General features: G+C 38.5%; 1 protein-coding gene and 1 long non-coding RNA gene across 4 annotated transcripts; one reads left to right on the plus strand and one right to left on the minus strand.

Annotated features, from left to right (window-relative positions):
- Positions 1-25575: 25575 nt before the first annotated feature.
- On the minus strand, positions 25576-39378 carry LOC127387171 (uncharacterized). The gene is made up of 3 exons (XR_007890063.1): positions 39327-39378; positions 27483-27572; positions 25576-27236 (listed from the first exon to the last, which is right to left on the minus strand). It is a non-coding gene; the product is annotated as an uncharacterized LOC127387171 (long non-coding RNA).
- ADGRL4 (adhesion G protein-coupled receptor L4) lies at positions 38993-115005 on the plus strand. 3 transcript variants are annotated; one of them, XM_051625161.1, is made up of 17 exons: positions 38993-39109; positions 39630-39690; positions 41241-41390; positions 78533-78685; positions 86213-86368; positions 86892-86962; positions 88522-88695; positions 88788-88971; positions 91200-91316; positions 92444-92637; positions 93912-94082; positions 95588-95791; positions 96812-97032; positions 97126-97192; positions 111006-111097; positions 112622-112790; positions 113316-115005. In XM_051625161.1, the coding sequence occupies exons 2-17, from the start codon at positions 39669-39671 to the stop codon at positions 113376-113378; spliced, it is 2208 nt and encodes a 735-aa protein (XP_051481121.1). In that variant the 5' UTR covers positions 38993-39109; positions 39630-39668; the 3' UTR covers positions 113379-115005. The 3 variants fall into 3 exon arrangements, with proteins under 3 accessions (XP_051481121.1, XP_051481122.1, XP_051481120.1); XM_051625162.1 differs by lacking the exon at positions 38993-39109 and adding an exon at positions 39143-39473; XM_051625160.1 differs by lacking the exon at positions 38993-39109 and having other exon boundaries at positions 39143-39690.
- The last annotated feature ends 29174 nt before the right edge of the window (positions 115006-144179 follow it).

Here is a 144179-nt window from a genome sequence, read left to right on the forward strand (position 1 = left end):
CCAGGAATGACGTCTTCTTGGCAGCAGATTGCACACAGAAAAAAACGAGGGGTTCGTATTTGTCTTAGCCAGGTGTGGCGTTGCACTGCAATACAGTGTGCTGCTAAAGAGAAGCAGGTGGGTCAGTGTTGTCTGAAGGACCAGGCATAAACATCAACCTGCAGATTTCCTACGTGAGCCAAAACAGCTTGTGATGGGCTAATTTACAAATGAGAGTTTCTGGCAAGACGTTCAATTTATGTCCTATAAACTGTGCCACTTGGCAAGAAGAGAAATAGTGAGAAAGGGCAAGAGGGAGTGTTTAAGTTTCCATGTCTCTTTAAAGAGGAGGAAAGGGCAACGTAACTTTGAGAGTGTGCTAAGAGGGTTAATTCAGGAGAAGTTCTGCAATTTATTCTCGTTCTCTGTAATGTTGGACCTTAGGGCTTAATGTAATGGAATGTGATTTAGAGTTCTGAATGTGCTAATTTTGTAATTCAGGTGTCCTGTGGAGAGGCTGTGTTCATGCCAGCTGTCTGGGGAATTAAATGCAGCTGATTTGTGTTGGGGAAAATGTGTGGTTTGCTTCAGGCCAAAATTGTTGTCAAATTTAAACCAACGTATTTTTTCTCTCTCCTTAATTTAAAGTGTGGGATGCAGGTGAGCCTGAGAGGAATTGCCAAGAGCTCCCACATACTTCCTAGTGTTTAGGACAGAAAATTCTCAAATACCAGATTTGTTTATAGCACTACTCTTCTGTTTTCCTTTACTTTTGCCCTGCTTTGGTTGTTCCGTCTTCATCAAACACTAATTGCAGTAGGATTTTGAGTCTCATGCTCTCTACAAGCATGAGATGTTGATCTAATAGCCATTTTTTTTCAGAAGAAACTCGTGTTAAATATCAGTTTGATTTTCTTCCAGGGGAGATCTGGGGTGGGAAAATGGTTTCCCTAATATTCTGGAGTGAAGCTGAAGATTTGTTGACACTGCTGTGAAACTGTGAACCAACAGTGCCTGCGTACCAAGTGGGTAAGCTTGAGTGTTAGCTCAAGAAAGCCAGCTGAGTTTGCCAGGTGAATAACACAGCCCTGGATTATTTATTTATTTATTTATTTCAAAACATTTCCTCAGGATATTATGACATGGGATTCTGAGAAATAAAGGACCGTGTCTTTGGCTTATGTAAATCAGAGTTGCTCCATTTGCTTCAGTGAAACTGTGCTGATTTATGCCAGCTAAATAGCTGGACCACTTTTCCTCAGGCTATAAAATGCTTGTTGCTTTACAAATGACTCTGCATCTAAGTGGCATTATCACACCCTAACACCTGACCTGAGAGGTGAAATTGGTTACTTTTACTGAAATAAAACCAATTATATTTCTGTCTTTCCTGGTTTCCTTCAGCTGCCTTGGGAAAACATTTGAAGAAAGCAGGAAGGCAAAGTTGTCTTTTTTTTACATTCTTGCAAGAGTACTGCCTTCCAGAAATGCAGTGACAACCTCTTAAATAGAAATGCTGGTTAATAGCAAATGAGAGGTGCCTTTTTTCCTCCACCTCCATCGTAGTCCCTTTACCTTGTCTTTCTGCACATAAGCATAGGAAATTAGTTAAGTGTCTTAGTATTAAAAACAAAATGCTGGGAGGACAGAAAATCAAAGATGCTAACAGGAAAGCACAGTGAATAAAAGGATTTACACAAACCAGTTTACAGAGGTATGCCATTTCAGCCCATCAACACGTAAAAGCTATGTCCATCAGACACAACATTTTACCATCCCTGTGCTTTTGCGTAGCAATGTTCTGTACGTGATGGTTTTGCTAGAGGGGAGCTGTAGTTTGCAGAAAATCCAAAGGAAAGCAGGAAGTGATGTATGTGCTTCAGAGTAACATTGAAATAAATTTCTGATTTACACAGAATAACTACAAGCTGATTTGATTTTGTTCTGTTTCAACATGGCTTAAAACATTTTCTTCACAAGTCGTTTTGAGGATGCCAGTGTGTATGTGGAGTGAGAATGTGGGTACATACTAATATTCCACTAATATCTGACAGAAAGAATTTCGTGTCTAAAAGGGAGAGGCCTGACACTGTGATACAAACAGTTTGTTTCAGAGTAGATGAAATAGAAGATTAAATTTGCCTTTAATGGAAAACAAAATTGTTTAAAATTGCAAAATGTTTACTCTCTGACTTGACCATACTTCAAACTTTCCATGTTGATCTCTTTAGTTTCTGCCTTTGTTTTTATTCAGAGTTCGAGAAGCTTGTGGTAATTCAACCACTTCTATGTTGCCCATGACTATTGAACTTAATATTGGTTTAAAGTAATCTGGATTCAATTCTTCTTATAGTCGCTTTCCAGATAAATTATCCAGTTAATAGATTATGCAGAGAAGTGGTGCAAGCCTGTCTCATTCTTATGGGTACTTCTTTCACAACCTGTAAGTGCACACTTTTTTTTATGAAACTTTTTATTCCTAAGTTGCAGATTCAACCCAAATATTTGGCAAAATCATTTTCTGTGCTCAGAGAAGAGAAGTCTAAGAAAGCTGTATCATTTCAGTTTGACTTTTAAACCAAAGTATGTCAGTGTTCTGTAAGGAAAATAATCTTTATTAAAAAAAGGAAAATTCAGAAAAAGTGCTATTTCAATAGAAGCAAAATGCTTTGTTCACTGTCTAGTGATTTATTTGACTTTTTGCTTTTAAATATATGGGTTTGGCCAATAAAAGGTGGATTTTTCATATTTTTTTTTTTCTGTTGTTATCAGTAACAAAAAAACCATTTATTTCCATGGCTTTACCATAAACATAGCCAAACTTTCTTTACATGTCACATTTGTAATGAACACCTTTTCTTGTTTCTAAATCATTATTGAAATCCTTTGGAAGAAGTGAGAACACTATCAATCAGCTGCTAGTGGATAAAAGCTTATCTACGTGATTACCAGAAAATTAATCTGAATTAGCCATTAAAATAGCAGAGTTAAATCACTTAAACTTATTGTGGACACTGGTATTCAAAATTAAATTGTTGCTAATTTTATTTGATTTTGTTCACAATATGATAACACTTTGTTAAGCCACTTTCTACTGTAATCCTATCAGACCTTCTAAATGGGCAAAGAAATATGTTATAGGATGTGGTACTGGTTGTTCAATTAGCATCATTTCATTATGTGGCTATCATTAAATTAAAGATACAGGAAAGTATTTGGGGTAATAAGCTATTGAATGTGGAAGTTAATGCAGAGTTCCTGAATGTGAATCTTAATGCAAAATGTGAAATTGAGGTCTTGACCACTTTGCATAAAAGTATGTCTATCTAGACTCTTCTCCTAACTCCTATTACTATTATTTCCATTGAAGAATATCCTTGCAGCCTGGTTATGTTTTAGTGTGTTGTTTCTGAGATTCACACCAGGAATAGTTTTGTTTCAGTTAGTAATTATGCCTTCTTCATTTATTTGAACAAGTGGAGTAAAGTTTGTAAGTCATTCTGGTGTCTTCACAAGAAAGTAGCTACAGAAGTACAAACTCTTATTTATCTTCTTCCAAGGTGGACACCAGATTTGATGACAAAACAATCTGGTAAAAGAAAAGATGGCCTGTTTCAGACCTATGACGTGAGTTTATCAGAATACATTTGTGTTAGAAGCTTCATCTGCAAACTAAATCATAAACTTAATCCAAGTGTTTTTATAAGAGCTAACACACTTTGCCTTTGTCAGAAATTTGCTATTGCTGCCATTGGTTATGCCTAAGGGTTATTAATAATAATTATAATAATAATATTTGGCATCAAGTTCAATTTTATTCAGTGACTGTAACAAAGATCAACCTTGTCTGAACCCTTGCATTTTCTTCAGGGAAATTAATTCCAAATGATGCAGCTGGATTGAAGAACTGAGAATTTAAATGTATCTTCTCTGCTGAATAAGGGGGGGTGCATATTTATAACATGAAGACCAAGAACTCTACATCCTGGCTTCCAATATTTTAGTACTTACTACTATTTGAAAAACTTTATGCTCTCAGCAACAGCATTTCTAGAAGATTTTTGGGTTTTTAAAAACTCTCCTATCCAAGAGTTAATAGTCCGCTCACAGAACTTGATAAGAAAAATATTCTCCTGCTTTAAATTAATAGTTGTCTTTAATTGTGTCATAAAAGGGTGAAAAACAAAAGTGTCTTCTGTTCCCCATTGTTTCTATCTGTTCTTTCTAGCTTGTTCAAAGAGTGTCCAGGCTCAAATGCAGTTGATGTTTCTTTCCTTTGTCTATGTTAGATACTCTGGATATAGATATATAGATATAGTTCTAGATATAGAACTCCTTTGTAAATCTCTTTCAAAGCTCCTAATGAAAAAAGACAACAAGAAAAATAAATTGGCAATATTAATTTCATCTCATTTGGCTTGAAATATAAAGGCTAATAAGTTCAAGGCTTTGTACAGTCTTCCCCACCAGAGAACTTTTTCTTCTTGAGAACTGCATCAATTTCCTTTGAGTTAGACTGATAGGCAATTCCACTCATTGCCTTCTTCAACCCCAGAAAGCCACCACCTTTGCTTGCCTGTTAGATTGAGCAATCTAGATCAGAGTGTATCTTCTCACCCTCCTATGTCAACTTAAGTAGCTACTTTACTTGCTTTTTTGCTTCTATTTCATATATATTTTTCATTCAACCCTTCATCCTTAGTTAGGTGTACAATAAGCATCACATCTTTATGTCACCCCTAATACCAACATAGCTTCTGGAAATGCCCTGGAAATGTGTCTAGTGAGGGGAAATTTAAGAAAAAAAAACTGTTCTGCAACTCAGGCAGGAGCGTAGGAAAGCTCAGAAAATCCCTTCCTGCTAGTCTGTCTAGGCTTCCATTTTCTTTCCCACTATGATTCCCATGTTCAAAGTAGGATTAGTCATAGAGACATAAAGCAGAAAGCAAAGTTTCTCAGTATAAAAGGACAGGAGTGGGCACCTTGAGCATCTCCTGAGCATGATGGTTTTGTACAGATCCCCTACCCATGGGTGATGAGAAGTGAAGCTGGCAGAGAGAGGGCATAGATCCTACAAGTTTGTCCACCTGGAAACAGAAAGAAGAAAGCCATCATCCTGGTGTGTGCTAGAAGTTGATGAAGGAATTGTGTTTATAGAATCATAGAATGTCTTTGGTTGGAAGGGACCTCTAAAGGTACTCTAGTCCAAACCCCCTACAATAAGCAGGGACATCTCCAACTAAACCAGATTGCTCAGAGCCCCATCAAGCCTGACTTTGAATGTCTCCAGGGATGGGGCTCCTACCACCTCTCTGCACAACCCCATTCTGGTGATCCTCTATTCTCCTATGAAAAAATCTTTTTCCTAATGTCCAACCTAAATCTACCCTTGTCCAGCTTGACACCGTTAACCCTTGTCCTGTTCCGTGCCCTTGTGAGCAGGTCTTCCCCAGCCTTCTTATAGGCTCCTTTTAGGTATTGGAAGGTTGCTATAAGGTCCCTATGGAGTTTTCTTTTCTTCAGGCTGAACAACCCCAACTCTCTCACCCTGTCTTCATAAGAGAGGTGCTCCAGCCCCCTGATCATTTTCATTGCCCTCCTCTGGACACACTCCAATGGGACCACATCCTTCTTGTGTTGGGAGCTGCAGAGCTGGACGCAGTACTCCAGGTGAGGTCTCACTCAAGCAGGCATGTGCCTTAGCATATCTTCTAGGAGGATCTGTTCCATGATCTTCCCAGGCACAGAGGTGAGGCTGGCAGGTCAGTAGTTCCCAGCGTCCTCCTTTTTACTCATTTTGAAAATGGGTGTAGTGTTACCTTTCATCCAGTCACTAGGTATTCACCTTATCATCAACTCCCTTAGCACATTCCCTTTGCTTCCATCCTAAATTCAGCAAATGTAACATTCTTTCCTGTCCTTACTTACTATAAGTAGCTGGGCCAGCAATCAATACCAGTAAAGAATTTAGGGACAAAGTTGATGCTATTGATTAGAATATTTTCTGCCATCTCCCTCTTTTGGCAGCATCTTGGGGAGAAATGTATGGTTATTTCAAGGCCTTTTGACACTGGGCTTCTACAAAACATTCAAGCATTCCAAGCAACTGACCCAAAGAACAATTGTTCTTTTTTTATGCCTACAGGGCCTGTTTTTGGTTAGAACTACAGAACATCTTAAAAGTCTATAAAATTGATAGGACATTAAAATTACATGTTTCCACTGTGTCTTTTTATTACTGTGCCGTGTCAGCCATGGCCATGCCCACCGTGTTATAGAAGTGTTCAACAGATCTGCCCAGATGATGATGATGCTTTTTCAAAAAGCACTTTGCATTTAGAATAATAACCACAATCTGCTACAAGACAAATGTTGATGAAAAGAGGATGCCAGCAGCAGAAAATGTGACAGAGCTGGAATTTCTAACAGCAAAGCCATGTGCAGCAGTGTTATTCACACTTCAAAATACAGTCTCCTTCAGCTAGCACTGCCTTCTCATATGTAATATGGGCCTGATCCAAAGTCAATGGACTGATCAATCAGTCCATTTAAGTCAATTAACTGATTCCCGGTGACTTTAATGGGCTTTGTATTACACCCTAATTGCACTGATGTTCCTTTTACGAAAGTTCTTAGTTATAATGAAGCTCAACAATGCTCTGTTTGTTTATCACTCGTTTCCAGGTGTTAATAGTTTCTCCATCTAAGAGAAGCCCTAATTATCAGGGAGGAGAGGAAAAAGCCTGAATCTTGCACCAACTGCAGTGATCTGCTGCACGTAGATCACTAGTGCTCAGTGTTGAGTCACAGCGAGCAAGGTGATGATTATCATGTAAAGGCGCTTAATAAAAGCAAAACGCAGTGGCATTTCAAGCCTGATTTGGCAATAAATTTGTCCATGCATGAATGGCCCACTCTAGTGAGAGAATCAAAAGTATCTGTGAAATAGGAAACTATGGAATATCAAATGGGACCAGAGTTCAGCAGGACGAAAGGTCTTAAGAGAATCAATGAGGGAATTTCTCTTTTACTGTAAAAATATAAAGAAAACAACTCAGTTAATAGGGACATTGACAGTTTCTAGAACTTTCTCTTAACAAGGAAAACAGCAAAAAAACCTGCCCAGGTATGTCTTTTTTGAGCAGGCCTTGCAAAAGCGGGAGTAAATTGCACTTCCCTTCTCTGGTGGGCAGCTCCCATGAGGACTTAACTATCTATTCACTATAAGCAAAAGGTGAATGCAATGTCCTATGCCTAGTCCCAGGATGTAAAGCAGGATTTCTGACAAAATACCTGTATCTACATCATTAGATTCTCATCTAATCTACTAACTAAAATTCATCTTCCCACTAGTCCCCGGCTGCCGTGGCTCCTTTAGCCAGATGTAATACTGCTGTGACAGCTACTTGCTAACTAAATGTATTGACAGAAGCTGCCTATAAATTAATTAACTGCTTAAGCTAATTAAACAGATGGAAAATGGGGAATCAGCTATGCAGGAGGGATGGACAGACAGTCAGGGACATACACATGCATACTGGCAGCATTCCCTTTCTCCCCTTCAGTCTTCTACTTTTTAAACAGGATCCAGAAGATACTCAGTTATGCTCATTTGATAAACACTGTGGTCCAGCTGAAATAGTATTTATTTTATATTCTGACTATAGCTGAGAATGCCATAGATTTAACAGCAAACTAAAATTTACAGGAAAAGTATAGATCCAGGAATACTGAAAACTAAAAATAATGTTCCTTTTATTTTTTTTCTTTAAGATGGGAAAAAAATTATTTTCTATTACCCTAAGCAAAATATTCTGCCCCCACTTCCAGTTTATATACTCCATTTTCATTTGAGTGTATTTCAAAATAAAGTTTTGTTAGAGTTCACTTACAAAATGTTGGAGTGAAATCTTTTGGCATTTCCAAAATGGAGCATTTAAGTTTCAAAAGATGTCAAAAAAAAAAATTTCATGTTTTGGCTTAAAGTATTTGCAGATGTCAGCCTGCATTTGCTAATAGGTTCACTGCTCCTACTCAAGAAGGGTTTTTTTTCTTGGTTGGTTGCTTTTTTAACAAATTTATTATGCAACACTTTTTTCAATTTCAGATTTTATTCCATGTGAGTGGGTTTTGGTGTGGAAAATATTATTTTTACTTAACAACACAAAAATACACTATCACAAGGTAGAAAATTTGATCTGAAAAAGACAGTAAGTGTCATGGGCAGAATAAGAATCAAATAACATAATTATTTGGTTATTAAATTATGAGCAGAAGCCATCTTACATATTCTGCCAGACAACTAACTCTTTGACAAGTTTGAAATTCCATGTCTCAGTAGTTAAAATTTGCCCACAAAAGGTATGTATATTCTGGACACCCTTCCTACCCCACGCATTCCGTAGCATGCCAATGTTTCTATGCAAAAAAGAAAACCAGAAGTTCCAGAATTTGGAAAACGTTAGAAAAATTTAAAAATCTCTGTAAAGTACAAATTAGTTAAATCCCTGGCTGTTAAAAAGTTTCATGAAGGTTTGCATCTTCAAAATCTTTGTGGAACAAAAAATAGCAGGAAAGCATGATTCAGCAGCTGAGCAGTCATCTGCATGATTATGTACCATAGGTATTATTTTGTTGGTATTGAGGGAAGATGCAATATCTCATGCTAAGTCCTTTCTCCTGTTCTGTGAATTCCACTCCACTGTGAAGTGCCTGTACTTAAAGGGCACTTTTAATGCCTCTACTTAAATAAGTTTTTCTGGTTCAGCTCAGGAATTGTATAATGCTGATTATTTAAAGGCAAATTGTTCATGTTAGAACTAAAGACAATTGCTTTTGTAAAACAAACAAAATGTTCATCAGTAATACTGTGTAATACTATGAAAAATTACATTAGAAGAGATACTGACGGTCCTGTTTCGACAGGTAATTCTACTTTTGTGCTGGACATACTATGCAATAGCTGGGTAAGCTGTGCACATCTCAGTGAAATGTTCTTCCGGCTGTAAAACCCCACATAGAAATAACCTTGGTCTCTGAAATGGATATTATTTATCTACTTGTGTGTGCCACACCCTTTATGGCCCTAATCCTTTAAATATTAAGACAACCATGCAACATTTATTCATTTTAGCTGTCTCTTTGGTATATGAATTGTGAGGAATAGGTATATATAGGGATTGTGAGCTCTTACTGAAATAAATGCTTCAAGAGAAACCTATAGTGCAATTTTTGTTGCAGCCATAATAATTTTCAAAATTTTCCTTTTAAAAAAAGATAAATATTTAAATTAAATTACCATGATTTTTTTTTTTTGTCCTGGGGCTAAATATTCACTTTTCAGTTGTCCGCTACTTTTCTTATACTATATCATCAAGCTCTTTTGTGACAGTCACTTGCTTTCCCTCCATGACCTGCAGCACTTCATTGTCATTTGCACTCACATAAAGTGCACCAGAGGTGTCCCTTTGGCAGCCAGTTAGGGCTCTCAGATGGATAATTTACACGTGTTACTCATTTAGTCTATGGTTGGCCTGGCAGCTTTCCTCTTTAAATGTTGTATTAGTGGAAGCTGTAATGAATAATCAAAGGCTTTTTAGATTAGAGGTAACTGATATCTAAAAATCTCTATTTGATTTTAAAAGTACAAAAATATTTAGGTTAGTTAACATGAGTAAAGAGCCCATGGTGAATCATACACTGTTAGTGTGGGGTTTTTTGTTTGATCTCAGTTATAGATGTATTATTTTCTTCTGAAGTCTGAGTGTAATTTAGTTGTCAGGTTGAGTGGTCAGAGAGAAAGTCGTTCATTGACCTGAAGAAATGTATGGTGACTTCATGATGATGAAGAACATAAAAGAGTCTCCTTCTTGGGAAATATTAGAGTTGATAGGGAGTGTTTGAAAAAGAATGTGTCAAAGAGACTGACAGCAACATGAACAAAAGGAGGAAGAGAAATAGAAGAAGAGAGGCTGAATTTGTTCTCTTTGGGATTTCACATTTAGGAATTTTAACAAAGAAAGGGTCATTATCTGGGCAGCATAACTTCCTGAACCCAGCTTTTATCTCTTCTTGTCCTTTTATGTAATTGAAAAAAGGGTCTTTCACACAGAAGAACAGTGAAGGAGCTGGAGAAAACATGATGGACACAGGAGAAAATCCCTCCAGCACATGGCTTTTCACTGCTTCTTCTTATGGGGCAGAATGTGGCAGCCTCTCACCTGCACCCTAGGTTCACTGCACTTTGGAAACTGGCTGTGTACCTTTCCCTCTCAAGTCAGGAATTATTTGCTGAACTCTTTAAATGTCCATTTTTTGCTGTTTGGTATGTTGCTCAAGAACTGTGTTAGTTCCTTCCACAAACTGTTTGATCTGAGTCTACACCTTAACTAATACACCTCTACTTAATCAAAGAGAAATTCCACCCTTCATAATCCAATTGAAATATTATAAATTAAGCCAAATATTTGCTATACTGTATGAAATATGTACAGGTTTGTTGTTCCATGGACAGAATTATTAGATTGTACATGCCAGTAACACAAGCTGTGAAAGGCAAAAAAAAAAAAAAAAAAAAAAAAGATCTTCCCTAATATTTTATATATTTCTCTCCTTGGCCTCATTCTTAACCCCCCACACCTTAAGCCTCAGATTTCTTAACCTAGTCTAACTCAAATCCTCGCCTCTTGTCTGGCTTGACTCTGGTGAATCTCTTCTGGCTTAGCACAAAGGAAACAACTTGCATCAGTATTGGATAGGGGGTGTGCTGCAGAAGGGAGCTTGTCCATTGGAATAGAAAAGAGGAATAAGTGAAGGAGACTAAAAGCAGATCTTCAAAGATAAGCTTCAGAGCAGGAATGAATGAACTACATAATTGACTCAGACTCTATGCAATTTCACAACCCATTTTCCAGTCCTTATGATTAGCTGTGGGTCAGTTCTCTAATTCTGTCAGCTTGCTATGCATCTCTACAACAAAACAAAGTGTTGTTTTCCCGTAACTGTTATGATTGCACCATTTTTATGGATCTAAGTGTGCTATCATAAAAATCCATGATTGTAACAGCAAGCTTTAATACAAAAATAATGATATTATATATGTGATGAACTGTCTGGCTCTACATGTTAAAAAAGGACTAGTGAACACAAGGAACAAGGGAATTCTTTTCATCAGAACAAGAGCCTGGATGAAGTGTCTCCTTTACATGCAGCTGCAGTAGGTTTGTTGGTTTAGCAAAATAGCAGTTTGTGCTTAATTCAGAGTCTCTAAAATAGTCTGTGTTGACAGTAAGTTACCAGGTGAAAGCTACCTTGAAAGGATGTTAGTTGTGCACATACACATATATGCACTTAGATATTTTTGAAGTTTCCTGGCCTTGAGGACTGTAAAATCCAAGAAAATGAGACACAAAAGAAAAGCTGTTTCCTGTGCAACTTTCTTCTGCAAATATTTAATAAACATGTAGTAAATATTTACTAAAAAAAAATAGAGGAAAGTTCTCCTCTCGAGTTTACTGTGCCAAATTTAGGGACTACTCAACCACTAAAGTGTGAAACAAGGGGATTTCAGCCTTGATTTAAATGCAAATCTCAACCCAGTCTTAACTGGGGAGTCATTAGCAACACCATTATAAAAGAAACCATTCGGTGTATTTGCAGTGCTCCATTTTCTTGCCATCCTGCCTCCCTCAGTGTACCGTTCACTAGGAAGCAGAGCTTTCTACTCGATAAAGTGCTGGATAAAAGATCTACTAGACAAAATCTGATCCTATAGTTTATACAAGTTTTATGTTAAATTCCCCTCTTTCTTCTGGTAAGTGTCTTTTTAACTGCTATATATGTCTGATAGCATCATTCATACTGGCAACTATGTAGCATTTATACTCACTGTGTACCTTTAGAATTGCAAATATTTGCAAAAAGTAGTACATCTCTTTTCTGAAATTCAAGCTAATTTCGCGACATGTTAACAGTTCAGAAATGCCCATGACAGTCAGGTGCTTAGCCTTTTCTTTTGTCTGAGGTTTTGGCTACAGATTGTTTTAGGGAAGTGTTTCAGTGGTTTGCTGAATATTCAAATTCACCTCCACAGTGCTGAAGAATCCAGGCATTTTCATTTCTGCTCCAGGTAAACAAGATGTATAAGAATTCCCCTGACTTTCAGAACTGCACTTACACATCTTTTTTTCCCATCTTAGCTGATCAATGAAGTGCAAACTCTTCTGATTGATTGCAAGTTTCCATTTATACAATGGTCCAGCATGCCATTTCTTAGGGTCTTGACTATTTGCTTTAGGTCAGTCCAAACGTAAAAACCAGCTTGTATGAAGGCAAGACTTTAAACATGGATTTTTCAGTTTAATACCCATCAATTTTGTATGACAGTCTAATGGACTCTGCTGTAGCTTTTAGTGCATAGAGGAGCAATTTCAAGGACTGTTCATGAAATTAAAAAAAAACAAAACAAAACACTTCAATGTTATGAGAGAAAGGGACTTGATCAGCAAGCTACATGTTCCAGCTCTGATCATGAATGCTCAAAGGTCTTCCATGAAAGTGCTTTCAGGGCTTAATTATCTCTTGTAAGGAGTTAAATATGGTACCAAAGAGGGGGTGGTCCCAAGTAAGAGAGGTATAAGCACTTAACCTCACTCTCAGTTTAATTCCTGGGATTCAGTTCTTGTGAGCACTGAAAACAAGGAGAGGAGGTAATTCATTCTCTCAGGCTGCTGGGTTGAGGTTTGAATGAGAGTTGAGTTTTTAGAAGAATCACTAGTGCTAGTTTCTATATTTTATGTAAGACCTATATATATACATGCACATACATAAGGGAAGGAGAATGAAAGGGCTGTATCATTATTTCAGTGTTACTGAGAATAGCTATCAGTAGAGTTAAATAGAAATTTAAGGTAAACATTTGTGTTCCTCATACATTGCTTGCACTGAAATGTAGATATTGGCTTCTTTCACAGTCAGATTCATTATTTGAACATATTTATTCATTTTTAATCAGTGTGCTCCATTTTAAAATAGCTTTGTACTTTCCCTTCTTGCCAACGCTTTATACTTTATTTAAAAGTGAATGATAGAAGTGAATATCTGATTATGGAAATCCACTGCAAAGCATTGCCTGCCTACTCATTGTAAAAACAAATCAAACATCCAAACATGATTTTTAATACAAGTTTGAGATCAAAGGACAAAGTGGCTATGTTCTTCAGAAAACAGTAAAGAATCCTTATTTTAATGTATTTGAACAGGGCAGGTGGCACTAGCAAATTACATTACAGTCCCTGGGTAATGCAACAAGGAAAACAAACAATACAATACTCATTATTTGAACTCACTGCCACAATGAATAGTTGGCTTTGTTTTAAAAAGCTCTCTCCTTGTTACTGTACTGTCATTAAAGACAAAAATTACTTGGCATCTGCTCACATCTTACGACCTTTTCTTTTCAAATAAGAATCCTGTTTCTCTGATCCCAATCTTAGTTTCTGCAAGGAACCAATACAGCTGCATCTTAGCTAAATCACATTCCAACTGTTGTATGCAGGAGGCTGTCCATTTAGAAAGGCTTTGAGGTAACTAGCAGGTAACAGGTGTGGGTTTCTTATTATCACCCAAACTGAATTGGGGTGTGAATTTTGATCTTTAGTGGCCCAGAGAGTTTGGAATATGGATGATTCACCACAGCCATTGCTGTGGTCAGTGGCAGTTCATCACCTGCATCCCCAGAAGTTTGGAGTGGGGTGGCTGAGTGGACTAGGCTTCAGAAAGCCAGCCAGAGGAAGGTGAAATACCCACCAGATCAAAAACAGCCTGAATTGTTGGTTCTTACAGTGTGTAAGTAGGAAATCTGGGAAAAGGACAGAAGATAGGGTAGTGTCTGCAGAGAGATAAAGGTATTAGGGGTTGGATTTGTGATAGGGAAGGAAATCATGTTCATTTTGTTGTAGGCAGAGTTCTACTGGGAGGCTGAAGTAAAAGACTAATTATTTCTGATTGTTGCTTGTGCCAGGACTCAAGACTCTTTATGCATTGGAGAAGCAATGAATCCAAATAATTACTGCTGGTTTGGATGTGGGGAACGAAAGGGGAGTTAGAGATGTCAGAGTTTCATAGCATTTCTATAGCTTTTAGTGGAAATATTAATGCATATTACTCATAAAATTCACCCACATATGCAAGATTAAAATGTGCTACAAAAACACTGGGCCATAAAAATAAATAAATAAATAGAAGTCAGTAAAATTGCACTTGATAGAAATAAACTAAAGCCAGAAAAACCTAACTTGACTCAGAGCCAAAACACTTCTTTTCTTTGGATTTGGCTCCTAATTGAAGATGAAAATAAAACAGATGCTAGAAATGTCAATTAAACACACTTTTCAATCTGTTTTTTATAATCTGTGGCTCTTTATACACATGCAGACTTTTGCTTTTCAGTTCATTACTAGTCCTTATTTTGTTGTGGGGTTTTTTTTGTGGGTTTGTTTTTTTTTTTAGAAAAGTATGTTGCTTCCATGGAGCATGACTAGTGTATATATGGTATGTTCTTATAAGCCTGTTTTGCATGCTATTTTCCAGCATTTAGTAATTTCTCTTATTTAATAATAAGATAAAATTACAATTATTTTTGTGTATATCTACAAGAGCTACTGCAAATGATTAGTACCTCTACTGATCATCTACTTGCCCCAGTTTTATAAATACAAATTACAGAGTTGAATCCTGTAATATCTGCTACTCAGGCTCATTGTAAGATGTGAACCTGAGGAAATTATACCTGAAAGACTTAAAAAATTTTGTTTCCTTTTCACTGTTTATTCTGTTTGTTTCCAGTTTTCTTGCACTAAACAAATAAGCAGACAAGTCTGGTTATGTGTCTTGTGAGAAAGTTTTCCCAGAGTTTTCTCACTAATTTGTACATCAAAACCTTAGAAAATATATACAGATTGCTCTTTTGTTTTTTAAAAAAGGACTCTTGCAATGTGTCAGTCAAGAACTGCATTTGATCTTCCTATTTGGCTATTCCTTTACCTAAAGGAAAAGTTTACTTCTCTGGTAGAATGTTTTGAAAGGTTTGATGTTCAGCATTTTGAAAATCTAGCAGCTGGTTGTGTAAAGATGCTGCTGAATTTGGCACTTGAATACCATGATGGGAACTGTGCCCGGTCTGGGGTTCTAGAGGGAGGGGAGGAAGAGTTGTACCTCCTTCCTTCTAACACTCCTCTGGGGATTGCAGAACCATCCGTGATCCACTACAATACATTGTAGCTCTGGGGAAAGTTGGCTTGGACCCTCCATCTGTTATATGCAACTTGACTATTCACAGCTGGAATAGCTATGGGTTTGTTATTTGTAAAACATCCATGAATTTCACTACAGGCCTTTCTAGCAATATTGAAGCATCTGTGAATCAAACTGCTCCCCAGCTGTTCATTCACTACCTCCTGACTCCTCCAGCACTGCAGCCCCATTAGTGCTGATGGTTACACCGTGCTCCTGGTGAGCTCCTGCCACACGGCTCTTACTGGAGCTACAGGCCTTCATTCCCAACAAGACAACAAGTATTTCTTTCAATAAAAAGTTCTTGCCAGCGATTGGAGTCTTTGCCAATGTTTACTGGCAGCTATCAATACTTAAATTTCAACCATTTTTTGGTCTTGTCTTAGCAAACCAGTCAGAAACACTCAAGGTGATTTTCTATCTTAAAAAAAACCACAAACCCTAAAAGAAAAGTATTTCCATTAGGAAGGGGAAAAATGAACTAGAGGTTGTGAAGAATATAATGAATGTCCAACAAATGTTGTTCAGATCTTATCTTCAAAAGAACAAATCAGCTCAGAAGTCTTAATAAATGGCCTTATCAATAATCCCAAGAAAATGTATTCTCTTTCACAGTGAGGCTATATTTTAGGTTTTGTTTAAAATCTTCTAGTGATAGCTAAGCCATCATAACCACTTACTTATTTTTTAAGAAGTGCAAGATTAGTGAAAAATCTTTGAACGATTATTTAGTTTGTTAAATGAGGGCACTGGAAAAAGAGATTAGAGACTAACCAGTGCCTTCTCACTTGTAGAGAATTCCTTGGCTTTTCAAGAGTACATAATATTAATTTAAACTACTAACACATGATACCTGAAGATTGTGATGCACAGATAGGAATTCGAGATTTAGGAGCTTTCCCAAGTTTCATCTCTGTCTAAAGCCAAATCTTGATGCAAAATGTCAGTGGATTTTGTATGTTTCATCTACAAAGACACAAGGAAGTTTTTCTATCACAGAAAGCTTAAACTTAATTAAATATTCTGTGTTGTTGATGAGGGAAATTTATGGTCTTTATGTCATGGAGAAGTTCTAATGCCTCCATGCATTGGAGCAGAAACTTGTAATTTTATGAGAACAACCATGTCTGAAATGTAGTGGGTTCTTACTGACTGTAAGGGAAGTTTTGCATTTCACCATTGTTGAGACATCATTTTCTTTATTCTCAAGAGATCTGCAGACTTTTTCAAGGCAGGAGCTCATACCCTATAGGCTAATTGATTATTTAAGCTACCTTAGACTTCTCAGGTGGCAGTGAAAGTGTAAAAGCAATTAGTAAATTGAAAGAAGGTGTAATTGCTTTTTTTTTTTTTTTTATCTTGTTTTCCATCAAGGCAAATTTTGTCATGAGGGGTAGCAGCATCCTCATGCTCTTCCTCTATCTACCTGGGCAGGGGGGAAAAGCTGAGATGACATATACATCTTGTCTGTTACAGTCGTTGAAGAGAGTCATCAAACAGTAGTGACATGCACCCTCTGACAGATGTGGTTGCCTGGAATCTGAAGCAAAATGGGACCAATACATTCCCAAACACATCACAGGGCGTTATCTGGGGAAGATCTTCTAGCTCTGTTTTACAGAGAAACTGTGCTACTGATTTGAAGAGTTAAAATTTCGTACATGTGTAGGACTTTTCTTGTTTTGCTTGTGACTAAATCTAGCAGTAGAACTACTATGATGATCATGACAAAAAACCATTTTTTACTAGCACTTATTCTGGGGGGGTAAGCCCACAAAAATACTGTGCCAGTCATTTTATTCTGGACAGTGATCTTCAAGCTCTCATTAACAGAACTTCATGCAGCATTCAATCCTCAAAGGTTACACTAAATGTGTGGTGCTTTTATTCTTAAGATATATCCCCAAATATTTTTTTTATAAACATTTGGTGTCTTCAGGAAACACCACTGCTCTGTGTCACTTTTTTGGAACTCCATTCCCTGTGATAGCATATGACCCGAAAAGAGGTTTCAGTCCTCAAAATTCAGAGAGAAAGAACTGGTGTTCAAAATCTGCCGTGGTGTCATTTTTGTTTGAACATACAAAAAAAGGTCCACATCACTCAATGCTTATTATTTTATTCTTGTTTAGCTGCACTTTTTCTTTGTTATTAGTATAAATAGATCAATTGGATCATCCCAGATTATCTAACACTGAAGTGGATCTATTTATTTATTTTAAAGTGGTAATTTATTTCCTTTTCTTTTGCATTCTTCAGATTTATGTTCTGACCTTTCGCAGCTAAAGGTGCTGGATGGTTTAGCTTGTGTTCTCTGAGGAAGTTTTTGTATCAGGTTTTCTATCAGAGGCAATGCCACAGAATTTAAATCACTTCACTTTTATTTCAAAGATTTTTAGCCAGCCAAAATAATACAGACATATGAGAACACTCGGCATTCATGTGTTTTTCAAGCCTCTGTAAAATTTCTGCTTTCCTGATATAAATTAAGATATACTGTAAGCAAGGGAAGATACGTTTTTGCCCCACTGTCTTGCAATGCACACTGATGTATAGATTTAGTAGAGAAAATGGGAACAGAATAGCTAAGAAGTGACCATGCTTTCTACCATTAGCAAAGTATATTTGTGCAGGTTTCATTCATGGCTGCCTGGCCTGCCACCCCTGATGCTGCATCCCTCATCCACAAACTGTGGCTGGACCAGCTCTGATTGCTGCCACAGTTTACACATTCACCAAGGCCGCTCTCCAGGCTCAGCTAGTAATTAATACCTGTGCTCAGCTGAGTGTCTGCACTTCTTGTCTTAATATATTAGAAAAGTTTTTCATTTTTCATAATGAATTAGTGAACATTTTTGTTTGCTCCGTTTAGAAGCTGAAGATTAAGAGGAACATCATGCTGCAGGTATTATTAGACCAAAAAAAAATTATATTAAGCCATTATTTGTACATTAGCAACTTTTCCCCAGGTAGGTTTTATCATTTCAAGACATTCTGTTTTGTGTTGTTCTTCTTTTTTTGCCTAATCACCTCTAAAATTATGAACACTTCGAGAATAAAACATCCTGAATAGCAAAGCAGCTTGAAATATTCATAACTAAGAATGCAACCGGTAACACTCATAAACAAAGTTGTTTGGAGACCCCTTTATTAATTTTTAATTTATTTTCAGTCAATTCCTTATTACTTCCAAATTCCTGTAGGGGATTCTGTTAATTAGTCATGTGTAAAATATTCATTAAAAAGAGCTTCCTATTCTCTTCTTTTATTGCAAATTTACATTTCTAATCTTAAAACCAAAATAAATGCCATTGGGTAGAGAGACCACATTAATTTTGATCAACCCCTTGAAATAGAAACCCAGAGAACAAAAGATATGGTAATAAAATCATAGTTACATTGTGATTCCAACTCACTAGAAAGAGGTATGCATATGTCAAATTGTTGTCTACTTGAGATATAAAAAGACATTTTAGATTGTTTTAGGAAACATTTTTAGGTTAGGAAAAATCCCAACCAACAAGTGAGCAGAAAATCACAGTCTTCCATTTGATAGGTCTGGGTATCAAAAAAAAAGATACTACTTTGAAATCTGGCCCAGAATTGGGGCAAAAATGTTTCCAAACAAATTATAGTTAAGTTTTTCTTCACTCTCATGTTTTATCTAATGATTAAATAGAGGAAATATGCTCTTGTGATTTAGTTGGACAACTAGGTCTCAGAGGTCTGAATTCAATTTTAGTGCTGATATATAGTCACTTCGTGGCAACTCACCTAGTCCCTCTGGACCTCAGTTCTCGCCGTGTAAACCCTGACTCATGTTTCTGGCCTTGTGAGTTCTTTGGTTTTGTACTCAACTTTAAATATGTAATGAGGCCAATGGAAAGGAGTGATTCCTATTAGGAGTGGAAGTTAAACATGTGCACAGATGTTTCTGGCATCAGAATCTTTAGACTGTCTCTTCTAATGGGGAGGAAAAGATGTTTCTGTTTTTCAATTGTATCAAGAAATGTGGAACATCACCATGTTTTGGATTTTAATCTTGTAATATTATGTTAATATTATGCTATTCCATAGATCCCTTCTATGGAGGTAAGGCTAAACCAATGTTTGTTCTTTTTCTCACCTTCTTTGGTATTTATCAGCAGAAGCATAGAGGAAAAGTTCTGACAAACCTGTAAGCATCAATAAAAGCTTGGTGTGCAGATCAGAAGCCAAGCCCATAGCCTGGCAAAGAGCTCCATAAAATCAGGGGCTATTCTTTTCTCTCTACGGGGAACATCTCCCACTGATGTCGGGCATATGGTTAATTTGCTAAAATAAAGCCAGCTTGGCTTTTCTCTTTTGTTGTCAGGATGGCAGACATTCCAAAATAGAATGTTGTTTTTCTTCTTGCTTTTCCTGGAGAAAAGACACTGAAAATGCAGGGAGATATACTCTGGAAAAGGAACCTACTGTCCAGTAGCAACCTCTGAGGATAGAAGTCATTGCAAAATATTGGCCAAAGGCACACACTTAAATCTCTTTTTACACATTTATGTGGCTTCATGTCAGGCAGAAGGGACTGGAAAAAGTAAAAAACGTCCTGTTGGAGGGATGGGAATGCAAAATTTTCCATACACAAAGCACAAATCCGAATGACATCAGAGAACAAAAATTAGTGTTCCAGTTCCAGTGGGTCTGGACCGGAGCCAGAATGATTGATTTCTGAAAGAACATATTGGGGCAAATCAGCTACTTGACTACTGCCAGTATTTCTGGTTTTGAAAGGTTTTTTTCCCCATCAAATCAATGCAGTTGTAAGAAAGCAAAGTTGGTTCAGAGTATTCATATGGTGATCAGTGTCTCTTGTGAGACACTGCTCCTCTGGGGATACCCTGCTCAGCAGAATGGTGACCAGGGTGGGACATGATAAGACCAACAGCCCAGAAGGCTGTTCCCTGCCTGGGGAGAAACATCTGAAGCCCACCACAGCAGTGAGAATGTCAGGGTGCTGCAAGAGGCAGTGTTGAACTTTCCCCCTACATGAGTGCAAATGAATTATTTCACTCTCTCAAAATCACAGCCTGGGCATTATAGTGGAGGATAAAAGGATAGAGCTTTGTGGAATGGTTCTATTGGCAAAGTAGACCTTTTTGAGGGCTGTTGTCGAGAAGGAGGGCTCAATTCCATCTCAACTAGGGAAATCTGCATTTCATGTTAAATTTCCAATTCATAAACTGCTTCTCCCTTCATGAAGTCGTTTACAAAAATACCACTTGGACATAAAATGCATAGTGTGTGGTATTCTGAATATAATTGGAGCAATTTAGAATTGCCTTGAAGCTTCTCTCTGGATCAGGAATGTTACTGACCTCAATTCTCCCACTCGGTATCACAGGCAGTGTGCCACACTCCTGAAAATGGTGAGAAACTGCAGGTGCTCGTGCTTGGTGATGTTTTGTACTCCACTCATGCAGGTACACATTGCTATGCAATAAGCATAACTTATGTCCCCATGTATTCATCCCAGGAGAAAACTGGCTTTTCAATGGCCTTTTTATGTGTATTCTTCCCCTACTTTATCCACTGCTTTTCCCCTATCACTATCTTTGTAATCATTTTCTAAATAACACTTTTAAATGGATTTATAAATTGTGACTCACCACCTCCTCCATCCCTTGACATAAGAGCTCCTAACTACTTCTCTGTCTAGACCCAGAATCCTCCTCAGATGCGTTTAATGTATATAGCATCAACTATTGCTAAATAACTATTGCTGCTTCTAATTCCAACAACAGATTTGATCAAGACAAATAAATCACTGCCTTAAAATTATTAGAGATTACACAGCATTCTGCTGGCTGAGCTGAACCATGACTCAACCTGAAAATACTCTTTGTAAAAACTGATCACTATCCACCATATCATGATCTTGAGCCAGCAATTCATCTCCATTATCTCAGTGGCTCTTCTGATTGCAACTAGATCAAAACATCCTGCTGAAGTCCAGATTAATTACACCTCATGCTTTTTTCCCCAAATCAATGTGTGAAAAAAGTCAATCAGTAATGTTAGGCTGAGTTCAGCAAACCCAGGCTGAGTCCACTGAGATGCTTTACACTCCATCAGTTCTCATAAATTAATTCCTCTGTGATCCTTTCAAGTTCCTCACCTGGAACAAAAGCCAGGTTAAAAGTTTACATGTCCTGGTCACTCGTCCTTTCCTCTCTCTTTAAACTTGAGCACTACATTTCCTTCAACACTTAGGTAGTGGATCTGCAAAATCTATCAGATGCCCCCTGCTAATGTCTCTGCTAGCTCCTTGTCATCAGGGAGCAAAGCCCTTCAGATCCTGAAGTCTTCTTTGATTAACTTTTCTTAAGTATGTGTTTACATTCCCTTTACTGAAGATTAGTTTTACATTTTCCCTTTGGTTTCTTGGATTTTGCTCCTAATAAATCTCTGATTCTTATTCTTTGCTATTGAAAGTATGAAGAGAAGCATTTACACAGGAATTTTGCCATGCCTAAGTCCTTGGTGGTTGTTTCCCCTTCTCTGTTATTCAGAAATTTTACTTAGTCTTTTGTTTTTCTTTCCCCTGGACATTTTTGAAAATTCTTTTCTGCATTGCAACAACACAAAGGACTCATTGAATTTTTAAGCATTTCATTTTCCTCCAGTTCTTGGCTGCTAGAATGTATTTCAGGTGTGTTGGGGGCATTTTTAATCGTGCTTTCTCTCTCTCTCTTAAGAAGTCTTATGCAAATCTGTTCTGTACTTACATACTTCTGTTCTGAAGGAGAAGGGATTTAATGTTTTAGTTGAAATTCTTCAAATACAAAATCCACAATACTGAATGTTAAATTATGAAAAGTGTGACTTCACATCAGAGCAAAAGTTTTAACAGGGGACTTCCACAGGTCTTAATGAAATAATTAAGAAAGGAACCGTGAAACATATTATCCCTATGGCAAACTTAAAAAAATACACATCTTTTGAGGCATTGTGTATGTACTTGTACAGGAACTGAGATAATTTCCAAGCAGGCTTATAGTTTTGCCCCACTAATCCTGTCAGCCAGTACAGGGACAAGTTGGTAGGGTTGAATGCAGGAGCAGCTGCTTTAATTCACCGATTGGGGTTTAGTGAAGATTTTCCTTTTAAAATGTTTCCTTCATATTGCTGATTCTTTTTACCTACCTCTTTCTTTATTATTCATTTCTCTCTAGTGTACCAGGAGGATAATTTTGTTAGGAATTATATACAAAATACATGGTATTTTTTTTCATAGATATTGTCTGTAAACTGTAATTGTTTTGGAAGATTGCACTGAATTAGACAGAGTGCTTAGATTCAGAATGAGATGATATTGCGCACCCTAGGACTCCATAGGTGTATATTTAGATAATGCCTTGACAAAGGCTTCCTCCATAACCTTGGCATGTCACTTCATCTCTGGTCTTCGTGTTCCCAGCTACCCAACCAAGACAGAAATAGCTCCCCATCATTCATCTTTTTGGGGTAGTTTGTAGCACTCTTATGTGTTTTGCTTGTTTTTTGCCCAGAACAGTCACCCTGATTTTAGTGGAATAACTTCAGTGCATGGAAACTCTGTTGAAGGCATTTTTTTTTCTAACACTAGAGCTCATCAGCTGTTTAAGAGATATATACAGCTTTAATAAAAATAATTTTAACACTATAAGATTGATGTTGACTTCAAGAAAATACTAAACATTTTTCTAACCAGTACATACTAATTACAAAGCTAGAATTGAGTGACATTATGCTTTAAAAAGAAAGCTATCTAATAATTTTCTTATACTTTGTACCAAAGGCATACATTTTTAACTTTTTGCCCTGTAAGCTTAATCCCTTTCATTTAGCTGGTAAGATCATTGCCTAGTTGTTTTCTTTCAAAAGTGTATTTCCCTATTATGAAAAGACTTGTGATTTTATCTGAAGTGCTTAATATACCATAATGTAAAAACTTTCCCAAAAGAATCAATCTTCAGCCTTAAAGGTTATTTCACTTTAGTGTACAATATACCACAATTTCTGCTGTGTTTGATCCATTCAAGCTGTGGAGTTGGTAAGATTACACATGGTTTATACTGCATGGATTTTTAATGTGTCACACATTAGCTTTTAAAAATTGCCTTTATTTTGCCTGTATTGATTTTTGTGTGTCCCAATGTACAACACCTGTCGAGTGGCTTTGCCAAACTCTCTGGATAAAAAGATGATATAGGAATCCTTAGCAGGGGCAAAGACAACCACAGATTAAAAAAAAACCTAGCATCCAGTTGACCATTTTTCTTAAGCCTCATTGTAAGCTTTTTTTTTTTTGCTTTTTTTTTTGCTTTTTATGATGGCATGCACAGTATAACTGCCTAGGGGCATGCTTATTATAGACTGTATTTTAAAGCTGATTAAAAATAAATTCTCCATGCCTATCTGAAACTTATTCCACAGAGAATCTTGTTTCATATCGGACGAGTAAAAGGATCTGTTGCTTAGTTAACTAGGTTCACCTTTTACCTCTGCACAGATTTAAAAACTCGTATCAAATTTCTATTGCACTTCATTTTTTATCCAATCTTTCTACTTTCATCAGAGAAAGCATTATCATTAATGTGACTTTGAAAAGTTTTATAACTAATGTGTACATGTGTATATGCATAGATATATATGTATAGTATTTTATTTCTACTTCACATAAAAATTAGGCAATCAAGTCTGACAGAAAGATCTTGGTACCTTAATAAACAGACTTCCCTTCACAATGACTCTGCAGCACACAGGCCCTGGCAAACTGTCAGGTGGCAGGATGAAGAGGTAAAGCACAGAATCTGCAAATTTTGGCCATGCCCATGAGAATAGGTTCTAGGCTTTCCAAGAACTTGTGGAGAAAATGAAACTTGGCAAGATCCATATGGAAATTCAGTTCATCTGTTTTCATTTTGCGCTGTCTGTCATCTAGTTTTTGATCACTAAATGAAAAAAAAAAAAGAAATTCTGCCATATGCATTCTATAAATTTCAATTTAGCTATCAGGTGTCACACCTGCCACAATTTTGTTTTTTGCTGTGTTTCAGACAACAGACATAATCGTTTGTGTATGTTACCAATGTTGGTTTGGGAAAGTGTATTTATGGTAGTATTTGCAGTAAGTCTGCTTGTTTCCATTGCAGTAGAATCCTACCGCTTGAAGCATAGGCAGTTATGTCAGCTTGTATAGGAAACATATTGTATAATGTTAATTAAATTGCAATATTTATACACTCTGCTCCTCCACTGAAATGCTGTGCGCCCTGAAACCGGCTGCTATGACATTTTGAACAACATCAAGCTACACAAGTTTCAGGCCCAGGTTCCCCTAAACAGAGTGGGATGGTTTACATTGCACATTTCTGGTTTGTCTGTCCCCACCGAGCGTGTGTTGCCATGCAAGGACAGGAAGGCAGCCAGGTTTGCTGTCCACCGCTTCCTCACGGGACTCATTTTCCCTGGCCACAATGGGTTCCTTTGGATGAGGTCAGTGATGGACTGTTGTGTGTGTGGCCGTTCAGAATTTTTTTGTTGCTGCATTTGCTTTGGCCATGAAATGCTGGCTGGGGCCAGCTTCTCATCACCCTCCCTCGGGTGCCACAATCCCACCCCAGCCTGGGGCTTTTGTCCCCAAGGCATTGCCCACACCTTCCTCACACCCACAAAGTCTCAATTATTACTTATTCTCTCCAAACCTCAGAAGGAGAATAAATTTATGCTGTTATTAGCCAGCAGGATTAATGGCAGCAAGTTATCTCTCCATGAGCTGTCAAATATATTTATACTGGCACTTCTTCCCCAGTTGTGGTTTCAGTTGGTTTTTTTCCTAGAAAACCATAAAAACAAACTTGAAAAATTCATAAATAAATTAATCTTCTTGCCAAGTGCAAGGATAAAGCTAGAGGTAGGTCAAATTTTGTTGGAAAACACTGATTGGGTGGCAATGAGTTTTCCTTGGTTCCATTTCAATTTCTCTGAATTGTTTGTGTCAAGAAGAGATGGATGGAAATTCAAATAAAAACTGAAACAGAAGTCAGGATGCTTTGCTGCGATTCAATATTTTGATATTTCAGTAGTTTAAATGGAAAGGATTTTTCTATTTGAAGATTTTTTTTCTTTAGTCTTTTATTTTTTAAGATGATATATTATGTTTTCAGGCAGTTCATGCTTTCTCATTTTGACTCAGTTTTTTTGGAACTGTTTCAGGCTTTTTGGAATTGCTGGAAAATCAGAAAAGCTTTGTGTGGTTATACACAGAGTACAAACATTAGCCTATTGATTTACCTGTTTTATTTCCTCTTTTCATGTTCTCTTTTTTAAAGTATAAATCTCTGAGCTATAATGTGAGACCAGGTATGCAACACAAAATGCAAGCATAATCTATTAAATATTATTCCCATAATAAAACACAAGTCATATAGTAGTCAGTTTAATGAAACAGCATGATGCCATGCATCATGTTGTATACCTGAATTTTGTTATTTTGAATTACAGGATCCTGAAGTTTTTATTTTAATTTCTTTTTTAGTTGGGAATTGCAGGGAAGATTAACAAATGCATACTAGTTCAGCTTTAATTTATGCCATAATTTTTTATGACACTTCATTGGAGGATTTTATACTTGCCCTTGGCTAGGTAAGTATTTCACAGGCTTTCCATTAATTACAGTAATTTTGAAAAGTTCTGTTTTGTGCTTTGATAAATTTTGGTCCAGGATTTGAGAAAAATGTAATTCACTTTGTGGAAATAATAGAGAGCATTCATAGGTTGGAAGTGAACATCTGTAGAGTGACTTACTGGATATATGATTTTTGCAACTGAGTTATAACAAGAAAGCAGCTGTGGAGGAAATTGTCATGTTGCATACTGATAAGCACTGTGCAGATGGGCCAGCCTTCTCACACATATTCACCCATGCATTCTGTCATACCTATCCAAAGGTGAGTGCATTACTCAGTAGAAGATTCGTAGATTTGTTAGCTTCTTACAGCAGACAATTTGGAAAAATATCATCATATTAGTGCTAAGGTTTATTTGGCAATGAAATTAAGACAACAATTAGCCTAAGGTAGTGCTTTTTCATTGCTTTTTGCTTCTCTGTGATTTCCTGGTATTTCACAAGCTTACGTATAATACATTTTATTGTCATTTCTTTCATAGAACAATGGCAAACTTCTATACTTCAAAGACACTCAGTCACTGCCAGCCCCACCTCTTGCTTTTGTACATGTCTGCTGCTGGAACAGTTCAGCTGATGATAGCAGTGCCAGCACCCCATTGCCAAGCACATTCCAGCTTACCCTATGTACCAAGTTTCTTTCTTGTGTGCTTTCAGCAGAACATCTACTAAAGTGTAAAAATATACAGTGTATTATACCTGCATCTCTAAGCAAGCTGAAGCACCACGATATACCTATTAATAAAAATGTTGAGAGTCAGGTATATCAGGGCATGTATCTCCTGCTTTTTTAGAAGCTGACACATTTAATCAATTAAATTCCAGTGCTCTATTCATAGCTCAGGTTTTTTATGGTACAAAGATTTGCATTCCAATTAGTGCTCGCAAAGAAAGTTTTCCTGTTAACCTGATCAGTAGTGTTTGCCCCTCCTCGGTGTCTTTCTTATTCCGTTGAGACTGCAGCAATGTGTCAGGAAGAGCATCTTTGTTACCTTCTGATTGAACAAAACTCTCTTAGGCTTCCTTTGAAATCTTGAGGGTTTGTCACTTGAGATGTTATTTTTTTAAGCATGAACAAATCTTGTCAGCCTAAGCTGAGAAATCAGCTGCATTTTATCAGCACTTTGGGATCAAACTTCACATTCGGTATTCAGCGCTGGGTGCTGTGTGTGAGACAAAACTAGAGGTTACAGTCTGCTTTAGAAAGATCATCTCTGGTGGCAGGAGGGATAAGTTTCTTAGTGTTTACAGGATACATCTACAAAAAAAAAAAAAAAAAACTCAGATACTTCCATTTGTGTGATATGTAAAATGCTTAATATCTTGCAACATTTGCTTATTTACGTAGGCACATTATGTTGAATTAACTACTGCTTCTTTGACTTAAAGTGCCTTGAATCCACACACTACTTTTAAAAGAGAATTAATTGGCATCATAGGCCTTTTGTAATTAATCCTCCTTAAGACTGAGGTAATGCTGCTTTGCAGCAGGTCTATCACTTACCCAATTACATACTGATTGCTGCACTCCCTGGTCTTCCATCTGGATATCTGTAGAGCTCTGGAACTCAAAGAGCTGCATGCTCAGTCCCATCTGGAGAAGCATCAGAAAAGCAAACGTCTACAAGATGTTGGAGTAAATAAAACCAAGATGGTAATTCCTGCTCTGACTCCTAGTGCCAAGTCAAAGGAAAAACGCTCTGTGATAGTGACTGAAGAGAGTACAGGACTAAGTTTTGATTAGTGCTCCCAACATCTGCCCATTTCCTTGGGAAATGGAGAGTACTTTGGCAAGCCATTCTACCAACGCACAATGCATTTACCAACACACTGAAAAGTTTCTCACAAATTGCTGTAACCCCACAGGCACCCAAGAAAAGGTGCCAGGCTCCCAAGATACCATAAAGGAAAAAAAACATGCTTTCTAGATAAACGCTGAGAGCCAACCAGGGGGAGACTTCTAAGAGTGACCATAAATTATATGGCCTGGCAGAAAAGTGAGAGGTCTTCATGCACAGTTGTTTCTGAGTCCATGCTGCGGAGCTTGTAAAAGCCAGGAATGGAAGCTGGTCCCAAGGCTGAGCCATAGGTCAGTGCTATAGTGCAGAGAGAGCATCGGGGCTGAAGTGCTGCCTGGCATCCACAATGAGAATCTATAGATGTGGGCATTGATGGGCTAATTTTGACTTGCAAACGTGTAAGAAATGCCAATAATTTTTAAAGCATATTTTGTACTGTGGGTACAAAGTGAGATCTGTGAGTGTGGGTGCCATAAAGAGAGCTCATGGCAAAGCAAATGGTTTGTTTCAACAGGCTTATTTCAAGACAGATTTCATCCTTAGATTTGTCCTTCTAACCAAGCCTTCTTCCATTTCTAAGGCAGTAATTTCTCACCCAGTGGCAGCACTGTATATTACAGGCCTAGCTAAACTTAATACCCATGTGGAACTAGTACAGTCCTTGCTTGTTGTTGCTGTCTTTCAAGTTTAGCCTCTTTCAGTATTCTAGGCAGCAAAGTTATCCCACCACTTCAAATGTAGGGAAGAAAAAGGGTTTCCACATGGACATTTTGTCACTTCAAATGAGCATCAAACAACTTAGCAGAACGACCACTTTCTCCAGCATAAAATTCTTCAGCACTGCCTTTCCTTCCAGGATTGCATTTTAGCAAGCATTCACAGCTCATCAAATAAAGCAGCAATGCTGCACTTTGTGCAAGCATTTGCAGATAAATGAATCCAAGGAAAAAAAACAACAAAAAAGCAAACCCACCCCCAACTTTTTATTTCATCCTCCAGAATTCTTTCTCCTGAAACCATAATGCTAGTCCTCCAAAGCTCTACAAAGCCAAATCCAACTGACTGTGGAAATGCCAATATAAGACATTATCCTGTTTATAGTAAAGACTGCTGTAAGTGAGCAGTGTGTCTTCCAGGCTGCTCTCATGGCAGTTTAGAAACAGAGCTGGCAAAACACAGCTGAGTTATGGGAGAAGCATCATGGCAGTTTAGAACAGCAAGTCTCAGGCCTACTGCCAGTTCTAAGAGGCATCACATAAAGCATGGTGAGAAAAATCACTGAGCTGACATGCAAAAATTTGCACTGGGTTTCTGACCAAAATAGCCAACTATGAAGTCAAACAAACAGACTCTGTAAATTCAATGGTTAACATGGGAATTTCTGTAAATCAGCTTTAGGAAGTGGTGTGGAAGCCCTTACTTCTGTTTAACATAGTCTAGCACTGACTTCTTTTCCTCATGTTAAAATCTTCCTGTAGACAAGCCTAATATACTAATAAAACATCAAGATTTCTTCAAGTTTAGAAGACATCGTCATACAGAGTAGTTCAAATCAGCTCCTTTTGTCCTTGTATACATTACATCAGAGAGCAAAAAATATTAAATATTTCTTATTTCATCTAGGATCTTGAGCACACACATGAAAAGATGTTTTAAAGAAATGCTTAAAAATCTTTCTCTCATAATGTAGACCAGTGTGAGAACCTAAGAAAAGAATAAATTACAAGCATGCATAACAACGTGTCAGTTTACAAACTGTGCACTAGTTAAGCATGAAGAGAAGACTTAAGGCATTATATGTGGAAGGAATAACTAAAAATTGTGTTATTCTAGGTTTAAATCCCACCGTTATAATTATTTTTAATGTTTTTTTTATATGCTGTTGGGTAATAGTTGGTCCACACCCTGGCTGTTCTCGAAGGAACTGCTCGTGCAGCAGTTGTGCTGGCTAGCCTCTAATACAGTTATGGTCACTTAACAATTTGGAAGTTTACTTTAAGTGACATTTAAAATTGAAATTTCAAGTACGTTATTCTACTATGTTCTCTCTTGCTATTGTTCAGTAAAATGCCGTATTCAAGGAAATGCGTGAAATTACAATTCAAAGACTGTGATAAGAATGGATTAGTTTTGTACCATTTTTAGCTCTCATTACAATTTTTGTTGGAAGACTAAGTCCACAGATTGAGTATAAAGTATCTTAGGCTTTAAATTCAGTGATAAGTCATTGCTAGGACAGAGAATTTTGTGATAACACGGACAGAAGATTAATCCACTCTGATGACAGCCTTGCAAGTCTGTGAGGAGCAGAACACAGAGCAAGATTTATCCCTTGCATTGACAAGGATGGTAAGTGGAATGGGAAGTAGAACAAATGAGTCCATTTGCATGACAACCTAAGACTGTAATCATATGGTTCCACTCAAATCCTACAGTAATGGACCATAAAGAAAAAAGCATAAACAAGACACATAATTTAAAACTGTATTGTACTCATCAACCTTTCCAGTGTCTAGAAAACATAATCAGGGAAGAAAAATTAATTTCAGTCTGCTAAATTACACTGTAAATGCAGAGGGGATACAACAGAATTGTTCAAACAAAGTTATTCCTGTGGCTTTCATAAGTTTGAATAAATTCATTCTACTCTGTATTCACAGAGATGAAACTATCAAACTAGATCCTCAGCTTACATAAAGCAGCACAGTTCCCTTGGCTTCAGTGAGCTCAAAATCTTCTCAAAATCTCCAAGGAAACCCTCTTCTTGATAGGGCAGCTTTGAAAATACTGAAATAAAAGATAATTTGAGATACCTAGGGGAGAATTTTAAAGACTGGAGATCGGCAAACAATGTGAAATATAGAATAGCATATGCACACATGCATCTTCCACATCCCTGTAGTTCCCTGAAACATACTGGAACTGCTCACACACATCCGTTCGTTAGCCTAGACATTTCCAGGATGCTGGCTGTCAGGCTGTAGGGAAGGGATTTGTGAGCTAAGTTCAGCATATGATCAATTGAATTAAAGCAACTGTGATGAGTGTTAGGGTTACAACTTATATAACGGTGTATCATGCATACACTAGAAATCTGTAGTTGTTTTATTCTTTACATAATTGAAACAATGCAAACCAAGGCATAAGCACCAAGTAAGTGTGATGTCATTATTGGAAAGCTCTTGAATGCTTTGTCCAAAGGTCAAAATCAGAATTACATTAATTTAGTCATGAACCTTTGCACTTTCTCATCTAAACAATGGAATCTCATTTTAATTTCCTTTTACTTTAAATACTGGCATTTCTGTGAAGGAAGTAACATATGAATATCTGCACGTCTCCTTTCCTGCAACCTTAAGAAAAAAGCTGTATCATACAATATAATCAGCACTGACTCTGCTACATACACAGAGCAGCAGTGCATTTTGAAAGTACTTTAAAAAGTTAATGTGAAAAATCTGAATTAGTAAGTGAAAGCTTCAACATACCAGTTCAAGGAGTACATGAATAGGATCATTGTATTTCAGTTCTTTCAAGAACAAGCCTTATAGCCATGCATGAGGAAATTTTCCACTACCTTTAGCTCACAGGCAGGAATTTATTCAGGAACTGCCTGCCATACCTCAGTGTTCATGTGATGAACTATGTATGACAGAGGCAAATACATATATCTTGCTGCTTTTTGAGCATTGCAGACTATATTCCATTCTGGTTTTGTCATTATACTAATGTGCAGAACAGACTTTAAAACAATTTAAGCTAATCATCCTAAAGGCCAAATGTTCCTCTGTGAGTGAGTGTGAGAGAACTTTGACAGTGTGTTCATGCAGAGCTTAATGTGGAACATAGATTTGAATTTACTGAACTGACTGAAGAGGCTTCTTGTCCTTATAGGAGCACTTAACACAGTATCAATGCCACTTAAAAATAATAAGGAATAAAGGATGGGAGGACTCAAATTAAACTGCTCACCAGCTACCTCTGTTCAACCTCTTATTGTCATATGGAAGTCTAATAATTTTAATGTCTCTGCTATAACATTGTTTCTCATGCCTTGTGTCACAGTATTGCAAATTCCCTGCTTTATTCACAGGCTTTGCTTTTCTGGTCTCCCTTTCTAGCATCTGTGTGGGTTTCAATGATAACCTTGATCTAGGTTAGCAGTGCTGTGCAACGCAAAACAGAAGTGGTAACAGACTGGACTGGTTCTTAACTGTTATTATAAAATATCTCCTTCTTTTATGATCTTGATTTATGACATATTTTATGACGTTGTTGTAGAAATACATGGGGCCATGTTTAAAAGGAAGCTGTGCCTCATGTAAACCGGGAAATTTCTGCTGCATGGGTAAAGGAGACTGTTACTTCTTGAGATGGCTGAGATAGGCAGGGTGTCTCAAAGTCCATGTCATGGCCAGGAGCTGCAAATGGCTCAGTTCAACAATACCAAGTAGTACCTGTACAACCAAACCTACTGGAAGTCCATAATCCCCTACTAGATGAGACTCAACCAGAATGCCAGAATGAATGGGACAGCCAGTCCATAAGCCAAAACAGTTGGATACATGGGATTGGTGAGGAGCCAGTGCAGATGGCAATGGAGGGCTGGAGACTGCAAGTCTCTGCTTGGGTGCTGATGTAGATGGTGAATGGGATGTGTCAGACATGCAGTTCTCTCCTTACTTGTCTCATGTTAGATTGTTGCTGCAAGAGAAAGGGAGTCTTCCAAAACATACTGTTAGCTTCTGGGATCCTGTCCCCTCTCTAGAGATATCCCTTTTACTCCTGAAAGATGAGATTTACCTACAAACATAGAGACTTAATTTTGTTTGGAAGGATTATTTGTATATGGGAGTAAAATGTGAATTTCCTGCATGCATTTGCACTAATAAATCCTTAGCACTCAACTGTTTGCAGAAAGTGGACAAAGACTAGTCACGAATGTTGTCAAAATGGAATTTGCTTTTAACTTCAAATGAATATTCATTAATAATTTCCTCCACTATTTGCTCACCACTCATATTTAATGATATGGGAAATGGGATGAATAACAAGGTGCTGAAATTTGCTGACAATACAAAATTATTTAGGTTAATATAAACCAAGGAGCAAAGTAAGGAATTTCAAGAGGAGCTGGTGAAACCTGAGGATCTGAATAACAAGATACCAGATGAAGTTCAGTGCAGACAAGTACAAGATAATGAACATTGGAATAAATTATTTTAACTACTTGTATGTATTGATGGGGTGGAATTGGCTGTAACCTTTCTGGGTTAGGATGAATGTACTGTCCAGCAGTAGTGAGGAAGGAAAAAAGGCCACTAGCTACTCCTGGGAAAGGGATGGTCCAGATCAGAAGGATCTCTTTCTGTCCTACTTCAGCCAGAAGCAGGGCTTATGTAATATAGAAATAGTGACCCCCAGACCTAGGTGCAGGAGTTGAAGCCGGGAAGAAAAATCCCTAGATTTGCTTATTTATAATTCATTTTTCATATTGAGGATGGAATTGCACCAATTTAAGCTAGAAGGGAACTTTGAAAGGACATAGTCAAAATAAACAACTCCAGAGGACAGGGTAGACACATTAAAAGTTGTCTGAAAGATGCAAGATAAATAGAGTTTACTTTTACAGTCAAAAGAGCATCAGCATCATAGAAAAGAATATTAAACTCTATGATGGGCATATTTAAAGTTTCTTCAAGACATGCCACAATCCAGCAGCTAGCATTAGAGAAATAAAGGTTTAGCAATGAGTAATTAGATTTAAATTAAGATACTAAGCTTTTCATTGAAGCAACTGAGATTCATTTCTGTAGTGGTGGTCTAACCAGCATACTACAGGATTTAATTTTAATCTGCTTCAACAGGACTTGCCAGAGCTCAGCCATCAGTCCCATAACACCACAGGAACATGAACTTCTAGCATGAAGAATTGAATGAGAATACTGCTCTAATTCACTGTCTCAGGCAACAACAAAGCCTCAACTTTTCGGTAGCTGCTCCAAACTCTCTGCTGTGTACTACTGGGTTCCAGAAGAAGCTCTTTCTAGAGTCAGTCCACATGAGCAACATGGTTTGCCAAGTAACTGGGATGCTAGAAAAGCAATAAAATAATAGCAGGGATGTCCCTGCTGTTCCTTCTGCCCTTCTTTCTCTTTCAAAGCATTGTCCATGCTGTAATTGAGTGGAGGGACCTCTCTTGTGATCTGTTGGCTACTGCCAACTTTTCTCCAAACTTTACAACTTCCTAGTGAATTGCCATATTCCTGAAACCTTGAATGAAGGAGATGATATCACAGAATATTACAGAACAATTGGTTTCTTGGCCCACACATCACAGAAAACCTTCTGCCTGGGAAGGGATAATGTAAAAAGTCATTGATGATACAGCTGTTGTTTTAATGCAGGTGTTTTGTTTTGACTTACAGCACTCTTGGCAGTTCACAGTATGAACTTTCTGCTCTAAGTCCTAAATAATTGTCCAACATTTTCCTTTTCTAAGTATCATTTTGTTCCCTTCCATGGTCCTCAAGCATTTTTCCTTCTCCACTTCTCAGATAGGAAGTGTACAAATTCCTGAGAAGTCACTGGGAGAAAGGAGAAAGGGATGCAGCTGGTGGGAGGTAGTGAGGCAAGAATGGGGACAGGGTTCCCCCTGAAGGCTCTGACCATGGGCAGGACAGTGAGAAGGAGAGCAGAGCACAAAAGCAGCAGAGAGCAGGCACTCCTAGGAGCTGTTAACCAGGACATTTGTAACTGTGAGGGACTGAGATGATCTCCTGCAGAGATGGGACTCTCATTAGCACTACCATAGCATGACTGGTCTCAGGAGAACATAAACAGACATGAAAACTGAATTACTTTACCCCTTTTACCTGTAAGGATCTTTACACTTAGACTGTACATCTCTTCTGTATTATAGCAGATGTGGAAACAGAGCAGTTAATCTGACTTTCAGAAGCATTGTATTAACTTAAAATTCCCTCATTTCATGACTTCATCCTAGGTAAAGCAAAGAGCAGAAAGAAACTGTCTCTGAACACCTAAATGTGCAATTTCTTTCAGACGGACATAGGTAATGCAGATTTAGTAGAATGTGTGCATGCATATGTTTGTGTGTGTTTGTGTGTTTATTGCTTCAGAATTGCCTGCAGTTGCATCATCCCAAGAGATACATTCAGCCTTGTATGCTCAGGTGGAATATGATGTTTGCCCATAAAATGATAAGGATTCATGAGGCACTCAGACAGGAAGGTGAGGTGAGGCAGTTATAAAACAGATGCTAACACTACTTTTGAGCTAGAGTCCTCTGAGGGCTACTCTATGACAGGCTAGTCTGCATTAAAAAAATATTTTTCCTGTTTTTTTTTGTTTGAAAAAAAATTGTAACCAACCATGGAAATTAATTATTTTGATCTGACATTTAAGTACATTTTCAGTTGTATCCAGATTTTATTGACTAGAAAAAAAACCACTATAATTGCTCCAATGACTCGGATAAATGAGATGTTGCTGAAGTAGTATAAAGATCATCTAAATTCTCGGTTTGGAACCAGTAAATTAACTTGATATTTAAAAAATAATAATAATTAAAAAAAATGGCAAGCATAGAGAAAAAGCTTTATCCAAAGTATTTGTGCATGCTCAGTCTGTTTTACATCCCATTTTTCTTTTGGCAGCAAACTTGGTGATTCAATTGAACAGTCATTTGTCAAAATAGGCAAGGGCAGAAAGGAAAGATCATGATCATCTTTTTATTATTGGCATTAAATATTTATCAACCCAATTCAGTTACAGACACATATATGCGTTTATGTGATAGAGATAAATGTCTGAGCGTGTCCATGCAAGCACATGTGGCTATTCTGCACATGCAGAGTGGATTATAGAGGAGCACATTGTAGTTGGGCTAGACACTGGAGTCTGAGGGTGCTGAATATACTTAGAACTCAACAGCAAGGAGGCTGAAGATGTTGGAACGAACCCTACCTGGAGCATTCAGGAGCTCTCAGTCTCATAAACACTCTCACCATCCCCTCTTGGGATAATCCCTAGTGATTTGAAAGCAGGGTCTGCAACCTGTGGCAGATAGATTTGTAAGATGCCCATCAGATGACATTTTTAATTTCCTGCTAAGTGGCATGCTTAACTTGTAATTTGAGAAAGAAATATATATCCTTATATAGCACACTTGTTTTTCCCCACTGTAATATGAAACTGCACATGGGGTGAGACTGGATTCCAACTAGGAGTCCAAGTTTGATCACACCAAGGGAATAAATACATTTAATACAGTTGATTCATTCAAAGGAAGCATGTCTAATACTGGATCTGCTCAGTTTTTGCTCCTTCTTTTTGTTCTATAGGCAGTTTCTGGAATGAAATTGGTTGGTTTATATTTATGTATATTTATCTTCTGAAACCTGCGTAAGACTGAGCTCTAGGAAGTGTTAACTTCCATCCATCATCAGCTCTGGGTATTAATTTCGTAGCATTGTCTGCACAATCAGCATCTCCGTTGCCTTTAAAACCACTGTGAATAAATACACCTCTTCACAATGAGAAGCTTGGAAAACACCCAGTAGTTTCTAAACGGGTGGTTTGAAGTCAAGAATGTTAACCTGTGTATACTCATTTGCTTATGGCCTCCTAACTCAGTCTTGCAAACATAAATGATACCATTTATGAAACAAACAACATATTTAAGTACAGAATTGTGGCTTTGCTTCCCAGGAGTAAGACTGGAAAGGCTGTCTTTTGGAGTGTTTCCACAAACCATTTTTTAATGCTTCTTTATTTCAAGGCAAACAGGAATGGATTCTGCAGTACTGACATTTCACATTCTTGTACCCCTTTGTTTTTTGGTTTAGACATAATCTCTAGTCTGGGAATATGCATGTTTTTGCCTATCACTCCTCCCTGCTTATAAAGAGAGGCACCCATCAATACTTCAGATTTATGACACCTTATTTTTTTTTTCTCAGCATATTTTGAAAATTTTTACAGCACAAATTTGAAAGTGTCTACTTTCTCATGTCTTCATCTGCTCATCTTCACTTCTTTAACTCTTTATCCCTAAACACCAATAGATATTATCAGTACATCCTCCTGGTTTAATCTCAAAAATGTCTCAGAAATCTTCCCTTTCCTCTTCATTTTCCCCATAAAATCTTTCTCAAGCCCATCCTTCTCCACACCCATGCCTACTGCGACCTTGCTGTCTTCAGCCTCTAACTGATACTCATATTAACCAGTTTTCAAAGCAGTCTAATGCAAAAGTAATCCACTTCTCCTAGTATTGAGATCTCATTAAGATATTCCTAAATCCCTCTTCTTCACTGTCTCCCTGTTGCTTTCTAAATCTGATCAAAGCTCCTTTTATCACCCAGAGTTCCTCTTGACCTAACCTTCCTTCTTCTGTCCTTGTTTTGTTCTTTCACATCTTTCTTCTTTATGTGCTCCCTCCTCACCCGTTGCTGGTCACAACGTAAACTGCTTGCCAGTTAGACCTGTGCACTGACTTTGAAGTTGTCCACTATACCTGTGAGTCAAGTAAGTAGTTCAGCAATCCTATTTCAGATGGAAAGTAACCTGATGTGGCTGGCACAGTTCCCTAGGTAAGTTTGAACTGTTGACTACTAAAAAGCAAGTTATCTTGTGCTTTTCTAGCAAAAAGGAAAGGAGACATTTTTCTTCTTATGGTGAGATTATGATTTTTCTGAGTCATCCACAATTTTTCCTGTGTCCTTAGGCCTTCAACAGAAAAATAAATTGAATGTTTCTACTATAAATTTACTATCACTATGATTCATGAATTGCTGTCCAAACAGTCTATCCATACACCCCTTGCAGAAAGCTGTTGTCTAGGTGAAATTGGAACATACATCTCTGAATTTTAAAAAAAATGTTTCCAGCTCTTAAGACCTGAATTTTAGGTTGCAACTTCTTGCTCTTTCCACTTGCTTGCTATCAAACATTTCTTAGCTTGATTTTGTGGAGTAAAAAGACATGGCACAATAAGAAAATTTCTGCATTATAGGCTTTTCAAATCCATCCTTTACTAGTCCACTGAAATTCAGTAGCAGAATCTATAAGTTAATTGAGACAAGCCACACTTACTGTACAGTGCATGTCAGCACAAAGGACAGGACATGCAGATCAAAGCTTTCCTCAGTTCATTTGACTTTCTGCTCCACTGTGCATTAGATTAAGGGAAGACTTAACATAACAAACTATCTCCTAGTCCCTTCCTCTCTTCCCCTTTAAGTCCTCCTCCCTCACAAAATCAAACAGGAGAAAAACAATCTTCCTACACCTGCACCCTTTGTTCAGTATTCTGCAGTTCATCAAAAATTAACATCCGGTTACTGGAGCTTCCTCTCTCTTTCCCAAGGTGCTACAGAAGTAGCTTGTGCCAAGGAGACACCTACGTGCTATTTCTACTTGCCTCACACCACCCTGGCCTGGGTAGAGTTTAACTCGTTGAATTCCAGCCAGCAGCAGTCACGAAGCTGGAAAATTGTGGTGAGCAAATAGTTCCTAATAAGTTCAGAAAAAATGTTGCCATATCCACAGATAGCTCCTAGGAGCAGGCTGATGCCTTTTTATCATTTCCTACCAAAGTTCCAACTTCAAAACTTTCTAGTCAGACATGAGATACTTTGTCATTGCACAGGCTCACATCCATTTTAGTTTAGAGATATTCTCCGTTCTTCCAGCAGCATGCCTGTTTGTGCATGTCCTTCTGCTTCCATCTATAAAGACAGGCATACATCAATGCTTCAGTTTTACCATTCTTCAATATATGAGTTGGCATCTCCAGAAAGCTGGGAAGTGATGATATGCACATCATCCATAACAAGATTAGAGAAAATATTGCCACATTCATGCATAATATAAGTACGTGCTGAAGACTCGCTGATTAGAATGCTGTAATGAGGACAGAACTGCTCTCATGTCTAACACAAAGGCATGCAAAATGCTGTACCAAATTAGCTATAACGAATATGTCCTATCACGGAACACCCTGTTTCAGTCCCACGAACTCATGGAAGCTTCAGTTCAGTTTGGCTCCTGAGATTCCCGGCCATACAATTGGCTTCCTGCCTCTTTCCTCCTGGCCTATATGTCTTTGTTTTTCTCACAAAGCAGAGTTCAGTGGATTTCCTGTACCTCCTCACAGGCCATTACCCTTAAAGAAACATTGCTTGGCTGCAGTAAGGGTTGGTCTCAAAACTGAAGCAAGCCATAGGAAGAACAATTGCAGTCAGCCAAGATTGTCTCCAAAAAAATAAGTCTGGGGGCTCAGATATACTCAGCACACCAGGAAAAGGTGTGGAAGGAAGCATGTAGATGGTTACTTCTGAGCTTGTGAACCTTAAGTTTGTTACTCATCTCCTCTACCTCTTCCTTACCCTCCCTGATCTGCTCCACCATTTCTGCTTCTTCGTTACTCCTGCCAGCAGACTGCGGCTCACCCCTTCCATCTGCATCCTCCCCCTGCCCCAGGCACCCTCCCAAGCAGCTACTTTAACCCATGTCCCTCTAACCTGCTCACCGCTGGATCTTCTCTGATATCCCCTGCAAGACTCAGGCTCCTGCTTCTCTTTTACTTTCTTGTTTATTTCCTTCTTATTTATACCCTATTTGCCAGGAGACCAAGTCCTCCACCCCTTCTGACCCTCCCTGTCCTGCATGTGAGTCTCAGGAGCTTTTGGAAACGTGAAACTTGGGACAAAGGGCAATTTCAGGGCAGTGCCTGCACCAGGACATTGCTTTCCTGACAGGCATGTGTGCGTATTTTGCACCTGGTGATACATTTTAAGGCAGGGAGTTTTTTTTCTGTGGCACAGGGGCTCTGCACTGGGCACTGCACAGCAACAGCATCACCAATGAAACTGCTTCCATTCCTAGGTAGGTGAAATCTCCTTCCCTGGGGAGCGAATGGCAGGTGGGAAAGGAGCAGGGTCCAGCAAGGAGACCTATGGGGACAGTGATGGGAGCTGGAGAGAAATGAGTGGGTTGGAGATGGTGGAAAGCTGCTGGGTGTGCGGGACTGAAAATCTCTATAGCTTCAATCAGTGCTTGCTACCAGATTCTGTAATTGCATGGCTAGTATCATCTCAAAATCAAAGCCCACAAATGCCAGCCTTTATCTCACTGTGGGTTTTGTTCAGTAAAAAAGCAAAAATATTGTGGTTTTCTGTGAATTTGTTTTGATTTTTTTTTTCCTCTCTCTCTCCATCTGCTTGGGAGATTTTTACTTTTCAAATGTTACAAACAGTAAAATTACAACAGAATCCCCCAGGTTTCTATTTTAATCTCTGTGAGATGGTCTATCCTCTCAAAAACAGAGGGAAAAGATGAAACTTGGTGACACCTAAAGGGATTTGGATTATATATAATTGCTAAAAACATGGTGTGTAATTTTTAGTCTGATTTTTCATAGAATTTTAATTTGTTCAAGAAAACAACACCTCAGTGAGATTTTCTAAAGTAACGAAACCTGTAATTGCAACACTAGGCTAGCAAATATCCAGAATAATATTTGGGTAGGGAAAAGCAGAGCTGCAGGGGAAGATAGCATCCAAAAGGGGCTTTGTGTTCTGCAACTTTCATTATGTCCTACTAACAATTTATAAAGCACAAAGTAAAAAAACTCACTTTCCCTTCTGAGTTAAGTGTAATACTAACCTGTTACAGGGTGTGTATAATTATTCAGTGAGCCATTTGTTTTCTCAAAGGGAGAGATTCTTTTTTTTGTGCTGAAAACCATATGCAGTCATACAATGGGAAAGTAGCTATACTGTTTAGAAATCCCTTAGTGAATGGAAAAAGAGAAGATAGTGCTTTCAAAACATGAAAACAGTATTCTAAGAGATTAACTTTAAATATTTTGGAGAATTTTTTAAGCACCAATGCCATAATGGAGTCAAATATTGTGACATGTCATTTTAATCTCTCAGACCATTAAAATGACATGCATGTGTTAGCTACACAAGTATGGAAGTACTTATAAAAATAAAAAATCTGGTCAGGGGAACCCTCTTTGGTATTTTTCACTTGATATGTGTAGGGTAGTTTGGATTACACTTAATACATAATTCAGAGTGCAAATAAATGTCTGTGCTCTTTTGGAAAGTACTAGAGAGCTTTGAAAACCTTTCAAAGGTTTTCCCCAGATCACTGAGCAACTTCTACATTATTTACCAGTTTTATACTGGTTGAGCTCATGCACAAGTTCTTTTAATCCACAGTGTCTGCTGTTTCTAGCCTCTGGGTAGTTTTATCTAAGTCCCTCTAGATGGTGGCCCTTACCCCATCCTGCAGTACAGCTGATTCTGTGTTGATATTAAGTTTACTGGTATACACCAATTTTATGAGTACCTTTTGACCATATACAATTCTAGAGCTCAGAATGAAGTTTTAAGAAAAAGAAAATGTCTGATTTTCCTTTGTTTCAGTTCTGATTTCCAGTCTGCTGGACTATGGCTGCACTTCTGCAAGCTGCAACGTGACATGCCACAAAGATGCCAGGTGTGAAGTTCAGGGTGGGACAACAGGCTGCTATTGCTCTCAAGGATATACAGGGAATGGCATAACATTTTGTTACGGTAAACAGATTTTATCTTTATGCATTTCTGTTACGTGCTTGCTTGAAATCTTACTCAGAAGCCCATTAGCGCAAGGATTAAATGTTATGTCACATCTTACACGAACATGTTCTCAAAGCCAAAAACGTAAGCAGTTTCTGAACAATTCCACAAACTTCCCCACAACCTAGTATTTTAATATAGCATACCATGCATCCTGGCTGAGTATGACCTGTTTTCCAGCTTCAGTTTTGGTCCCTTCCTTTTCCATGTGAGATGATGCTGTATCTTCTCTGATTTAGCTTTAGCAATTTCCCTTGTGACTCAGGACTTCTGAAGCTTTTTACTCTGCAGCCCTCATATCTCACACACACACACAGAGCATCAGGCCAACGGATCATGATCAAATAATACAGCTCTTGGACTAGTCTAGAAAACTGAGGAGGTATCTGTGCCACAGAGACACGTCTGTAAGTGAAGCCAGTGCTTATTTTTCCATTACAGTTGCCTGCAAGGGAAATATGCCAGAAATCCTATAGAGGGGTCTGCCTCTGGGTACCAATATCTTTCTTCCAAAGTAAAGGATCTTTTCCCTGCCTTCATTTTTGAGTTGTCCTCCACTATGAATAGCTATAATGCTCATTTTCACTGTCAGATATAGCTATGCTCAGCTGCAGGCAGGCTGAAATTCATATGAATCATGTCAGTTTTCATTGTTTTGAGAAGAGCTGTGAATATTAACCATCCATTTGGTCAGTTTCTGTGTTTCATGCATTTTGGGATATTTAGCAGTAAGAGCAGAGGTAAGCTGCCCACCCTTAGTTTGGATTTTTATAACTCATTTGCCATGGAAGCATAGACGCTTGAAGTGTGCTTTTTTTTTTAGGAATATTTAGAATGCAAAAACCTTTTTCCCAAGAAAGCTGTCTACCCTTTTTCAAGCTGGGATGCTTAGAGAGGGATATAGATTGCTTAATATTGCTTACAGTAAGGAATCACAGAAACTGTAGAATACTTTAGTTTAGGAAGAGACGTCTGGAGGTCCTCTGGTCCAGCTCCCCACTTGGAGCAGATAGACCTTAGAGAAAGGGCCTTGTCTAGCCAAGTTTTGAGTATCTCCTAGAGTGAAGATTGCCCACTCTCTGGGCCTGTGCTGAAGTGTTTGATTACCATAATATTGTAATTTTTTTTCTGTTACCTAGTTGCAGTTTCTAATGTTGCAGCTTGTAACTTCTGCCTCTGGTGTGCACTTACCACTGTACGTTTCTAATAATAGTTTAGTTTCATCTCCTCTATAAACCCCTGTGGCCCCCCATGAGGTACCCGTAGACAGCAGTATCATTCCTCCTTCACCTACTCTTCCTAAGCCTCAATAAACACTCTCAACCTCTTCTTTGGATCATGTGTCATGTAGTCACTAAACTTGTTTCTTGAATTCAATACTAGCCTTGCTCTAAATATAGGTCAATCATTATTTGTCTGTTAAGCTGGTCAAATGAAAATAAGAAGAAATGGCCTTCCAAACTAGTATTGTATTTGCACTAATTCAGTTTTACTACCATGAGTAAGCCGCTTGATTTAGAAGTTAAGTGCACATTATGCTTGCAGAGTCAAGGGTCTGCACTTGTGAATAATGCAGAGGAAGAAGAAAACCAAGTGAATTTTTAGCAATATTGTCTGGAACAAATCAAACCAGCAATTATTTCTCTACTATGATCTGGTATCCACTACATTGTCTATACTTTTCTAGAAAGCTGTGATTATGAATAATCAATTAAATTTACAGTGAAGATGCCTGTTTTTCTTTACTGACATTACTAAAGTTCTTAAATCCATCCATTATAGATGTAACCATTATGGCATTATTAAATCCATCTCTGTGAGGATGGATTTATTTTACCTTCCATGTTCATTTTTCTCATACAGTATATTTTTATTACTTTTGCCTGCATTTTCATAGGGAAATCTACATTCAAAATTCATTAACACATTTATAGATTGTCTAAAGAAAATTCAGTACGGTTAAATATACACCCACAAATCTTGTGCATCAATTAATTGTTTTGTAAGAATTGCACTAAGCATTTTTAAACTCAATCTTTAAAGTAAAATTTGCAATGTCAGTCCAAGCAAGCCAGCTACTAGATGTATTTGTGGTGCTTTGCAGTTAAGTGGCCTCATGACAGGAAACCAGTGTTTTCTCTGGTGAAATACCTCAACAGCCACCAAAGTCACTTAGCCTCCAGCTAAGCAGCAAAGCTTGTATCGGAACCGTGTGGCTGTTGCCCCTCAAAGAGAGACAACGTTTCTCTAGGGCAGTATGTTACACGGTGCTTTATTAATGTTGTGCAGTAGTCCTCTAATAGCATAAACAAGTAACCTGAATTTTAATTGGGTAGCCTCTAAAATGATTAGAAATATAGGCCAGACCCTATAATAAATAGTTTAAAGCTATGAAAAGGTAAAGCAAAGCCTCAGTGGTTCAGTGATGTATTAGATCTCGCTGTTCTGTGTGGCAAAAGAGGCAGGTGTACGTGCTCTTCTGGAGAGAGCTATCCATTTTTCTTCAGTTACTAATCTGAGGTTTTTACAATGATAGTGCAGTCACCTTCAAAGGAGATAATCAATTATTTGCTAATACGGGCATTTTCTAAATAATATATATGGTATGTTGTGTTTACATATTTGCCCTTTTAGTTAGATAGGTTGTGAGTGTTGTAATTACTGTCAACAACATTAATAATTTTGCATAGCATAGAACCAGCTTCTTCATTGTGTTTATTCTGGTAGACAATTAAACCAGAAAAGTGGTTGTTTTGAGGGTATATTCTGGAACAAGCAATTAAAATTCTGTCTCCTTTTAAAATCTTGAACAACAAAAAATACTATTTATCAGGTTAGTCCTCTTAAGCTTGTATAGCTGCAAAACAGTCCCTTTTTATTTATAGGTATGTTCTCACTGTATTTAAAAGGTTTAAATTTGTTTATCTACTTTCACTTGCTTGTAACATCTCTTTAATAGTTGTGAAAGTTGTTTCTTCACTAGTTCTGTGTTTTCAATGTGATACACTTAGACATTGTCCCTTGAGTTTACTGTGCTGCAAAGGCAATAATGCCCTGTTACATTTCTTTCCTAGCACTGTTATTGATGAATCATGAATCACTGATGTCAGCATACCTTAGGAATGGGGTTTGTTAGTTTTTCCTTTGCTCCCTTTGCCAGCTGGCTAAATGACTGCAGAGAGCTCAAGATTATTGGATTTGCTATGTATAGATAAAGACATATAGATATGAATTTAATTTCCTGGTGTCAAAGTCATGGCTTTAAAAATAATTATCCTCTTACAATCTTTCCCACAAGGTTTCAACCACTTTAAATTAGGTCATATTTTGGACTTTTCCGAATGCATACTTTGGCTCATCTAACAAAAAGCTAATCCTCTTCATAATCTCATTGTCTTCAGTAAGAATATGTGCAGGAATGCACACAGTCAGGAGAATAACTGGTTGTAGGATCTGGCCACTTTTATATCTTGGAATTATAACTTAAATAGTAATAAATTCCTTCAGTGAAGTTTCTTCCAGAAAGCCATAAATGAGTCACCTTGTCAAGCTTTACACCTCTGAGGTACAAAATACTATCCCATTCTTCTTACTTCTTATTTTGTATTTATGTTCCTTGCTTTATTTAGTATGAGATGGGAGAGAACAGCCTCTGAAAATAAAACTGTTAGCCTTTTAGGATGCCATTCTTGGGCAGATGTGTATTCTGAATGTAATGCATGAGGCTTTAGCTTCACATTATCATACACCTAATTGAAGCAGCACAGCTAGAGCTCTTGGCAGAAAAATAAAAATATTTCCAGATAAGACTGATTTATAGACAAGTTAACTTCCTCTTGTGCAAAAATGCCATGGATTTTTTTACAGATAAATAGCATACTTTTGCCACTTTTTTAAATCCATTTCTTTCTGTAGAAAGAGTTGACCACATAAATTAGGTGTTGCTCATAATTTGAGCTTTCTTCCAAAAGAAAATTAAAAGAAACAAAATTTCAGATCCTTCACAGAAGCCAATATTTTATTTTTAAAACAGAAGTAAAAATGAGTTGGCATCATTGATGCTTTCTTAAGCAGCTCTGCTGTTTCACTACTGGCTTCTTCTTGATTGCTGACTGCCAATTTGCTGCTTTGCTGGCACACTGCAGGAAATTAAAGTAAACAGTGTGATCACAGTGTTTACTTTAACTTAGTAAAATACGGAAGGAAAATGAAGCAGTGCTGTTTGTTCCAGGAGGGTAGACAGGCAAGCAGGAAAAGTCTGAACACAATATCCCTCCCAGATATCCTCACATGATATTCCCTTGTAAATGTAACTTGCAAATTATACTACAAAATTAATCTGTTTTACTTGTAAAATAGTTACAGTTCTTCCAGAAATAGTGAGGAGGGACTTGGGCTATCAAGGAAACTTCATACTGAAGCAAGGCACTGAGTCTCTTTCTTAAGTGTAGTTTACAAGTATTTATCATCTTCCAGCAGCAAAAAATGCATCAGTGCAAAGTGGTATTTTATATCAAAATACAGTATCCCTGTTAGAACAGGGCAATTTCTGTAAATTCAGCTGAATCAAACTGAAAGCCTACTCAGTATCTGAACACAAACATATTTTCTGGTTTTACTGAGGGTCATATGACCAACTCTCTGGCTTTTGCCAGCTGTAAAAAGGAGCTTTCCTGTTAAACATCAGATCATTGCTCTAAGGTGATGTCTCTGTGTCCCACCATCAATTTTTATTGTAGTCACTGAATTTGTTTTGATTCACTGGTGTCACCGCTGTCTTTCTGCAGTACCCGATCGGTGTTTAGTTTTGAGAGAATTTTTATCTTTCAAATTAACATGACCCTGTAAAACTACTGTGCATAATAATTTCTTTCTATCCAGAAGTGTCCTTCAATAGAAGATGATCTAATCCAAATGTTGGTTCACCAGATGAGGATTTTCTTTTTTTTATTATTACCAGCAGACATACATCACTGGATGTCACTTCTGTGTTTACCAAATAGTCTGAAATCACTGATACGGAAGATCCAATCCACACACTTCCTAAATTCATTTCACTGCTATCAGTTACCACAAGCTATAAAAAGGCAAATTGCAGCTGCTCTAGCATAGCACAGCAGGAGAAAGATATGTCTTAGCCAAACATGAAAAACAGGGCTCAACACAGTGGGTGACAGCTTGGAAAATTTGGGATGTGCTACACAGGAGGCCAAAGCAGAACACGGATTCCCAGCCCTTTTGACACGCTCCTCTCCTCCTGTGTGTCCCAGTCTCTGCTGCTTTGCCTCCAAATTCTGCTGGATCTTTTCCATGGCTTCAGGGTGGAGGATGGACCTGGATGGTCCAGGCTGTGTGAAAGGGCAAAAGTCATATTAAAATTCAGGATTCCTACTCCAGGCTTAGGTGTCTGTCTTTTTGGTGATCCCAAGAAGTGTTAGGAGGCACCAGCCTGTTTGTTTCATGTGCAGGTATTACATTTAATTAATCCCATGTCTTCTGAGTTCCTCTTCAGGGAGCAGAAAGTTTTGTTCCCTTCCTTGTCTTCATTGGTCATAACATTGCTGAATGTTTTTCACCTTTTCCTGAAGTGCAGAGATGGATCACTGAGCTGTGCCATGTTACCCAGCCTAGGTATCACAATCATGCGTTCCAGAATAAACCTGTAGGTAGATCATGGAATTGAAAAGCATGGACAAATGAGCCAGGAGGATCTGATATTCCAGTGCATGACAGTCCACTTGCCTGGGAAAGCATGGGTGTTACTGTAAAGATTAACATCACAGGTTCCTGGCCATTTGGGGTTTTACAGCTTTATGTTTAGCTTTTGCCTTTTCATATGCAAGATGTTACACTTTTCTGTGAATTTGGGAAGGGTTTGATGGCTGTGATGTATGTAGACTTCTGGGGACGAAATAGCTGTTGCACAGTTACCATGCAGTTGCAAAAGATGGAGCTATGTTTATGTTCCTGAAAATAGCTGTACCTTTGGCTAACGGTGTTAGTCAAAACAGTGTTTTTGTAGCACTGACTTTATATAACTGAAATGGGTTATTGTAACTACCTACTATTGAAAGTATATTTTAGTTGAAGCTTTTAAGAGTAGATTGAGAATTTGAAAGGGGGGAGTGTGTTACAACAGTGCCTGGTGATGCATGAGAATATTAGTCAGATGGAAAGCAATGCAATATGTTTGAAGTAACAATACAATCCTGCTGAATAAGACACAGCGAAGTCTGTCTTACTCCAGTTGTCTTATATCTGTAAATGGCTGAGTCCATAAAATTTTTACTCTGAGCATTTTATGCATTCCAAGTGCCAAATCCAGTTTTCTCACTCATTTGCAAAAATTCCTCTGTTTCTCACTTGAATGAGGTAGAGGGAAACCTTCAGAGTGGTACCTCTCCTTCTACTGCCAGAAAATACGGTTCACCTGGACCAGAGATACAGCCCTCTATAATAATTTATAAGATTGACCCTCATTTAAATAATGTTTGGGCCAAGCCCATGATAGACTCGTAACTTTCAATATTTGGAGGGTGGGGGGGTTGGGTGCAAAAAGGCAGCTCCATCTTTTTTTCCATGTGTTTTATTTACATTTTCTTGAAACAGTACTTTGAGCGTGACTTAAACACAGTAATGCATGTTTTGAATGGGCCAGGAAGAAACAAAACTTCTTCTTGTTACATCTTTAATCATATCCAGACTCTCTTTTAAATTAGTCCTGTTGGCATCTAAAAAGAGTCTTTAAAATGTGTGTAGATGATGTGGTAGAAAGAACTAGTTGTCTCTCAAGAATGGACCCAAACTTTCAAGCTGATCAACTAGACATGGATGGTTTCTTATTTGTTTAATTCAAACTGTGTTTTAACCCTTGCCAAATAATGCTAATTTCCTTTCTTGAGAAAATACTCTTTTCATCCTGCTTTATGGTCCTAAGAATTAATATATATGTTGCTTGTTTAGAGGATGTGGGAAAATTCATTTAAGGAGCTTTAAACTTATTATCTCAGAATCTGCTTACTTTTTGTCTGCCAGAGATACTATTCACTTCCTGTATCTCTAGCATCTGAAGTGATCCCAAAAAGTCCAACAGTAGCAATGCATTCTTCTCACTTGCTGTTTTGAAGTAAAAGGATGGAAGATATTTCCAGAACGTATATACTCATAAGTGTGTATCAAATGTACACAAATTTGCACAGAGATCTATGTATAAGTAGGTATGTGAATAAAAAGCAACCTTTTCAATTACAAAAACAAAAAAAAGTAAATCAATCTCTAAATTGTCAGTTTTATTTATTCTGTGGTTGTATATATGAAATGAGCTTTTGTTAAGGAAAGACCAGGATTTATTAGAAAGAAATTGCTTCCATAAATTCCACTTCCTTGATACGTCTTCTGTACCTAGGCCTGCACAAGGCAGAGCCCCTTACAGCAGTCAGATTCTGTGGCTACTTTGGGGGCTGTGTTACCCACATAATAAGGAAAACATCATAAGGACTTACACACATAAGAGATGATCTAATTTCTGTGCAGCTACATTGATTTCCATATAATATTCCACCAATCTGGCACACTGATTTTGCTTTTGGCTCTGTTCAATAACTCATGGAGTTCAATAGTAGAAAAGTGTTCTCTTTAGAATTGTTTTTGCTTTTTGTTATTTTCCTCTTCCAGAATAAGCTGACCAGGAGTGGTGAAGTTGTCTGTAACCTCATTTGAAATGTGTAATTTATCTAGGGTGATATGCTGGTGCACAATTTTTCCGTGTATGACTGTGAAAAATTGCCGACTGAGCTGTTGGCAGACAGAATATCTAACCCTGCTCAGCCCTCTGTGTATGGAAGAGTTTAAGAAGGTAATTGACACTTTGGGCCTCTATTTGCCAAAGAAAGAGATAATGACGTTCTCCAAGAAGATTAGAATCTAACCAAACATTGTGCTCTAAATATAGAGCACAAAGCCAGGTGATGTTTGTGAAAATGCTGCTCGGCGACAGGAGGAGGAGGGGGCTGGAGGACTGCAATTTTGAACTGTATATTTTTTAGGTACACAGATTTAATTTAGAGATTATGGCTTGAAAATGAAATTTACAGTATGAGTGTTTTTCGGTGATAAGAAATTGATTTTGTGACCTTGGTACACACTAATTGAAGTATCTGGCACTGTGTTTTGCTGAGGTTAAAGGAAGCCATATATGCCTGGAACTGCATTCTTCTTTCACCTTGAACTGCACAGTTAATCACAACCACAATCATTGGCAGGAAGGAAGCGGCTGTTTCGCTGTGGTACAAGGAAGCTGAATAATCTCTGTTCATTGTCTAATGGATAGGTTGTTGTGTGATTACTTCGGGCTATGTTTAAGAGATTCACGATAACTTCAAAATGGAGACTCCTGGTGGAATTAACATTCCACGAGCAGCAGGGGCCAGCGCTTCACTGGCAGGAGCGAGCAGGCAGGGCGGCACAGCCGAGGCACGGGGGCTTCTCCTTTTATCTGCACCCCGTGCGTGTGGCTGCTCGTTTAGCGCTGAGACAGCTCTGTCCCCTGCTCTGTGCTGCTGTTCCAGGAGACGATCCAGGGAAACGGCTCCTTCGTGGTGCTCCCCTGCATGCCGCTCCAGCGGTGGGGAGGAGAGAGCAGTGCGTGGGCTGCTCTGCCCTTGGACTGTTATTGCTGAGCGTCCTCCCACTTGCAAGGCCAGTTGTAGTGTTTAGGAACAGCAGCTGTGCCCAGGGGACTCTGCTGGTGTTTTTTTTTAATGTAATATGTCCGTTTTATTTAACTGGGTTTCTGTCTTAGCTTAGACTTGTACAGCTGTGACAGTCTAAAGCTGCCTATAAACTACTGTGCTATGGTGTTCCATTATTTTGCTTATTACTTAATGTTACACGTTTGTTAGGTTGGCACAGAAACGTGTTTTTCAAAAAGGAAAATGAAAGCTCCTGAAAAGCCTTGACAATAAATGGTTGTTTGTTCAAAAACAGCCTAGTCCAATCTTTGTTTATGTTAGTAGGCTTCTTGTAATGATGTTGCGATAAAGAAAAATAGCTATTCAGGATATGCCTTGGCTTTTATGTTTTATTTCTTATGAAAGCTATGCACATAGGCAGCAATCTACATAAGTTACAGTGAGAGAGAGCATCAGCATAGATGGTGACTTGCATGTTTATATATTTAATATTTATTTGTGGCAAAGTGCCTGAAGCTCAGTTTTAAAGCCGGAGAAACTGGGACAAGGTATTATGGTTTTAATTCCCAGAAATTTACCGAAGGAAGAGTAAAAGGAAAGGTGAATTCATCCTATGCCAGGAGACCACTGCTTCCCTCCTGCACCATCCATGCACAGGAGCTGCAGGTCTGTTCGCAGAACTGTTGCTTTGTCTTCTCATGTTCAATCCCAGGCTGAGAGAGAGTCTAGTGCTCATGTTGTCATGGTTTTTGGGTACCCCCAAAAGTTCTAATGGGTGAGGGCAGCACAGCCCTGGCTCACAGCTTGCGTCAGGAGTGTCGTGGTGGGGCAGAGAGTTATTGCAGCCATGATCTCTGCACCCCATGAAGGTCTTTATCACCAATCCCTGTAACATCAGAGGCCCCAAAAAAACCCAAGAGCAAACTCTTCAGGATGTTGGTGTGAGCTGAAAGAGAAGTTGAGCTTAGCTCTGCAGGTCTAAATAGGAGTTCTGAGCCTTCCGTTAGTTCTTTGTGGTGATACAAAATGAGTAGGTGGAAGATCGTGTTACAGTGAAGGCTTTACCGTTTTGTATTAAATCAATAATTTTGGTGGGTAGCACTGATTCTGAGGAAGCTCAGCGTTTTCAAAATCAGCCTGTAAGGAGTTCAGGAAAGAGTTCAGTGGAAGCTGAAGGAACTCAGGTGAACATATTTGGGTCCTTTGTACCTATCCAAAACTTGTCATTATTTTGAGCAATGATGAAGCACGAATCAAGTAATAAATATGATCCAGTATGCAATAGAAATTTCTCAATGTTTCTTTCCCATTGTGTAAGGGATATCTGGTGAACACAGAATTTCATCTCCTTAACAAACACAGAGAAAACAGGAAAGGTAGATAGCCTTCCAAAGGTTATTGACTTAAAAACAGAGATGAGAACTTCCTAAAACTTAACACAGCTTTGCATTTGGGCTAATCAAAAAATCTACTATGCAAGACAGAAGTTGTAAACAATGCAGAGCTGTGATTTGGCTGGGGTTTTTTTAGAGTTGTCATGTACATCTCAGTACATGGACTTTGTAAAGCTTTCATAATACTCAGCCCAATGCTTAAATCTAAGAAATTCTTAGTAAAGCTGTCTTTAAAAAACAAGGTTGCTTCAGGGGTGCATCATCCAGCATCACTGCTCTAGCAGGAGAAACGAGATATTCAGTCCTAGGTGTGTCAGGACAGGGTGGTGGGCTCCAGCAGGGTTCAGATCTGTATCATTTTGCACACAAGGTCTGAGGCTTAGAGGAATGTCAAAGGAGAGGCCATGTAGTATTTACACAGCTGTTGGCTGCTAAGAAAAGGACTGTTAGCTGAATTTTTTGTACATCCTCTTGAATAAACAGGTAGTATGCTAATACCACTAAATGCTTGTTGTTGGAGGGGAGGGATGTGCTAAAAGGCCTCTGGGCTGTATTCTCTGCTACTGCAGCTTTTTTAGCTGTAAAGTGCCCTTGAATTATTACTCATGTTTTCACCTGTCCTGGTTTGACCTTAGACTGATGAACATTCAGAAGACTTTTAACCTGACAATGGCACATTAGCCTCAAAGAATGCCATATAGCCAGTAACATTCAAGTTTGAGCTTGATATTCAGTCTAGTGAGGGGGCTGTGCTGCAATGTGGACACTTGGTTTTGAGTTGCAACAGAAATCCAAGTGTGTGGCTATTGCTGCTTTCACTGGCAGTGTGGTAAAAATAGTTTCTTCATATACCTGCTGCCTGTATTCTTGTTAAAATAAGCAGTGGCAAGAGTATAGTAATGTGTTTTGTTAAAGTTTCCTGCAGAAGAGGTGATGTTCATGACTTTCCTCCAACAGGGAGGTGACTTGCAATTGACTCTTGTAAGCCTCAACGACTGTAGGACACAAAGCCACAGTTAGAGGTGGATTTGCCAAAGAAATATTTCCTGAGCACTTTTGAACTATCCTAGGTGCCTAAAGGAGGACTGAGTTGTTTCAAAAGAATAGTCCCAGTTGTGGGTGGTGAGCAATTGAAAATCTGTCCCTGAAGTGCTTCCCCCCCTCCATCATCTGTTGGCAGTTTGGGGTTTTAATTGATTTGTTACTTTATTTTTAACTGCAAAGACCCTTTAATTAGGGGAAGTATGTGAATGAGCTGGAGCTGCTGGTGGTAGCAGCTCCTTGCCGTCGGAGATTCGGTAATTAAATAAGTAGATAATATCCTCCTTATTGAGAAGATTTAGAAAATCATAAGGACTTTGCATTATTACAGTGTTTAACATCTGCAAATGGAGGAAAAAACCCATAATGGCAATTTTCATTAGCTGCAATGCATGTGGAGGTTGCTTTTTCTTTCTTTGAACAGCCAAACAGTAAACAATTCCTAAATCCCTTCTTGTTACTTATGTTTTCTTCTTGGTGGTTAAAACCCCCATAAAGCAGAAATTGAAGACTTGCTATTAAAATACTTGCTGACAGCTCCATTCAAAACATTATTTCAAATGGTGCTATCACATCATGATTCATCTGCTGTTCTGGTATAGTTGCTTTAACAACAAGTACCTTCCTTTTTTGTTAGGGCTCATCTCTTTTCATCGAAAAATTCTTCCTTTAGACACTTCATGGAATCTCTGCTGTAAACAAGCCTTTCTCTGGTGTGGGACTGTTTGTGTTACAGAACACGTGTAACTCCATAAAAAAACACAGGGACAGGCTCACTGGGGATGAAAAATGAGAGACGGTCACAGCACGAGAAAGAAGCCCCAGTCTTTCTCACCTCCTCACCTGGAGTATATGAGTGCAAGTGCCCTGTGCGATTAGCATAACGAGTCAGGGTTGCTAGCTGAGCACAGTGACCCCCCTCCCTCTGTGCCCAGCAGCACAGGCTGCCCTGGTGGCTGCAGTGGCACCCGGCAGCCCCGCTTGTCTCCGCGCTGATGGCCAGGACAGCACAGCTCTATTGATTGCAGCAGAGCTATGCAGCTCCCACCAGCTGAACACCAAACCCAGGAACATCCTGGGGATTAAGTAGTCCCCCATGAAGCAGGGTGAATTTCACTCTCGAAGTTAGAATTATTTACAGTCACTTTCACAGGACAACAGCTGCTCTTTACCTAGGGATGAGCCAACACCATTGAAAGAATTTGGATCTGAATTGCAGATGGATGGATTTCAATTTGATTCAAGTAGCTGGACTGCATGATTCTGTACTGTAAGCTCTCAAAGTCAGAGCTTGAGAGAAAAATGATTAATTTGGAAGCTGATACCCTGAAATACTTATATGAAGCAATAGATTTTCATAGCAGACACAGATCAATTTAAAAGTAGTAATCAAGGGCCATGTGCTACGTGTTCACAGACAGAAAATGTAGAGAATTCAGCCAGAGCCAGACACTTAACATTCAGAGCATTCAGACTAGCACTGAGGATATTGCTGCCATGGAAAATAGTGTGGTTCAGAATGAAAGTATTGTGAATTTGAGACATAATCACAGTGTTGTGCAGATATAAAGATGCTGCCTGATTGCTGCCAGAAGCAAGCTCAGCTTAACTTTTCTGGGAAAATCTGGGTTTAACTTCTGTACAAGTCTTGATAGAAGGCAATGTCACTGCAAATAATCCACAGAAAATAATGTGTTCAATTATTGAGACAAAAGATAAAATTATGATATAATAAAACTCATTGGAATTAATTTTTATCATCTTTGAAGGGCATTCTCTAAATTCAAAGTAACTACACCAGTTTTCATCAAATGATATTCAGGCCTGGGGATTTTTCCCTTGCCAGTCTTAAAAATTTTATGGGATGTAACATTCCCTTAAAAAATAAGACATCCACACACTACTGTTTTGTGTCGTGCAAGTAATAGCATTGTACAAAACCAAAATTTATATTTACTTGGATACCACTACAACTAAACTCATCCTGGAAGTTTTTAACCTTGCTCCCTTAGTAGTCACTTTGGGGATACTTATATGAAAAAATAGTGTCCACTGGCAGTGATAGATATTTCAAAAGGCTGATTCATTTCATCTCTCAAGGCAGTCATTGATGGACTCTGCTCTGTACCATGCCAAGTGTCTGAAAACAGATCCTCAAGCATTCAGGTTTTGTACTTGGAGCCAGACATGATTTTAACTCCTTTAACTGAAGTCATCCTCTGTCATAACTCGAAGCAAACTGATGGCACCTCCATGTGAATTACTTACGCCATCACAGGCTGATTTTTCTCCAGTTTTCCAGATCAATCTTTGCCAGCTAGGGAGGAAAGTAGAGAATAATGAAATCTTTAATGGGTGGCTTTATTTTAGCTGTGAGAGTGACCTTGAAGTGTGATCATCCTCGGTACCTTTTGAACACAGTTCTCTTCCACTAAATAAATTATTAAAAAAAAAAAAAAAAAAAAAAAGTTTTAAAAAGTTGAAAGTTTTGCTTAACCTAATATGAAAAGTTACACTGTCCACTCACATATATGGAAGAATCAACATGGAAGGGTAATTTTACTTTGGACTCATAAAAAAAAAAAATTTAAAAAAAAATCTAGAATTTATATTCCCCTAGCCACCAAAGTCAAGCAAACTCAAGACATAAAATGTTTGGAAGCCAGGTCTCAACAGTTGCAGGTCTTGTGAAATGTTTTGTTTGCTGCAAGTATTCAGAAGCATTTTTATTTAAGAAGTTCGTAACTATTTTGCTTGGCTTCATTTTGAATAGTATAATGTTATCCTAAGAGGCAAAGTTTTTTAAACTGAAGAGTCTCATTAGACCTACAGTCTGTTCAGATTTTTCTTTTCCTTGGTCTATACAACAATAGGGTAAGATTCTTTATAAATATACACAGGTATATATAGACCTACTGTCAGTTACATTTAAAACGCATTGAAACTATATTAATTCCTTTAATCTGTATAAAAGGTCCAGAAACTTGATTTACAAAATTTAGATCCATCTCCAATTCATCATACAAATGTTCTCTTTTACTGGATAAGTAATAACTAAAACATACAATAGTTAAACATTCTAGTTTCACTAAAGTAGATTAGGAGAATGGAATACTTTCATAGTTTTTTTCTGTAGCACATAGAGCATAGCACTTGAAAAAAATATATATTTTTAATTTTTTTTCATTCTGTATTGTGGGATTTATTAGGCAGCTGCTCCAAACACCTAGAGAATTTATTTTTACTTTGGCACCTCTAAACAGATTCAATTTGAGGGCTTGAGTCGCTTGTGGAGAGTGAAATTCCTCTAAGAGCTGGTTACCTCTGTGTCAGTTTTTATTATTTCTCTCTTGATGTTAATAGTCTAAGTATACAACATGTACAAAGAAAATGTTGACATGTTTACCACTGATTTCTCCTCAGAAAACTGGCATAATGTAGTGATACAAAGACAGATGAGTCTGTGTCATGTTGCTATATGCTACTTTATGGTATGCAACCAGGCGAAAGCTTAGAAAATCCCAAATGTTGAAATTTATTGAGACTAGAAAATGAGAGTGAAGCCCTTTCTGGGATCTTCTGGGGAAATGTTACAATTAAGAATTATCTCCTAGCTGGTTTTGGTGTTATTTCTCTGCTCCAGCCTTTGACAGACCAGATGTAAACTGCTTTTGGCTGGTTTGTCTATGGGATCCCATTTTTATCAGTTGGGACATAAAACCCTCCCTCACATATTTGTATAGGTAAATCTGGTCACTGACTCTTCCCATTCCCATCTTCTCTGCTCTCCCTCTACATAATATCTCTACTCTGATTGGTGTTAACAGCATTTAGTAATTTAGTATCATCTGTGAATTTAATTCTCAGGCTATTCATCTCTTTTTCCAGAGCATCAACAAATATGTAAAATAAAACTGGGCTTAACACCAACTCCTGTGGCAACCCAACTGGATACCTCTTCACAGCTCAGGGCAGTGCTGTTTGTCACGACTCATTATCCTTTGTTTACATTCCTTCAGCCAGTTTTCAATCCACATGACAGCACTCTTATCCAAGATGTTATAAATTATTTTTCTAATAAGATTTTGTGAGCTACTGTGTCAAATGCTATACTACAGCCCAGATGCATTGCAGCCACACTGTTCCTTCCATACACTAACCCAGAAAATGGTGAAGAAGCACTTACATTTGTCTGGCAATAGAAAGATCTATTCTTTGAAAGTACAAACTATTTATTGGTCATGGTTCCTCTGTTGCTCCAGATGATTTTTATGCTTATAGTATTTATTCCATTGTTTTAGAAGAGACTGAGAGCATTTACGACAGAAGATAACCGCAGCTTTCCTCTTCCTCTCTTCCCTGTTTTCTTGGACAACTTTCAGCAATTCCTGGGATCCACACCTTGGGTATTGAGACAAAGGGGACTCTGTATCTCAAGTGCCCTTCAGGAGTAGGGTGACACATGTGAGGAATACCACCAGAGCATGAGGAATGGCAGAGAGATGGGACTAGCTATGATCTAGGGCACACAGTCAGAGAGAAAGAACGGAAAGGAATGGCATGGCTGTTAGGAGGAGAAGGAGGAATGCCACGATAATCTGAACAGCAGAAAGGAGCAGAGGAATTTGAAGAGAGTCTCAGAACTGGGACTCAATTTTATGGGGGTGTCCTGGAGCAGTCTCTAAATTGTCATTCATTCATTGGTTTTGTCAGGTGCTGTTCAAACCAGGAGCTATGCCTTGATCTCTTCATAGTAATTCTTGTGCTGCTGTTTGCATCTCATGGCACTTGAGGCTTTGGAAAACTATTTTTAAAAATCCAGTTTCTTTGTTTGAGTTCAGTTTTAGGCATCATGTTTATGTGCTGTGCAGTTTGTATTTGTTTCCCATCTCTTCTCACACCAACTGGATCATGTGGATTATTTGGGACAGGAGATTTTGCTCTCAGAACCCTATGTTTGGGACTTGTCCCTTACACAAAATGCAAATACACAAACAGATCTCACATTGACTTTACTGAGAGCTATTCTTGCCTGAGAACTGCAGGATCACACCAAGGATCAAATCCTCTTTGTGGAGGGATTACATTTCCTGCCAAATATGTGACATCATTTAGTTTCAAGCGCATACTGAATAAATCTGTGACAAGACAGACATTTAACAGTGGCTCAGTATCCAGGACTGTCATGAGACAGCTCTCAGTATCTGATGTAGCAAGATCTTCTGGCCAATGTCTGCATGACCTTGGGATCCACCACTCTAAAATTATTTCTAAGGATGATGTCTAATGAAATTTTAGTACTGATTTATATATACTGCACATGTGGATTTCTACAGTTAAATTATACCATAGTATGACTCCTGAGAAGCTACTTCTAAAGAAGCTAGTTTTCCTTTCAGCTAGCTCTTGTCACCTTTCAGCAAATCTTCACTGCCTTCTTTGTGTTGCTTACCGACGCTTATCTTTGGACTTAAAAATGCATTAATTAGAGAGATAACAGGTTTCATTTTGTATATCACTAAGGATTATCCTGTGAAAACAATGCTACTGAAAATATGTGATGACTGACTTCTAAGGAAGGTATGGATACTTTGTACATACTGCAAAAATTTCAGTCCAGCTCTTGGACAAAAAAAACACATAGACTTTCTCAAGGGATTCCGGTTTCATGCAGGGATGAGTGCCTGTTCTGGAAGCTCCCAAAGACAAACACTTTGTGCTGGGGACAATCAGAGAGGCAGCTGCTGTCACTTCCATCCTGGAAACTAACTGCCCATGCAGGTAATACCCTGCTCAGGCTACTCACTCTGGAAAGTGTGGGTAATCATGTACTGAGATTTTTCCTTATACAACTATGCAAAAACAAAAGAAGGAAATAAAAAGGAGGGGGGACACACCAACAAACCAAAAACAAAAACCCCAACAAACGAAAACCAAACACAACAACAAAAAACCAACATCAAACCAAACAAAACCAAAAACAAATAAAATAAAAACAAAAAAACACAACAAAACCAAAACCAAACCAAACACCACAAAAACAAAAACTAAAAAAGCCCAAAACCAAACCAAAACAAAAAACAACAAAGCAAAACATAAGGAAGTTTTAAACCAGATATGACAGCCTTAAAGATTTAGCAGACCTCCTCTGGAATTAAAGAGTGTTTAAACAGGCTAACTTGGGGTATGTCAGCATGGCTATGCAATCCTAGGATCCAACCCGTACTTCAGGATTACACCGATTGCAATAATGCTCTCATGAAAAAAATAATGCAGGATAGTTTATGATTTCTCAGCAGATTAGCTATGTACATCTTGTAACATAGGCTGGCCCTGTGGAATATCAAGCACAGCAAGAGACCTGTTGGAAAATGAATTACATTATCCAGCCAAAGCAATATCAGAAATGTCCTGGAGTCTACACTATCTTAATGTTGATTGAAAATCATATATTCATATTACATTTTTATGTCTAGTAAAGCAATGTGATGGAGCCTTTCTTTTGCCAAAGTTGTATTATCCCATTTCTCTGAGTTAGGTAAACTGTAATGTGTCTGCTTTACAGATGGGTAAACTTAGCATAAAGAGAGCGAAGCCATTGTTTTCAGTCAAGAATGCCTAAATGTAAGCACTTTCATCTATATTGCCCATCCATAGTGGCAGTGGCTCTAAAAATGAGCCCCTTTCCATTCATTTATATGACAGATTATTTTACTTTAAACAATTCTTGGATAAAATACATTAGGCATCCCTGGGGCAGGAACCTGAAATCAAGACTCCTGCACAAAAAAGCTACCAGCCCAACTGGAGAGTTGTGTTCATGGGATTGGGGTGATTGAATTGCTTTTGCCAGCTGGAGTAGCTTCAGTAGGAAGGATGAGGTGCATTTCTATTCACCTACTGCCTGCAGCTGGGTGATTAGGGTGCTTTTCGGGTCCAAAAGGAGAGCAGGTTTGTTTAGGACTGTTAGACTCTTTTGGACTGCCGTTAAACTCACACATACTAAAGCACTGTGATGAAGGACATTGCCACTAACTTCTCTTTCTCTTTTTCCCTTTCCTGTGTTTGAATAAAAATGGCTGCAGCTGTGTTGACAACAGCATGTGTTCCCAATGTGTGTTAGGGATATATTTATTGATCCCTATCCCCCTGGCAAAGAGTTTCCAGTGAAACTGAGACATCACTAAAAAACAGACTTGGGCTGCTCATTGCTGGCAGGGTCAAGGAGGTCCCAAGCATATCAAGGAGCACAATACAGGCATTTGTCAAAGTCCTGCTTTTGGTGCCAAAATCAGTTTTTCAAGTTGTGAGTAAAGAAGTAGCCACAGAGCAAAGCATGAGAGTACCTCACTCAGTAGCCAGTCTTTTCTAGCTGGTATTTTGATAAATGTTATATAAATTATAGTTTAGTATAAATTATAGGCATATAAATTACAACTTGTAGCATGGGATATTGGGCCTGCTGGCCGTTTTAGCCTGCTTGTGTGACATAGCCATCATACTGTTTCCATCATTTTAATAACCTTCATAGAGCAAGTGGCTGATGCAGTTAATGCTGCTATCATTTTTCCTTGTGCGATTTGCTGTGATGACAGTTCTGTCATTTCATTTTGAGTATTTAAGGCTATTATGAAGCATTTTTAGGCAACGATCTAGTATAGGTATTTTCAAGCATGCCTAAAGCATACAGGGAGCATACACCGCCTTTCACACTGCATAATCCTAAATAAGTGTATGACATGTTCTGTGGAAAAACTATGGACAAGATCACCATCTGTGATAAACTGCTTAACTTAATTTAGCTAGATGGAGTTATGCCCTTATGTTCCAGATGGGGATCAGGCCCCACATCTTACAGTCTCAGAGATTTCAAAGATGTGAAACATTTCTAAGATTGCTGAAATATGTGTTTTGCATTTCAAAGATAAAATACAGAAACCAGTATGTCATCAAACCATTTCATTTTCTTCCAAGTTTGAGAGTAAATTGACAAGAGATCAGCAATTGGCAGGAGAACAAATGAAACATATTGAAAGAGCCAATTTGTTAGTATCAAGGGAGGCAGATGTGTCAGTTTTACATCTGCTCAAGCAAAGTCCCTGTTGCTGGTTTTTCCCCTCCTCCTTTTAAAAAATATTTCATTATCTAAAGGTTTAACTATTAGATAATTGAATAATTCTTTATAAGTGACCAAAGATCACTCTGTTCATTGAAGAGCCCCTTTCATCCCTGTGCTGTAATTCTGGCTCTTGCAATTTGTTTGTGAAAGGTTCTGATTTTTTCCCACAAGTCGCCACACCTGACACACACCAGATTTCCCTTGCAGCTGAGTAGTTTCCTCGGCCCCAATACTCCAGATGCCAATTTATTACCTCTTTCTTGAACTAGCTGTTAAAAGGGAAAGAAGTGAAAACAGCCCTGAGATTTCTATTGACAGTCTGCTTCAGGATAGGGGCAGATACCATGGCAATGAGCAGCAGAAGGAAAAAAAGCAGGCAAGGGTAAGTGCTTCCATGTTTTTAAATGCAGACAGCAAGGTGGGACCTTTACATAGTTGCTTTCTCTGTGAAGCAGGTAGGCATGAGCAAAGTCTGTCAGTAGGTGTTAGTCAGAGCTGTAAGCCTGAAGTGTGGCAGTAGCTGTTTGAAGAAATATGTCCAGTTAATGAAATGAATCATTATCTGCCCTTGACTTTTCCAACAACTATTTGCTAGTCTCTATTCTCTTTATTGTTGGTTTATCATCTGTCACATTCTTGTGAGGAGGATTTTTAAAATGTGTAACAAACTTAGGTAATATAATTATATAATCCTTAATAATGTAGTAATTTTCAAGGGGTCTCATATGTGGTATATGCAGAGTGTGTATGAAAAACTGGAAAATCAAGGAGCTTTATGAGCAAAGTGGTGGAACCACTGGATTTGCAGCAGTTCAGTTGTCAAGTTACATATCTGTGAATCAGATCACATGTATGCATGTACCCTGCAAACCACAAAACTGAAAACATGAAAATGTGTGGTTTTCTTTCATTTAAAATAGAAGTTTTCTGTTGCTAAGGGTTTTATATTTGGTTTTGGTTTGTCCTGTAAAAGCTTTGAGTATTAGAGTTGTTAATGTGACATCAGAAGTTAAAACTTTAAAATATATTGAATTTTGTAAAAGTATTCACCTCACATATTGAAGGCATTTCTGAAGCACTGAGCACTGTAGTCTTGAGGTGCCCATTGATGCTTTAAATTTCATGCTAGAATATTTTTCCACGGAAGAATAAACTATGCTGTAGGAACAGGTCTTATCTCCTTGCTTACTGTGAGGAGGGCATCTGTTGGCTGGGCTGGAGTACTTACCCTCTGTGTCTCCAGACCATCTACAGTGGTCAGCAGTGGGAACAGCACAGGGCTTAGGAACAAGTATGTGCAATGTGTAACTTCTCTGTGATATCAAAGGGTATTCAAGGTTAGGTCTTCCAACCACCTGAATTCATGACAGATTTTCCTTTTTAGCCCTGCTTGTTAGTGGGGAAACAAGGTACCTCTCTAACTGTGTAATTTATTCTTCTACCATCTTTCATTCAACATAAAAACATTCTGGGGAGCAGTGCTGGAAAGGAAGTTTCAGTTTGTTTCATTTCTTAGGATTCTTTATTTGGTTTATGCTTACCCAAACAAGATCAAAGTGCCAAATGAGTTCACTTCGCTATCGAAGCACATGTGACCTCTAAGAGTCTGGGTCTGTTTTGCTTAAATCAAAACAGACAAGGTAGAAGAAAGGATTTTGTAGATGGGTATCTGAGACAAAGGCAGGTTAAGTGATTCCCCTAGGCTTCCACCCACAGTCTATAGCAAAGTCAATAAATGAAATTGAAACCTGTAAGTCTCTCAAGGTCACATCTTCAAGGGTGCATCCAGCTCACAACTTCCAGCTGTGGAGGTGGCTTCAGGAGCAGAGTTGGAGGCAAAAAAAATCAGGAAAGGAGACTGCTGGGTAAAGGAATGAACCTGATCTGCCTTCCAAGAGAAGAGAGAGCAACATAGAACTGGAAAAACATGGCAGAACCTGTCCTTTTTTGTCTGGAAATTTCTGGGAGGAGATAGAGTTGGGCAAGGGCATTTGTTATGCTCAGGGCTGTTGGATACAGCACCAATGAAAATGCCACTTGACTTTCTAGAGGCATATTGTACATGTAGATCTATGAAAGTCAACAGAAATGCCTGTATTAAAACAATTTACACCTGTGTGTTTTGTTTTTTGTTATCAGGGGCAACCTGTTGCTAGAGTAACCACCAAAGATGACATTTCCTGCTGGGCCAATGACTTCTAATTGTACTGTTCTCATTATTATCCCAACAACATCCGTCAGCAGAAATAGATGTGCTAGAGTACAGCTAACATAAAAGATGTGGGCAGTATTTGTCATGAAGTCACCTGGAAAGTCTACAGCCCTTCCCTGTACTTAGTCTAGATGGGAAGTGTTCAGTAGCAGCTGGCAAATGTTAGATTATTAAATCGTGTCTACAGCACTTTATATAATTATTGCCCAGTGATAATACAGTGAGATAAGTCTGGTGTCGACAAGCAGGCTTTTCCACCTTCAGAGTTTGGTTAAACAGGCTTGCTGTTTTGAAATTTAAGAGAATTCTGTCAGGAAGGATTTAAATAGAAAATTAAATGGGTTTGCATACTGCATGACAGGTTTTTTGTTAGCCTTCAAAGTCTGCATGATCTAACCAAGCATGTGGAAGTAAGATACATATTTCTGAGTGCTGTAATAGTTGTAGTTATTGTGGAGAAGAGTTAAATATAAGCAGTTACCCAAATGTTATTTTAATCCACTAAATATTCTGTGGATTGATAATACTGTATGTGCAGGCAGGAGAACAGGGATGGTTGAAATAATTTCTGGGTGGCTTCTCAATTGGCTGTCCATTCAGAGGGAATTCATTCTCCAGTGATCTTTTCTTCTTCAAGGAAACAAATATAGATCAGAGAGATGACTCCACAATTATGCCTCAATTAGAAATAACTGCAGCAGAAATTCCATTTGCTCTTCATATCTCTTTCTGATAAAGTGCAATTAGTGCACCCCTTGCCTCTTCCTGTGAGATGTTTGCAGGCAGTGTTATTGTGAAAGAATATAAGCTCCACTGCAGTTGTTCTTTATACATGCATTTGAAAACTACAGCTCTGTTGTGGTGACAGAAAACATCAAAGAAACAAAACTCACTATTTTATCTGATGGGGGGTAACAATATCTCAGCTAATAAAATGGCTGTCAACCCAGCCCATTGTATAGATAAGAAAGCTGAGGACATTTGGATGCTCTTTGTTGGTACGCCAAGCTGCAATTATCCTATGACACGGACCTTCTGGGCTATGATTGATGAAACAGTTTGAGGGGGAAAGTACTTCAATAAGTGAATTTCATTGGATTTGAGGATGACATCGCTTGCACAATGGTTGGCAAAAACATTTTAAGTAGAACTCATTTAATCTGCCTGGGATGTCCTTGCCACAATCATTTATTTGTATTGTCTGTTGGATGTAAACAAGTCTAATTCTGAAGTTCTTGTGTTGACCTTTTCTGGCATTGAGATCAAAGTACTATCTGCAATGAAGATGAGAAGACTTTAAAGACTTCAGTGGCTTGCCAAAGTAGGGTATGTTTAAACATAGAATAACACAACAATGCAGCCTTTGGCTAAAACAGGCACCAAGTAATGTTCTAAATAATTTTTTCCTCCTCAAGAACCTCGTAATTATCTTGCAATTTAATGGTCTAAAAGTGGACCTGCTTCAAAAATAATTTTTCTTTCTTTCATGGGCCTTAACTTGCATGTTGGCTCAGCCACTTGCCTGTAAAAGATGTATCATAGATGTTGTTCAACTTCCTGGGTGGATTTGAGGAGTGGCAGAGCCCTCATCTGAACAACAGTCAGCCTTCTGCAAAATGTCAGCCTTTTCAAAGCATGGCATTACCCTTTTTGCAACAGTGTGTGCTGCTGTCCCATCCCCAACATGCCCTTTTCCATGACTCCAGCTCTCCCCTATCCCAGATCTTTCACTGGGTCTCTAGAGGACATCCTGGAGGTTGACTTTATGGTGCCTGATCTGGAGCCAAGGCAGCTGGAGTAAAAATGTAAACTATAATCCAGTATTTTCATGCTTAACAGCTTGAACGTTTGAAAGGAAGTATCTTAAACATTACTTTTCTCTGTGCTTAGTCTGCATTTAGATTTGAGATGTAAACCTACTCCACTTGACTGGGGGGGGTTGGGAAAAAGTTTAATCTCAGCACAGAAAACCTTTCCCAACAAACTATTCTGGGATATTTATCATCTTGACTGAACTGGGACTTTTGGAGTAGAACTAAGGATATCCTATAGAACTGCCTGTTCTGGTACATCACAGAGACAGGGGCAGAGGATAAAAGGCAATGACTCTTTTTTTTTTTTTTCTTTTTTTTTTCTTTTACATCATGTGTCAGATGTTTTGTTCATTAAAAAACAGTTTTTCTGGTTTAAAAATAAAGTAACAGTCTTTACCATTGCTTTCTGCCAAACCAGCGTGTTGTTTTCAGTGCTTCTCCACATATCTAATAAATGCTCCAATTTTCAGGGATACTAACATGCTGTAGAAACCTACCCAATGCTTCTGCAAGTTCAGTCTATTTGATAATCAAGATGTTTATCTTGAGTATGTTTGCTTGAACTTAGATTTAGGCACTTACTTTGAGAGATTTATTTCAATAAATGAAGAAAGGCTACTTTCTTTTTTGAGTTATTTACTTGGGAAGCAAATTTGTTTGTTTTAATTTCCAACTGAGAACTTTGCAGCTGAGTAATACTTACGAAAACAGTAGTGAAGGTTTCTGTTTTGCATCCCTCTCTCCCTGACATGGCATGTCAGAGATCCCCAGCATGGCAGTTTGTGGAAATCTTGTTTTATATGCCTTTATCCAGTACCTTATGACAGTCCTCCTTCCCTGTGGCTTCTGCCTTCTTAGTATGTAAATTATACCCCTCACTTTAATCGGCAGCAGCAGTGTTTTCTCTGTTTTTTAAATGGGACTTGGTCTCCAAGTGTCTGCTCAGCTGACACAGTGCAGTACTGGATAAACCAAGTCAAGCAGTAGCAAGCAGTGTGACTGCAGCACAGTGCTGTGTCCAGGCTAATAGAAACTGTGTTCAAAGGGCTAATTAGCCTGGCTGCAGGGCAGTACTGATGGAGCATCACTGCTTGCTGCATGACCTGAGCTCCATGCAGCCTTCCACTGTGGCATACAGGCATAGCTCCAGTTGACATAGCACTTATACAACATATCTACACCCTCCTGCTTGTCACTACTCCCAGGCATAAAAGGCACATAATAATACTTTATGTGGCAGGTTCCATTAGGGTAAGCAAACTTGAAAGTGTTTGCAGTTCTGACTTGTGCCATGTTTCAAAATTATTCCCTGTTACAAGTATTACTTCTGTCCAACCTGTAGATATTCTTTTAATGGAACTTTTATATTTCTTTCTACCAAGAATGTTTTGTGTCTTTGGGATAATTAAGTCCTTAGCCCCTGTATCTAAGAATAAACACTCTTACTCAAAAATTACCAAGTTATGTAGACAACAGTGATTACAAATGAACAATATTTCAAGGTAGTATGTGATAACTATTGAAGAGCAGAGTTGTTGCTGTAGCTGGCAAGAGAAAAGTCACTTTAGCTTGAATTAGGATCCTATACACTGTCCTTATATTCAAAGTTTGGTAAGGGAACTGATTTGGATTGTTCTGCCATTTGATGGGGAGTTAGGGAGATGCCTTAGCACTTTCTGGACCTTCCTTTCTATCAAGACCATTTGGCGTGAAGAGACCACAGACTTCATCACTTCAAAGGTGGTATGGCTCAGGAGGCAGAGATGAAAGAGGAAAGCTGACCTTTAGAACAGTCTGTTTTTTAGAAGAAATTCCTCCAGAAAGGAGGAGGGCTGTATACTTTCAAATGAGCAAATTCCAGTAGATTGATAGTTGGCTATTATATGGGAAAATGACTGTGCCCAGAAATCTGCAACCCTTTAACTGAGCCTGAGCAGTACCACAAACCTAACTTCTCCTGAGTTTTTAACTTCTAATTCCACTTGGATCAATTTGTTTAGCTCTAATTCACATCAGAAGAAAAGGTTGGACCAAACCCTGTTTTTGTGACTTTTTTATTGGAAATTAACTGCTGGGGTCAGTCTCTGAAAATATGACTATCAGTAGTCAAGATATTTTCACCATGGAGTCAAATACTTACAGCATTGACAGTAGCTGGAAATACTTCAGTGGTTATTGTTAAAGTCATTAGTCTAGCTGAAGTAATGCTGGCATGTTTTCCCTCTGGGTAGAATTCCTCAGTCTAATTGTCTCCTCCTTGCCAGACCATATTTGATATCTTCAGGTTTGGAGGCTGGATGTTTTCCAGTAATTAATGGCTTTTCTCAGTTAAAGATTGAAATTATTTCCTTTTGTGAATTAGTTTATTATCCAGTAGTGAAGCTATTGAATTTCAGAGCATTTAAACAGGATAACTCACAAATAGAGGTAATATAAAAAGCACAGTCACCAAGCCACATGAAAGCTATGTTTCCCCCTGTAGAAGAGATTTATTTCACATGTAATTTTTTACAAGAATGAAACAGTATTGATTTTAGAAAATATTATCTTTTTTAAAATTATCTTCTAATGACCTAACCTTAATATTAACTTAGAGCAGTGCCCAAGCATCTCATAGACTAGCATTAGGTTGCCTCATCTAATGTTCTGAATAGTACTGGCAATCAAATTTCAAGAAGCTACTCTTGTCTTGAGTACTGTAACTTGGATTTGACAAAAGTACATAATGAACTCAATGTCTCTGATGCCCAGACTAGACTCCTTAAAGTACTTGGTCCACGCAGAGTTTAATTAGCCTGTGGTTTCTGAAATCAATGAATACTGTTCCACGATGGAAAAAAACAAACAAACAAAAACACCAACAACACAAAAAACCTTATCCTGTAGTTGCTGTTTTATGGCCTTCCATGCTATTTGAGCTATTACTTCTTTGAAAGCAATTTTACCACATTATTTATTGTATTCTGCTTTTAAAATCCAAAATGGAGCCTAACACAGATCTCAAAACTAAAAGCAAGAAATGTTTTTAATATTGTTTCAGGGGTGTTACAGCAAACTATTTTTTCAAAGCACAAAATTTATTTATGATAATATAGTACAATGCACCTGCATTTCATAATGTAGCACCTATTTTTAAGTAACAGAGTCAAAAGCAAAAAAGGAAATTCTATTTAAACATTGATAAAACCCAGTTGTGCTTGCTACATATAGATCAGTCCTAGTTATGCAAATAGACAATTCCTACTAAAGCTCTTGCATCACATTATATCATGACTTAGCAAAAAACTAGATTTCAGTTTTTATTTTCCCTTCCAAAAATGCTGCTAAAGTAGTAAATGTAAACTGGCAAAGTTTCTCTCCCCAGGGCCAGGAACACAGTCTGGTCATGTGAGGTGGAAGAACTCATGTTCATCCTGAGTTCCAGCCATGCATTTCACTTGCAGTTAGATGGGGCGTGGTTGAAGAAGCCAGAGAGATCAAGACGTCTGAGTGATGGCCCTTGTGTAGCTGGCCATAGGGGACATCCATCCAGTATTTGTTAGGGGTTAGATATAGACAGAGTAATCCCAATATGGTCATACTGCCTTTCTTACCTACAACTGTTGGAAGCAGTTCAGATGGATCCCGAGATTTGATGCATGATCACGTGCAATCTCTTTGCAGCTACTGGGGAATTCTTTCCACTTCAAGAGGACAGTTTAAAGTTTCTGCTGTAATATGCAAAAGGAAGTTTGGATTTAGACAAATATTAGAATGTGGCACTGAGTTTACATATTTTGAGTCAGAAAGTTCTGCAAACAGAAGCAGAAATCATGGCATTTGTTTATTTAACCCTTTATTCAGTTTATATAATGCAATCAAGATTTCAGCCTCACATTCTGATGCGTCTGCTTTCCTGATGCTGAATCTATGTCAGCATTATGGTATGTGCAAAATGCAATGGGAAGTCGACAAGAAATTACAATGTGGATATTCCCTGACTATAGGTTGGGGTTTTGTTCTGTTTTAAATTAAACACAGCTCTGTTTGTAGTGCTGAAACAGAATCTCTATTTGGGCTGCCCAATCAGTTCTGCAAGGTTCACAGTTATCCACTGAGAAATATCTCTCAGTAAGTGATGTGCTTAAACCTCTTTTTACTTGTCTTTCAGCAAAAATATTCAGATATTGCACATGCTGGTTTACTTTTTAGTTAGAGGATGAGTTGCAGCAAAAACAAGCAAGTTAGTAGCAAAAGTGAAGAGTGGAATGATCATGATGTAACTTAGTAACAGGAAAGTTTCTAAAACCCTTCTGCTGCCGGCACTCAGAAAAACATCAACACCTGCATACTGCTGGCAGTTCAAATTCAACATATTCCCATTCAGCTGTACTTCATCTTGCTTTAATTCTGTGGTTTTGAAGGCGGCAAACCAAGAAACTGGTGATGTGTCTCAATTACGTTCTGTCTGATCCTCAAGTAGTCAGCCTGACACAGTGTGCCTGCCAGGATGTTGAAGTTGGATTTTGGTAATTAGATCTATGTGGAGTGAGGGAAGGACAATGTGGTCTTCGTACTTGACTTCTGCTCTTGGCAGATGTTGCCCCTTTGCTTCAATAGGAGCAAAGATGCAGGTAAGTGGGAGCCATTCCTTGGACTTTAGTAAGTCAGCCTCTATTATAGAAACAGCCTTTTCACACACTTAAACATAAGCATGTTGTTCTGTTCACTTGGAAGTAAATGCTGAAAGAGTTTTGCTATTTCAGAGCCTGCCACCGGAAGGAGTGACAGAGCAGGTCGGCTGGGGGAAAGCCTTCTTCAGGATTAGTTAGAGATGCATCTGATCTTGCCCTTCAGTTTAAATACGTCAGTCTGCCCACTCCAGGGAGGAATTCAGCAATTGGTTCTTAATTTCACCCTCCCAAATGTATAATATGAACCACTCCTAACGAAATGACAGTGCTGTGTGACTGAAGGATAAGTCCATATCCCGACAGAAAACAGTGGTATTTCTTATCACAGCCTTTGCTGCATGCTTGTTGAGAGTTTGATAAAGCTCATCAGATAATGCTTAATGTTCCTCTGCCTCATTCAAGCTGTTTTGTCTCTCACTTATCCCTTTTTTTCACCTCGTTTACCCATAGTGTGATGGCGCCACAGTGGTTTTCAAATATAAGCTGTACATTGATGATGCATTTCCTGGCTGCATTTGTTGAATAAATATCTTTCTTTTTTCTGTTTTGAAATTCAGGAAAGTGCTGCCTGGAAGTTTTTCTTCCCCCTTAATCAAACTTTTTGCTAAGCTGTTTTCTTTCTGTTTTATCTCTTGCTTGGGACCAAAATGTTTAGATTTGAGTGGTGACATGTTGCTTATTCACATCCTGTCTGATGGGAACCTTGGGTTGTTGGAGTTCGCAGTACGGCTAACCAGGAACTGTATGTGTCTGGAACAGAAAATGGGATTACTGTTTTAACCCCTCCTGTTCAGTGTCTGTAACCCAGTTTTCCAGAGATGTCATCCAGTTGTCACTCCTCACCTTCCAAAGCCTATTAAAGAACTCTAGCAGACCACCTTCCTCCTGGATTTTTTCCTTTTTACTGTCTCTGAAATTACTCTGCTACAGTCTCTCTCCTTTAGCTTTGCATTTTAGCAGCTCATTAGGCCAGGTGCTCAGCTGGAGAATTAATGCCACATTCCTGGAAGGAAGGCAGAAGGGGAGTCTGGAGAGCTCCAGGGGAAAGGTGGTTATGGTCTGCTTCCCTGAAGAGTGAGCGGCAGCTCCTAGTCCCTTGTGCCTAAGTCGCAATGTGGGTTGTGCTCTTCACCCACAAGCCTGACAGGTGCCCTGAGATCTGCTCACCGCCTCTGCAGGGGGTGCCTGAGCAGCTCAGAGTTTTGCCTCTAACAGAAGGGGTGAATCATCATAGCACTCACGGATTTTCCCCTCATGATTCATGCGGGAAAGGAGTGTCAGCCAGACCATGAGTAACTAATTTGGCATTTTGACACCCTGGATGAAGCTCTCCTCTTCTCTGCACATCTCTGAAGTCTTCTTGTTGAGTCTGTGCTGGTCAGTGCAGCTCTAAGGTCTCCTCTGGGGGAAGCAGTGGGGACCTGTTGCTGCGGCCTGCAGTGCACATAGACCCCTGTCCTCCATAGCAGGAGAGGAGGTGAGGCAGTGCTGGGAAAAAGGTGGGACAGAGCCACTCAACAGCTATTTGTTCTCTCCTTTCCCTCTATTTCACTAATTTGAGCACCCTGATCCTTTTTATTCTTAAATTCCTCCAGAAGCTTTTCTAGGTATGTTTCCAGCAAAGTACTTTAAATATTTCTCCCCCTTATTCTTCACATATGAGTGATCACAAATTAGAGATTTTCTCTTTTTTTTTGATACTTCATAAGTGTTGAAAAGATAGGCTGTTCTGTGTGGCTAAACAAATTACAATTTCATCACTAGCACTTAATAAAAGTTTATCTTGTTTAATTTGTAATCTTTGAAAATACTGGTAAGAGATGAGAGAAGCAGTTCAGATAATATATTAACCTCTCTGAACCTTGTCTGTTCTCTGAAACTCAACCTGAGTGCATATTGAGTATGTAGAAGCATGCCTTTCCTTCTTCTTTTAGGCTGTTCTGCCCTGTTCCTAAACTGGGACTAAGGGAATGGTTTGCTGTGAGGCCCTTGAGTTCAGCCAGACACAAAACAACTGCTAATCAGAAATTTTTGTGTATATACATGGTCTGTGACAAATGTGAGAGAAAATACTTGTTTGCTGAACTAGGAGTCCAGCTAGCTGCAGAGCCATCAAGTTGAAACCAGTTAAAAACTCCTGCCAAGCTATAAAACCATCCCAAGAAGGCATTGTGAAAAGCTCTTGAAAGAAGATGGAAAGTTATGAAATCTTAGCCAGGGAGAGCTTGCGGTGGCAAGTTTTTCTATGCAACAACTGCATGGTCACCTGCCCCAGTGTAGGACAAGGATGAATTGGGCCTATTACTAAAGCAATTCATATTTAAATGAGATTTCCAGCCCAGTTCTGCAGTTTCAAGTGGTTTTTTTAAGCATCTGCTCTTTCATGCTGATTTAGACCAAACTTGAATGCTGAATCTTTGGAGAATCATAAACAAATTGTGTTAAATTACCGTTAATGGAAACACATCACAAGGAAGGAAATGCAAGGTTGTTAATGGTATCGCTGCTTTTAACTCAGGCTGTGATGGCTGTAGACACACAGTCCTGCAGCACAGAAGTAATGTATGTAAGATCACCCACTGTTCTGAGACCTCCAGACAAGCTAAGCACAGCAGGGTGAATAGCACTGGAATTTGTTTTACAGGAAGCCTTTCATTTCCTTGCTTTTGAGGGGTTAAGTGAGGCACTTCAAGTACTGCTCTCCCATGAGGGTTGCACTAGGGAAGGGTAGTTTTAGTTTCCCTCAGGGGCTCCATAGCAGCTTTGGCAGCAGAGGCTGCTGTCGAAAGAGAACAGCCGGATGCAATGAATCATTGTATTCCCCAGCCACTCCGGCTGTGTTTCCTTCCTACCCAGCGCTGTCCACTTCTCAGACTACTGTGTCGGATGCTGGTCCCCAGCCCTGTGCTGCCACTGCTGTTCCTGATAGACAGCTATGCCCCAGAGGCTTCCAACCTTGGTTCCAGAAGGCCTGGTTTTGGGTGAAATTAATTGTTGGTGTTTTAATTGCTTCTTTTTATGTCATCTGGGGAATGGACTGAATAGAATGTGAATGTATGTTAGTATATAATAATGGCCTCAGTATGAGCTGCTGGTGGTTCTTGATAACATCAAATATTCATAAAATTCATGAACATCACACTGTCGTGCCTATGCTTGTTCAGGTGTGTCTTTGGGAAAACTCAAGCTCTGGTCAAGAGTTCTTATTTCATTGAAACCTTCTCTGGAATGTCAAGGTGTCAAAAGAGCAACCTGCAACAGCTGGATTTCTGCTGTCATGGGAATCCTGTTGCCTTTCTGGCCAGACTGGCTGGATATCCAGGTCAGACCTCACCAAGTATCTGGCCACAGCATAGATTATTTTGTGTGGGGAGTTAGGACTGTGGCCCCTGCCATACAAGCAGAGGGAAAAGAGCCCTAAATTCTCTGCCTGTCACAAGGCCCCAGTAGAAAGCCTTGGGAGATGTAGATCTAACTGGCACATTTTGATACTAGACTTTGAGAAGTCCAGCTCTTCTGCAGGAAAAACTGGAATTACGGAGTTAAAGAGCTGAGCTTGCAGGCTGTGCAGTTCCAGGGTAGGTTTTCCATGTGGTGGGCTCCCAGGCAGGGAGCTCCTTCAGCCATGGGCCATCCCACCACAGGAGTCCTCCAGCTAGCTATCACCAGTAACCAAGACTCCAAGTTCAACATTGTTTGTTTTTTGATCAGGTCAATTATCTATTAACAAAGGTCATCAGCCTGCCTTACTGATATCAATGTAATTCAATGCCAGACAGCCCAGAATATATTCTATAATACAGTTTCACTTCTACGAAAATCACATTTTGCGTGGATTTTTGAGGACTGAATCACTCTTTTTGATTTGGGTGGTTTCAATTGTGTTTGTTACTTTAAATGAAAGGAGAAACAGTTAACTTAAAAATTTCCAAAAGGAAAAAATACTTCTCTGTGGTTCTGAATCAATATGACAAGTTTCACCCCAAAACTAACCCTTTGATGATGTGATGACATATAATACGAAAAGTCTGTCATGGAGATGTGTGCAGTGCAATGAAAACCCTTCAAAGCTGATCTGATAAATCCGCTGCCAAAAGATTTCCCCTCATTAAATGTTTCATGTAAAATATGTAGACAATATTACAACAATTGTATATGTAAAATTGATAATTCAAAGCATTTTCTCATGCTTATCACAATAGTAACAAATTACATATCTTTGTAGCTGTAGTTGCCCCACCATTTCCCTATTGTAGATTTTAATTTTGTAACCACCCAGTATTAAAACAGGATATAGGACAGAGTAAAACTTGCATGTTAGGGAGTATATGGAATATGATAGCAGAAATTTCCTCTATCTTTTTTTTCTAAAAACTTATCAGATTCCTCTAGTTTCCAATTACATCATGGCCCTAAAATCCACAGATCTTTCTTCCTTTTTGTATTTCATGTTTTAAAACTTCTAAAATAATAGAATGTTCTTTACACAAAAATGTATTATTTCAATGCTAAACAAAATTCATACACATTTGACAATGTTACCTCATGTGCAAGAGTGATTGTTCAAACTTTGGATCTGATTTGTAGCCCTCTGTGACAGGGGAAGATTTCCGTAAGTGCCAAGACTTCTGAGTGGGGCTGCTCAATCCTAAACCAATGGTGTCCTCATATTAATGAACACTTGCTGTTTTAATGCAGAACTACCATTGTCAAATCAAGTTGAGTTTGAAAGGTGTATATCAGCTTTTCAGATTCTTTTTTACTATTAAAGTTCCTTATACATTTTCAAGAGACTAGTAGAGAACTGATTACAGGCAGTTAGTAGCTGATTCTCTCTAACTATAATTACATTTATGTACAGTAAAATACATAGTAGCTGCATTTTTTAGGTGAAAATGGAGAACTGGTTTTATTTTTACACCTGTATTATGTAAGCATCCTACCAATATTCACGTGCATATACATAGACACATCTTTGGGTTATTTAGCACAAAGTTTTTAGAATACACTTCATAACCTTCCTTACTTTGTGATTTTTTAATTATAAGATTTTAGAGCTATCCAAGTAGCATTAGAATACACTTCATAACCTTCCTTACTTTGTGATTTTTTAATTATAAGATTTTAGAGCTATCCAAGTAGCATAAAACTGCCATGTAGAAAACAAAACTAAATTAAAAAAACCCACCCCAAACCAATCTAAAGCAAAAAAAAAAAAAAAAAAAAAAAGGCCAAAACTAAACAAAACAACTTACTCCCCACCCCCCCTAAATTTCTGAAGACAGTTCAGCTATTCAGCAAATGTCTTGTGTATTAAACAAACTTGAATGCAGTATTACCATTTAGCCACAATAATGAACCTTGTCATTTGGTCAATCTTGTTTCTAAAAGTCTCTCAATTTTTCATCAGTTACTGGAAAAAAAATCTTTAAAGGAATGTGCGTTCCAGAAACACAGCCTGTGGTGGTCAGTGGGTATCTGTGCCAGCAATGAATGCACTTGACATAATTAAATTAGACAGCAACAAAGCAGGTGGATTATATGCTTGCTGTCATTTAAAGTATCTTTTCTGTATAGACAGAAAATTTTATTTAAAAATACCCCTAACAACAAAAAAACCCCACAAAACAAAGAAAAAAAAAAACAAACACAAAAAACCCCCACAACCTATAATATTTTTCCATCTATAGATCCTGTTGGGTTTTCTTTTCCCCCTGTGTCCTTTAAATCACAAATCAAACAATATTATAAGTAAAATCTGGAAAATTACTTGAAGTGCCTGGACTTCACATTGAGCTGCTGTTGGGAAAAAAAGAATCTGTTTATTCAGAGAACTAAAAGTTATTTTTGCTGTCATTGTTGATCTTATAAAATATTTTGTGTGAAATAAGGTAGATTATTTAAATGCATCTAGTAAAAAGGAGTTGTTTTTTTCTTGAAAACAACTCCTCACTTGTCTTTCTCATTAACCCAGTAGTTTCCATAGCAAGCACCACTCTGGGCCAATTCATGTCAGTGACTTTTATGCCATTAATCTCAATGGATGTAGTATGTGGTCCAGTAAATTATCCCCCAGTATGGTCTGCTCAGTATTACATTCGACCATGGGAATAGTGAAAACTCCTTATGAGTTTAACTGTTTAAATATATGTTCTCATGTTTGCAATGTAAATTACTGCTATTCTTTTCTAATGTTCTAAAGATTTATCAAATTATCAAGAAGTTGCAATAGGCAAGCTGTCCATGGCAATATCAACACTATTAAACCCTTTACAGACATCCTAAATATTGAGGAAAACCAACATTAATCCAGTAGAGGTAATTAGGCGTAATTGTAAAGAATTTATTGATGATGACTGCATGAGTCATATTAATATTGCTTATAAACTCTTTGGATCACCTAAAAAAGGTAATTTTGAGGATTATAGTTGAGCTCCTAAAATGCAAATCCAAAAGAAAATTTCTTGTATTTAGTATGTAGCTTTTCTTTTCTCAGCTTTGTTTTTCTACTTTGAATGAAGTCCTGCGGTGATCAGTGTTCTTCTGCTTCTCATCTTCATGAATATTATCCCATGAGCTTTTCAAAGTCAATACTTGTTTTCTAGAGTCTGTAATACTTTCCCTAAGACCAAGTTCACTTGGCAACTTAAATAACAGAATCACTTAGGTTAGAACCTCTAAGTTTATTGACTCCAACCATTAACTCTACCAAGTCCAGCACTGAGCCATATTCCCAAGCACTACATCTAGACCACTTTTAAACACATTCACGGATGGTGATTCAACCACCTCCCTGGGCAGCATGTTCCAGTGTTTGACCACCCTTTCAGTAAGAAAGTTCTTCCTAATGTCTAGTCTAAACCTCCCCTGGCACAGCTTGAGGCCATTTCCTCTTGGTCTATCACCAGTTACTTGTGAGAAGACGTTTAGGTGGTGTAGCAGGTCACTGATCATTTCCTCTTGGATTATGAAGTTCTTATTCTGCCCCACCTCCCCATTTTCCAGCTCAGGGGGTTGGCTTTCTAGGGAACAACCAGTTCTACTACTAAAGTCTGAGGCAAAGAATAGGGTAGTCACCTCTTTTTGTCATGAAATGCCAGGAAGTGGGAGCAAACTGGGATTGCAAAAGAACCAAACACACATACAAATTGCATTCAAAGGAGTGGACATTCGTACCAAGATTTGTAAATTGTTTTGGGGCCTGGTCTTCACAATGCCATGTGCCAAACTAGATTTTGTATATTCTCGTGCTTAGCTTTTGAACTTGGATTAACACCACATTTTTTTTCCTCCCTATCATAATTTCACTTAAAATAATTTGGTTTTACTTTGGCATTCTTTAAGCAAGATCAAAATCATACACCTTCTCTTTCGTATTCTCGTTAATACCAAAGCTGCAGCATAAATAATGTTTATGTGTGCTGGCAAAGTGCTTTTATACTTGGATTCCTCATTAAATTACATTCAATTTCAGTTATAATAAGTGTAATCCATTTGATACTGTTGACCCGAATTCCCCCGCTGCAGTTCTGAATTGATATTTGCATATCTGAGTCAACTGAATAACATTCAAAATCACGTCAGCCTTCAAATCTGAAAAATGTCCTTTTCCAACATAATTCCAGGGGTTGTGACTAAGTTATATTGCAGCAATATATTTCTACAATGCTTTACAGCTCTTGGTGCACTTTAATCTTGCTACTTCCTTGGCTTACGTGACACTTCACTTATCTGTACCATATCTCTGTAAACACCTTATGAGAACACTGACCATCAGGAAGCAGAAGCACCTTTCTGAAACTCATTCCTGGGCATCTTTTCTGAAATCATATTTCTTCTCCCTGTCACACTTCTTAATCATTCCTCTTCTGCAATAAATTGTTATTTCTCTCCCTGTTAGAATTCTTTCCTGTCATTCATCATGTTATGAGTACCTTTTGCTTGAGAACAAGAACAAAATCCCAGTAGAATTCAGAAAGCCTTTAACTCTTTTCCTTTCTCACGATGTAGAAAATAGATAACTTCACTCAGAGTGTCATCCTCTTTGTAAAAGTTTCATTGATTGTTTTGTTTTTGAGTTTTGGGGTGCTTTGGGAGAAATGGCAGTTTGGAAATATGGCTAATGGAATGGCTATTTTGAATTATCAGTATTGTGAGTGTTAAGTTCAGTTTTATAATCAGAGTGTCTGGATAAGGATGCTTTTGAAATTTTTTTCAACTTTAGTCTGAAAATTGTTTAATAGACAATGGGGACCTTGGAAGATCCTGGAGAGGAAACAGTTTTATTGAGTCATTGCAGAAGATCAGCTCTACAGTTGAAAGCATGAGTTTATTATTTCATTTGACCTTTGATCAAGCTCCGTGCTCACAATTATAGCATATGCAGAGGCTCTGCAGAAAGGAAGTAGTCTTAAAACTTGTTTATGTATTTCCTTTTTCATGTATGTTGGGGGCACGGGATCAGCCCTATTAAATAGATCATGTAATTTCACAGGTATAAAACTGATGACTTGCACAGCAATTGCTGAGAAGTCAAGATCAAGCTGTGAATCATGTTCATCTGTCTTTTAAGATCTTTGGGATAAATAAGAAAAAACAATATACTTGAAGATTCAAGTCAGTCATTAGGACAAATGTTGCAAGATTGTTGTTTGGGACTGCTGAGAAGGTCTTCAAACAAGTCAGAAAAAAATCTGTCACTTTTGCTATATTGATCCTGCTTTGTTGTTAGTGAATGAAATGGCTGATTTCCTGATATGCTTTTGCGCTCTGTTTTCTATGATTCTAATTTCTCAGATGTATCTTTGGGCTGACTGTTTACCTGTAGATTTTTGGGTAGCAAAATATGGTCTCAAATAAAACCATGGCAGAATGCTGTCTTAATCCTTTATTCTAAACAAATATCTAATTAAACCACTTACTTCAGTATCACACGGGTTTTCTCATTTGTTGACTCAGGCAGGATGAGGGCAGAAGAATGCTGCTGAACACCTGATTACATTATTTACAATGGAAAAACTATATAGACAAACACAAGGAGTGCTGGCTCAGCATTCAAAACTGACATAAATAAAATACTGGAGGCCAAATTAAGCTTTTACTGTTTTCTTAAATTGGCAAATGCAAATACATTTCTCCATAATTTATGTCTTGACAGATGATAATGAGTGTGAAAATGCTACTCAACCTTGTGGAGAGCATGCCAATTGCACAAACACGGTAGGAAGTTATTTCTGCATGTGTGCACCTGGCTTCAAATCCAGCAATGGTCAACAAACTTTTGTACCTAATGATGGAACCTCCTGTGTGGGTAAGTCATTAATGTCTGCCAGCTGGCTTTATGTTGTCATTCTTCTGTTACTGCTGCTGTTAATTACAGAAATCTAGGAAAATGCTTTCAGATTTGTGAAATTTGGTGTCAGGATGTAAAATACCCACAGTTTGAACTGGTATAGATTTATTATTCCAGTTCAAGCAGTTCTCACTGATAATGGCAGCTGCCATTGCTTTCATTAACACTTCAATCTTCACTGTACTCCTAATATTTTTAATTCACATGTCACTGTTTTAGACAATGAATATATACTTAAGGTAACACAGAAACCCCCAACCCAACCAATTATACCCCTGTTTCACTGATCTGTGAGCAAGACAGTTATAGTTTTAAAACAAAGCAGAGTGACAAGGTATTTTGTGTTCAGGTCACTCAGGACCAACTAAATTCCTTATACATTTGACCTACTATTCTCCTTTTGTTTGGGGGCTTTGGTTGGGATATTTTTACTAACATTTCATGTCTGATCAAAAGCAATGAGCAAGATCAGAAGTTATCCTACTTCCCATGCCATCACCAGCCTCTGTTTCTGTAGTGGCTGGATGGAACATGTACAAGATTACAGGAGAGGAAAAGGTCTCTGCAAAAATGTTATTTCTGAATAACTATGTAATCCTTTAGGATTTCCTTTGAATGGAAGAACTGCAACTATTCCTTTTTTTCAAATTCCTAGTAATTTTCTCTATATGTTGCAACAGTCCTCAGGAAATGGGAAAATAAATAAATCCATTGCCCCTTATGCTGTCTCATTCTAGATATGTCTCATGTGAGGCTGTGAGTGCTGACATCCTTTCTTCCTACTGCTCTTAATATCAGCAGAATGGCTGCATATTAAGCCAGACAGTGATCTAATCAACATTTCTTTCCCATTGCTCACATCCATCTTAAAAGGGCTCTGCTTTATCCAGCCACTATGAGTTGTTCTTAAATTAACTGGGGCTGAGACTATTAGCACATTGAGCTGTAAATATTCTCACCATTTCTGGCCCAGGCTTTGATTTTTACCTTATGACATTTCCTCAACTTCAGAAGTTTTGCCTTTAAAGTTATTTCCCTGACCGTTCTTGTGTCGTATTTAGCTTTTTACCATAGGTTGCCAATATTTTTTATTATTATTATTTTGCTCTCTTTACTGGGTAGACTGATCTTTTTTTATCCTCTACTGGGGGTTAGTTTACCACTTTTCATCTCCTTTTTGCAAATCCGTATGGGAGGAGCTGAGAGCTTCCAAAACTCACACTGAAATAATTACCTGTGGGCACCTTTTCTCATTAAACAAGTGTGCCAGGTAGTGAGTCCTAAAGACAACCTTTTGATCCACAATTAATTTTCTACTTTATCTATCAGAGAAACCATAATAGGATATTTTGTACCTGATGGATCTGGTGCTACAGATGGTACATGTGACTTGCACGCAAGCAGCTGAGAGTAGTGTATTCAGGCTGTATACGCAGCTGAAGCAAACACCAAAGTTGTAATTGAAAATACAGTGCAAGTTATCTAGTACAGACTGGAGGAGAGAGCTACCAAGTATCCATCCTATCCAAGTTTATAGGCCCCCAAAACATTTCAAGGTTCTGCAGTCTTAAGATTTCTTTTTAATATATGTGCGTAATGGATATAGCAGTAGCTTTAAAAATGCAGTGGTTGGGTTTTGGTGACTATGCCATTATGCAGCTTATTTGTTTATAGTCAGATGCCATCAAGTGCACAAGTCTATGGGGCCTGATAGGGTCCATCCACAAGTCCTGAGGGAGCTGGTGGATGCAGTTGCTAAGCCTCTATCCATCATTTTTGAGAGGGCATGGTGGTCTGGTGAGGTTCCCACTGACAGGAAAAAAGGTAACAAATGCCCTGCTTTTAAAAAGAGGAAGAAGGAAGACATGAGCAACTACAGGTTGGTCAGTCTCACCTCTGTGCCCGGCAAGATCATGGAACAGGTTCTCCTGGAAAATCTGCTAAGGTATATGGAAAACAAGGAGAAGACTGGTGACAGACAACATGGCTTCACTAAGGGTAGATCATGCGTGACCAATCTGATGGACTTCTATGACAAGGCTACAGAGACAGTGGATGGTGACAGAGCAACTGACGTGCTCTACCTGGACTTCTGCAAAGCATTTGACACTGTCCCACACAACATCCTGGTCTCCAAACTGACAAGACATGGATTTGACAGATGAACCATTGGGGGATAGGTAATTGGCAGAATAATTGCATCCAGAGAGTTGTGGTCAATGGTTCAGTGTCCAAGGGGAGGCAAGGGGTGCGTGGTGTTCCTCAGGGGTCGGTATTGGGACCAGTGCTGTTTAACATCTTTTTTGGAGACTTGGAAAGTGGGATTGAGTGATCCTCAGCAAGTTTGCTGATGATACCAAGCCCCATGGTGGGGTTGACACCCTAGAGGGAAGGGATGCTATCCAGAGGGTCCTTGACAGGCTGCAGAGGTGGGCCAATGCCAACCACATGTTGATCAAAAAGGCTAATTGCAAGGTTTGGCAGCTGGGTTGGCATAACCCCAGGCACAAATACAGGTCGGGGGGAGAATGGCTGGAGAGGAGTCCTGAGGAGAAGGACTTGAGGGTGGTAGTAGATGAGAAACTTGACATGAGCTGCCAGTGGCACTGGAGCCCAGAGAGCCAATTGTGTCCTGGGCTGCATCAAAAGAAGTGTGGTCAGCAGGGCCAGGGAGGTGGTTCTGCCCCTCTACTCTGGTAAGACCCCACCTGTGGAGTCTGTGGAGTACTCTGGAGCCCCCAGCACAGGAAAGACTTGGAGCTGTTGAAGAGGGTCGAGAGAAGGGCCATGAAGGTGATCCAAGGACTGGAGCAGCTCTGCTATGAAGACAGGCTGAGAGAGTTGGGGCTGTGAAGCCTGGAGAAGAGAAGGCTCCGGGGAGACCTTCTAGTGGCCTTTCAGTATCTGAATGGGCTACAGAAAAAGCTGGGGAAGGGCTTTTCACCAGAGGAGGTAGAGATAGGACAAGGGGTAATGGCTTTAAATGCAAAGAGAGTATATTTAGGTTAGACATCGTGAAGAAATTCTTCACCATGAGGGTAGTAAAGTGCTGGAATAGGTTGCCCGGGGAGTTTGTTGATGTCCTCTCCCTGGAGGATTTTAGGCCAGGTTGGATGAGGCTTTATGCAGTGTGGTCTAGTGTGAGGTGTCCCTGCTCATAGCAGAGAGGTTGGAACCTTATGATCTTTAAGGTCCACTCCAACCTTAACCATTCTATGACTCTCTTAAACCTACCCAAAGTTTCCAGTGGTACAAGTGTGATACAGCACTGTCTGTGAGTCCATATCAAAGTTCATGGGCATTTCTCCCCAATTTTGATTCTCTATTAAACTGAATACAAAGTTTTTTATAACCCTTCAAGGCAGTGGATCAAAAGTACAGTTGGGACAACAGCTTTGGGTAATGTCAGCTCACCCTTAAACCAACAAGAATGTTGATTTTTGAGTTGAGGGTCAGCAGTATTTCATCCATGTTATCAGACAGAATTGGTGAAGCCATTACAATGATACATGCAGGTAGAGGAAGAACTGAGGATTGGGAAGGGAGAAAGAAAAAAGGGAAGGAGAAAGGAAATGAAGAAGAAAAAAGGAGGAATGCAGAGCTGTGATATTTCTGAAGATGACATTTTTCTGCTGCCCTGAATGTGAGCTATTAAAATTTATTTACTGTGCAAAAGCCAGGTTTTTTCCTTAGACTTCACATTTTGTTGAACATTCAGCAGCAGATAAAAAGGTGAAATATAAACCTACCTTTTTCACCCTGGTCAACAGAGTAAAAACATGAAAATGGCCATCTATAAAATGAAAGCAACATCCATGCCACTCTGCCTTTTCCAGGAACATGCTATTAGTTTTCTTCAGGTTTTTCTCAGCTTCTTCAGACAGTCCTGGGAAAGCATCCATTCTCCCTTGCATCCTTATCTGTGACAGGGGAGCTGAGCAGTGGATGGGATGTGGCATTATGCTGCATTGCTAACTTTTCTTTTACCTGTGCCATTCGTAGGCTTTTTCATTTTTACTTTGTATGTCCTGCTGCCTCCCACAGTATGGAGACACAGGGAGGGAACATCTAGTCCTTTGCGATTGGACTTTTCAATCACTTGCAAGCTACTAATAAGCAGAAGGCACAATGTAGACATCAAGCTGTCTTGACTGACTGGTGAAGAATCAAAGCGATGTAGGTACAATCCAGTAATTGGCAAGACTGAACATAAAAACAGTTCTCAGTACTTTTAATTTAATTGGAATTTCCTTGCCTGCTGCAGTAAATGAGGAGTTACAAAGCACAGAAATAAAATAAAAGGTTATAAATCTGTTTCCACACTAGCTTAAGTGGTGGTGGTGATACTATTTTTCTGATCGAAGCTATCATAAAAGCTTCAAAGTTCAGCTCCAGGATTTGTTTTGAATATTTACTAAAAAGACCGGGCTTTTTGCAGAGCTATGGAAAATGCTCTTGTATTTAAAAAGCTGCTGTTCCTCAACCTTTGCTCAGGAATGTTGCCTGTAAAGACTGTTCACATAAGCCTTGGCAGCCCAGCCCTGCTCCCACAGCAGATCAAGGAGGACGGTTTGCGATCCTTGTCCGAAAGCTCCAGTAAAATTGGATTACAGAAAGCACTGACAAGCTGTTGTCTGTGTGTGGTCCAACAATTGCATATTCAGTTAAAAAGGCATAAATACAAAATATAAAGAAACAAAAACCTACAGCTACTGCACACCATGTTTCAAAGGAGTAACTTAAAAAGCAGCATTCTTGCAACTGTCACAAATTGTTGCTGCTCCTAACAATCTCAATTATTTACAAGGGATATGAAGCTGATTAGTACCTTGCAAGATCAGGCATATTGCCTTTTAATTTTGTCACCCAGGAGATTATTTTTTTTTTCTTCAGGAAACAGTAAATTAGATAGGCGTGATATGGACTCATTCCATATGGACAACTCAACTGCAGGAAGTTTATTTGCATATACTCAACAGGGTGCCTCTATCAGACTTTAAATAAGCATCCTGTTGCCAGAGATGTGCCTTGGTGCTTGAGTTTCTGCTAATGTTCTGGATAATCCTGACTTCTCATTAAAATCTTCATTATACTCAATATCTGACATAATTACAAAAAAAGGGTAATTTGTATGAATGCCCGATAACAACAAATAAATGCTTTATCAAACTAAGTTCATGAAAAACAAATTATCCTAATAATTTTGAAACACTTGCATCAGTAAATCATATGGAAATCTGATACTAAGCAATGGTAGTCTGGAAAGTGTTCAATTTTATTATTTTTTTTAAGAAGTCATTCTAGGTTTTAGCAAAGGTTCTAGTCAATTGCTGGTGTTTTAGCACGGTGTTACATGCTGACTATCATAAGATGTACATGTCCTTCTCTATGTCGCTGACAAGGCCAAAGAATTCTTTGGTATAAGGCTGATCTGTGTTCTTGTTATAAAAAACAGTATTGTAGTGGGTTTCACCCTTGCCACTTCAATTCATTCAAAGTTTGTGTCTTACATGGAATCACACAACAGGGCACTGACAGGCACTCACTGCTTTCAAAAGAGCTTTATAATTTACTGGTGTGAGAGGTTATTTAAATGTTGATAGTAAGAACTTTAGCCTTATGTCTTTAAGTAACAGCATTTAATTATGAGGTAGCCACCCCCGTACTTCACTTTTGCAGGATATAATAATGTGTAGCCCGGTTAGCTCCATGACTATGAATACTGAGGTCACAGGAACTGTACTAATACAGATAATACAAAACGCAGCTCATTAAAGAGAAAAAAAAAATAATTAATGCAGTTTGGGCCTTCAAATATGGGAAAAATCTACTGCCTTAATTCACGTAATTATAATTTAACTTCATACTTTAAACTTCAGTGCTTGTGCCAACCCATTCAAACAGAGAGATTCCCTGGTGGCTCGCTCTGCAGGGCAGAGGTGGTTGTGCTGGAGAGGGTGAACGCTCTTCCAGCCTCATCTCTCCTTCCCTCCTCTGCCCTGCCAGAGTCTGAACAGCTTTTCAAATGGAAGTTCTTTTACCATTAATAAGGAATGTTCCACAAAGTTACCAGAAATGCTGTCTGAATGAGTAGATGGCACTAAGGTGGTCTTCCTGTTCCTTCAGACATCTTTCTGCATTCCCTGGATATATCCACAGACATGCAGTACATTATTCTTCCACAGTTTCCATGTCTCTAGCAACATTATTTAACATACATTATTGCTCATTTGTGTTATGTTTCCTTTGGAAAACCACCCAAAATTGTGTATCAAAATAAGAATGCAAAAATGGTTCCTATATGCTAGTAGTGCATCTCCAGCCCCCTAGATCTGCTTTCTGTCTGTTCTTAAAACCTATATGGCTGCACAAAGTTCTCCTATCAATTCAGATAGCTATTCTCCACTAATCAGTTAATCAGTTCTTCTTTTTCTCCAGTTTCTTTCTCAAATTCAGTGTCATGCCAGTTTTAACTTAGCTTGTCTTCCTGTCTGGTTCATCCATTCCCCTCTCTACATTTACTGTCCTTCAATTCACTTTTTAGCCTATTCTCCTCTCAGACTGTTCCTTTAAACCTACTCATGTGTCACTTTTTCATTTTTCAACTTTGTTCATCAGATATACCTGTCCCAAAGCTGTTCAGTCTTTTCTCCTTCCCAGTGCAGCATTTCACAGAATTATTTGGTGGTGTTCCCAGTTTACTTTGTCTGTTGAGTTATTTGATCTTTTGTTTGTCCTTAGCCAAACAAATAATGCACAATAATCCCTACTCCAGCCAGAGAGTTAGTACCCAGCCCTCCTAAATTGATCAATTCATGGATTCCCTTACCGGAATTAATCTGTTTTACTCTTGGACTGTGCCCCACCAGTTACTGAACCTGTCTACCTAATGGCAAATTACCTAGAAGCACAACTTTAGGCAAATATAATTTAAATGTGGATTTAAGAAAAAAAAAAAAAAAAAGAAAAAAAAAATGACGTGCAAGCATTTTTAAAGGGCACAGAGCTTAAATCTTAGATTAATGAGATGGATAGTGTGATCTTTTGTAGCATCTTTTAAAAGCTGTCACTTAAAAGAAAAGGCTGCCTTTTTCTTTTTCTCTTCTAACTAATCAGAAGGCTGAGAAAATCTGTTTAGTCTAATCTCTCGAAAATGGATTTCAGATTATTTGCATCATGCTGAGCATTTTATCATAGAATTAATAGTTAAATGCATAGTTTTAAAATATGAAGGATGCAACATTATATAGTAATAAAAATAGTGGTATAAAAATGTGATCAATTATGATTTATCCTTCTAATCCTTGAGTATTATAATTGAAAGGTGTTTTGCCATTAAGTTTGCCTTTTTAGCTTTTGCTTTTTTAATTCCATGAAATTTTATTATGAAACTGCTTGCAGTGTGCAGGGCTATTATCAACAAAGCAGCAAGGTGTTAATCTGTAAATACTTACTAAAAAATTCAATTTCTCACAATATTTGCAGATGTAGATGAGTGCAGCAACGAAGGAACTGTTGCCTGTGGAGATCACGCAAAATGTGAAAACGTGGATGGAGGGTTTAACTGCTTCTGTATGGAAGGTTATCAACCATCCACAGGAAAACTGCAGTTTAAGCCAAATGATGGCACTTCCTGCCAAGGTACATGATATTATAAAGGTTTATGTGTTATTATAGAGCTACATCTTCTGAGAAACCCGCCAGTGCCTCTTTATCTTCAGTTAGATTAATCAGCAAGACATGAAAAAGGGGAGAGCTGTGGCATCTACGTTTCCTGAGAATAGAATAATTTTGTAAATGTATTTTTGCTAACCAGTGTGATGAAATACATTTGAAATAATGGATACCTCCTTAGAGTTGTCAGATCTGTACTTCTCTGTGAGAATTTGAGCTTTCTTGTAACTTCACTTGTGGAAGTCCCAAGGAAAGAGGCCAGACTCTCTACCTGATAAAACAAAGGCACAGAGTCTAATCCCATGCTGTAACTTTGGCCAAGATAAAGTCTTAGTAGTTGAAGTTTGAGAATGAAGTGCTCCATCTCATGTGCATAAATACAGAATGCTGGTGGTATGGGCAATTCCTCAGAAAAGAGCTCTTACAATGAGTATATATTGAATAGTAATTAAGCTGCAATATATAATTTGTTTCTTTTTAATTTCTGCAGAAAATCCGAAGGCCAAGTGTGAGTTATACAAAGACTGCATAACTGAACATATTAACAGAACTTTAGTGGGAGTAAGTAGCATTGGTTTATAAATTAATTTTTAAATCCTTTAATTGTTCTGTTTGAAACTGTTTCAATTATAATAGTTCTTAAAGAGCTTTTAACAAATGCTTGAATCATGCAATTGAACTTAAGCATGTTTACAGAAGTCTCTTTATTCATTTCAAATTATTTGAACTATGTTGCATGTTCAAACCGTGATAATAACTTGCTGGGAATCTGTGTGTTCTGTTTCTATCAAAGTAAGTCATGATGCATGAAAAATTCAGAAGTGTGGTAATCACTCAGCTGTTTCTGTAATTTTTGAAGTTACACATTGCTGCATTTGCTGATGTGCCATTATTTGCTGGTTTGGAGTGAGAGGCAGGAAGATAGCTCACAAAAGTAATGACAACAAGTGACAAAAGAGAAAATGAAGCAATACCATCCTAGTATTTTAGTATATTTTCTTCTCAAAGGATAATGGTGGTACAGAATTTACAAACTTTGGAACTCTGGACTCAAGATGTTTTTCACCAGAAGTAGAGATTCCTGAAGTAAATTTAAAAATTAATAAAGAATTCACTACTCATTAGTCTGGAGCTATAGTATTGTCTAATTTAAAAGGATAAATGAAACACAAGTGTAAGTAAATTAAAACCAATTGTATATATTTGCATTTTATATTTAGCAGTTTGCTGAAGTTACAAGATTCAGAAATACATTAAATTAAAGCCTTTTATTTACCTAGTGTAAGATACACGTTGCGTTAACATGCCTTCTATGTTAACATGCAATGTAATACATCATATTATATATAATATATGCTTACCACACTTATGTGCAACATGGTCAATGCCATGTAGGACCTTAGAGACAGAAATTTTTTTTTTAAATGTGAAGTCAAACTAAATTTAAAGTAGTAAGCCAAAATACCTCCATTTTATGTAATAACAGTGTGTTAGCTTTTAGCCTATGTTCTTGTTCTATTAAGTTTCAAGATGCAGCATGCCCTATAAAAGCTGTTCAGTAGCAGAGATTACAGATCTTACAAAATCAGGTGTTGAGGGGCTTTTTGATAGATAAAATCTCATTAAATTTCAGTATCATGAAGTAAGAATTCTTTTCTTATTCAGCCATTAAGCTAAAATTTGCAATCTTAGTCTTAATCTCAACCTCTCTAGCCTATTATTTTTAAACTAATTGTAATGTAAGTGCATTTGGTAGTTCATAAACTGAAGTGGTGAAGGTAAAATAGGAAGTACAGTTTCATTGAACTACATGCTTTATAATCTGTAGTTGAAAAAAATCAATCACAAAATATAGAAATACTGCCCAATTACTCCCACCTCTTCAGCTAAAATTAACATAAAAGAGTCAAAAGAGTAACTATACCATTGATATTTAATTATTTTTGCAGAATGCTTTCTAGTTCATTTTGGAGCACTAGGATAAATAAAACTCAGCTGTAGTAGTTAAACACGAAGTGTAATGAAAGCACAGAATTCAGTCATTTGCACTGGGTTTACTTTCACTTACACAAATATTACTTTAACTGTTTCATTAACATGTGAGTCCTTGTATTTTTCAGATTAGTCATTTAAAAACACCCCTGGAGATGCTGCAAGAAATTAATAAGGATACTTTGGGACCACTTTTACCTGTAGATGTGATTTCATATGTTGAAGCACTATCTTACTCATCACTGAATCCCATGCGTTACTCTGTTGCTGACAGTGAAGCACTTCGGAATACAACCATTAATGTGAGTGGATCAAGCCTTAGAGTTGTGGAGTTTTTTCTTACTTCCCAAATAGCGTATGGATCTTTTGCTTAAAAACATTCTTTTATTTACAGGTTTTTGTTAACACTGTAAACAATTTTTTACAAAAAGACAAAATGACAGTCTGGGAAGCTCTTCCAGGAGATAACCAAAGGCGGATCCTGACTAAGCTGCTGCATACAGCAGAACACGCAACGCTTCTCATGTCGCAGAACTTCAAAAAGACAACCCAGCTAGATGCTAATGCAAGTGACGTAGGTAAGATAAAGAAAATTAATCTAAGGTGTTCCTTAGGTGTGGATTACACTGAGAGGTTTTTCAGCACAATTATGAAGATTAGAAATGGTGTTATGTGAAATACACAGGTGTTAATTTGTATGAGTTTTATAACTAACGTCTGACTTTCAGTGTAGGTATCATAATTTTCAAAGGTGGAACATTTGAGCCCACAGCCCAAAAAAAAAACTTGAGTGGCTGTGGGAAGTTGTCCTTTTAGCTTCTCTTTCAATCTTTTATTGTAGTCAACCCGTCAAAGTGAATGTACATGCATCTTATATGCACAAACTTATATGCACAAACTTATATGCATAAAAACACCAGTGAAATGAAAATTGCATTTGCTCTATAGAGATTTTTGGTTCAATGAAGGTATTGTAAATTAACTTGGAATAAGGACTGTACCTTGCAAGTCCAATCTTGTGGGGCTTTATTTTTTGAGAATTTTTTCTTTTTTGGAGGAAATTCTGAGGAGAATTGCTTAGTTTCTGCTGGACCATTCTCATCTCCTACTTTGACCCCGTGTGCTGGTGTCTTCACAGCAACTTTACAGATTTTCCTGCAGTAATAATAATTTTACCATTCCTTCAGTGAGAGCAGAGTAAGGCTAGTACCAGCTGCTTTTGCAAATCCTAATAAAGAACTGCTGATTCCTTTGGCAATGGCCACTCTTTCATTTTCGGTTTTCTCAATGTACTCAAACTGTATGTGACCTGATTTCCTATTTCAGATTCAGTACAGCCCTTCAGTGCCCCTTACTGTTTTATCATTTTATAAGACAACTTGATGAGAGAGATTCCTCCTTTAGTCCCAAGGCAGGTCAAACCACCTGTTCTTCCCTCGCTTTTTTCAAACTAAATTAGCAGAAGTGATGAAAAGATAGGGAGGAATTTGATCTGTGACAGAAACTCTGCAGAAGCAGATTTCTGTTAGTGCAAAGCAGCTCTGGGTGTGCAGCAGATCCAGAGCAGTGCCAGGAGCTGGTTGTAAAGCTTTCTCCGCTTCACCCCGGCTGAGAGCAGAGGCTCTCGCAACTGCAGGGTTGAGGCCATGAAGGTTAAGAAGAGAGAAGGCTTTGGGTGCAGCCCTTGTTGACATCAGTGTGGGCATAAGTTAGACCAAGGTGGCAAAAAGAGCTGATGAAGAGAAGGGGAAGGAATTTCTATGTTGAAAGATCTCTAATTTTTGTGTTTGATTTTCTTCCAAAATGGGAAATTCCATGAGCTCTTTTCCAGCTGACCCCAAACACTAATATTTTTTATTATTGCTTCTCAGCACAAACATATTTTCCATAGGGCTTATACATGCCCCACACATCTATTCTGGGACAAAACCCAAATCGTTACCCCTCTCTCTTGACTGCTTTTTATGTTGCAAGCTCTTGAGCTACAAGCGTTTGAAAACTCCAGCCACAGAAAATTATTTCTTATGTCCTGACAAACATTTTCTGACAGCTGGTCTATTGAATAGCTCGTATTATTTTTGTGTGCTGTGCTATAAGCAATGCAGATGGTCTAGCTTAGTGATATTCCTCCATCAGTCAAGTTTTAGATTTGTTTGCTGTTGTTTTGTTTTTTAAAAAGGCCTGATTGACTTTTTTTTTTATTCCCATCCGGAGTGATTGAAACTCAGCACTATAATGAACCAAGTAAAGAGCTCAGTGTCCTCTAATGTAGTTTTTGTCCTGAGGGGTGATACTTGTTTGTTTGCTTTTTGACAAGACACATCGTTACTTCATGGTGCAATGTGCATTTGGTAGCATGGATAGATAACTATAAAATATATACTTTTCAAAAATTGGCTTTTATCAAATGTTACTATTCAGTAGAGAATTTCATGCTTTGCTTTTTATAATTGTGATTTGTGGTCCCTTTCAGAAATGCATTTTTAATAAAGCAATAGCTCTTCCTAAAGTAACCTACATTATTCTTTCCAGTGCCTAATTTAATGCAAGGTAAATAAAAGACTATATTTTTCATGGAAAGAGTAGAAAGTGTGAGAGCAAAATGTATGCATGAAAACAACAAAACATAGAGGTTTAAGCAAACATGCGATATTAATAACATTTTTCTTGAAATATTTGGCACAATGATAAATTCTTAAAATTCACAGTAATTATGCAATCCAATAGCACATTTATTAACCCAATGGTAAGTTATGGTAGACCATAATGGAGCTGTGATCTATACGGTATTTTTCTTCTTTTGCAGCACTCAAAGTTTTTGCTTTTGATTCACATCACATGAAACACATTCACCCTCATGTATACACGGGAGGAGATTATATAAAAATCTCTCCAAAGAAGAGAGAGGAATCTCATCCTAATGGTAAGAAAAAGAAAAGGTTAGTAAGTAGGTGGGTTAATAAACACCTTGGGTAGACTTGTACGCACTAGTAAAAAGCCAAATATGCAGCTTACCAAGACTGAGCTTCAGCCCTGCTACATACAAGGAGTCAAGGTATTTTTATCACTATCTCACCCCTTTATTGTCTCAAGCCTGATATTTCTAACATTTCTAGAGGCACAGTAAGTATCCAGTTAATTTTTCAACTCAGAAAGCTGAACTTTATCCTTTTCTCAGCCATAGATCTGCAGTGTGACTTTGGATGGGCCCCTTCAACCGCCTGTGTCAGTCCTCCACCAAAAATTGGTGTATCCTTTCTATTTAGAGAGCAGCGGACTGGGCCAAAACAATGTTTTCTTCAGTACTAAAACCAGTAGGACCCAGATCTTGGCTTGGACCTCAGAATCCTACAGAAATGCTTTACAACAACTGTCATTACTAAAATATAGAAATGGCTCACAACTGCTGTCATCATTAAAAATAAATACATCTGTTTAAACAGCTCTGGAATGAAACCTCCCAACCTAATAAACACAGAAAATATTTTTTTAGGTCATAGTCTTCCAGCTAATCTGAAATGTAACAGTATCTAAAATTATGGTTTACCTTTGTACCAGGAAGCAAAAGCACATGTTTTCAAATCAGCATGGAATCCTAAAATACCTTTCACTTTACTGTATGTGTCTTCCATCCTGGCTCCAGTGTAATGGAAGCCAAAGCAAGCCATGTACTTCAGAGAGGCCCAGTATTTATCTCAGGTCTGAGCCATTTTAGTTTATGAGACTTGACACCATGTGTGTAGCCAATTGCAGAACAGCAGTGAGCATATATTACTCCAGAAAAAAAAAATATATGCATATATCTAATTAGAATTTCCAATGCGAATACACATTTTTATTTCTAATGGCAGTTGCGTTGTTTTAAATAAAGCTATATTTCATTGTCTCGAAAACATTTTTATAAGTATTCCACAAAGATTCCATCTGTTTTGCATATTTTATGCAATAGCAGTAATAATGTTGATTGTTTATGGTTTCCCTTAATGTCTTCAATTTTGTTCTTCTATAAAAACCCCACAAACTACTAAATATGGTCTGTTTGATTGATAGGCACGGTTGCAGTTGTCTTTCTGCGGTATAGCAACATTGGTTCTTTGCTTTCATCGCCTAAAAACCACTCCTCAAAAGATCCTTCAGAACAGAGACAGACAGTAAGCTCATCAGTTATAGCTGTTGCAATTAGCTCAAATCCACCTACGCTGTATGAGCTCGAGAAAATAACATTTACCTTAAAGTATGCCAAGGTAAGGGTTTTTTTTATTATCAACATCAAATAAAACAAAACAATAGCTAATTATTTTATGCAATGTAACTAGACCTGCAGTGTATGATATATTGAGACATAATTATGTTGTATGGTGATGTGCATTTAATCTTATTAGAGAAATAAATTACAATCTCTAATGTGACATCCTAAGTGCAATATACTAAATACAATACAGCTGAAAAGTGTCATGGGACTAAAGCAAGGGCAACAGTGGCTTCTTTGCTGGGTTGCAGTACGAATAAACTGTAGATGCCTGAACCGGACAACATTACAATATCCTGACTATTCTGTATTTAGGTGGGTTTTTCTGAAAGTTTTTCAGTTGGTTAAAAAAACACACTAAAAGAAATAAATGAAGAAATGCTTCTAAGTTAATACAAAAAGTTAACTTGTAGCTGGGAGTTAATAGTAGAATCTACAGTATTGCAGCATTATTGTTTCTGAAATCTGAACACATTCATTTAAAACTGAGAATTTTACTTCCAGGATATGTAGATTTTGCTGACTTCATAAGTATATGAAGAATCATCTTACAGGCACAAAGAATTATCAGAAGCATAATGAGAAAGCGAGACTCTAGGGAGGTGGGCAGTGGGTCAAGGTGCTACCCTTGGTTATGCAGCTTTTAAATTTGTTATTTACCTTCTAATATTTGAGCTAGAGATCACCTTCTGAAAAATTTGCATCTATTTATACAGGATGTAGTACAGTGGAGACCTTATCTTTGACTAGTGCTAGTAAGCACTAGCTGTAATAAATAATACTAAAGGTTTTACTCACCTTTGTCATCGCGCCTGATACAGCAGGTGTGACATGACCCTGGCTTTCTCCCAGATTGCTTTGTGAAATGCACAGAATAAGTCTCAGTTTTTGAACTGTTCATTTGGAAGGGACTATGAGCAGGACAAGCAATGTGGTTATAACCTTGGGGTTTTAGTCCATGTTTAGCAGGTGCAGGGGTATATGTAACAATGTTTTCAGTAGGTAAAAACTCCAACACCTTTGCAAGTGCCAGAAGGTTTCAGTAATCTGATTAGCATGCATGTTTGGTGCAGTATGGATAAAATGCTTCCATCCCTGGCCATGCTTTAATTGCTTGGAACAGGCCTTGCAGAATGTGCTTTTTGCTTCCCAACCTTCCAATAGTAACAAGCAATTTTTAATGAATTGTGCTGGCTAACTTAAGAAAGGTCTCTTGATGGGAAATATCCTGCCTTTTGCCATCATTGAAGCATCTTGTTTCTGTTCCAGACTGCGGATAAAGATATTAAATGTGCATTTTGGAACTATTCAGCAGACACTATGAGTGGCAACTGGGCTACAGAAGGCTGTGAGCTGACACATTCCAACTCCACTCATATCTCATGCAAATGTAATCATTTGACTCATTTTGCTGTTTTGATGTCCTCAGGTGGCTCTGTTGTAAGTGCTATTTTAATTTAGTGTTTTACCTGATACTTTCTTCTATCTTCATTCCTTATGTTTTTACTTCAGAGCAACGTACATGCTTTTCCCCCTTTGGGTTGTCTCTTGTTTTTGTTCAGCAAACACACAATTTATTGTGCACAGAGCAAACAAAATTCCTCCCATATGTGTCTGAATTTCCGTATGTCCTTTTTGCAGTATTACAGAGCAGTGATGCAGCAAACTATCTTGTTCCAAATACACAGTCTGTTATGCTTATTTTTGGTGCATTGCTTTTCATTTTAAATTCCACTTTAAGACTGCCATGGGATTTAACTGGCATTCATTGGTGGTCAGTAACCATATGGCCCAGAATTTTTTTCTCTCAAAACTTTGCCACCCATTTGTCCAACCTTGGCATCCAAAAATCTGCTTTAAATTCTCTCCTGAGAGTTTGCAGCAGCATAATCAATTTGAAGTTTATGACTATTAAACATGGGCACTCACGACCAGCACAAAATTGTGAGAATGACCACTCACTTTATGACCTCCTTATATGAAGAGGCCCCATAGATTTCCAGGGTCTAAGTGAGGATCTGCAGGAGCTCAGGTTTTGCCTCAGGAGGCAGCTTTATAAGGTATCAGAACTGACAGCAAGCAGAATATTAGCATGAATATACAGTATTGAGACAGTTCTATCACACTGTGAATTTCATGCTGATAGAGGCTGTTTCCTGGTTGCTAAATAGCATCCTAAGTCTCCAGTTCAGATTTAAAACCTTTGCAGGTACTTATATAGTTATTTTGAAAAGGAAAGCTGGGAGGAGAATAATTTCTGGTCCTTTATTTAGAAACAAAATTACTTAGATACATTTTATGGTCAGCTGAACACTGTCCTTATGCTGATGCACAGTCATGTATTATGTATTTCAGAGATTCTTTGTGCAAATACCAAGCAGCGAATGTAGCTGTGTTCCTATACAGAAAATATTCCCATCCGATATTAAAATACCCCGTGTTTCTTTGGAGAATGTTCGTGTTACATATCTGGAATAGCCTTTGTTTGAAGTGATTGTTATTTCAGAGTCTTGTTTTGATCACATTGCATTCAGTAAGATGGTTATTCACTTTTGCTTATCTAAGTCACTGTTGTGATAAGTCCTTTTATATTAGGAAATGTTCATATCATATTAATATTTGTTCTACTGTCATTCACTAAAATGATCTGATTTTTAAAATCATATGAGGAGATGTTAATGAAAAGTTTTGTTAAGAATTATCAGAAAATGCAAGAGCAGGAATGTATACAGTTTTTACTAATTTCCCCTGAAATTATATCTGTCTCACAAAAAAAACCAAGATTTTTTTAGATTATCCAAAGTGTACATTTGCAGTGAAACTCTACAAACAGTCTTGTTTAATATTTTGTAGAAAAGAAGAAAAGAACTGTATTATAGAATGAGGTCTTTCTTGAGAAGGTACAAAGCTATTCTTCTAAATATTATATTATAATTTTCCCCCAGGGTGTTACAAATTATAACATTCTTACAAGAATCACTCAGCTAGGAATAATTATTTCGTTGATTTGCCTCTCCATGTGCATTTTTACATTCTGGTTCTTCAGTGAAATTCAAAGCACTAGAACGACAATTCACAAAAACCTCTGCTGCAGCCTTTTTCTGGCAGAACTTATTTTTCTGATTGGAATTAATATGAACAATAATAAGGTGGGTAGTTTCGACTTCTATCTTGATGTTCTGTTGTAAAGTAAATACACAGTATAAGATATGATCTTACATCTACTTCCAGTATTTTGCTAGTATCAGTATGAATATTCTAGTGACACTGACTTGCCAGTCTAGTAACAGGAAATATTAAACGGTCATTTTAAAAAGTGGGGCCTTCATCTGAGGTGGTGTATACTTATTTAGCTCTGTGGGTTTCATTTAATGTTTGTCACCTTAACTGAGATTGTGGTCTCAATGTGGTTAGCATTTTCACTTTCCACATCCGTTTAGATGCTGTACAAGGCCAATTTTCCTTAAAAGCCAGGCCAGAGCTGCAGTCCCAAGATGGCATTTAAGATACTGTGCTGTTGGCTGGAGGACCCCTCTCCCTTCTATATCTGACCTGTCCCTGTTGTTTTTCATTTAATTTGAGCTGCTGTTTTTTACATCTCAGATTAGATTTAGGAAATTAAATTTCATATAAATTATTAAAAAAAAAAAAAACCCAACCTTACCACTATACATAGCTGAATAGGTTTTAAAATTTCTTGAAAAACTATGAGCTATGATCTCTGAGGTAGCACTTCAGAATTGATTAATTAAGAAATATAATTTTGCAAACACTTGGTACTAATAAAAGTTATTTCAGAAATAATTCCATGTCTTGCCCAATTATATTTCTTAAAAAATCATAAAAATAAACTTTGTCTAGATCAGAAAAGCATATAGACTACTTACCTGTGTCAGTGGGATCAACCTTGTTAATTTGCTAATGCAGTTTGGGAAGATGTGTACCCATTTTAAAAGTTGAATGTTGTCCCTTTATTTTACCAGTTGCCACAGAAAACCCTAATGAACATGTGTGCTCATGGGTACAGCCCAAGTTCCTGGCAGTCAGCATTACATCTGGGCTGCTGAACCACCACTTTAGAATCACTATGATGCTGTGCTTATGCTGTTATAGTAACAGAGACATATTAATAAAATTATGACTCTTGCTTTCTCTGATTGAATTTCTAGCTCTTCTGTTCAATTACTGCTGGATTACTCCATTATTTCCTTCTAGCTGCTTTTGCATGGATGTGCATTGAAGGTATTCACCTCTACCTTATAGTTGTGGGAGTCATCTACAACAAGGGTTTCTTGCACAAGAATTTCTATGTCTTTGGCTATGTCAGTCCAGCCGTGGTCGTTGGAATCTCTGCAGCACTGGGATACAAGTACTATGGCACCACAGAAGTGTAAGTCGCTGTTCCATGTCCAAATCAACATACGTGAGGATAAAATAGTCAGAATTGCAAATTTCAAGGTATTTTCTGCTGTTTACTTTTCAGATGTTGGCTCAGCACAAAGAATAACTTTATATGGAGTTTTATAGGACCAGCATGTCTAATAATTCTTGTAAGTATAATTTTCTTTTTTTATTGTAGTACATAAAACTGATAATAAAAGGTGTTTAATAATCACCCACCCATTGCCAGCATAGCTGTGAGTGCTAATTATAGGGCAGAATTGGCTAATTTAGACCTTTTTATAGTGTATCTAAATTATTTATCTGCTGTACATCTGAATACTTTACTAGCCTGAAAAATTGTTTTACAAAAGAAGCTCAATTTAGGCTCTATTTTTTCTTGCTTTCTGTCTTTTAACCCAATGGTGTGAAGAATTCTGTGAAGTATTTCTGACTTTTAAGATGTAGCATCTTAGTATGTCATTGGCATCTCAGCATGGCTCTGCAGGAGGTGTATACAGACACTATCCTAGCAGACAGATAATCTGGTTTTTCAGATGTTGTGTGACTTAATCTCTTATCAGTGATCGGTCGTCTTTGTAAGATTAGACTGTCATCTTTATGGCTTTAGCACTCGCGTGTACCCTGTCATCATCAAAGCTATTTTAAACTAAATTGCAACGTCAGAGAAAAGAACCCACTATTTCACATGGGCAGACAAGTCAAGCATTGATAGCCCTATTTCAGCTGTGAAGAGGGCCTTTTTAATTCTTATTGGAAGTGGCTTCAAACCTGCAAATTTGGCAGGTATTATACGTTCCATTCTGAATTGAGACATTCTTGGTGTCTCGGGAGCCTTTCTAAGTGCTATAAAGTTTAACAAACAATTCCAACTGTAATGGGGCACTATTGTGTGTGACTGGGCTGACAGTGATCTAGCAATAGCTGGAGCTAACAGGAGAAGGTACAATGGTGAGGCCTCATGAAATCTATGGTCAAGTCACTTATAATCCTTTGTTGCTATTAGAGCCATTTGGTGATCAATGTGAGGATTTGTAAAAAGAAAGAAGTGGCAGTGCCCAACACACACAAGATGAGAGTAACACCACTTTATTGCAATGCATTAGCCATTTCAAAGCTGAATAAAGTGTCAAGTATTATTCTGGTCAAATTCCACCCCAAATTTCTACTGTAGATTGGGAATAGGCTGGGAGTAACCTGCTTGTGCATCTCACTCTCCTGGTAAGCATGGCTGGCTTCCAGAGAAGGAGGGCACTGTAATCTCCCTTGGCTCAGTGCTTCTGGGATTGGATGGCCCTGATGGCCCACAGGGTACTATGGTAAAACAAAATCATGGGGAGAGAACATCCTTTACTAGGAAATTCTTAAAATTCTTAAGTTTAAGTTGACAATTTCCTGTTTCCTCTTTGGACCTTATCTCCTTCTTCCATGAAGGCAGCAAATGGGAATTTTGTTGTTGTTGCTGTCATTCCTGTTCCTTATTTGCCTTCAGGTGTAGATTTATGAGCACTGATGTATCACTGCACTGTTAGCACAGAAAAACTGCATTATCAAAATACACAAAATCCCCAAAATTTATGCATCTGTAACCTAGTTTTTACCTCCAGCTGAGCTGTGCCTGATGCAGGATCTTAGGTACACAGTTCAGAGGCAGATCAGGTCTTCAGTGCCTTTAATATAAGTCTAGCTGTCCACAGAGGCAAATACTGCACGCTCCATATATGGTCACTCTTCCAGTACTCCAGATCTTCCAGCAATTCCTGAAAATTAATAGAAAAAGAGGAGGTGTTGGAAGTTGATACAGGTCCTTTGCACCCATGCAGTCTTCCTATGGATGATTGCAGCCAGACAGTTTCTTTTATTTCTCCTACTCCTTTGCCTAAGCAAAGCCACACAAAGGAGCTGGACAGCAAATAGCCCCGTGGTTGTTATGTGATTTTTTGTGTGTGTTATGGAAGTATTTTTTTATAACTGCTCTTCTACCTTATTATTGGCTCTTAATAATCATGCACTATAAGACCTGGGAGGAAAGGCAACCTGCTTTCAGCAAGCTGCTTCGTCTGCTCTGCGATTACATTTCTTTTTGGAGCATTTGAACAGCTTGTTTAGATGGGGTGATAGCAAATCGAAGCCTGAAGTGCAAAAGGGATGTTTTCAAAGAGTGCAGGGAGCTAGGCAATTTGCTTGCATTTTCTCTGCTTTACTGTTTAAGGAAAATATGGAAAACCTTATGAAAACAGACACTGACTCTAGAAGATGAAGTTGGTGTTAGTTGTCTGCTGTGCGGAAAGCATGTTGGGGGTGGTAATTTTGTTTCCATTTTCCAGTTTTCCTGTTGAGCACACTACATGAGCACCACCATAGCAAAGGTGAAGCTTTCCAAAGTAGTTCCATTCAGGAAGTCCTTTTAATTACAGAAGCTGATCTATTTGCAAGATTTCCGTTCTGCTCATAGCTAATTAAAGCCAAAAAAAAAAAAAAAAAAAAGAGAGTTATTAATTAAGGACCCTATGTTATTTTTGTTCTGGAATAACCAAATAGAGCACCACAAACCTTGTGTTGAAAGCTGCAAAATCTGGCAGTTTCAAGTTTACCTTTAATCCTGAGCTTCATCTGCTGTTAATGCTGAGTCTGCAGGTCCTCCAAGATAGCCTGGAGAGTCTGGATACTAAATCTCTGGAAAGCCACTCACCACAAATCTGATTCTTACACAAAAACATTAAACCCATTGTTACCAAAAACGCCTGTGAATCCAACATGGCACTTTCATTTCTGTGAATGGGGACCCAGGAGATTTGTGGTCTGGATTATACTATAATATGCCTTTGAGACAGCATGTAAATGAAGAAGAACAGAACCAGATCTGTACCAGTGGGTACCAGCAGCACGTGTTGTTTCAAACACATCCTTGAACTTTAAATCTGCAGTAACAGTGAAGCATAGGGAGCTCAGGTGTTTATCAGCAGTACAAACTAAGCTCTCCTCTAATTGCCTATGCAGCAACACTAGTTCTGAAGGGGTTTGCTTATTAATATTATGGTTCTATTAGAATTCTTAAGTGCAAAGCAATTGCCTTATTGATCCCATATAAAAATGAGCGTTGTTATTATTAGATTGGTGACTGCACATGAAAAGGAGTGGGTCAGAAGCTCTTTAAGTGCAGTTAGCAAAGAAAGGGCATTTAAAACCTTTGTAAAACAAGCTGCAAACTGAAGATAATTTCTACAACTTATTTCTTCCTCTAATACTTGTAATCTTTAGAACCACAACCATTTTAGCTAAAACTGTGCAGTAGATTAGATCAAAGTACACAAGTGTGGTGAAATTATATATAACAAGTATTCAAACTTTTTAATAGAAAAGTGAGTTTATCACAAGCCCTAAGTGACAAACATTCACACACATCACAACCCATGCCTGATTAAGGCAAATAAAAATATAACCTCCAGAGATAAAAGGTATGAAAAAAAAAAAATCCCTAGAATCCCTAGAACTCTTTCCTTTATTTTGTAGTACACTCTTGCAATAATAATGTTCCTTTAATAGCAAGTCCATAAAATAGAAATAACCATTTGCTTGCAAGGTAATGTGGCTGCAGTTTTGATTGACATGTGATGTCAGCCAAGAACAAAGTCCTTCCCATTGTGGAGGACTTCTACATGGCTTTCCCCATCTCTGGTGTGACAGGTTGGTCTTTGTAAGGGCTTTATTCTGCATCACTGATATTTTTTGAAACATCATCTTTTAAACTCTGTGGAGATAGGATGGGTCCCCCCACTTGTACCTATTGTGAGGGACAGCTATATATTAGTTGTCCAACTGGCAGTAGAATTGGCATCATTTGGAACTTGGGCAAAGACAATTAACTGTACTTATGAAAGCCTACAAGCCATTAAAAGGAAAATTTGGGAGAGTTGCAGCTACTCTAAGTGCAGCTATAGGCAATTCTTAATATACCTCTCCCACACAACTTTCTCCCATTAAAACTGATCGGTTGAGCTTCATGCTGCAAGTTCAAAGTCACAAATGATAACATGACTTGCATCTTTGCAACACTGAGAGTCACACAGGCTTGATTATTGTAGTACTATCACAGCCACAGTAAATTGGTATACCTCTGTGAGGAGCCAGGACTCAGAAGTGTGACTCATAGTAACATTAACAAGTACAATTAGCCATTTAACACTATCAGCCTATCAGTATCATTTGTTGCGACCACCTCTGTAATAACAAAATACAGACTTGCTCTTTGAGGTTGGAACATTTCCAAAATTGAACATCATCCAAATAATCTTCACTGTGGCTTTTATCCAAACACCCTAGCACTGTGCAGTGAGGAGGTGGCTCGTGTATACTCTTCATTGTTTTACTCCTCTAATGTGTGTTTTCAGGGACTTTGCATGTGTCTGGCTTGGCTTCAAGCTCCAGTTTCTTGAAACAATTGGTAATTGTAGTGTTTACAACTACAAAAATGGCTTATAAATGGACCCTGCAATTTGCAGAGCATTCTTGTAAACTTGACTTGGAACACACAAACCAAGAATAGTTCTTGGGAGAGGGGTGTTCAGAAAAGCCAAGTTCATTTTTATTAAGCATTCCTGTGTGTAATAAATGTAGTGAATAATCAACTGTAAAATAAAAATATTCTAAGAATTGCAGTGATTGATTAACCATACTGTTTTGAACTTCCAACATATAAATGAATGGGTAAATGAATAAAATATACAGATTGCAGTTGCAAAATACAAAAAAGTGACATATGAGTGATGAAAGCAGGCTAACAGTAGAGTAATGCTTTTCATTAAGGAACTGCCTGCATATTCATTAGAGCTAGTCAATTACTTAAAAAATGTATTCATCAGATAATTTATCTGATGAATTTTACCATTATTTGTCAAATAATTTATTCAACAGAAAAGGTGAAATTAATGAAATAGTGCATTCATCAAATCTTATTGGACAGCTCTAACACTTACTCAGTTCTGCACATTTAGGTTGATTCAGGATTAGCAATACTTCTGCAATAATGCATAAAAATTTCCTTGCAAACCCACTACTCTACTGTTTTCTCATATACTCATGAATTTCATGTACTTAATACTCTAATCTAGGCTATTCAAACTGAACATCTTTCTTGTAGAGTTTCAGGTTTCACATTTTTCCAGACTTACACATTGAGCGTGAGCTGGCAGTCCATTGCTCCCATTTTCTCATTTAAAACAAAAACAAAACAAATAAACAAAGAAAAATCCCAAACAAAGAAACCCCAGCCCTTCAGGTACACTGTCTCTTCCGACTTCTTCACACTATCATCCCTTTTTGTCAGTGAAGGTTAGGTTTGTTGCTCTGTATATTCTAAGGAGTACTATCAAAAAAGTTGTTTGACCTCTGACCTCCATCACAATAAACCAAACCAGCATCTCACATTTTATAGTGAATATTTGTGCTATGGAAAATTCTGTGGGCTTGTTCTTTTTTTTTTTTTTTTTTTTCCCAAAAGGGTCATTTATGATAAATGCCTAGTTATGTTTCTTAGATAGACAAGAAGAGTGTACTCTGTACTGTTCACTGTACATTTTTCAGAAAATAGCTGTTTTAAACTTTTTTATATCTACTCTTGCTCCTCACCCTGCCTTTTTAGTGAAAATAAATTTCCTACAGGGACTAGCAACAGCTTTATTATTCTTTATGAAGGAATAATAGTCCCCTTTTCATTAGCCCCTCTATGGCTTCAGTTAAAGGTGTCTCCTTTGCACTTCTTATGCCATTGTGGATAAAGTGGAGGTAATTAATTACATAGTGGCATTAGAGACCAAGTCTGCAACTTTGGTTGAAACACATTAGCTCAAACTGCAATGTTGTTCAGCAACAACAATAACTGCTGTGCTAAATAATCACCAAGTCAGAAAATACCCTGTTCAGTGGACAGAACTAGCTTTTGTCTCTAAGCCACAGGTTCCATACTGCCCAACGCACTGGATGCAGTTTCTCAGGAAGACCAGGGCTTTGATGTGAAATTAAGGTTTTTGCTTCCTTTCCTCTGTCATTAAAGCCGTTGTTCTAAACACCCTGGAAATACTTGGAAAAAGAGGCCATGGCCATTACAACATGAAAATTACTTGCTCTTATGTTGTTATGTAGAAGCAAAATCATCACATAAGGCTCAAAGATCCTTGAAAAATTATCTATGTAATTTTATTTTTTTTAAATCAGTTTAGCTAGTAGCGTTATTAGAAAAAGCACAGCAAGTCGTTCTCCCTCAGGTTCACTGAAATGATGTTGGAGTTGAAAAGTCAAGTGTTCCTCTGTCAGCAAGAGTGAAGCAAGCAGACACAGCAGGTGAGGGAGTACAGGTGGGTGCCAAGGGGAAGGGGGAGAGCATCCACAAGTCCTAGCTGGTTAAGCAGATTTTCTGAAACATCCCACAGCTTCCTGCAGGTCAGTGTCCTAGTCATCCTTCTCTCCTAGCGAGATATGTATCTAGCTGGGCTTACATTTGTGGCCAAGGTCAGAGACAAACAGCTCTATTGGTTCATCCCTCTTGACCTTGGCTGCAGAACTGAGGACACATAAAAATATTTGGGTCAGTATGTGTTTGCTTTGTGATCCAATAAGAAGCAACATTGAATCCAGAAGTCTGCGAAGCTGTTTACTCTGAAGAAAAACATGGAAAACCCATCTATTTATTTACTTATTTACAGCTTTCTATAACTGTTCCAAAAATATAAAGGAAATATTTAATGAAGCCTAAATCTACATCTTGAAGTATGTAAAAGAACAACTTTGAAGTATGCATATATAAAGAGCAACCTCATTTAGCTATGCTTTAACTTTTAAAACAAGTGAAATCACTAAACTCTCAGAATCATAAAATTCTAATTCTGCATTATTGAAAATATTTCCCAAAAATATAGTCTAGAGGGGGGGTTGCTAGTGTTTTGTAACATTTTCTATTCCCAGATAAGACTGCTGTTGTATACCTAAAGCATAAGAGAACGTATATTCACTGGGGAAATGATAATGAGAGAAATCAGTCAGTAGACAAACCCAGACTGTCTGCCAGCTTGTGTCCAATTTTATGCAATTAATATGGCATTCATTTTCATTTTGAAGCTTAAACTGTTGTATTGTTAATAGCTTAATTCTGTTCTCCCCTGACTGAAATAACGATGACACACTGAATGTTGTCATTTTACCCAGCTATTAGCCATACAGGCAGAGAGACAGAAATGTATTGCTCTCTGTGGCAGAATTCAGACCATCACAACCTCATTAATTCAAACACTCATAATGAGGGTCATTGTAAAGACTGATACAGATACAGCTGCTCTGAACTTCAGACACTTTTTGAAAGAGTCAAATTCAACATGATATATGTAAAAAATTCAAGTATATGCCTAAGAGAGCAGCAGGAGAAATTTTCTCATTCTTTTTTGTGAGATCTGACATCAGCATATAGATGGTTTCATCAATTATTGAGACAGAGACTAAGAAAGGAAAAGGGAATTATTTGGGGGGTTCGTTTTTGAAGTTTGAATGTGAAGTGCTCAGACTGAATCAGAACTAGTATGTCTGAATCTTTAGAATTAGCTGCCTCTTTCTTGTATCTTCTCTTTTTTGTAACACAGAGAGCCTTAAAAGGCTGGTATTTAAAGTATTTTAATAACTTTTGAAAGGCTGGAGTGTATCTTTTATAGAACGATATCATATATGAAATTACCAATTCCTTTTCCATTCTGTAAATACATGTGTATTGGAAATAGCCTCAAAAACTCAGCCTCATATTAAACATTTACTGTTAAAAACCAAACAACTCTCTTTAGGTAGTCCAGGGTGTGGGAGATCCAGTTGTACCTGCTCCAGTGAATATTTAATTATTTATATGGTACAGAATAGATCCAGCAGGGCTGATGGAGCAATAGCAGTGAATAGCTGGTGCAGAGGCTGGAGAAACCAAGGGTCATAGCCTAGTCTGAGTATTAGGAACAACAGAAAATTGTGGATAACTGCCCTGTGCACAGGGATTTTCATTGTTCAGGAGTGTCCTTTCTGGTTTTAATCAGAAAAGCTATCTTAGACAGGAAGCATTTCCTGGTGAAAGTATAGTCTAAAACAGTAACTGTCTTCTAGTGCTAATGAACTGACATTTTTCAATGAAAAATTGTTGGACAAAATTGTCTGGAATGCCTCTTGTCCTGATCTGTTTCATTTTACCAGATGTCCAGGTGCTAACTGAGCTACCACCATTAAAGATGGACCTTTTCCCTCTGAGCTTTCAAGTGCTCTTTTCTCTTGCTTAAAAAAAGAGAGGCAGGAGGAAGGTTTTTTAGTTGCCAAATTTGACAGCTGTCAGCTACCTTGATGGGGCAAAATTATCACTTCACTCAGTATCTTACAATTTAATTGTAATTAATTATGAAAGAAGCTACAACTCTTCAACATGAGTGCAAATATTTTTATTTGCAAGCAGATGTTTTACATGCTTTATTAAATTTTGTGTATTTCATATCATTCAGTTATCAACTAAAAATAACTCTCTTTCTGTACCTACACAAAGAGTACTTCATGCAGCGTGATGCACTAACATCATATTTACTTGAGGATAGATCATTCTGTTATTCTTCCAATATGTAAAACACATACATTTAATGGTGGAATTAAGGACCTATTTTAAATACAGCAGTTGCTAAGCAATGTGCTATTAGCAGAACTCCGACAGCTTGGAATATTTTGCATTTTAGGACCTACATGCTCACTTTATATTATTACTTAGTTTTCAAAAGAGTTAGTAATAAACAGGAAGTTTGTAGTTTGTTTAGACAATAGATGAGGTTGTTTCTCAGTGCTCTTCTGGATCCTCATCTTGGTAAAAAAACCTGAGTTAATAATGTTTTGTCTTGATATGCATACAGCTCTTAATTTCTTCTACAAACTGGATGGATTAAATTCTGCTGCATTGGTCCCAGAACAGCCGGGAGTAGAAGGCAAAGCAGCAGTATCTTGTGCTACCCATGCCCACTGTAGGGCAGTTTTCCTTCATTACAAAATTCTGTGCAGAAGTACCTTGTTCAGTTAGCTGTGGTGATATCGAGACAGAGGGAGGAAGGCATCTGCAAACAGATTTACAGAACCATCCTAGCTCTAGGTTAACACCAAACACAGTTTCTTCTCATCCTATCCTAAAATACATGTGATTGATTGAATAGAGCTCCCCAGGCTAATTTGTTTGGCAGAACCTCCTTATTGTTGACAAGATGATTAGGAAAGCACCAGGAAATTTCTTTGAATTTGCAATTGCTTTTCCCCTCCTTGTTTACAAGACGAAACTATCCAGACTGATGCTGGGGCTATGGGTCAGATCTGATCCTAGGACTTGTGCCACTCCAGACAGCTCTGAACTGTTCCTTGCATGCCTGCTTTATTTTACACACCAACATCACAGTTGTGAACATGGGAACTGCACCACGAAGACCCCCAAAACTCAACTGCAGGAAAATTTCACTATCCTCCTCTATAGCACAGTGTTGAAACATGCAAGTTGCTAATCTGCAAAGTGGAACCCACAGCAGTGTTCACTGTTGCCTGTGCATCCCTTGAGACTGCCACTCTCTACAACGTGCAGAGGTAAAGCCACCACAACATCAGAGGCAATTGGAGTCTGGCATTTAACAGGAATTCTGCTGTTCATTTAATGAGGCCAAAAGTCATTCCAAATTCCTAAATCCTCATGACCCTTCACACAGATGATTTCTCTAAGAGATATGTACCAAATACTTACCATCCTCCCTTTAAACTCAGTCATAGGTATACAATAAAACCTAGCTCATTCAGGTATGTGGCTCCTTGGAGATTAACCTGGGTTATACACATCCATAAAGCCTGTATCTATAAAACCCACATTTCATGGGATCCTAAGAATTGCCCTTATTTAATGGCTATTTCACATAAACATATTTTAAGTTTCCTACCATTTGCTCATGAATATACTACAATGTTTCTAGAACTTAAGAAAGCTAAAAATACTTTTGCAAATATCTTTAAGTAGAAATGATTCCCTGAAGATGCAGTGAGTAGAGGCTGTTCCTATATCAGCCCTTATCTTTGATTAACTACTTAAAAAAAAAAAAAAAAAAAAAAAAAAAAAAAAAAAAGGAATAGATTAATTATTAAAATTAGTCCTGTAGTGCACCTGAGCACTCTTGAGTAAAACCTGATTCCCACTTGGAGAGGCGGGGAGGCTGAGGATGCTCAGCACCTCACAGAATTGGGTTTGCAGGGAGAAAGTCAGAGATTTCTGTTGTGAAACAGTAAGGATTGAGTGCACTGTCTGCCCTACAGCAGCTTGGGGTAGTTTGATAAATAAAATAAAAAAATAATTCAGTTTTGGGCTTGGAATCAATGCAATTCCCTTTTAGCCTATTAGACTTGCTGAGAAACTCCTTCCGGGACATGCAGCAGTTTCTCTGACTGCTGAGCCATGTAATAACACTGGAAACAAAGGCACAAGAACTTAGCATGTCACACTGTAATGTCATTATTCACTTGATAAAGCTGTGGCCATGGGTTTGCCCAAAGCTGTGGAGAGCTCTGCTCATCATACAGGTAGCTTCTCCCCAAAGCCAGCGTGTGGCAGCAGCGGTCCCCAGGCTGGCCCTTTCCAGGCCTCTGCAAAGCCTGTCCTCAGCTCACTTTCACACTTGCCTGCACATCTTGCTCCTCTCCAGCTTGCTACCTCTCTAGAGAAAACATGCCTTATGTTTGCCATATATTTCTCATTCACCTTGCCTCTCACCTTAAGGCAGCCTTAATTGTAACATCTCTGAAGGTTTATTCAAGAGCTGAGGATAGTGCTTTAATTACAAAAACAAAAACACAAGATTACAACCAAAGTATAAAACACAGTATTTGGCTCGAAGTAGCAGCTGAAACCTTTTTAGATGTTTCAGCATCTTTCATCCAGGAGTTCCTCAGTTTGTCCCAGCTGGACGATTTGAAGATCCAGGCTTCCTTATGCCTATCTATATTTTGGATGCCCCTTACAACCTACTGCCTCCATCTAGGCTCATTTGAAGCTCAGTTTTTTTATACAAATTCAAATGTCTTAAACGGTTGTATCTTTTGTCAGACATTTTGGGTGATTTGACTTTCTATGCCATTGACATACTAATGGTTCTTTGGGGATATCAGTTGTATAAATGTATTTTCTCCTTTAGTCCTACTCAGTCCAGCTTCTCAGCATTCCTGCTCAGTCCACTGTCCAATGTAAATTTTTTTCTTTACATTTCCCAGAATTAGCTGAGGTTACTGGTTCCGAGCCTACTGCTACATGTTCTTAGCAAAGACCATGCAAAATACCAAGTTGAAGCAGAATATGCTAAGTTTAGGATGCCTGTTCAATTACCAGTTTTCTCTAAAGGCCACACTTGACACATTATCAGAATTAACTATGTTTTTTTCTCCTGAATTTACCCATGAGTTCTTGTTATTGTTACCTCTCAAGTTTTGCTGGATTTCTGTGTCACAGGACAGTTTCAACTACTATATTGTTTTGTATTTTGATCCTCAGAGGACAAAATGTTATGCCAAAGGGCTCTAACTTAAATTAAAGAGAAAAAAAAATTAAATTGGTATGTTGCCTAAAGCTACTGTTTTGACACAATGAATGTTGTGTAAAGGCAGTCTGTGCACTTTGCTATAGATATTTTTTATTAATGGAGTGTTTCAAAATGGGGCAGAAAACAACTTAAGACTTTAATAAATCTCAGACATGACTGGGTATTTCAGAAGTTAAGCTCACCCTCATTACCCTGTAACACTACCTCCTGCAAGGCTACCTGAGATGTATTGTACAGTAATGGTGTTCTGGCAGCTGACTCCGAGAAGCCGGCATTAACCTCTCTCGCTCCCCTGGAACATACAGATTATTCCCATTAGAATGGATTGATGAATGAAAAGGTCATAGTTAATGGGTATTACTCTAATGCAGAGGGCCAAATCCTATTATCCTGTGCAACAGACAGGGTAAATAATATTTGTGTAAAGGAGCCCCACTGGGACAAAGAGAAAAGGAGTCCACTGTCACAAGGCCCCACATCTGCCCATTGCCCACCCCATCCTTGCTCAGCAAAACCTCTTCAGTGCTGCAGCTGGTCCATGTGGCCAAAGGATGAGGAGGTTTGGCCCACAGAGTTTCTTACAGAGCCTAATAGCAATAGAGAGGCTTCCATTTGCATTAGTGAACTTGGTGAAAGGCTGGCAGAGAGGAAGGTTGGTTGTGTAGGTTTTGCTTGTGATAACAGTTTCTGGAGAAGCAGTGGTGTGTGCTCTCCATGCTCATGGTGCTTTGATCACATTTTGATCTGCCTTTTTCAGATTAATAAATACATTAGGTGGGTTATGCACATTACAGTGTGTGCACTAAGTTATTTGATATATTATTCACCAACAAATATAAGACAAAAAGTAAGTCTGCATATAATTACCTACAATTGCTGACTGACTTATAATTGACTTTGAAAAATTGCTGGTTTAGGAGATATTATAGATTACAATTTTAAATATAAGGAGCTTCAGAATAACTCTCACGATCAGCGCAAGTACAAGGTATTCAGAGAAAGATAAATTCCCTAAACTGCTAATCAGCTCTGTCTCCTGTCTTATCAAATTGTAAATACATTATGCTGTATTAAAGTATGAGCAGGCAGCTAATTAAAGGAGAGTCTGTATTTAGTATCAGATAGTCCCCTCCTGAAACAACAAAAATGTTCTAAGGACATGTATAACAAGTGTTAACTAATGAAAGTGATACTTTTAGAAGTGATGCTGTGCTCCTACAGCAGCCTTTTTGTTTTCATTTTGGAGGATTTCTTTTTTTAAGGAAAAAGATGGAGGGAGGAAAGCCACACAGTCCATCTGGAGAAACAAGTGGGGGAAGACATTAATTCTATTCAGTCTACAGCTGGAAGCCCACAGGAACCAACCAAGGGATTAGAACTAAGGATCTACAAATAGTATCTGGATGACATCCAGCTAAAATTTGGTTCATTTACAAATATTTTTAATAGAATCTGATGTTAAATGTTGCAAAGCAAAATAAGACTTTTTATTTTTTAAAAAAAAAGCCAGAAAGCAAACCCATCCACACTGTTAAAGGAATGCAGTATACATTTAAATGAAAGATCAGTGAAGCTTAGCCAAGCAAACAGAAGTTTAGAACCATAATTGAGCATAATTTGCAAAACTGCTTCTTTTACTTGCTTTTTTCTGTTTTGAACTCAAATAGAGTGATGGCATTATAAAGAAGGCAGGAAAAAAGTGTATTATTCACTTACGAAACAACCATAAAATATAAGATAGAATACACAGTAAAGGAGCCTTTGAAGCAAAGTTAGTTTTTAAAAAATTATTTGTGTAAACCTAAAGGTTGCTGTGTGCCACTTGAAAGTTTTCACACTCCAAAGACTGTAAATTATATTGTATTATTAATGTTGTTCAGCAACAAAAGACATACATATTGTCAAGATCTACACAATACAATACAAGAGAAAATCTGGGATGGGGAGGAGCTGTTTCTGTTTTCTCTTTCTCTTTTTCTAATCTCTCTTTTCTCTTTTTCTCTTTTCTCTTTTCTTAACATCTCTACTTTGAGAAGAAAAAACTCAGCAGGAAATCAAAGAGATTTACCAATAAAATCAATAAACATTTGCAGACTGTTGGTGGTGATACTGTTGAGATAAGGTAGAGTTACAGCCCTGTTTGATCAATGTTTATTACAGGGCTCATATTTTTTTAATAGAAGTGGATTAGAAAAGCATGGGGTTATTTCTCCTCCTGGTACTGGGTTCTTTAGGTTTCATATACACAGAAACTTTATCTGACTTGTTTCATTTAAATGTGTAAAAGTTATTGAAATTCAAAAGCATCCAGGTTTGAACTAAAAATTCCTTTCTCCACTCCCCCCAGGTTAATTTGTTGGCTTTTGGAGTGATTATTTATAAAGTATTTCGTCACACTGCAATGTTAAAGCCAGAAGTTAGTTGCTATGAAAATATAAGGTAAGTTTGCCATTTAATACAAATTCTACCTTCTGTAAGTATAAATACAGCCAGAGATGAAAATGAGTATTCAAAAATAAAAATTCAATTTTCAGGAGGTTTTGTAGAAAAATAAAGATTATATTTTTTTCTGTTATCTCCTTACATAGGTTTGGAGGTAGATTTTGCAATCTTTATTACCTCCTACAGTAACACTGGGACTGTGTGAGAGATGTGTATGGAATACAATGAGTGGCCTGTATCAACCTTTTTTTCTTAAGTACTTTACACAGCCTCTATGCAAGCCAAACTAGATTTCAAAACTTATGTCTGAATTGGGATCAAAATATTTGCCTTGAAGTAACAAGTAATACAGAGATAAGAGAATCAAGTCATTCATGTTATTTGTAAAAAGTCTACAGTAGGACATTGTGCTTCTGTGGCATGGGGGGGTGGGGAGGGTTCTCTCCAGGATTTTTACTTTGCATGCTTCTATGATTTTTCCATCAACTCACTCTCTTTAAAACTGATTTATAGGGACCTTGAAAACCGTTTGTGCAGGAAAAGCACAAGTGTACTACAGGGAACATTGAAAACAACTTACTGTTTGTGTTGCTTAGGAACACTCCTGCAGTTTCAATGCATTGCACTAGATTTATAGCTAGGATTTAGCAATTGTTTGATTGATTACTTTCTCTTATTCCTCACCCTTCATAGCTTCATGTGGTGAGCTGGTTTTAATGAAGTTGAAAATTACTCATTTTCAGAGGAGCAGTGCTAAAAATGTCTGTTGTTCAAAGGAAGTCCTGCAATGACTGGGCTGAGAATTAATAAGAAAGTAATCAGTGGCTTCATTTCCAAGACAACACTCTATAATTTGCTCAAGTCTATGAGAAGAGCTACAGCATGTTAGGAAAAAAAAAAAAATATATCCAATCAGTTCCTATAATTTTATAGCATCAATATGCCGACTCAGGAACTGTTTGAGAATATTTGTGTTCTAAAAACAAAAATATTTTTTTCCAAAAGAGAAAGAATGAAAGAAAGTCTAGTTTTACGACTGGCACCGTCTTTTGCAGTGAACTTGAGAGACAGCCTGGGAACGCTTTGATGTCATGCACATGTACTGACCTAAGAGCATACTGTACATTTTTCTGGGTTATTTTTTGAGGGGGATAAGGGGGAGGACAAAAAGTGAGGGAACACTTCATAACAGACATATGTTTTTCCTTGGGGAATTACACTAACAGTAGATTTAAATCAAATCATATGGTGCAGCAGTACACCAGAGAAAACACATCTGAAGATTAAAGAAGCCAGTGTTTTAAGGCCCTCCAGTTTTACTCCTTAGCTCTTCTGCAGTTTCTGTGTGAGCTCATTCGTGCCACAGTGCTACAGCACACCCTAAAGAGCAGCCCATGCATTTGCACCTCTCAGGCCTTCGCAGCTGTGAAAAAAATTGCCTAGGCAGCATTCACCATCCAAAGCAGTAAAGGAAGGAAAATAGCAGTGCCAACACGTTTGCAATGTTTCCTTCCCGTCCAGATCCTGTGCCCGAGGTGCTCTTGCTCTCCTGTTCCTTCTTGGGGCTACCTGGATCTTCGGGGTCCTCCATGTTGTCCAGGGATCTGTGGTTACTGCCTATCTTTTTACAATCTTCAATGCATTCCAGGGGATGTTCATCTTCATATTCCTTTGTGTGTTGTCTAGGAAGGTAAGTGTCCCATTCCCTGTGGGAAGGAACTGAGGCAGTCTCATGTACCTACAGGCAGATGCCCAGGCCTGCAGTGGAGCTGTGGTGCAAATGTTTTTCCAGAGCAAGGGAGGAGGAAATCCTTGTGTCACTGATGTGGGAGAAGAGGGAACAGGGGAAACTTTGCTATTCACTTTCACAGGAGACAGAACCTCTACCCAGTTTTTACCTTCTCACATATTTACTCAGTTTTAAAACCAATGTAAGAAACACAGATAAATGCCTTTTTTAAAATAGTAAAACTGGTTATAGTTTTATATATTAACCTGCTGAAATAATGCAGTGTTTGCAATAAAACTCACTTCCAGTCTTTCCAGTTAGCTTCAGGATTCACCCATGCTTTCCTGAGATGATATTTTCTTCAGTGTCCTGTCCTAAAGCCAAAGCAGCCCAGTCTTAAAACATGTAGTGATGGGAGCAGTACAAAATCAATTAAAAGACATATAGACATCTATTTCATATCTTAATTCAATATTTTTATTTCAGATTCAGGAAGAATATTATAGGTTGTTCAAAAATGTTCCTTGCTGTTTTGGCTGCTTGAGATAAATGGAAGGAAAACATGCGTGAGCACCTCTGTGGAAGATGGGAGTAACCTAGATGATGTTGTGGTGGATGTTACAGAAAAATATGGTATTGTGAAAATATGAAATGACCCAATAAGCAAGTATGTCTATTGACTGAATTACTGACTAGTTTTGTACATATGTATGCCTTCATGCAGAGCATTTATATTATGCTGCATACAAACAGTATACAAAACAAACTGATTATTGCAAAACAAATATTAATGAAGACCAGGGAAAGAAGCAAATTTCTAAAGAAGCTCAAGACTTTTCATTACTTAGATTTTGTTTCTAATATTAGAAATATCTGCAGCTCTTGAAAGTGAGATACTAAAAACCAACTGGCACAGCAGATTTTAGGAACTGCTTTGCTAGTGGAAACACGTTCACTGTCTTTTTCTAGTAATGAACTTCTTACATATAGTTGTATGTGGCCATCTGCAGGGAATGGATTCCATTAAAGAGTCAATAGATTAAGATCTGATCAGCCCAGACTTCTGAAAACATTTATTTTAATTTAAGGTAGATTAAAAAAGGAATTTGTTTAATATTATTCTCTTATCACTCTGAAATTTATATTTGTATATTAATCATTTTTTTTTATTTTTGTAAGTTTTAAAGAACTGTTTAGATCTAAAGAGCTGAGATCAGATCTGATACAAGAATGATGGGACAGCTATTTTAGAAGTGAAATATTATTTTGTGAATACTTTGAAAAAGATCTGATTCTTGTTTTATTTAATTGCCAAGAAGACTGAGATCTACTAAACTGGCACTATGATTTTGGAGGCTGTGGGAAGAAGATGCTTTCACAAGTTTGTCACTTGGTAGAGATATTTGGAATCCAACCCTTGTAGATCAAAAATAGAAGTGGTAGAAATCACCCATGCAGAAGTACACAGATTTAAGTTCAAGGTCATGTGCTTCCATACCACATGAAACTGTAATTACAGCAGTTTTCTCTATTTGTGGCATCTTTGAATCAAGCAGTTGGCATCCTCTGGCTGCTGGTTTTGAAACACTTATCTTGTGCTTAACTATAGGAGCCATCCATGGCTCTCCTGAAATCAAAGGGAGTACCTGAGGTGTAAGTATTGTTGGATCAGGTCATAAACAGTCAGGTCATCAGCAGTTCCACCTTTGCCATCTTACTTATTTTAAAAGTATGTTTTAATTTCACCTTTTTAGTGCCTAGTTTGAGAGAAGTGCTGAGCAATCCTCAGTCCCTGTTGCCTTCTCAGGAAGTGTCTAGGATCTCAGATGAAGCCCAGTATTTTTTACCAGTGAGGCACTGTAAATATGTAGCTGTTAATAAATCCCACTGTTGTGTTGTCTGTTAAAATAAAGCCCTACTCTGGAATTTTATTTATATTAAAGGAAACCTTTTTTGGTAATGGTCAAATTTGTTTGTTTATCTTTTTTTTCCATGTACACAAGGCTTTCGTTGTATGCACTGCAGTGACATGCTTCATTAACTACTTTCCATGACTGTCAAAATTTTGGAAACCACAAGACAATTTTTTTTTCTGAAAAAAAAAAAGATAATTAAAAAAATGCTCTTGGTCCTTGGAATGTAAAATATGTGAATAAACTGAAGTGCTTAGCTTTTACATTTCAACGTTTCCCTTCATTTAAATACAGTGGCAAAAGTTCCCAGGGTTATATATTATTTCCCCTGAATTATTTCTGCTGCTGTTGGATATGTTCTTCCAGGTTTCAGAAGTGGCAGGTACATATTACTTAAAAGAGTATTTTTAGAAGCGTGTCTACTAATACATAATTTTTAATCTCCTGCAGAAATGTAACCTATAGTAAGTCTGTCTGGACAAAGAAGCATCTCTAGTAACTACATAATGACTTCAGACCACTCAGTGAGATTGAAAAAGTTCCTTGGAAAGAAAATATATCATAAAGTGTTTACATTACAATAGTCTTTTTAATGACAGAACATCTTATATAGGAAAACTGTGCTCTCCAGTCTCTGGGTCAGATCTTCATTGAAACTCTGTATTTCTTACCTGCAAGGATGAGTTTTCATCTTTTAATACAACACATAAGGAGCAGAAAAATTTTGTTTAGATTCATTGCCTTAGAGCCTGAAAGATATTGTAATTGTCCTCTATAATGCATGAAGAAATACAAGAAATAAAAGGGTTTCTTTGTCGCAGCCCTTAGTATTATGAGCTGCAGCCCAGCAGAGACAGAGGAGGAGAGAAAATGGACTAAAAAAAGAGAGGTTTCAGCAAGATAGGAGGAAAAACCTCTTCACTGTGAGGACAGTCAAGTTTTGGAAATGGTTGCCCAGAGTGTTTGTGTGGTTGTGTTGAAATCTTTGGAGTTTTTTAAGACTGGATAAAGCCCCCAGCAACCTGATCTCATACCTGACCCTGCTTTGAGAAGGAAGGCAGATGAGAGGATGCTCGGAGGTCCCTTCCAGCCTGAATTTTTCTGAATCTATGATATGAAATACCAAATCAGAAAAATAAGCTAGTCACTAGTTAAGATTTTGTTAAGCAAACTTGCACTCAAGTACTGTGCATCAGCTGAACAAACTGTTTTTTCCAAAAGTAAAGTTACAACATATTTGTCAGGTCAACTGCTAACTACTTGACTGGTTTGAAAAATAATTTTTAAAAACCCCAAAAACCAACAACAAAAACCCCAACCTTTGTTCAGAATCTTTTCAGATTGCATGCTTTTGAGAGGCTTATGACATCTCCAGGTAGGGCCAACAGGAAAAGAAATAAAAAATTCAATGATTGACAAGACGGATAAAAAGTAAAATTTTATGGTTTCACTCTGAAAGCAAGTGCTTGCTGAAGAGAGAAATTGTTTCCATTAAGCCAATCAAAGAGAAATTTGTGTTCAGTGTTGCATTTCAAGGTGTGCTTCAGAATATAATAAATAAGGTCTGGATTAAGAAAGACTGCTTTATTCTGAAATAATTATTTCCTCAAAGAATTAGAAGTGCATTTCAAAGAAACCACAATGTTGAGGAGTTAATTATCATCACAGCCTTTGGGAGGTTCAGTCTGCTAGAGCTGTGGTGATGAACCGATCGTCTGTGCTCTTTACCTGCTGGAGTGAAGCAGGTAGGCTTTGAAAACATGTTACATACCTTTAAAATATATTTCAGACTTTCCTTCACTCTCCAGTGGTCACAGTCCTTCAACTCAGAACACGGTGGTGCCCTGAAGCCACAGACTTGCAAACCCGTGCATGTTATTGACCAGCCATATAAAGCAATTTTGCACATATTTTGACATTAGGCCGAATGAACAAATATTTGCAGGGCTGGTTCCTCTGGCTGCTACACGTCCAGCATCACTTTCCCCACTGGTAATATCACTTTTTACATCTTAGTCATGGTAGTTTCTTATAGCCCAGTTTAGAATCACACTCTTTCCAGATGCCAGTTACTCACAGGAGAAATCCTACCTCCTTCTTTTAAACCTCTATTGATGACATTAAAAAGCCACAAGTTAACCATGACAAATTTAAACCTGTGTCTTTTGGGAACAGAGCTGGTGGGAGGAAGGCTCCTAGCCAACAACCTGCTCCAGCCTGTGTTATTCTTCTCATTCTGTTCTCATACATTCAGGACACGAAGCACTGCTGGGGTGTGAGATTACAGAAGTGAAGATGCTACCTCACCAAAGTCATCCCCCCAACCTATTTTTATATAAAATAAAGTTTTTTAAATGGATGCAGGCTTGAAAACAGCTGGTCATAAATGCATTGATACTCCATTTAACCACAACCATAATGTCAAGTGCAAATGTGCTTAAAGCATTTTCACAAGATGCCTGACTGCCCACCAGCTCAACTCTCATGACCATTGCTGTGGGCAGCCTGTCCATATAGGCTGCAGCCACGTAAAAGACTGTGCTGCCTTTTTCAGACTCTTTGTCTCCATGACAACCCTCCTGAACAAACCCAACTGAGAACCAAGAGCCTTTGCAATATCCACAGTTCATCAGGAGTCGGATACATGGGCACATGTAGTACCTGGAGGTCCTGGAACTGCTACCTTGATATGAACTGCAAGATGTGATGAATGGAAAGTATCTTAATTCCATCAACTTAACTGTTACACAGCAAATTTGACAGCAGCAATTCTACTGGGTGAAAAGAGCAAAGTATGAAAAATCCCCACGCAACAAAAAGTAGCAGTAAAACTGACTGCTGAGAATGTACTATTTTCTTTCAAACTGGAAGAACAAAAAAAAATGCTTAAAAAGCATACAGAAATTATCATGACACATAAACATGATATTTCACTGATTACATTTTATGATAACAAGACCTTGTTTTTTATAGAAGCCTTATTTTTACATCTTCCCAACACAGGGTTGAACTTTTCCCAGAAGTACTTCTTCAGAGCTATCCCTTTAAATATAGCAGAAGCTTTGCTTCTACAGACATAGTTTTACAGTTCTTTGGGTTTTTCCTGTTTTGCTGGTAAGTACTAAAATCACTGAAGTGCAATAGGCACCCCCCTCTAATGTAAGCCATTGTATTTATTGTAACTATTTATATAAATGCTGCAGTCAGCTCTGAATTCACATAAACCTAACACCATTTAAATTAATTTCATAAGACTTTTGTAAGACACTGCTGAATAATTTAGTCAAATCCAAGTTGATTATAAACAGTTCTTCTTTACAATAACTAAGTTTGAAATCTGTGTTTTTAAGAGGCAATCCACTTTATCTTGTAAAATGTGATGGGAAATACTGTGTCTCCAATACCCATAATCAATTATATTTTAACCTGGGCAGGGATGTTTTCCTTCTGTGTTTGGCCCACCATTATTAGGCCTAATGTTGAGTTAAAGGCAGCAGTCTTCAAAATCCCACACCCTCTTTGACTGTTTCTACACTAAACAGACTTCTGGCACCACCTTGGCTTTTGATGGGTTTCAGAAATAATTGTTGATGATACAGTAAATTTGTTTTCTATCCCTTGGGTTTAAATCCCAGTCATGCATTTACTCAGTTTTATGCATGACTAAGTCTTTGACGTTAATGAGACTGCTCATGTGCATAAAGTTAAGCATACGTGCAAGTGTTGCATGATCAGGGTCTTAGGATGCCAATTTACAGTAATAAGAGATTTACATAAAAATATGATCCCAAGCACTGAGTTTCCTGCTCAGTTTCAATAGCAAAATTTGTTTAACTGGTTTTCCTTCACTGATGTTACAGGCTTTTTCCTTCATTTTAATGCAACCCTCAAGTTGCTTTTCTTGCCACATCTGAGCCATTGTTGATTTCATGTCTTCTTTAACATACCTGGGGTTTTTCTCTCCTATTGATGCACTTATAAATGCCCATCTTACCTATGTTAGTGTCAGCTGATTTGTGTTAGTGATGAAAATTTGGGTCACACTTCTTAAGCTGAAAATTTGTTCCTTGTGGCATAAGAGAGCTGCAGAAATACCATGTGCAAATACCCAGCTAGACCTCATCAAACACCTGTGCACGAGTCATGGCTTCTGTCATCCAGGGGTTAGGCCCTAAATGAAATTAGTACCAGCTGGAACCCATTTAGTATAGATGCCAGCTAAGTGGGAGGCAGCTGGTATACCTCCTCAGCAGGTGGGTCATATGGAAGCAGAGAAAATCCTCACTGAAGTTACACTGCGTGTCCTAGTGAAGAACAAGCTTCCTTCTTAGGCTCAGCTCTGGTTTGTTATTGTTACAATCAGCACTTAATGCCTATAATATAGCTCCTAAAGACTTTGGGGTTTGACTCCCTGTTCTGAGTAGTAATGGTGCTTACAGTCCCTTTCTAAATGGATGGGGCAGAGCCAGGTGCCCACCCTCCTCTGGAAGATACTAATGGGGCCATAGCTCCCTAGAGCCCCTCCCCTTCACAGTGTATTCAGTACCTATAGGTGCTTTCCAGCCCTCAGCCTAACCACACACCTGAGGAGGCTGGAGTGCAATACGTGCTGTGAGGAAGGAATCTCTGTGCTGAACAGGGAGACAGAAAGAGACAGAACTGGGATACAAAGGTAAAACCAGTGATACTGGGAGGGTAAAAGAACAAATATGTGAGTGTCTCCTAACCCAACTATGTAAAGTTTTCAAAGAGGGAGGAAAAAATAAGAGAATAAACTTTATTTAAGAGGGGACGAGTGCTGGGAAGAGGAGGTGGTGGCATCTAAAGCAGGGTGGGGTGTTGGGGTGGCAGGAAACGAACCAAATTTATAGATTATTGTGGAAATGAGAAGAGAGAAGCATCAAATAGTAATGGTTTGCCAGGATGTCTCCCATGAAGTTAAATAAAACAAACAAACAAACAAATCAACTTAATCCTAAAGCAATTCCTAGTTGTATCCTATATGCTAGCTTTTTAATAAATTATTTGTATGCAGTACTTCTAGGCTAAAAATATTACAGGTTAGTAAATCAGACAGCATAATCCTGCAGAAACAATGGGAAAAGGTTTACAATTAGAAAGGAAAAAGGAAAGATCCTGTGGTTTTCCTCATCTTCTGTGAAACGGTGTCAGCCTAATAGATTTGTTTACACTGTCATATGGCTTGAATGGTTTTGTTTGGCTGGTTTTTCTCCTTTAAAACTATTGTTTTCTTCAGATATATTGCGTTCATGAAATACGTATGTTGTAAGTTACACATGACAAGCATCGTTCTGGATCTGACAACCTTTGAGTGCATCAATCTCAGAGATATTTACTTCTGCATGTGTTGTATGGCTGTGCTGAGACGGATGAACAGAAATATATGCTTATACATAAGTGCATACAATCAGCTTTTAAAGGAAGCTCTCCTTCCAGGTGATCGTTGTTATCTTAACTTCTTTTATGACCAAAGAGTTAGCTTCTCTCAGCTATGTACTTCAAGCCCATTCAGAAATTATTACATGTGGCATGGCTATTTTAGGCTGCCTCATTCAGATCAATGTTCAATCAATACTAATGGAGGATGTTAAAAGTGACAGTTGTACCCTGTCTCTTCTACGTACAAGAGTTGTTGGTGAAGGGCCTTTTGTAATGGTGATGAAGTAATAGTGTCTTTTCCAGGTCTTGTACAGTGCCAATGCAGGCTGACCTTGGAGGCTTTACCTGTCAGGCTCTGCTGATGAGTGTTATGGGCTGGTTGCCCAAGCAAACATCCTCTCCAGGAGTGAGGCCATGTTTCAGATCTCCCGTTTCTAGAGCAGGAAGAATGGAAGGGAATTTGTAATGAAAGCATGCTCTGGGTGTGGTTCTCAAGCATGCTGCATGGAGGTAATGAAAATATCTGCCCATTTCTGTGACAAAAGCAGTGGTTGAGATGGGTTCTGGTTTGGGTTACTTTAGGAGCCTGTTGAACTAATTTTACTGAAATAGCAGGGCTGATACCAACACAGAATTAAGTTGCTGGCTCTGGCTGTTCAAGGAAGGGAGAACCTGAGGCAAGAGGCTGGTGCTGTGCCAGTGGGATGGTGAAAGGCCTGCAAGGCGCTGCCCAGGAGAAAGCTCTGCCAGGCCTGTTGCTGGTGTGGTCACCGCAGAGAGCGGGTGAGCTTCAAGGCTCTGGGGGCTGCTGCTTCACTGAAGCAGCAAAAAGCCAAGTAGGGCCTCCAAGGAAAGGCTGCACTGGAAGTCTGAGATGAAGTGGAGGGGGAAAAGGAAAGTGATGCGGTTGGTAATAAAGTCCCTTGTTCAGCGTTGTGTTCTCTGTGATCTGTACCGCTGGCACATTTAAGAGTCCTTCTGTGGGTTCCTGGGATTTCACAATCCTTTACTTCAGTGAACCTAAATTTCACATTATAACTCCTACATCTGTCACTAATGAGGGCGTCAAAACTTTAGAGATTTCTGAAAGCCATCTGGAGTCACAGAGAGAAAATCTCTGGAGGCCAGCCCAGGAGGAAGGTATTAACCTTCTTAGTGCTGATGGAAAAGCAGGAAAGCCAGTTAATATTACTAAACAAATGAACCTGTGTGTATCTCAAAGCCTTGCTGCAGTTGTTTTCAGTACAGCACACGCTGCCTTTACCAGCCCAGGATCCTTAAAATCATATTCATAAGGGCACAATGAAAGAGTCTTCATTGTCTCTTTGCACATGTTGTACACAGGAGCAACCTGAGGGTATCAAGTACAGGTCCATGACGGGTGGAAATGGAAGCAGGGTCCCATTGTGTCCTGCTCTTTGAAAGGCAGGAACTCGCCTTTCTTGAACAGCTGTGTTCCCCCAGCAGGGGCTGCTCTTGGAGGCTTCATCTGGTTGTCTAGCTTCCAGGCTCAGGCTTGGCTCTTGCAGACCATACTCCTGTGACAGACAAGGCTGCTCCTCTGCCACTTATTTGTTCAAATGGGTTCAGAAGTTCTCAGTTTCCTGACAACTTTTTTCCCCTTTTGTTTTATACGAATCAGTTAATTTGCTAACATCACCCTCTGTATCTTCTGATCTTAGGCAAGCTGGCTGGGTTTACTGGTGCCTTTATCACCACGTTACAGCCAGCAGTGAGGAATGCAAGTCAGAAGGGAAATGAGGAGGGACGGCTCTTTTGAAACTGGGAGGAACAAGGTCAGGGCTGTGGGGCAGATGGGAGAGGCTGGAAGTGCAGAGAAGGGATGTAAATGTAAAACAAACTCATGCTGCACTAATCCAAGCTGTTAGCTTTATCCCAGTTTGCTTATGCATTGCTAGAAGTCTCTTTTTGTCTTCCTTTGTCTCTTATTCTGCCTGTTATCAAGTCTTCGGGACACAATCCTATTTTTCTTATGCATTTTATAAAGTGCTCTGTGTATTTCACATGACATGCTTTTGCTAACTTCTGATCAGGGAGCCTGTTTCAAATGGAAGCATTAGAACTGATCAGAAATTGGAACATTTTTCACAAAAGGTGATGGTTGTTGTTTTCAGACTGCTTTACTTTTAAGTCAGAATTTCTATCGTAACCAACCACAGAGCTTTTTCAGCTCTCTTCCAGTTGCTCCAGATTTACTGGAGTGTGAATGAAAACAGACCCCAACTTTTGTTTTCATTACAAAAGGGACAGAGATTTAGCAGAAAAAGATTCAGTTTTATTAGAATTTTATTTTTATTAGAATAAAATTATTCTGTTTGGCTTTTGGTAGTTTTATGCTTGTTTGTGTCAGCAGAATGATAAGAGATGCTTGTATTTGTTTTTTCCACTGGTCTGTATATCCTAGGTGAAGAGGACAGTCCTACTTTATCTCACAATGTTCTTTTAGATCATGGTTGAGCACAGAGGCATGACCATGAGGAAACTTGTCTTTACTTCTGCCAGCCATATACCAGTCAATAAAGATAAAACCATTTTCCTTCTACTTAGCAGTACAGTGGAAGAAGAAAGGGTCTCTCTTTTTTTTCTTTTTTTTGTGTGTGTGTGCGCACACAGCAAAGTAAACAAAGTTTAAAGTAAACTTTTTCACATAACTCTTCTTCCTGGCAGAACTTTCTCTGCCTTCTGCTGTCTGAAGGGCATTGTAATTCATGCAATAAAAAGGGAAAAGCTCTGCTGGTAGAGACTGTTTACTTTAAACTTCTGTTTGTTTTGCCTCCACTCTAGGAAATAATGCAGTATTTCTATGAAGCTCTGTTAATTATTATTTTTTTTCTCCCTTTGACTGACTTGAGCACTGGAGCACTGATCAGCAAACAGGAAGCCAAAGGATTTTTGATCCCTATAGGACAGAGATAGCATGAACTGTTGCACTGCAAGCTTTTTTAAACTGATCCTCTTTGTGAGTGAATGGCTGTTACCTGATAATAACCCATGGACTTAAGGCAAACTTTTCAAACCAGTCTCCTAAGCGTAAAAATGGCAGTGAAATCAATGGTGTAGTTACTAAACCACTTCAGACACTAATTTTAAAACTGAATAAGATATATAGGGCTGGAGCACCTCTCCTTCAAGGACAGGCTGATAGAGTTGGGGCTGTTCAGCCTGTGGAAGAGAAGGCTCTGGAAGGACCTTATGGCAGCCTTCCAGTGCCTGAAGAGGCTACAGGAAAGCTGGAGGACTTTTTGCAAGGGCTTGTAGGGAGAGAACAAGAGGTAATGGATCAAAACTGGAATAGGGTAGATTTAGGTCAGACATTAGGAGGAAATTCTTTAGTGTGAGGGTGGTGAGACACTGGAACAGGTTGCCCATGGAAGTTGTGGACGTCCCATCCCTGGAAACATTCAAGGTCAGGTTGGATGGGGCCTTGGGCAACCTGATCTAGTGGGAGGTGTCCCTTCCCATCCAGAGGGGTTGGAACTAGATGATCTTTAAGGTCCCTTCCAACTGAAACTGTTCAATGATTCTATGGTGAGTGCCAAGCTATGGGTTAAATCAGTTGGTCATCATTTGTGGAAATACTGCCACTTTGAAAAGCTGTGTTTCACATTATTTCCAGATTGATAGACCAGACGTGCTGATCTGGGAGCTAGTCTCCACACGGGCAGAGGTCCCTGGGAGGTGAAAGCCCTGTGGTTGCTGCAGACCAGTAGCATATGTTTGTGGTGCCTCATCACTTTGTGGGCAGCAGCTCATGAACTGCCCATCCTGAAGCAGCTGGAAACTGAGTTTCTAATACAGAGTTTCTCATCACCTGCTGTGGACAACATATGTGTGTATGCTTTTCTCCATACTGAAGGAGTCATATGGATAAAATTCTCAGTGATGTTTTTCAGGGTTTTGTGGTGTCTGACATTTTGCACTATTTTCTCATATATAAAACAAAGTTGAAAAATGAGGAGTATGGGGGTAATCTGTCTTCTCAGCACAGAGGTGATTGCTAGGAAGGCAGCTGCTGTTATACATACTTGATTCAGTGTTTCTAGAAGATGTAACATACATCCAGTTGCTTTGTAATAGAGCAAGGGTTGTTTTTTCCCCTCTTAATTCATAATCAACAGCAATGGTAACACGGATCTACTTCAGAGCCTAATAGCTGGGAGCAGTGTATCTGGGTAGGATGCACTCCACCTCCTGTAAGGGTTCAGATCTGTATTTCTTACTTGTCAGGAACACTTGCCAGACACCTGCCCATGAGCTGGACCTCAGGAGAGTAGGGGCATGTTTTCCTGACAAATCTCTTCTACTGGAAGCAAAAAGCAAGCATGAGGAGCCTGAATGCCTCTCCATTTGGAAGTGCACTGAGCCACGATGAGGAAGCATGTAGTGTGACAGCTTCTTCCAAGACTTTTTTCCCTTTTTTTTTTTTTCTTTATATTGTCCAGCTGCTAGGGACAAACAGGAAATGAGCAGGAAGAGTGAGAGCTAAGTCAGGACTCCTCCCTACCTCTGCACAGCTTTACTGCCAGAGTCAAGTGCTCTGGCTTTCTTATCCACAAAGAGGTGACAGGGAAGGGACAAGAAACAGTTCTCCTTTTCCCTCTCTTGTTATGTTAGGACAGTAAAGCGGATGCTATGGCATTTTTTAGGCACTCTGCCCTCATGGTCATAGGTGTCTCGTGGGCTTCCCCTTCAAACAATGCCATGCAGAGGGTTCAGGTACCACTCGGGCACTGTATTGTTGCATATTCCCAGGTACCTGCTTAGCTCTGTCCAAAGGAACAGCAGAGCTGGAGGTGGCAGCGGCACAGCTTGGGGTCAGGCAAGGAGACACCTGGGGTTGCATGAGAGATGCTGAGAGCAAATTTGGAGGTTCTGATTCTGGTGGCTGGCTTTTAAAAAGCTTCTTGAAGTGCCTCAGGCTTCTATAACATCTGACCCTTAATATTGATCTAGGAGGTATTAGATTTATTTTGGCAATAAGAGCTCCATTTCCAAGATGTTCAGGAACAGAGATCTTCAGAGCCAGAAGGGATTAAAAGCTTCACCTCCTGTGTAACGAAAAACTAAGAGCCTTAACCAAAAATGTCTGCCTCAAGCTTGTAGCTTGTGATGAGATATTGTAAGACTCTCAACATCTCAAGAATTCTTGCCCATTCAGCCCATTTCCTTTGCTTGAGTCTGCCGCAGTTCTTGAATAAAAAGGTTCTGAAAATATATATGTAAATGTGGGGCATTTTACAACATGCTTGCAAGGCAGGGAAATGGGTTAGGCCTTTGAGGAAGCATGAATGGGTTAGGACTATAATTCATCGTAATGTCATGACAAGCTGCAGTTTCAAAGGTATAAGTCCTCCATTTTGTAGCCAATAAAAATTTAAAGGGACAGAAACCCAGTTGGCTCTATCAATAAAATGTACAACTTCTTTATCTTATTAGAAGAGGCTGTCAGTTGTAGTCAACCATTGTCAACAGGCCGTTTGATCTATCAGTGAAACAAATCATTACAAGGAACACAGCAATGCTGCTGTGGCTTTTGTGGTGTTTCTAATGATGACTGGCAATGCTTCTGTTAAAAGATTTGAAAGTTAAGTGGTTGGAGTCACACCCAGGCTTAAAGTAGGAGAGTGGGGTTTAAAAATAATTAACTGCACTATTTGAAATAACTCAGTAGATTAAGGAATCATTCAGAATAAAGCAACTACTTGTCTCTATGAGTGGTATTCAAATCTAGGATGGCGTTACGTGCTGGTTTGCTTCAGGCTAACCTTGGGACCGCACAGGATTAAAAGGCACACATGGCTGCTCTCAAGTGGGCTAATCAAGGAACCAAGAGTCTGAGCACTGATATGAAAAGAGACAGGAAGGAGGAGGAAAACATGAGAGTGTGAAGGGATGAGGTGCTGTCTGGGAGGTGTTTCCCACCACGATATTTGGCAGTCCCTATACACAGTGGCCCTGAAGCTCATGCTGGCACCCAGCACTGTAGTATCCCTGCAGCATGTACACCAGACAGCTGTGGACAAGGGACCCCTCCCTTCCATGCATGTGCTGCTGGCTCAGGCCCTCCACACCTGTTCTCTATGCTTTCATGTCCCCTTAGGTGTTGGACTGTATAATAATATGATGAAGGTGACAGGGCAGGCTGAAGCCAGGTCCATGGCTTCTTTAGATATGTTTTCCTACTAGGAGCCCCCAGACCCCATGGCATCTCTTCTGCAGCATTGTGACTACTCATCAGACACAGCTGCTGACACATGAGGGTCGGGACAGCTTTTCCTTCCTCCTAACCCTGAAGCAAAATGTGTAGCCTTGAGGGGAGAGATAACCTGGGATTAAATCTGATCTGAGGTTGAGATGATAAATGTGGGACAAAAGCTCATGTGAACGACATCTTCCTAATTCAAAGGTGATGCTAATAGAAGGCATACCCTTAGGTCACATAATTCCTGAAATAAACTACAGACTAGTCCAGTAAATCAAGGAGAACTGATTTGCAGCTCCTCCTCCACCTCAGGCTGTGTTTTAGGCACTTAGCTCATAAGAAAAAAATCTCATCCACCTGGCAAAATATAGGAGGCTGGGAACAGCAGCACCTCTGCTGAGTCTTTCCTATCATTTGTGCTCTGGGGGGAGAATGTGCTTGGCAGAACAGGTAACTCTGCCCCTGAGAAAGGGTTGTCCTGGGAAGTGGCTGTAGAAAGTCAGCTTGCCCTAGCCGTGTCTCCTGGAGGAAATGAGTTTGGGAGTCCCCTCTGTGGCCTTTGGAGCCACTTCAGAAGCTGCTTGAAGCTGGATAGGACCCAGGATTGTCAACAATCTGAGTAGCCTCTCGAAGTCCTGCTGTGAACTGATTATCACATCTAACAAAATAATTTGCTGGAACAAATAACACTTCAGGCTCTGTTGTTTCAGGTGAAACTGAGTCCTAGTGAGTATAAATTTATAGTAACAGCCACAGGGCTATGAGTTTCCCAACAGTCAGACTTAATTCAAATGCATATTTCAGGCTTTTACGGGGGACACTCTCATCTTTGTACACTGGGATTTGGGGATTTACACACATAATTCCCATTAACACTAATAGGAGGTGGAGTATGCACATATATTCACCTCTTGATGCAGAGATTTCCCCCTGAGGATCATGGCTACATTTTAAACTCTCCTTCCGTGAGGATTTGCTGTGATGTTACACATGCTCAGCCATAAGCCCTGGCTCCTTGCAGGAGGTGCAGCCCCCCCGGAGCTGTCCCCGGCTGCTGTCCGGGACTCCCTGGGGCGACACGGGCGCCCTTACGAGGCGGTGCGCTCGCAACAGATGCTGCTGCTGATGGCAGCACGGAAAGCGCTTCTTCGCCTCTGTCCCAGCCACGAAATAGGTGCTCGCAAGCGGCGGTCCCCGCTGCCCGCCCGGCCAGGGCTCGGGGACGACGGCGGAGCCCGAGTGCCACCTGCTGGGGACACCCCAGCCGAAGGGCAGCGGCTGGCACAGCTGGACACAGCGGTCCCCGGCGACAAACCCCGTGCCGAGGTGGATGGGGAGGCAAGAGGGGATATAAGGTTCGGGCCCGATGCAGCCGGAGGCACAAAAACTCCTGCAAGGAAACGGTGGCTGTTGTAGCATCGAGGGTGCGAGCCTTGGCAGGAGAGGAAACACGTAATTCCCTCTAAGTCCATGCAAAATTCATGTGTCTGAAAAACCAGGAGAGTAAGGTTTCTTCGGGTGTTTAACTGAAAAGGGGAAAGAAAATGAGAACGGACTTCATTCTATTTCCTGTTAGGTTTTTTTTGCAGCCATTAAGAGCACTGCTGAAAAACTTCTGTAAGGCACTTCACTTAAACAGGATTTAACCTGATGTTTAAATGAGCTGCCCAATCAAGGCCTGGAGGGTACTAGAATATCCTCTCTGGAAGTGTACTCATTATACTCTGTTGCAATGTTTTGTAAGTGCCTGCTTGTCTAATGAGATCTACTCACATAAAATGCATCTGTAGCAGAACTGCAGCAGGGAAAAAAAGGTCACAAATGTTTTACTGTGCCTGACTAAAACCTATTCATGGTGTCCCGTTCTGTTTTGTGTGAGTGTCAAGTTGACCCTGTTGAAATTAATGGGTTTATGCTTTTACAAAGTGTGTGTGACAGAGTATGTAGAGGTTAACGTGCAGTTGTTTTGGGGGGAAGTTTTTTTTGTGGTTTTTTTGTGTAGTGTTTTTTGTTTGTTTTTTTTTTTTAATACTGATAGCTCTGATGATATTCAATTCACTGGTAGCTGCAGTGCTCCTTTGACAGGCCCCTTGTGTCCTTCCACTCAGAGTAGGCTGATTGCTGGCTTGCAAGTGTAAAAGAGCTGAAGGCAGCATCTCACTGATCCACATCTTTGCTGTGCCTAGAGATGAGATGCTGACATACCCCTCGTATTTTTCTGATTGCTGAACTAGTCTTAGCCACAATTCTTCCATGAACTCAAAACTGTAATTCTAGCATATGTATGAATTACAAATAAGAATTTGCCATCACGCTGTATGTACAAGGCAGGACCCAGATTTATCTAGCAAGAGTGTGGAGTGCCTAAATCACCTCTTTTTTAGTAGCTGTGTTTTAGCCTAAACTGGATTGTAAAGCCACAACCATATTGTCAGCTTTTTCTAGCTTCTCCACAGATTTATCCTCATAGAACTACCAAGAGCTACATGGAAATGGTGTCTCCACACATGCACATGCCCACCACAGCTTCACCCCTTTGTAATGCATTAGGCTTCACTGCTTCATGCAAGTTAAGAGTTTAGCCTTCTGTGTATTTCTGTATCTGCAACCAAAACATCTTTGTCAATAAATCTCTTCTATATGCTGTGAAATGCTGGAGGATCTCCCAGCTCATTGCAATTATGTGTATTTTAGAAAGGTGATGGCTTATGCTTGGAGGCTCTGCAGAGAGTGTTGCATGTTATGCTAGCGACACAGCTTTGGCTCCAGGCCCTGATCCAAAGCCAGTTGCAATCAAATAGTCAAAGGTCATGTCTACACAGCATAAAGAAATTGTAATTGTAGCTTGTCCTAGAATTACCCTTGGTAGTTTAAGTCAGCTAGCATGAGAAATAATAACACAAGCAAATGTATAGCTGAGAGCTACCAGAATACAAAAGTCTCTAATGTTGGTTGGTGGTGCCTCCTGGAGCTCATCTGCATACACACACAGGAACAGGCCAAGTCCGTGTCACATTTGTGCCCAGCACTGGGCTGTCAGCACGCCCTGACACCTCTGTTCCCCACGTGGCAGCCCTGGTGGGAGGGATGGTAAGACCTGCAGCCAGATCCTGCTCTCAGGACGCTGCAGCCAGGACCTGCCTCTTGGCAGCCCCAGCAGCTGCTGCAGTCCCCTGTGAATCACACAAGCCGTGAGTGCCAGAACGAGTGTCCCAACTGCCCCAGAGCAGGATAAAGGCTCCACGTACCAGCTAAAAAAGGCCAGCTGCTGGAAAGCAAGGAGGTTTGCAGCACTGTGCAAGCTGCCATTAGAGGGGTGAAAAGTCTAACTTTCATTCCCTGGAGGAGAGCAAAAGCTTAAGAATGTGACTGAATTTTTAGAAAAAGAGACAGGAGGTACTTAAAAAGAGTAAAACATGTATTATTCATATATCTATGTAACTGTATATAAATACACATTATAAAAATTAGTGTGTATATCTGCATACGCATTAACTTTAAAAAAATTAAGACAAATTACTATGGTTATACATATATATGCACGCATACAGATATACATGCAATATGTTTAGCTATCTCTATAAATATTTTGCAGTATTTATTTTTTTAAGCTACCCTCCACATTTTAGGGCTCTGGATCATTATTTCAAAGCTTGTACCTTATTTTAACAGCACGAGAGCTGTCCTTTTAATAGTGAGCAGCAGGAAGATGCAGTTGGTGAACTGGACTTCTCCCATTGCAGTATCCAAACTTTTCATCTTAGAGGAAAGTTATTTATTACCATCTCTCTAAGAAGTTGCATTTCAGAGTCTATTTTATTGTAATTTTTTAATACAAAGGCAATGACTCTTATGTCATTTTGCAAAAACCAGGGGATCTCATACTACTATTTAAAAAATACAGAAAAGATCATATTTCTGCAACACCTGCCTCAGAAATGCAGTGTTTTGCTATGAACAAAGTTGATTATTATTTTAGCTCAATGTCTGTGAACACTGTTGGGTCACCCTGAAATTTAGGGTGGGAGGGAAGAAAGGAAAGGATAAAGAAGCTTTACATTGCTGACCTTTCTTAAAGGCAGACTTTCAACAGATCATTTCGACCTGTGTCCTACCTGTCAAAATGATTATTTGTTCTTTCACGGTGCCTAGAACAATTGCAGGGTAAGGGTTTGTTTACTCTTTTGCATCATATTGAAATAATTTACTTTTATAATTGTGGACAGCTGGAAAAAGAGTTAGGAAAGAAGACGAGCAAAAATTAAAATAACTGGATAGAAGATAAAGGACTCTAAGACAAAACACCAACCAATTTTGATGCTTGAGATCATGTAACAACCTCTTATTGAACACTGAAGACTACCTTATAACTTCTGCATCTGGAAAGTAAATTACTGTTTTAATCAAATGTCTTTCTCAATACAACAGTAATAAACATGAGCAGATATGTTTATCTTTTATGCCCACTTTTATCAGAATCTAAATCTTGGACAGGGCAACTATCATATGTCCCTGATGGTTCTATTTAGTCACCTTCTGAATACCTCATTTGAAATGCTGTGGTCTCTGCTCTTAGCCATTCTGTGTTTTCAGTCCTATGTAAACCCTTACAAAGCAAAACACAATACGCTACCTGACTTTTAAAATGAATGAGCTCCTTTGCAAAATCTCCTCTCGATTTTCCAGTGTTGTGTGGGGGTTTCTTTAAGCCACAGGTTTTTACTTCTGATTATGCTCAGAAGAATATATATTGTTTGTATCTTGTTGCAGTGGTTTTAGCAGAATGTTTTAAGAACAGTAAAATGATGTTTAGGAATAATAACCTTACTGCCTCACATAGGCACTGCTATTCTCACAAAGCAACACATCCTGTCTGTGACAGTAACTAAAAGACAATACCTAAGCATACCCTTCAGAAAATAGCAAGCATATACAACATTTTCACAGTAGTACCACCAGGGGCATTGGGTCTGTTTTAATCCAAGTGTGATAGCCCTGTATTGGCCTGAACGGCTGTTTGGTTCAGAAGCTTTCCAATTAGTCATGTAGATTTTTCACTAGCCGGGGCTCTTTGTGCTTGAACACACATTCAGCAAATGTTTTGTTTTGGATCTGCTACTTGCATTTCTGTTTCATTTGCCTCAGTTCTCTTCTTAGAGTATGAAGTAAGCGATTGTTTCCACTCGCTACCTAAACTTTCCATAATTAAAAAATAATTGGATTGATTTATGGTTTTACTTCGTCTACAAAAAACAAAATTTCTGCATAATATACTTAGAAGTATTTTGCCCAGATAACTTTTTTCACAAGTTTCTGTGCAAATATAGGTATTTCTTTGTTATATATTAATATTTGAACACCTGTCTATAATGTGCTCCTTTAATTTAACCACAATTTCATGCTCACTAGGGTCCAGTATCAGAGAGTTCAATACTAAATTATGCCAAATGAATCTTTCAAGATTTTTTCTAAGTTTTTGTTCATATTTGGGTTGAATTTAATCTTCCTCTACCCGGAAGGGAGAACTTTGCAGTTCATGTGCACACAATGCTGCTTGTCAGTAGTCCGTCCTTCTAGCTCTTGACACGTTCCAATTTCAGTCAGGCCCTTCAAAATTAATCACAAAAGCCTGCACAAATATTTCATTTACTTTATTCACAGAGCAGGTATATGAGAACACTGAAACTATGTGCCCTTATTGATTGGGCTTTAGTGAAATCAGAGTTAAAATTCATGTACCAGATGATTTTCAGACAGCCACTAACACAGAACATTTCACTGATGGATGTCACCAAACAGGAGGTCACACCACAGCATATGCACTCACTTGTGCTATGGAGTGACTTCATTTGTATGCAGCAAGGAGGGTGAAGCATGGCACTGCCTCTGGAGGGAACAGTCAATCCTGCAAACATTTATGACACTGCAGTTTAGTCTGGGAAGGTTTACCTTGCCCTTGTCCATGTAAAATGTTTTGTCAATCAAGGTCAAAGCTCTTCTGGAGTCTCAGCACTACTAGTTCATGAAGCAAAGGGGTGGAGGAATGTCGGAGAGAGCCTTTAGAGTGTTTATTGTGGAAAAAAAATTCAGAAAAGCCAGGATTTGGGATTGCTGACCTCGGTTTCCCGTGAGTGCTTTGAACAGACATGAAACCCTTCTGTGCATTGCCACAGCTTAAGAACAGGATGCAGATCTCTCTCCATCATATGGAGTAATGTCATCTCTTTAACACCTTCTGGTGTATGCGGGACCCTGATCTTAGCTGGGGTCCACAGACATTATTTTATAACATGTTGAACAATTCGCATATAATCAAAATCCTATTGAATGTATGTCTGACTAAATTATATGGGATGGGAAAGGAGGGCTAGATCAATGTACTGCAGCTTTGGTAGAGGTGAAATCTGAGCTGTGTTTTCCACATCCCAGATCTTATTCATGCTCCATTTTATGAAAGGCACCATCATCGCTTGTTTTTTTCTTTAATTTTAGCAGTTCTGCATAAGCCTCTTTGAACCAAATAATTTGTTTTCAAGTTTGTCTTATTTTTTTAAGTCTCTCTCAAATCAAAGTTAAAAAACAATTCAGATAAAATTAAACATTTTTATCTAACCCCAAGCAATATTTGTTTCAACTGTGGATAATCCAGGGTGGGGGGGAACAGGAATTAGGTTCAAGTGGACATAAGATTACTGGGACATTTTAAAGAAATGTCAGTGGCGAATAAAAAAAAAAATAAAAAAAAAATCAGTTATTTGCACAGGTCTTTTCTTAGCTTTTTATTCATGGAACCTGCACATCTGTCATTCCTTTCTCTGCCTCTTTATTTTTTTTCTCATACCTCTTTCTCTTCTCCCAAGATCATTTGTAAGAAGAGACATCTCAGGTTTTTACTTTTAGATGTACTGCGTGTTATTTACAGTCTGCAAGCAAATAAAAATCTTTTGTATCTCCTCTATTCTAAGGAGGTCAGTTGCTTCAGAAATGAAGCTACGGCACCTTCTCTTAAATATTATTTCAATGACAAGGGTGGGCTACTTACTTACATCTTCATTTGTTGTTTCCATATTTGAAGTAACAGTTCATTAAGCTTTATTGGGTTTTCATCACCAAAATTTTTTTTCTAATGAAAGACATTCAGATTTTTTTTTGTAAACCAGCAATATTTTTTTTTTTTGCTGTACAAAGTAATATACCAAGTGCCATGACGATGCTGAGCTAGAAATGTGTCTGATTAAAAGACAGCAGCATATATAGGGAAATACAGAAAAAAATAATGAAAAGTATGAAAAATATGGACAGCTTGTGTGTGTGTGTGTGTATGTGTCTCTTTTTTAAGACATGAACTAAATCACAGGTTTAAATTAGTACGGATCTGGTAGAAATGAGCTGGAAATCAGCCCTGTGTTTTAGAAGCAACCTCTTATCTGGTGACACTAGTGACGTTTTGCCCTGTATGGAAATGTGTTCAGGTGTCCATAAAGCTGAAGGGGTCACTCACTCCAGTGTAAAGCCTGGTCTTGCACAGCCTTGGGTGTGCACACCAGCAACATCCCAGTGCAGGAGCCATATGTGGCTCTGTGGGTAGGGCTTGCACCACACAGAGACAACAAATTTGGCTGGAGAATGAGCCACAGCAGCAAAAGGCACATGTATACATATGCTGATGTGGAAACACCGAGCCAAAAAAAGCTGGTAAATGAGGAAAATGTACTTAAGGACAGGTGGTTTTCAATAAAGGAAGTCAGCAATGGCAAGGAGAGGGACATGCCAGAGCTCAGTTTTACCAGGGACTTGAAGCCAGCCATTACACCACACTTTGCTTAGTTTACTTCCACAACAGCCCTGGCTTCTCAAGTCGGGCTGAAGTCCACATTCACTGAGTTCACAGTGAGCACACAGTTGCACTAAGTCTGGGCATTTGGATTTCTGCCTGCACAATGTTGTGTGTTTATTTCTCATTTGGGAACAGAAGCACTGGCTTTGCTCACTCATGGAAAGAAGTGAATGAACTCATTTGCAGGTGTACTCAATGTATTCTTAACTGCTGGACTCTTTGTCTTTCCCAGTTCAGTTTCACAGCACTGTTCTGGGCGTGGTGGTTTTTGTGTTTTACTGTGCTTTGTGTTTTTTAATAAGTAGCCCAAACTGTTCCTTCACTGAGAATTTATTAATCTCCCAAAAACTTTTTAAGTGGACTTGCACCATGTTTCACAGTGGCAGGGAGAGCAGAGAAGAAAGGTGTGTAAGGATCACTGCCATTTGGTTCTGAACCTCAGAGTGAATGTCTACAATCTCTGTTCTTTCTAGTAATGTAACTTTCCAATCATGTAAAGTACAGCGTGCCAGGGAACTTTGTAACAGTTAATTCATTTTTGTGAAGTTCCCAACTGCCAGAAGTCAAGGGAGCAAACAAGAACCTAGTGTAAGCCACAGTTCACATGGCTATGCTGCAGACCAGGAAGACTGCTGATTGATGCAGTGTGAGTTTACCCTCCAGGACACAGCTGAGGTTATTGGTGGGACAAGGAACTGAAGATTGTGTTGCAGCTATTGGCTTCGTTCATGAATTGTTAATGTAGAAGAATAAAAGAATTCACTCAAGGCAATCAATTTCCCTTTAAAAATACAACAATTCACCCCAAAAGAGTGAAAGAAGGCTTAAGTGATAAATTGCAGGAATATTGCTTTCACATTTGACACCCATTAGCCCTGTTTTATATTGGGAAAATAGAATCATTAAGCAAGGCAGACAGTGCTTTAAAACTATTATCTTATGAAAAGAGTCAGCTACTACATAAAGATAACTATTATTAAATAGGAACATTTTGCAAAACCTTGAAAGGATAAGAAGCAAGAAAAGTTGTCTATGGTAGTATAGGTCTTTTTCTTCATGCTTTCACCAAAAAAAAGAAAAAAAAAAAGAAAAAAAAAACCCCACATCTCACATATTTAAGACAGAACAATTGGAGCTATTTAAGTTGAGAAGCACTTAATGGGAAGCTATATTCCTTTAGCAATAAATGGAAATGCCTGTACAAACTGAAGGAAGTTGCTGTCCTCCAAAAGCACAGGAGTGAAATAACTCAGTGTAGTGAATTCCTGCTGTGAAATGGTAGCTACTATTGTTCTGTCCCAGGAGAAGCTATAGAGCAGAAGCAGAGTGATCAGTGTCCAGTACTTTAGGGTTAAGGGCCAAGCTAAATAGTGCCTCCTTCATCCTTGCCAGCCTTTTCAGACATAAGCTGAAGCCACTTTTACAAGCAACTTTCATCCCATAGTCCTTTTCGAACACAGATCATAAACACTCACTCAGTCTTAAAATATGCTATCTTGTAAGCTGTTAAACAAAAAATGTGACCAAGTTTCAAATCTCCTGCCAAACAAATGTCCAGAAACTGCTGTCCTTTCTATCTGTGTGTCTAATTTGAGGCAGATAAAACCAACTTCTCGCCATACTTTATCCATCTGTAACATGTCTTCCCACCACATTATACCCCAAATGTCCTTAGTATAAATTTGATAGAGAGGGGGCAGTTCATTCTCTAACCTGTGTCCTCTCCATCCTGAACAAAAAGCACTGATGTCTATTGAAACCATTATCCCTCATCCAATGTGCCAGGTTATGCCCTAGCACAAGGCACAGCAGCATTGCAGACCCAGGGATTTGTGAAAGGGAAGGATGAGAGAAATAAGATGGTGAGGACTGCATGAAATATCAAACACAGGAACAAGGCGAAAAGAGTTCAGTTTAGTTTTTGCACTGAGTGCTGGCTAGAAAAAAAAAAGACTTAGAGCTCTCATCCTTGCTGTTTCTTATGCTTTGTACCTGAACTGTGGAGACTTGACTATATATACATGGTTTTTTACCCCCTAAATCATTAGCCTTTTATTTGGTTTATTTTTGAGGCAAAAATAATATCTTCTAATTCCCTGAAAAATTTCTGTTCTTGCTACAGCCAGATTACAAAGTGGAAATCACTTGGGATAAGCACTGATCCTTACTGACACTAAGCAAAAAAGACCTGGAAATCTCTTGTTATTGACTTGTAAACATGTGAAAAAGGCAATGCCTTTTATACAGCAAGTGTTATTTACATGAACTTTGCCTCTATTTTGCCTGCACCCTGTCTTCCATTTCAATAGCATTAGTTCAACCATGACTTGCCTGAAGATCTTCCCTGGTCTCAACAGAGGTCTTCAGGAGCAACTGTTCTTCACCATCTGCCCACCAGAATATCTTCACCAAATGATTCTCTTCCATCAGTTCCTCCTTCTTTTTGTTTTTCCTCACCTCTCTGGTTCATCTTCTTTGCCAGCCTTCCTGATCTTCAGCAAGCAAGAGCTCTCTGCCCCTAGCATCACAACAGATCTAAGTGGAGAAGAAAATCTGAATACCTAATCTCACATCTGAGATAAGCTCCAGCAACCAGAGGAGGCTGGGAAGAGGTAGTGATATTTGGTTTATTATTGATCAGTATTTCTAATATAGGGATACCTTAGCCTCACAGTCAAGATAGATATTTCTCTGAGGTGGATGCTGAGTCTTCACCTAGTGAGAGATTTTCCCTGCCTGAAAACTTTTATAGTCCAATAGGCATGACATACTATCCACATTTTGTATTAAGAGTGATTTGCTCCAAGAGCAACATGGAGCCATAAATTGAAACCAGTTCTTCTCAGGCTATATCCACTGCCTCAATCACAAAACCAAGTCTTCTGACTCCTGCAGGCTATTCAGCAATTTGAACTCAGAAATATTTCACCATCTCTTTTCTTTAGTACCTGTAAATTGGGTCTTACTGAAGCCAAAAGGGTTGTTTCATTCTAGTGATGTCTGTCACTTTGCTGCATTTTTGGCATGTTTGAATTCAAGCTTATATACCACTTCAGCTTTTCAGTGCTACCTAAGAATGTGCCTTTTTTTGGTACTGAACTATTAGAAATGTTTTTTAAATTAGGTCCAGAAGTAAGTGCACTCCTTAAAGTGTACTACACCAAGTAACCCCAACATACTGTGCTTGTCTCTTTTTTTATACCTACATCAGACAAGTTAGTGCATCATATATTATGATTGCTGACAGGTATTTTCAAGCATGTCACTGTTTTGTATAAAGCTTTATACTATAACTTCTTAGTTATAAGGAATGGTGCCCCTTGGACTTTCAGATGCCTGTCACATGTATATCTAAGTGTGTACTGTGCATTATAATTATGCTTAATGTCACCATTCTATCCCACATATTTCATTCCAGCCACTTATCAAGTGAATGAGCAGGACTTTTTCCCCAGCCAAACGTTTGTACAGCCATGCTGTAAATTCAAACTCATGCCCATGCAGTTTTCTCTACACCTCACCCAAGTTTTATTCAAATTATCCTTAGATAGTTCTGTTCTTCTCAGATCAAGAACATGTATTTGCAGTTGGCATTTGATTGGCAGTAACGCTTGTATTAGCTGCTAAACAATCTGAAAAAAAGTAGGTCAGATAAATTTACAGAGTGAAGTTTTCTGAATACCTGTGGAGATTTACATATACCACATTGTATGGATTTCTTCTGAGCGTCCTCATTCTGCTTTATAGCATCATAGAATAGGTTGGTTTGGAAGGGACCTTTAAAGGTCATCTAGTCCACCCCTCTGCTGCAATGACCATGGACATCTTTAACTTGATCAGGTTGCTCAGAGCCCCGTCCAACTTGACCTTGAATGTTTCCAGGGATGGGGCTTCTACCACCTCTGTGGGCAGCCTGTTCCAGCATTTCACCACCCTCATCATAAAAAAATTCTTCCTTATTGTCTAGCCTAAATCTACAATCCTTTATTTTAAAACCATTACCCCTTTTCCTATTGCAATATGTCCTGCTAAATGATGTGGGGGGATGCGAATGTTCTTCTAGCAAAATAGCCTTCATACTTTCTATAGGACTATCCTGATACTGGAGCTAGTCCTCCCTGAAATTTGAGCATGGGCTGGGAAGTGACTATAAATGGAAGAAAGTGACTTGAGGGCAAAAAATCTAGTAAAGATCATTGAAACAGATACCAAAAAAAAAAAGAAAAAGAAGTTGTTTCGGAATAAATTTATTAATCCTTTTTGCAAATATAGTTAAATGGTCATGAGGGGTAACCTCATCCTGTAAATCTCATTGTCTAAATACTTCCATAGTCATCACGGTGCATCAGTGTGAACAACAGAGGAACAAACTAAACCCCAGCCTGCTACCCCTGATACAACTCCAAATTATCAAGTTAGATAGAGGCAACGTGGTGCAAAAATCTATACCCTGTGTTACTGAGGCCCCTAGTTTAGATACCATAATGGTCTCTTTTGGCCTGTGAACCTTTGAAATGATAATTCTACTTTTTAAAGGAGACTCTTAAGCATCTTGGGTCATTGCATGGGGTTACAATTTCAGCTATAAAATGACCAGTAACAAACCAAAAACATTCCTCTTTTCTGAAGTATGCTTCTTATGTTGCAGACACTGCTTCCCTCACTCATTATAGTGAGATCCCTTATTGCCCAGTATTGTACTAACTCTGTCTAGTCTATTGTATTGTGATAACACTCCTTTGCCCATTGTATTAGGTTAGCACCTCCTTGGCTATAATAAGCATGAAAAAAATTCAAGGTTTAACTTGTCAAATGGAACTTTTCGGTGACTTATTAAAAGAACCCCTGCAGTATTACAAAATGCAGGTTTTCTGTCATCTAACTAAAAGATCCCTTTAGAAACCTTCATTTTTTTGTGTGTGTGTAAAGACAATTTCTTCTAGTGAAATTCTTTGATTCTTCCCTGAATGAAATCAAGTGTTTTAAAACTTTTTAGGTGCCCCAAAGCCTCACTTCTATACCATGGAAAGTGAAAGACTATGAACCTCTCACAGAATCGTCACATAGACACTTTGCAGTGTGCTCCTGGCTGCAATTGTTCATTATGTACTGCAGGGTTTCATAAAAAAAAAAAAAAAAAAAAGCTGAATAAAACCAGGGAAGAGAAACCGTGAACTGTGTCTTTCTTGATCATGAGAATTTGAGGGAAGAAAAGCTGGAGAGAATGCAATTGCCAGAGATTGTTAATGTCGTTCAGATAAATTGTTGCTGTTTTTACCTAATGAAATAAAGAATAATGCAGAGAGATGGCATCCCTGTTAATCTCCTTCAGGCAGATATACCTTCAGTGTTGTTTTTTTGTACTTCACGTGCAAACAGTTAACATTGATTTGTACGAGTGGAGCTCATAAGTCAGCACTCTTTTCTCTCCCCTTACATCCCCGCTTGAAGCACCTTCCTCCCACCACAGCACATGAATTACTGCCAGCAAAGTAAGTTGCTGCAAGTGAATCAGATCCCTCGACTGTTTTCTCACATCTCTGCTGTTTCTCTCTTTATACCTTGTGCTGTAGTGCTGAGGTGAAGCTGGGCTTTTTTTCCTTTTGGAGTCCCTGTGGCAGACATTAACACACATGGTAATAAGCACAGTATGCACACAAGGATGACAGAGCACATTTGATACAAATATCTCTTCTTTAGTTTTCTGAGGTTATTTAGTTGGGGGGTGTGGGGCTTTTTTTGCTTATTTGTTTATAAGCAATGCCTGTAGTAAACACAAGACCAGTTTCATGAGCAGTTTGGGAAGGCAGTGCCTCCATATCTTTATAGGAGTGCGTAAAGGAATGGAAGGGGCAAGGTCAATGTCGAACTTTCCTGACTGTGTCACAGTCAGGGCACAACAAGAGGAGGCAGCACCACCTAAAGGATGCATTAAATGAAGCTCCCCTTCCATTCTCTGGACAGCTAAGAGGAGTCTCATCTCTCTCCAGTTTTATTCAGTCTTCTTCTAACTGTAGTTAGTACAGTTTAAGTCCCTGTGAAGCAATGTAAATTAGTGAGAGGTTTCGAGAACTGCAGTATGGGCTGTTTAAGAGATCAAGGAACCATCTGAGGGGTATTGTTGCACAGTGCTTTTCATTCAGCTTTGAGTTTGGGACAGAGTCACTGTGTCTATAGTGCCACAAAGCAAGAGAAGGGCTGAAAATGGTGAGAGATGTTAGAATAACTTTTCTAGGTAAGAAAGAAAAGCCAACTGGGAAAAACAGAATATAAGAAATTCAGAGGTCTTCCAGAACTGCAAGACTGAGAAAAAGAAAATACCTGAAGCTCTCTTATACTGTTCTGAAGAATCTGGGGAGGGATCAAAGAGAAAAAGAAAGTTTAGTTTTGGTTTCTTTTTTTCTCCATTGTACACTTGCTCCTGGCTTCAGATGAGAGACTGAAGTAGACACCTTTTTTCCAGGCTTCTCATCTGAAGAATTTTAATGTGGGCTTAAAAATGGAAAAGTAGAATTTTCTGTATATATCTTTTTTTATTGTGTAGCTTCAAATTTGTCTCATTTATTTCTAGAGTAGGTTTGGGTATGTATTTTTAAAATTGTTTAAAACCTCTCTATCTTCTTTTGTTTACAAGGTCAAATCCAAATTATTTTTTCCTAAGACAGAGAGCCAAAAATAAACTGCTTAAAGCTCAGGTAATAAAACAGACAAAATACCACCTGTGGGATTCAGTTTAAATCCCATTTTCCCTCATGTTATTTCAATCTACCTGTTGAGGAGACATAAGAGTCTCTCTGTAAAAACAATGTGCTTCCAATTAGGCATCATTATTGGGACAAAAACATGTGTTTGGGTCAAAGATCTTATAAGGTTCCAGAGCAAAATGAGTGATAGTGTGGGCAAAGTGCTATGATGAGAAATCAAACATCTCCCTCCCTGGAAGTCTGGCGTCTCTTCCCTCTATCCCGATCAATCCAAAGTTGTTGTCAGCCTCTCGTGCACCTCATGCTGCTTAGCAAGGTATGTTCCCCTTATCTCTCAGGATCGGGGAGTACCCTAGTGAAAAACCTGAACCTGCCTTTTCATATAATTCCTGAAAGTCTTCTCCTCTCACCTTGTACCAGCTGTCATCGTGGACAGCTCAGGCCAACTTCTAGCACTGTTCTTCCCACTGTTTCTGCAGAAGCACACTGCCTCGCTTTTAATTTGGTCGTGGTTCTTGGCACCCTATTTCTTACAACCAGAGGTCCATGGGCTCATTCCAGGTAATTCTGAAGATCTATCCACAGGTCTCACCCTTCCTGTGAGGAAGAGATTATTTACCTATTCAATGGCAACAAACTCCCATTTGCTGTAACTTCAGGGTGAAAAGGCAGACTGTTTCAATTTTCTCACTAAACTGCTTCTTGGAGTTGGAGAAATGTCTCTAGAAATGGTCTTCATTTCAATATACCTTGAACCAGCTGCTTCAGTAATTATCTTCAGTGTTAAGGCTGGCTTACATACCTGTGGTTCCACATGTATAATAGACAGTTCTATAATTTTACAGCCTGTTAACCACTAACTTACAAGTCAATGGTAGTTTTATTTTGTGAATGTTTTGTGAGGCTTGAGCTGATAGCCTGTTTGCTTGTTTTTCCTTGTTTCTTGTTTCCCAGGTGACTGGCCTGGCTTTTTAAGCTGTATTGTAAGATTGGTTTCTTTTCCATACTTCGTTAAAACAAAGCAATTGTTACCCTCTCTACAGACATTGCCTGAGTCCTGGTATATATCGTGCTCTCGCTTTTATCTTTTTCTATACATTTTCTGACATGTTGGATGAGGGGAAATTTACGAATGGAGTTGCTGACGTAGATTTCATGTAGAGCATGTTTTCTTTTACAGGTGTATGTCTCATATTTTAATTTCCCTTTGTTGTTACCAGCAGCTGCTTTTTATGCCTGGAAGACGAGTTGTTCCCACACTCCTCCATAGCTTCTCCTAGCAACATTTCTTTGTAGATTGGTTGGTGAGGAGAACTGAAAGGCTATAGGGCTGCTGCCTTCCAGAAAGACACTGAATTATTTAGTATCAACACTTCTACCTAAAATGATTGCTTCTTTTGACTACAAGTTCAACAATGGCACTGCCATCTGTTAGAAGAATGGCTCCACATACTGCTGCTGTGGAAAGCCCAGGAACTGTCTAGAGAGCCTACGGTCAGGTTTCAATAAAACATTTAATGCTTAGGAGTAATAGTTACACTGAGAAAGAGACCTGAGCTTTATAAACAAAAAAAATCTTGTGTTAAGAGTCTCGGCTCTGTTAATAGTCAGTTCTGCTGCAACTCTGTGAGATGGCAGCCACAGGCACCTGTACTGAAGAGTAGAAACCCATGGTGGCTAGACCTAAACTCAAGTAGTATAGGATGTTTGTATAACCAGTTAGGAGTTAAAATAAATGTATTTAAACTCGTATATTACACCTCGTAGGGTTACATGCTGCATATATTTTTAAATGCACAGGTACAGAATGGAGTGGTAAAGGTTCACTTTAGAAAACTCATAGATTTATTAATCCAAATAGTTTTGTTTGCTAGAGGAAAGTTCTTATATCAGACTTTAAATTGAGGAAGGCAAATTTCCATTTACTGTAATGTCTACTCTTAATTTGAAAGTGTCACAGTATCCAGAAATTCTCAGAAAATTCATAAGAATATTTGAGTTATGTGCTAGACAACACCTATATTTCTTTGTGTTTTGCATCATACGTGCTCAGTTGTGGGGTTCATTTATTAATTATCAGTCCAAAGGAATTTAGCTGTTGTTTGAAAGCCTCTAGAAAAATAAGAAGGTAACATCAACCAACATCTTCCTATGTTAAAAATGTTAAAATTTTGGGTTAGATACATAGGTGGGGTAAACTGACCCAGTTCCATGTAATTTGACTTATCTACATCAGTTTGTCTCAAAAAAAGTTCAGCCTTTGAATGAATCACAAATAAATTGTCAGAGGAGAAAGGAAGGCCAAAAAGACAAAAGTGTAGAAAATGTCCATAGAATTCACCTGGCTCCATTCCATTGCCTTCACTGAAGAAGTTTTGAGACCAAAATTGTTTTTTGATCAACACAGGAAGTCCTTGAAAATTAAATTCAGAAGTCACTCCCAGTCTTTTGCCTTTGAACACCAAGAAAATAGCAATCTTCCTAGTGCTTTCTCCAGAGATGAGCAAAATTGAATTAATTTAGATATAACAATTAAAATAAATAAATTAAGAGTTAAGAAACTGAATGGTTTCTGAAATAAAGTCTTAAATAACTTAAGATGTTCTGGGAAGCAGCTATGATAGAGCAGATTTTTAAGCCCTATTCATATTGAGAAATGTTTTATTCCTTGAGTGTTTGCATTGAAGTTACAGTGATTACTCAAAGAGCAAATTAGTGTCAGCAAATACTAGATATTGCTCCAGTTAAACTCAGTGAACAGATACGATTAACTGCAGTGCAGAATAGAGATTGTAGTGAGCCAGAGTCTGCCTATACCTTTTGCCCATATTCATACTAAAAAGCCTTGAAAATGAAAATTGAGCAGTTAAACAATAAGGCTGCACATAACACACTGAAGAAAGGCATTTGTAATGTTCTGGCCATGTTAAATTAATTCTGCAGAAAAAAAGATAGTCTTTATCATAAGACTGTTAGAATTGTTCCCAGTCAAATGGGTAAGAAATTTTCTGCAAGATGGGAGGAAATGCAGTTCTATAAGGGTGTAAGACAAGTTAGCTGAAAATTGCAAGCCTGGATCTGCATCCAGATTCCGTATCTCCTGGATATAGGAATTTGTTCAGCCTTCCTTCTTTATATTAGGGGGAAGAAATTAATTCTTTATAGTCCTAGCCAAAGGTGTGTTGAAGAGTTAGATTGTCCTCTGCTGTTCATGGGCAACGTGGAATCATAACACTATAGTGGGTCTACACTTCCTTGATAAGCAGATATGAA

This window comes from Apus apus, chromosome 7 (genome assembly GCF_020740795.1).
Source record: "Apus apus isolate bApuApu2 chromosome 7, bApuApu2.pri.cur, whole genome shotgun sequence".
Classification (NCBI taxonomy): Eukaryota; Metazoa; Chordata; class Aves; order Apodiformes; family Apodidae; genus Apus; species Apus apus.

Coding starts and splice junctions, on each gene's coding strand:
- ADGRL4 (XM_051625161.1), top strand. CDS start 39,669: ATGAAACTGCTTCCATTCCTAG. Junction 88,696..88,787: donor TTCGGAATACAACCATTAAT/GTGAGTGGATCA, acceptor TTTTATTTACAG/GTTTTTGTTAACACTGTAAA. Junction 91,317..92,443: donor AGAGGAATCTCATCCTAATG/GTAAGAAAAAGA, acceptor TTTGATTGATAG/GCACGGTTGCAGTTGTCTTT.